This window comes from Hippopotamus amphibius, chromosome 16 (assembly GCF_030028045.1).
Source record: "Hippopotamus amphibius kiboko isolate mHipAmp2 chromosome 16, mHipAmp2.hap2, whole genome shotgun sequence".
Classification (NCBI taxonomy): domain Eukaryota; kingdom Metazoa; phylum Chordata; class Mammalia; order Artiodactyla; family Hippopotamidae; genus Hippopotamus; species Hippopotamus amphibius.
The window spans coordinates 62,162,227-62,305,453 of record NC_080201.1 but is presented as its reverse complement, the minus strand read 5'-3'; the positions used below and the strand labels follow the sequence as shown (position 1 = coordinate 62,305,453).

Below are 143,227 nucleotides of genomic sequence, written 5' to 3'. Positions count from 1 at the left end.
GTCTGTTTATTTATTTATTCATTCAAACAGTGACTGAGCATCTCCTGAGTGTTGGGCTCTGGGAATACACCGGCAAACCGTGGGCAGACACCATTCTTCTCTCATACTGGAGTTGGTAAATCTCTGAGCCCACAGCCAGGCACTGAACACCCACTGTTCACTGGCCTTCACTAGGAATCAGTCACAGCCAAAAAGTACACCTGCCATGTATGAAGGTCGTCTTATGTGAGTTCATTCCATCCCCACACCAACCCTGTAAAAGAGGTCTTGTTATTATGACCATTTTGGGGGGGGGGGGGGGGGGACTGAAACTTAGAATAAGAGAGTAGTTTACCCAGGGTCCCAGAGCTGACACTTGGTGGAGCTGGCATTTGCACCACAGTCCGTCTGACCCAGGATGTGTGAACTTCCCACTGCATCACACCGTCCCAGGCTCGATCTTTCACACCAAGAATTTGCGAGTTTGCCATTATGACAACCTTACAATGCCAGATTCAGGAACTGGGGATTGGGGTTAGACTTGAGTCAGGAAACAGGGCCCGAAATATGGCAGAAGCAAATAGACTGCGGTGAGAGGCTATCACAGGAATCATCTGATCTGTTACGCTCCGTAGGGGAAATGAATTGGTCACGTCAGACCCGGTTCTGGCCAACAAGATTTAAGCGGACGTGAGCTGCCTTCTGAGAAAGCATCTGCTTTTCCTGATTAAATGATGCCACCCTTATCCTGCTGACTTCTGCTCTAAGATGCTGGGATGCTAGAAGCTGTGGCAACTGTCTTATGACCACGAGGTGTGAAGCACAAGGAGGAGAGGCCAGGCGAGGGATGAGAGAACCAGGCAACAGAGAGAGCCTGGGTCCCTGAGAGTATCCTTGAAGAGTTGAACAGCTTATCTTCAGGTTTGCTATGTGAGAAAAGTAAAACCTATTGACTGAAGTCACAGTGGAAATGGCAGATACACACTGAAACGGAGTCCTATAAACCATCAAAGTTTCTGTTGCACCCGGTCAAATACATCATGAAATACATTATTTTTGTCATAGGTAAAAGCAGCCCTATCTGGATGGTGGCTGATATTCTTTAAAAACATTTTTTTTAATTGATGTATAGCTCATTTACAATGTTGTATTAGTTTCAGGGGTACAACAAAGTGATTCAGTTTTATATATATATATGTATGTGTATATATATATATGTGTGTGTGTGTGTGTGTGTGTGTATATATATATTTCTTCCAGATTCTTTTTCCTTATAGGTTATTACAGAATATTGAGTATAGTTCCCTGTGCTATACAGTAGATCACTGTTGGTTATCTATTTTATATACAATAGTGGGTATATGTTAATCCCAAACTCCTCATTTATCCCCCCTCCCCCATGGGTTGATATTCTTAACCCTAATGTGAGCCAGAAGCTTCCTTGGTCCTGATGATCTAAGAAATTTTTCTGAAAATTCTATCAATTACATTGCCCTCTATCAAGACTCTACAAATTGCTGAGGGGTATTCTGACCTGTTCTAGGGTTTCCTTTGCTATTGAGGGTATAATTTCACATGAGCATCCACTGTGTTTCCGCCAAAATAAAACTCAAGGGAAATCCACTCCCACAAAGTATTCCTGAAAACAACAGACTTTACTGAAGTTTTCATGGAGAGACAGAAATGACAAAGGTATTCAAAAAGTTAAAATAAAAAATGGCAAAAGAGTTTGCAGAATATCCAGCATGGTTAAAAAAATCTTTGCAAGACACCCCATTACCAGGACTCTTAGGATTACCTCAACTTGTTCCAAACTCCTTTTCTCTCTTTTCTTTCTCCTCTCTCCCTGTTGTAACCTCATCTACCCAGCATCTATATACCACTCTTCTCAGTATCTGGATCACATCCTTCTGGTTACAGAATTCTCTTCCTCTTAGGGAACCATCTCCCCCTACTTTTAGCCTACTGCTGCCTGTGAAGTACAGAGGTTGATGCCAGGCTTTGGCTGACCAATCAGGATCGCAGAGGTCACATGACTGAATCTGGCCAATGAGAGCGATGGGAAAATGGTACTCTTCCTCAGGAACTTGTGGCTGATAGATTTTAAACCTGGAAATGCTGGCTGACACCATGAGTTTCCATTAGGTGGGGAGAGTCTTTCTGAAATGAAACAAATGCAGAAAAAAGAGATTCTGGATGGCATAGGCTGTTTACCTAGGTCAGCTGTGCCTGTGTCAAGGACAACCCTGGACATTTCTTTTGTTCATACTTTTTTTCTTTTTTTTTTGATTTCTAGATGTAATTTGCACACCATAAATTCACACTTTTAAAATATACAATTCAATTTGTGTGTGTATACTTGCAAAGTTGTGCCACCATCACTACTCATTCCAGAACATTTACATCTCCCAAAAAGAGACCCTATACTCATTAATAGTAACTCCCCTTTCCCTCCTTCCTCCAGGCCCTAGCAGAGACTAATCTGTTTTCTGTCTCTGTGGATTTGTCTACTCTGGACGTTTCATATAAATGGAATCATATAATAGGTGGTCTTTTTGTGTCTGGCTTTTTTTGTTTTGCATTGTATTTGTTTATTTTAATTGAAGTATTATTGACTTACAATGTTGTATTAGTTTCAGATGTACAGTGAAGTGATTGTTATATGTATATATGTATATATGTACACATACATATATATAGATAGATAGATAGATAGATTCTTTTTCAGATTCTTTTCCCTAACAGGTTATTACAAAATATTGAGTATAAGGTAGTGCCCTGGTGGCCTTAGGACTCTTGGCTTTCACTACAATGGCCCATGTTCAATCCCTGGTCAGGGAACTGAGATCTCAAAAGCCAGGCAACAGGGCCAAAAAAAGAAAAAAAAAAAAGAGTAGAGTTCCCTGTGCTATACAGTAGGTCCTTATTGGTTATCTATTTTATATATAATAGTGTGTATATGTTAATCCTAAAATCTTAATGTATCCCTCCTCCCCACCTCCCCTTTCCCCTTTGGTAACCATAAATTTGTTTTCTATTGCATTATGTTTTTAAGGTTCATCTATTTTGTAGCACGTGTCAGTGTTTCATTCCTTTTTATGGCTGAAATTTTCATAGTATGAGTAGACCACATCTGTTGATGGGCATTTAAATTGTTTGGCTGTTATAATTAACAATACTATGAACATTCTTGTACAAGCACTTGTGTGAACATATTTTAAAATTCTTTTGGGTACATACCTAGGAGTGGAATTGTTGGATCAAATGGTAACTCTGTGTTTAACTTTTTGAGGCACTGCCAGACTGCTTTCCAAAAATTTGGAAAGTCATTTCCATACCATTTTACATTAACCCCTCAATGCTTTTTGTTTTGTTTGTTTGTTTGTATAAATTATTTTCTTTATTATTGTAATAAAATCTACATAACCAAAGTTGTCTTTTCACAATCTGTGTTTTGTTAATACGAAATTAAATTGTAGTTACAAGCAAAAGTTGGTTGCCTGGGGAACCATAATGGTATACTCAGTTTAACAGAAATTTTAAAATATATTTGTCTCAAAACGAAAGATTGTTTGTTACGTAGACTTTTGCCATTCAATTATGTCATCAAAAATTTTTAGTTTCAAAAGTGAAAATGACTTGTGCTCTTAGAGCTTCATTATGGGTTGGAATGTTTAAGGGCAACATGAGCTCCTTAAAGAAAAAGCAACGTGATCTAGGCTATTTCTCCCCCGAGTGAGGGAATTTAGATTTATAGTTGACATGAAAATCATGTATCAGACTTCTGCCAGAGATTCTTTATTTTTTTTAAGCTCTCTATTGGAATGTAACTGCTTTACACTTTTGTGCCAGCTTTTGAGGTACACCAAAGTGAATCAGCTGTATTTATACATGTATCCCCACATCCCCTCTCTCCCACGACTCGCTCCCCCACTCCCTGTCCTGGCCCTCTAAGGCATCACCCATCATCAAGTTCATCTCCTTTTGTTATACAGCAACTTCCCACTAGCTATCTATTTTACATTCAGTAGTGCATATATGTCTATGCTACTCTCTCACTTCGTCCCAGCATCCCCTTCGCCCCTGTTCCCCCAACCCCATGCCCTCCAGTCCATTCTCTGCAACTGCATCCTTATTCTTGCCCTGTCACTGGGTTCATCAGTACCATTTTTTCTTTTTTTTTAGATTCCGTATATATGAGTTAGCATACAGTATTTGTTTTTCTCTTTCTGGCTTACTTCACTCTGTATGACAGACTCTAAGTCTGTCCACCTCATTACATGTAGCTCCTGCCAGAGATTCTTATTCAAGCCCTAATATAGAGCTTTGTAGAGAGCTGGTAAGTATTTCTCCTTGGCAACCTCACTTTCTCACATGATGGAAGTACAGGTTTGCACATATACATAGTATGATGTATAAAAAATAATATATAGTAAATTAGATCCCTAAATTTCAATTCTAAGTCTTCATGTCAACATCAGTACATAAGTATGCAGGCACTAATGCTACTCAAGGAGAGGCAGACAGCAAAACATTTGAAACCCAGCAGGACCCTAAAGGGTCTTCCAGGGGCTGACCTTACCATGTCCTCTGCCTGCTTCTTGTTTGTAGAAAAACTTTAGTCTCCTAGGCCTTCCCTGAGTCACAAAAGCCTGGCCCAAGAATTAATGATTCAAAGAATGTGAATATGTAGTAACAAAAAATAGCCATAGCGTGCTCGCTTCGGCAGCACACATACTAAAAATGGAACGATACAGAGAAGATTAGCATGGCAAGGTTTGGGGGGGCGGGGGGTGAAGGGGAAGCTGAGACGAAATGAGAGAGTAGCATAGACATATATATATACTACCAACTGTAAAATAGATAGCCAGTGGGAAGTTGTTGTAATACAAAGGGAGTTCAACTCGAGGATGGATGATGCCTTAGAGGACTGGGACGGGGAGGGTGGGGGGAAGTCGAGGGAGGGAGGGAATACGGGGATATGTGTATAAATACAGATGATTGAACTTGGTGTACTTCAAAAAATAATAAATTAATTAAAACAAACAAACAAATAAATAAATAAAATAGCACCCCCCCCCAAAAAAATAGCCGTAGGGCCAGGAGAGCTGGTAACAATGTAAACAATAGAGCTGCAGTCACAAAAATCTTTAGTTCCTCTCTGGAGGGTATAGATAACAGTGTCTGATGCTATCCCTGAGTTGTTCTGCAGATATTAAAACCCCCCACACCAAAAGAAGAAACTAGCTGCATGGTGGCCATTAGCACCTAGCCTCCAGAAGCCTGGTGATGTTAACCCCTGGCATATCACCCTGTTACCTCACCATCAACCAGTCAGAGAACTGTGCGTGAGCTAATTGCTGCCTCCTGGAACTGCCCTCCCCCTCCTTGCCTTTAAAAACCCTTCCCTGAGACTCACAGACTTCGAAAAGCAAACTTATGGTTACCAAAGGGGAAAGGTAGGGGGTGGGGGTGGGGGGATAAATTGGGAGTTTGGGATTGACATGCACACATTGCTATATTTAAAACAGATAACCAACAAGGACCTAGTGTACAGCACAGGGAACTCTGCCCAATATTCTGTAATAAGCTAAATGGGAAAAGAATTTTAAAAAGAATGGATACATGTATGTGTATAACTGAATCACTTTGCTGTACACCTGAAACTAACACAACATTGTTAATCAACTATAGTCCAATATAAAATTTTAAAAATAATAAAATAAATAATAATAAATGAAATAATAATAAAGTAAGAAATAATAATTACATAATAAATATAGTAATTAAATAATTAAAATCCCTTAACTTCCTTATATGTCTTTCCACTTATTAACACACTGGAGTATTTTACTTTATTTTATTTTTTTTTAAAAACTTGTATTTTTATTTTATTTATTTATTTGGCACACGGGCTTAGTTGCTCCATGGCATGTGGGATCTTCCTGGAGCTGGGATCGAACCCGTGACCTGTGCATTGGCAGGCGGATTCTTAACCACTGTGCCACCTAGGAAGCCCTGGAGTATTTTATAATAAAGACATGGCATTGTTTATAATCAGGAAATCACATTTTTTTGGTGAGGAATAAAAAAAAAGAAGCCTCAGGAAGCATTTTCTGTATTTCCTGAATTGACTCCCTTGAAAAATTGTCCTTGTTCCTCCTTGTCTTTAGACTCTGATTTTTTTCCCCTTCATCTTTAGGTCTCAGGTTGGGGGAGAACCTCGGCTTGCAAGATCTTAGGTCCCCGACCAGGGATCAAACTTGTGCCCCCTGCAGTGGAATCTCAGAGTCCTAACCACTGGACCTCCAGGGAATTCCCTGGACTCTGGTGTTCTTGAAATCAGGGACTGGGATGGATTCATTCCTGTGTCTCCAGAAACAGTGCTGAGCTACAGAAGGCCCAGAAATTGCCAATTCTCTTTCTTCCCGTAAGAAAAAAGGGTTTTCTTGAAACAGGATTAGGAAACAGTTAGCAATTCAGCCTCCCTCCACCCTCGCCTCTGAACTCCTAGAAATGTGTCTTTCCCTCCTGGGACAGTGGTGGGGAAGACGTCAGAAAACACATGAGTCATCTGGAGAAGCTCAGGTCTAACCCGCAGGGAATCCAAGCTACTGGCATCTTCTTCCTCGCCCCTTGCCTGAGAAATGTTGGGGCTCATCCCTGTATCCCTCAAGCACATCCCCTGCCCTAGCTCAGACCCCTGAACCACAGCTCCAGGCTTCCTCCTTTTGTTCATCCTCCACCACTGCCCTGAAGCATCTTTCTTAGCGCAGATCTGGCTCCATCGCTCCCCTGCTCAAAACCATTCCATAACGTACAATAGAGTATTATTCAGCCATAAAAAGGAAGTGGTGACACACGCTATAACAAGGAACCTTGAAAATATGATACAAAGTGGAAAACCCAGACACAAAAGGTCACCATGATTCCATCGATATGAAATATCCAGAATCCAGGCAAATGCTTAGAAAGAGAACATAGATTGGAGGTTGCTGGAGGCTGGGGGACTGGGAGATGAGAAGTGACTGTTGGATGGGTATGGGGTTTCCTTTAGGGGTGATGAGAAAGTTCTAGAAATAAATTGTGGTGATAGCGGCACACATAGCCAATACATTTAATGCCTCTGAGGTGTACATTTTACGGTGGTTGAAATGGTAACATTTGGGAATTCTCTGGTGGTCCAGTGGCTAGGGCTCGGCAATTTCCCTGCTGAGGGCGTGGGTTCAATCCCTAGTCAGGGAACTAAGATCCTGCAAGGTACATGGCGCAGCCAAAAAAAAAAAAAAATGGTGGCATTTATCGACTGTGCATTTTATCCCCATTGCCCTTGGGATAAAGTCCAAGCCTCATGCAAGGTGTCTGAACTGTCTCCTGATCACATCACCCACTTCATCTCCTGTATCTTTCTATTCTCCTTCTACACCCCAGACCCATCTGACTACGCAGCACTTTCCCCCTCCCTGAGTCGTCAATCCATTCCTGGAAACTGCACGGGAGGTTTCCCCTCCTCTGTTGAAATACTCTGATCCTCCAAGACTCACCTCCTGCATCACGCCCTCTGCCATCGTCCTCAACTCTCCACCGCATATTTTTTTCCATCATAGCATTTTCCATGACCTGAAACACAAATGCCTACGGATTTATTTGTGTCCATCTGTCGTCTCCACTAGATGGTAAGACACATAAAGGCAGAGAAGTTGTTCATCTTTCCTGGCTGGTCTGTAGCACGTGGATCAGCAGCACAGAATGGGAGCTGGGTAATTTTTTGAGTAAATGTCACCCAGATAGCAGCTTGGGGACCTTTGGCATCTTTAACTCTCAGTCCACGGACTAGGAAATTCCAAAGTTACCCCATATTTTTGTTTGTTTTTTTAAATGTCTTTTATTTATTTCTTCATATTTGCTCTATGCTAATACCTTCTGAAAACACCTTACAGAGAGTCATCCTTTACACAAATCTGGCTCCTTGCAAATGTGGACGTGGACCAGAAGCACTGGCACCACCTGAGAGTTTCTTAGAAATGCAGAGGCTCAGACCCACTCAAATAGAATCTTTATTTCAGTAAGATCTCCGGAGATTCCCTTGCACATTAGGGCTTGAGAAACACTGCCTGGGGACATGATTTTGCAATTGTACCCAGAAAATGGTCACTAACCCCAGTTCCATTCCCTAACCACCGAAGCTTTTTTGTTGTTTTTTTTTTAGTTGAAGTATAGTAGGTTTACAATATTGTGTTAGTTTCAGGTATACAGCAAAGTGACTCAGTTATACATATATATGTCCACATATATGTGTGAGTATATATTTTTAATTCTTTTCCATTATAGTTTATTACAAGAAAAAGCTATATTCTTTATATGTGAATCCAGCTATGTTCTGAGTCCAGGAAACATTACTGGCTCTCACAAACCCCTCCCCTTTCCCTTGAGCCTATATATCCTATCTTTGCTTCTAGTAGCACCAGCAGCTGAAGAGGGAGACTGGAAGAGGTAGACTTCCAGTGGCGATGGTGGCTGAGGAAAGAGGGAAGTGAGGATAGGAAAATTAAAGTGTGTCACCTTTAAGGGTCAGAGCCAAATACCTCATCTCTGAATTCCCAGTTTATGTAGATTATGTAAGGACTTATGCTGTGTCCCATGTCTTCATTTCTTTGCCAAGCCTGTACAGGTTTAGAGTGGAGGATGGGTGACTCTTCCAGGGTCACATGGCCAGTAAAGTGACAAGGCATGGGTAGGGGGGAGGGGAATATACAAACCCTGGGGGATGCCCACATTGCACCATTGTCCTTTGGAAAGACAGCAGAAATTCAGTCATTTCCACCAAACCCCTTCCTCCCCTTGTCTCCATGTTCAGAACCACTCGTTGACTCCCTGCTACCTGTGGGAGCCGCCCATTTTTATGAGTTCTGGTGGAAAAACATGTACAGGATTCCCTCTGCCTCCTGCTTCTTCCAACCGTTTTATCCTTGTAGTCCATCCAGACCAATAATAATAATTTTGAAAAATCCTTCACAACCTGCCATGAGACATCCACCTACATCAATCACTACATGATTGTCATATGAAAGTGAGCTCAGATCAAGGGAAGGTGTTATTATCACACAGAATCCCTTCGCCACCTTCCCCTCCCCCTCTCTTCTTGCTCCAATTTCTCTCTGTATTTCTTTCCTCCTGCAAAATGATCCAGGCAGCACCACTCATAGATCAGACATGGCTTTAAAGTCTCATTTTTTTCATTTCAAATAGTTTAACAAAAGAGTGACGAACAAATACTGTGCACTCTTTTCTGGTAAATAAAAAGTTCTCCATCTTGGGTCACATAAAATATTACACGTACGTGGGATTCTTACATGAAATATCTCATCAAATATCATTGCTCCCTTACAGTATTCCAGACACTGTTTCAGCTGCTGGGAGGAAAACGGTGGTCAAAGCCATTATGGGCTGAATACATCTCCCTGCTCTCAAATTCCTATGTTGAAGTCCTAACCTCAGGACCTCGGAATGTGACTATATTTGGTGACAGGGCCTTAAAGAGGTACTTAGGGTGAGCTCTGATCTAAAATATAAATATAAATGTGTTCATTTATGATTTTGTAGGATTTACTTATCGAAGTTTTTCATATTTATTTTAAGACATTTAAATAATATGCAATCATAAAATCCCTCCTTTCTTCCCATCCTACCTAAATCTCTCCCTGGGGTTAGCAGCTGATAGCTATTTGGGCTGCATCTTCCTGCAGACTGTGTCCTTCTGATGGATCAGAGGGCAGCCTCCTGATTTGAAGGAGATCAGCTGTCTCTCCCTACTCTTGTTTATCTGCGTGATTTTAGAGAATCCATGTACCTCTCTGGGTTTCTGTCTCGTCATCTGTAAAGGAAATTACCTGGAAGAGAAATCTGCTCTCCTTTGCCTACATTTCATACGCACATTTGCTCCCACGCCATCAGCCAATGCAAGTAACACATCCAAGTCTGATATGGTTGGAAAGGGGGTTTAATTCTCCCACAGGGAAGGGTAGTAACTATGTTGACAATTATCTACCACGGACCCAGTGAGGCAAGGAAAACAGCAGGGAGGACCAAGGAGAGAGAGTGTTTGGTCAAGGGAGTCCGGAAGAGGGAGCAGAAGTGAAAGTCTTTTTCAGGGCGTCAAGGCTTCCTGCAATTTCCCAATCTCTCCCAAATTTCCTCTTCTTCAAAGCGGACACGCGGGTGAGGTGGGAGGGGCGGGGCGGGCAGGAACTGCGGGGGGCGGGGGCGGGGAGGAAGCATTATTTCAGCAGAAGGACTTTCCGCTCTTTCTTGACTCTGCCGGCGTCGACCCCTGGGGAGCATGTGGAATTGCTCGTCCTGGGTATAGAAGCATCCTCCAGCTTTTCTCCTCTGGGTCCACGACGCCCCCATGTCCCCAACCCCGCTCAGGAGCGGCCTCTGTCGCCTCTGCGCCTACTTGGAAGAACTGGAGGCCTGGGAGCTGAAGAAGTTCAAGTTATACCTGGGGATGGCGACGGAGATGGGGGAGGGCAAGATCCCCTGGGGGCGTATGGAGCCGGCCGGTCCCCTGGAAATGGCCCAGCTGCTGGCGGCCCATTGCGGCCTCCGGCAGGCCTGGGTGTTGGCTCTCAGCGTCTTTGAGCGGATCAACAGGAAGGACCTGTGGGAGAGAGGCCGGAGAGAGGACCTGGTGAGGGGTAAGGAGGCAGCGGGGTGGCCAAGGCTGCAACCCACCAATTCTCTTCTCCTTCTTGATGATCGCTGCGCTCACCAGACCTGCCTCTAACGCATCCCCTTGGTGTTTGTTCATAGTGCTATCTACCTGGAGCACCTCCCTCTGTCTTATTTGCCTGGAAAACTCTTATTCATCCATCAAAACCTTGAAGGCATTACCTTCTCTGTGATTTCTGTACTCATTTTCTCCCTACTCCTGCCCCTCACCCTCAACCACCCTGGCTGGCTTGGAAACCCCACTTTTTTATACTGTTTTTAATAAACATATTTTTTGGAATCCATGAAAGAATAGAAGATGATCAATAAGTAAGGACTGAATTTAAAAATATGCAAAGGTCACGTACATAAAAGAAGTTTCAAAGAATGCTAGTTCGCTGTGTAAATACCCCCAGCGTGGCTGATTTTAAGTTATCAGCCTGATGTCATCTGGCTTATAATTCATAGATATTTAACAACAGGGACTTCCCTGGTGGTCCAGTGGTTAACACTCCGGTGCTTCCACTGCAGGGGGGCATGGGTTCCATCCCTGGTTGGGGAACTAAGGTCCCACATGCCGCAGGGCACAGCCAAAAACAAAAAAACCAAACATCTCAGATTAAATGTTATCCTCTGTTTCAATCACCTCCTATTCGCCCTATTGGTGAAAAAGGGATCTTCTACCCTAAATAGCACTAGATGGTTGAACACGTGACAACACTCAGCACTGGACAGATGAGACTGACAGTGGCTTATCAGCCTTATAGACTCACAGCCCCAGGGGAGGGGACCCCGTGCCCCGTGCAAGGCCACACAGGGCTTGCACACAGGAATACAGTGAACTTGCAGGGGCTGCGGGAGGTGGGCTTTATAGTGCAAGGGGATGTGACTGACTTGTTTGAGTAATTTCATGGGCCAACGGGGAGGTGAAACTTGTTAGGTTGAGGACCAGGTAGGCTGCAGTTGGTCTAGCTGAGAGGAGAACTAGCTGAATGGGAAACGTTTCTCACTAGGTTCCCACTAGGTCAGGGGCGTATCTGACAAGAGCACAGGAGTGGGGTCCTGTGAGGCTCAAAGATGTTGAGGACGCACTTGAAATTTTATTTATTTATTTATTTATTTATTTATTTATTTATTTATTTACTCTGCACCAGGAGGCATGCAGGATCTTAGTTCCCCGACCAGGGATTGAACCTGTGTTCTCTGCAGTGGCAGCTCAGAGTCTTAACCACTGGACCGCCAGGGAAGTCCCCCAAGCCATTTTTTTTTTTTTGTAAGCCCTTGAAATTTTAGGTCTTAAAATACATCCTTAGAAAAACCTTTCCTGACTACCTAAAATAAAACATTCGCTTCCTCACTTTATAGTATAACCTTGTTTAATTTTAGACAGAACTTTCATTGTTATCTGAAGTTATATTTGGTGTTTACTTTTTATGTGCTAAACTCCCCACACCGTTAGAATGTAAAGTCCGTGGAGAAGAGAGCGTGTGTCTTGTTTGTTGCCTAGCCTGGATAACATTGGTGTCCAATATATGTATATTTGTTGAATAGATGGATGGATGGATGGGTGGATGAGACATGGCAGGGCTGAAGGGGAAGAAGGAATCCAAGCTGACCCAGAACTCCCTGGCTGAGGGATTAATCGGATGGAGGTGCCAATCGCTACAATTGATACCCATTGGGGCAGTGAGTTATTATCATGTAGACAGTTTGATGTAATGGCAGCTAATATTGTGGAGGGCTAGTCAGATGTGTGCTAGCTGATCTTGCAAAATTTCTTTTCCAGATACTCCACCTGGTGGCCTGCCCTCACTGGGGAACGCGTCAGCATATTCTCTGGACGTCTTTCCTGCAACTCCAAGAAAAGGTGAGCCACTCGCCACGCATCCATTAGAATGTAGAATTAGGCTACACGTATCAGACTATCCAACTGAAAGTAGATCAAGCAGAAAGGACATTCATTTAATGTTTGCATATAACAAGGCGTCTTGGGGTGTGTGATTACAGAATTCAGGTGGTGGCTTAGCGACACCATCAAAGCCCCAGCTTCTGTGTTCCATTTGTCCTAAGACTTGTCACCTAACGTTTGCAAGATGGTGATCAAACCATCTCGTACGAGTGTATTCCAAGCAGGGGGCTGGAGAAGAGGGAGAGAAAAGGCTTTCTTCCTCAAGAGATTGTCCTTTTATCCAGAATAAAATCCTTGCAGTAAATTTCCTTCCCCTGAGCAGTCGTACCTGCGTACCTCATTCGTCAAGACTGGGGCTCATACCCATGACTGGTTTAGCAAAATGAGATTTCATCCCCTGTAGCTTCATTTATTTAATTGTTTTTGGCTGCGTTGGGTCTTCACTGCTGCGCACGGGCTTTCTCTAGTTGTGGCGAGTGGAGGCCACTCTTCGTTGCGATGCAAGGGCTTCTCATTGCAGTGGCTCCCCGTAGAGCACAGGCTCTAGGCCCACGGGCTTCAGTAATTGCGGCATGTGGGCTCAGTAGTTGTGGCACATGGGCTTAGTTGCTCTGAGGCATGTGGGATCTTCCTGGGCCAGGGATCGAACCTGTGTCCCCTGCATTGGCAGGTGGATTCTTAACCGCTGAGCCACCAGTGGCTTCTGCAAGGACAACTTTCACTGGAACCAAGGAATCAGCACACACTCCCCACCTGAATAGAATCAGGGTGGTTGGCAAGGAAGAAACAGGGGTTTGGGCTGGTGGGTGGACAGCAACACAGCCATCAATAAAACACAGGTGATTCTGGATACGCTTTCAAGGGCGTACTCAATGCATTGGATCTAGAATCCAACCCAGGGGATCCTAATACCTGCCCAACCATGGATTCATCACATGGTCTTAGACAAGTCATTGACCCTCGGTCTGGGTCTCAGTTTCCCACTTGTACAATATACCTTGTCGGCCTGCCTCCTTCTCTGGAAGCACCCAAGGAAATAATGAAGCTCTAATAGGGAAGCTCTAAAGCAGCACCGTCAAGTAGAAAGATGGTGTGAGTCACATATATGATTTTTCAAAGTTCCATTTAAAAAAATGAGTAAAAAGAATCAAGTGAAATTAATTTTAATAAAATATTTCATTTAACTGAATATATCCAACATATTATCTTTGTACCATGGGGTCAACATGGAACATTATTAATAGCTATGCTACATTCTTTTTTAAAAAAAAACAAAAACTAAGTCTTCAAAGTCCACTGTATCTTACGCTTATAGGACATCTTATTTCATATTCTAAATTTTCATTGGAAAGACTTGATCCATATTTAGATTTCACAAAAATTCCAGTTGCAAAGGTAGATTCACATTAAGTTGTTCGAACCACTTGCAAGTTTTCAATCACTGAAGCAAGTGTTGGTTTTCAAATTTTAAAATAAGCATGAAATAAAATTAATTAAGATGAAAACTGAAAATCGTCCGACCGTTCCTCAGTTGCACTAGGCATGGGTCAAGTACTCAGTAGCCACGCAGGGCCAGTGGCTGCCGCATTGGTCAGCGCACGTCTTGCCAAAGTCCAGCTCCGGCGGGTCCAGGAGTACCCAAGGGATGAGTGGCAAGGAAGAGACGGGGAGGCCTGTGTCAGCGATGCAGGATCTCTCTTTATTGTCAGAGCTTTGTGTGTTTATATAGTAAGCATATCTCAGAAAAAATCTTTTATGGCAGAGCATATCTTCCCTCAGCATCTACCAGTTTCTTTCTTTCGCCAGGTTTGGTTTGCAAACCTTGTGGCTCTGAGGTAAGCATATGTAAATAACTTCTTAATCTTATATCTTAAGCAAACGACAGCCCTTAGCACCCATACCTATGCGTAATGTCTGTGTCTATACTTATGCCTGCTGCAATCATAAGCATTACAAAAAGAGCCACCCCTCCCTTTTCTCCAGCATTTAGTAGCCTGAGGTGCCCACCTTTTCCACCAAGGAGTGGTGGGAGGGGACTTGGTGGGGCAGACAGGGAGAAAGAATGTGTCAAACCCTGGTTCTTTCCTGAGGACATAGAAACAGGGAGGGGAAGTGGGTGGTAAGCATAGTATTACAAAGAAACAAAGAACAGGATGTAAAATGGGTGGAGATGGTCTGGGGCCTCCCTTGCAGAGCGGTGGCCTTGCGATCCTCCTGCCCCGAAATGCCCTTCCAAGGAGTTCTCGCCTTGTGGTCCTCCTTGGAGCCTAGTGACCTTGTCACAGCATTGGCTTGTCCAGACGGCTCCCGACAACGTCTAAAGCATCTAGCCAGGTGGGAGGGATTAGCAGACTGGATTAGCTATGGAGCAGAGGACCCAAGTTTGGATTCTCATTTCTAGCACCTACCAGCCAGGCAGTCTTGGACAAGTCAGTTCTGCTTTTGGAGCCTCCGTTTCCTCACCTGGGTGTAAGCAGCGTGTCTACTTCCCTCCACTTCGCAGCATCCTTCTTCTAACATATTTGGAGCAGTAGTTCTCAATTGGGGGGATTTTTGTCACCACAAGGGACAGGTGGAGGAAGGGACAGAGGAGAATTCGGACTGGTTGGGACAGCGGTGCTGGGAGGGTAACAGCGGACGAGGCAGGGAGGTAGGCAGAAGCCGCGAATGCTCTGAAGAGCTTAGGTGTTTGTCATGAGGGCAACAGGAGCACGAGGGGATTTTGAACAGGAGAGGAACTGGGTCAAACATGGGTCTGAAAGTTTCTCTTCTGGGGTTGGTGTGCCTGATGGACTCAGGGGAAGGAGCTGGCGCAGGGCGTCTCGAGGAGGGGAGAGGGGGTGAGGGACCAGCTAGGGAGATTGGGTTTGGATGGAGCAGGGGCGAGGACAGAGAGATTCAGAAGAGACCGAGGCAGGGCTTGTAGACTGATGCTGGGGAGAAAGGCTTGCAAACAAACATCTAGGATTTCCTCTGTGAGGCTGCCAGGGTGTGGACGCAGGGAGGCTCTGTGTGGGCGGAGAATGGGATAGGTGAGCGAGGCTCTTCTGTTGGGTGCAGATTATAAGGGGTATCAAAAATGCTCAGCAACCAAGAGCAATATTTGTGGGGTTTTTTTTTTAAGTACAGTTGATGTATGTTGCCAAATCTGGCTCCCTGTGCACCGATGCCGAGTGAAAATATGGAGACAGAGAATTGGAAGATAAGGAACAGAGAGGCTTTTTATTTTCTTTGCCAGGCAAAGGGAAGACACAGTAGGCTGGCACCTCAAGAACTGTGCCCCTCTCCTTGGGGAATTGTTTACAGGTGGGGCTCGCAGTCCGGGGTATATGATAAGGGTCAAAAGTAGTGAAGGTCTTGCATTTCTTTTCTTCTGCCAATTCATGGCTAAAGCTGGCATCAGGCGGCTAAGCGAAGGGTCTGGTGTCCCTGAAGTTATCGGCCCATGACCTTCTTTCTGAAATGAAGAGTGCTGCAAGGGAGTGTTGAGGGGGAAGAAATGCCAGGTGCAAAGTGTAATTCCTATGGAGTTAGAGAGTAATCAGCTTTGTGAAGAACAAGTCCAGCTACAGGTGCTTGTTAGTAGTAACAGCTAAAGAAGAACCAAGATTGTTCATGTGGTTGGTTTATGCTGTTTCCCAAGCCTGTTCATTGTTTCTGTTTTTCCTGGTTATCAGAAGAGGAAAAAATCTCATTTCTATTTTTGTTGGCAACATGTACAAAATTATATTAGTTTCTGGTGTACAATACAGTGATTCTATATTTTAATAGCTTACACTCCACTTAATGTTATTACAAGATAATTGCTATATTTCTCTGGGCCATACAATATATCCTTATGGCTAAAGAGGAATTTTTTTTTTTAATTTTTTTTTTTTTTGATGTGGACCATTTTTAAAGTCTTTATTGAATTTGTTACAATATTGCTTCGGTTTTACATTTTGGATTGGTTTTTTGACCGCCAGGCTTGTGGGCTCTTAGCTCCCCGACCAGGGTTGGAACTTGCACCCCCTGCATTGGAAGAGGAAGTCTCAACCCCTGCCCTGGCAGGGAAGCCCCTGAAGAGGAATATTTGAAGGCAGTATTTTCTAAAAATCAAAATTAATACCCAAAAAAAAAGGCCACAATGAACCAAATATCCACACTTTAAATAGAGGCGAGATCAATTTTACTGATTTTTCTTTTTGCCTCAAGCTCCAATATGGGTGAGCACAGCACTGTGAGAGACCCAGCCTTTAAGATTTTTCTGAGTGATCTCGGATAAGTCACTGCACTTCACAGAGCCTCAGTTTTTCCATCTCTTAAATGGGTGCAGCAACAGGACCAAGTGTGCTCTGCTGGGCGGAGGGGGTGAAATGAGTTCATGCCTAGGATACTGTGGCTACAGTTCTTTTTTCTAATGTTTATTATTCTTTGCCAGGGTCTGCAAACTCTTTCTGTAAATGGGCAGAGAGTAAATATTTTAGGATTGTGGGTCACACAGTTTCTGTCACAACTATTTAAATCTGCGGCTGTGCTGGGAACATAGAAAGTATGTAAATAAATGACCTTGTTCCAGTGACAGTTCATTTATAAAAACAGGAATTGGGTTGGATTTGGTCTGTGGGTTGGTTTGCTAACCTCAGTTCTAATACTAAAAATAGCATCACCTATCACTGATAATAACTTATTATACTTACCATAACATCACTAAAATCATTCATTCCTCCAAATATCGATGAAGCACCTACTATGTACCAAGCACCACACACTCCTCTAGAGACAGGGATACAAGAGTGACCAAGTCGGCAACCTCTGCCCTCAAGTAGCCAACCGTCTAGTGGCAGGTTCATAAAATACATCAGTCATCAGTGGTGATGTTTGGGCATTAGCCCACGGTGAGCTCATTTCAGGGCCTGAAATGTTAATGATTACCTAAAGTGACTCTGGGTCCAGAAGTTTGTCATGGGCACCAGACCAAGGCTGTCAGATTTAGCAACTAAAAATACAGGATACCTGGGACTTCCCCGGCGGTCCAGTGGTTAAGACTCTGAGCTTCCACTGTGGGGGCCATGGGTTCGATCCCTGGTTGGGTGAACTAAGATCCCACATGCCGCCCAGTGCAGCCATAAATAAATAAATAAACAAATATTTAAATAATAAATAAAAACTGCAAAAAAAAAAAGGCCAAAGGGAACACCTAGATACTGTGAATTTCAGATAAACAATGGACCTTTAAAAATGTCTGTTTTATGCATATTTTTATTTACACGTTTTATGCATATTAATTATGCATATAACATTTTCATGTGTGTACATATATACATGTATTTAGGCATTTTATAGCACTTTGTAGATAGTGCATTTTTTACAGATTGAAGGTTTGTGATCTCTTTTTTTACTGTCTCTTGGGCAAATATTATGGGCTTTTGGTGACATCCAAATACAAAAGGACACATTTTTGCCTAAATCAAACTTTCTCCACTTTGGCACTATTGACACTTTGAACTGGATCTTTCTTGGGGTTGGGGGGTGGCTTGGGGGGGCTGTCTTGCGCATTGTAAGATTTCGAGCAGCATCCCTGACCTCTGTCCACTAGATGCCAGTAGCACTCCCCCAAGTTGGGACATGCAAAAATATCTCCAGACCTTGCAAATGTACCCTGGGGAAGGGTGGGGGTGGGGAAGTACACGACCATTCTAGATTATTCATAGACATTACAGTAAATGGGCTTTCCCAAAGAGACTTTAAGTAAACTTATCGGTTTATAGAACGGATAAGTTCTCCACTGCAGGTGTGCATCCACCTTTTTTTCAAAGGGGGCACAGAAAACTTGGAAGCACTGCTTTCTCAAACTTTAACATGCGTGCAAATCATGCAGCGATCTTGTGGTTTCTGATTCCATAGGTGGGGGATGGGGCTCAAGCTTTCACATTTCCAACTAGCCCAAGTGGGTCCAACATGGGATTTAAGTGTTCCTTCACCGGGAGGGCCCGAGCGTACCGGTGGCTGAGGTCGACAGTTCCTCTAAGCGAGGACTGCGTCTTCCATCAGCTGGTACAGTGATTCCAATGTTGCTGGTCCGTGGACCACTGTTTGAGTAGCAAGGATGGAGCACTGTGTGTAAGAACAGTTCCCATGTTGAACCCTCCTACGCTGTTGGTGGGAATGTAAGTTGGTGCAGCCACTATGGAAAACAGTGTGGAAGTTCCTCAGGAAACTAAAAATAGAGTTACCGTATGATCTAGCAATCCCACTCCTGGTCATATACCTGGACAAAACTGTAATTTAAAAAGATATGGGATTTCCCTGATTCCCTGAGGATCCAGTGGTTAATACTTCATGCTTCCAATGCAGGGAGTGCAGTTTCCATCCCTGGTTAAAGAATTAAGATTCCCACATGCCAGACACTGGGCTCAAAAATAAATTAATTAAATTAAAATTTAAAAAAAAATAAAAATAAAAAAATGAAACAAAAAGATGCATGCACTTCTATGTTCATAGCAGCACTATTCACAATAGCCAAGACATGGAAACAACCTAAACGTATAACAACAGAGGAACGGATAAAGAAGATGTGGTACATATATACCATGGAATACTACTCAGCCATAAAAAAAAAATGCCATATGCAGCAACATGGATGCAACTAGAGATTATCATACTTGGTGAAGTAAGTCAGAAAGAGCAAGACAAACACCATATGATGTCACTTATATGTGGAATCTAAAATAGGTGCAAATGACTCTATCTACAAAATAGAAACAGACTCACAGACATAGAGAACAGACTTGTGGTGGCCAAAGGGGAGCGGGGTGGGGGAGGGAAGGGCTGGGAGTTTGGGATTAGCAGATGCAAACTCGTATATACAGGATGGATAAACAACACGGTCCTACTGTGCAGCACAGGGAACTATATTCAGTATCCTGTGATGAACCATAATGGGAAAGATTATGAAAAAAAAGAATGTCTATATGTGTATAACTGAGTCACTGCTGTACAGCAGAGATTGGCACGACATTGTACATCAACTATACTTCAATTAAAAAAAAAAGAACAGTTCCCATGTTAATGCCTCTGCTTCCCATAAGGTGGGAAGATTGGTGCTGGGACGTACCAAGGTTCTCAGACTCCATCTAGAAAACGCTTCCAAGGTCATTGCAGAACAGATAGGCATGAGACCACGGTTTGCTTTAACTCATGAGTTCATTAACGGTTGCTGATGAGTCTTCCACGGATCCTTCATTCCTCTCCATTAGATCCCCGGGAAACCTACAGGGACTATGTCCGCAGAAAATTCCGGCTGATGGAAGACCGCAACGCGCGCCTGGGGGAGTGTGTCAACCTCAGCCACCGGTACACGCGGCTCCTCCTGGCGAAGGAACACTCAAATCCCATGAGGGCCCAGCAGAAGCTTTTGGACACAGGCTGGAGATACGCGGGAACCACTGGCCACCCGGCCAGCCTCATTCAGATAGAGACTCTCTTCGAGCCAGATGAGGAGCGCCCGGAGGCGCCGCGCACCGTGGTCCTGCAGGGGGCGGCGGGGATGGGCAAATCCATGCTGGTCCACAAAGTGATGCTGGACTGGGCCGATGGGAAGCTCTTCCAAGACAGGTTTGATTACGTCTTCTACATCAACTGCAGGGAGATGAACAGGAGCACCTCGGAGCGGAGCGCGCAGGACCTCATCACCAGTTGCTGGCCTGAGCCCAGCGTCCCCCTCCAGGAGCTCCTCCGGGTTCCGGAGCGCCTCCTCTTCATCATCGACGGCTTTGACGAGCTCAAGCCCTCTTTTCACGACCCGCAGGGCCCCTGCTGCCTCTGCTGGGAGAAGAAACGGCCCACGGAGGTCCTCCTCAGCAGCCTGATTCGGAAGAAGCTGCTGCCCGAGCTATCTCTGCTCATCACCACCAGGCCCACGGCTTTGGAGAAGCTGCACCGCTTGCTCGAGCACCCCAGGCACGTGGAGATCCTGGGCTTCTCCGAGGCCGAAAGAAAGGAGTACTTCTACAAGTATTTCCACAACGAGGAGCAGGCCGGCCAAGTCTTCAATTTCGTGAGGGACGACGAGCCGCTCTTCACTCTGTGTTTTGTCCCTATGGTGTGCTGGGTGGTTTGCACCTGCCTCAAGCAGCAGCTGGAGGGTGGGGGGCTTTTAAGACAGAGGTCCAGGACCACGACAGCCGTGTACATGCTCTACCTTCTGAGTCTGATGCAACCCAAGCCAGGGACCCCAACCCTCCAGTCCCCGCCCAACCAGAGGGGGCTGTGCTCTTTGGCGGCGGATGGCCTCTGGAATCAGAAAATCCTGTTTGAGGAGCAGGACCTCCGGAAGCACGGCCTAGACGCGGCGGATGTCTCGTCCTTCCTCAACATGAACATCTTCCAGAAGGACATCAACTGTGAGAAGTTCTACAGCTTCATCCACCTGAGTTTCCAAGAATTCTTCGCGGCCATGTCCTATATCCTGGATGATGGAGAGAGCCGGTCCGGCCCCGAGCAGAACGTCACCAGGCTGTTGGATGAGTACGCGTTTTCGGAAAGGAGCTTCTTAGCCCTCACGGTCCGTTTCCTGTTTGGACTCCTGAATGAGGAGACGAGAAGCTACCTGGAGAAGACTCTCGGCTGGAAGGTCTCGCCGCACATCAAGATGGAACTGCTGGACTGGATCCACAGCAAAGCTCGGAGCGAGGGGTCGACCCTGAAGCAGGGCTCTCTGGAGTTCTTCAGCTGTCTGTACGAGCTCCAGGAGGAGGAGTTCATCCAGCAAGCCCTGAGCCACTTCCAGGTGATCGTGGTCAGCAACATCACCACCAAGATGGAACACATGGTTTCCTCCTTCTGTGTGAGGAGCTGCCGGAACGCCGTGGTGCTGCAGCTGTACGGGGCTGCCTACAACGCGGAAGCAGAAGACGAGATGAGAGACTCTCAGACGCCACCGGTGCCGTTGTGAGTACTTGCCGGGGCTCGCTCTCCAAGTTCAGGCTCTTAACCAAGTTCATGTTCTCAACGGGGGTGCTCTTGCCTCCATCACAGGAGGTATTTGGCAATACCTGGAGAAAGATTTGGTTGTCACAGTTAGGGGAGATCGGAGGGGTGCTAGCCGCCTCTAGCGGATAGAGGTCAGGGATGCTGCAAAATCATCCTAAAATGCACAGGACAGCCTCCATCATAAACAGCGATCTGGCCCCAAAATGTCAATAGCGTCCAGGGTGTTTTCTTGCTCTTAAACAACATGCATCAGGACTCAGTTGGAGCCCACGTCAAGGAGAATATATTTAATCAAGTATTATAACGGGCTTTATATCTGTGCATCAGGCACTGCTTTCTTTTGTTTTGTTTTTCCCCAGTGTTTTTCTTTTTCTTTTTTTTAACTTTTTTAAAAATTAATTAATTAATTGGCTGCGTTGGATCTTTGTTGCTGCGCAAGGGCTTTCTCTAGTTGCAGAGAGCAGGGGCTACTCTTAGTTGCAGTGCACGAGCTTCTCATTGCAGTGGCTTCTCTTGTTGCAGAGCACGGGCTCTGGGTGCGTGGGCTTCAGTAGTTGTGGCACATGGTCTCAATAGTTGTGGCTCGCGGGCTCTAGAGCACAGGCTCAGGAGTTGTGGCGCACGGGCTTAGTTGCTCCATGGCATGTGGGATCTTCCCGGCCCAGGGATCAAACCTGTGTCCCCTGCATTGGCAGGAGGATTCTTAACCACTGCGCCACCAGGGGAGTCCCCCAGTGTTTTTCTAAACTTTACTATATGGGTCTTTCTTATTTTTTTATTTTTAAAAACATTTTATTGAGGTATAGTTGATTTACAATGGTGTGTTAGTTTCAGGTGTGCAGCAAAGTGATGCAGCTATAGATACTCTTTTTCAGTTTCTTTCCCATTACAGGTTATTACAAGATACTGAGTATAGTTCTTTGTGCTATACAGTAGGTCCTTGTTGCTGGGCATTTTTTTTCTTTTTCTTTTTCTTTTTTTTTTTTGGCCACACCGGATAGCTTGTGGGATCTTAGTTCCCCAACCAGGGACTGAACCTGTGCTCTCTGCACTGAAAGTGCAAGTCCTAACTACTGGATTGCCAGGGAATTCCCTCCTCAAATATTTTAATGCAAATCTGAACTAAGTCAGTTCACCTGTAATAGTTGAGCATTCACCTCTACCAGATAAGGGTTTTGTTTTCTCAATCTAACCACCATGGTATCATTCATTCCTCACAAAATTAACAAACAATTCCTGGGAATTTGCTGGCAGTCCAGTTAGGGCTCCAAGTTCTCACTGCTGTGGGCCTGGGTTCGATCCCTGGTCAGGGAAGCAGCACAGCAAAAACCAAAACAAACAAGCAAAAACAACAACACCAACAAAAGCAATTCCTTTATATCATCTAATACCCAGTCCATATTCAAATATATTGTTACCTTCATCAGCACTGATTTGTTCAAATCAGCATCCAAACATCATTCACACACTACATTTTCTCGATGCATCTTGTAATCTCTTTTTCCCTAGAGTAGTTTCATTCTTACTTTTTTTTTTTCATGCCAGTGATTTGTTGGAGGAACTGGGCATATGTCCTGTAGTACGAGAGGGGTTGGCAGACTCTTTTCTGTAAATATTTTCAGCTTCATGGGCTGGACAGATGCTCTGTGTTGCAACTACCCAACTCTGCCATTGTAGCAGAAAGCAATGTCAAAAATACATATGTGAATGGGGATGACTGGGTACCAATAAAACTATTTACAAAAGCAGGTTGTAAATTTGGCTCATGGGTTGTAGGTTGCCAGCCCTTGCTTAGAAGAGCCACATGTAGGATTTGGCTAAGGGCTCATTCATTGGAGATTATGTGATCTTGGGGCAAGTGATGCAGGGTCATTCAGAAGATAAATTAAAATAAAGATGACAAAATGCTTCATACACTGCGAAGTGCTATACAAGGACCAAACATCATCTTGATGAAATGGCTGTCCTATCTTTCCTTCCTGCAGACCTGAGAGAAAAGTTTTGCCGGATGCCTACAGCGAACATCTGGCCGCTGCCCTGAGCACAAATCCTAACCTGGTAGAGCTGGCTTTGCATAGCAATGCCCTGGGCAGCCGGGGGCTGGAGCTGCTGTGTCAAGGACTCAGACACCCCAGCTGCAAACTTCAGAACCTCAGGTGAGTCTAGGCTGGTCTGTGAGCTTCTGGTGACCCTCCCGCTCCGTCTCAGGGGCTCAGTCAGGAAGAACATAGGATGGGACTTCCCTGGCGGTCCAGTGGTTAAGACTCCAGGCTTCCACTGCAGGGGGCGCAGGCTCGATCCCTGGTTGGGGAACTAAGATCCCGCAAGCCGAGTGGTGTGGCCAAAAAACAAAACAAAACAAAAAAACCCCACTCAGCTGCTTAAAGAAAGAACGTAGGATGGAGAGTGTTAGTTTCCTTGGGCTCCCATAACAAAGTACCACAGGCTGGGTGACTTAAACAATGAACTTTTATTTTCTCACAGTTCTGGAGGCTGAAGTCCAAGATCAAGGTGTCAGCAGGGTTGATTTCCTCTGAGGCTGCTCTCCTTGGCTTGCAGATGGCAACCTTCTCACCATGTCTTCATGTGGTCTTTCCTCTGTGTGTGTCTGTGTCCCAATTTTCTCTTCTTGTAAGGACACCAGTCATATTGGACTAGGGTCCATCCTAATGACCTCCTGTTAACTTAATTACCTTCTCGTAGTGATGGAGAAAAGAAGTAAAGAAGAGTGAATAGGTGGGGGAGGGATAAATTAGGAGTTTGGGATTAACATATACACACTACTGTATTTAAAATAGATAACCAACAAGGACCTACTTTATAGCACAGGGAATTATACTCAATATTTTGTAATAACCTATAAAAGAAAAGAATCTGAAAAGATCAATATATCTATGTCTGTCTGTCTCTATCTATCTATCTATCTATCTATCTATCTATCTATCTATCTATCTATCTCTGAATCACTTTGCTGTACACACCGGAAACTAACACAACACTGTAAACCAACTGTACTTCGATTGAAAAAAAAAAAAAGTAAACGGAAGAGGTCTTGAATTCCTCTCATAAGGCAACCTCTGTGAAAGCATTTCCTTGACCACAAAGTGCCAAAACATGTTATATTACTCTTGTTGCTTTTATTTTTTTTATTGAGATACAATTCACATACCAGACAATTCAGTGATTTTTTTTTTTTTTTTAGTATATTCACAAGATGGTGTAAACATCACCACTAATTCCCAATCATTTTCATCACGTGAAAAACAAACACCATACCCATTAGCAGTCACTCCTCTGATCCCCCTTCCCCTCAGCCCCTGGCAACCACTAATCTCCTTTCTTTATTTTAGAAAAGGAGGGGAATATAGGTATAGATCAAAAGAAGGGGGGAGAGAAAGGACAAGGCACAGATTTTACAAAACGGCCGCGAAGTGAATCACCTGGCTTTTTTCTTCTTCTTTCTATCCCAGGTTGAAGAGGTGCCGCATTTCCAGCTCTGCCTGCCAGGACCTTGCCACTGCTCTGATAGCCAATAAGTATCTACTAAGAATGGACTTGAGCGGCAATGGCCTTGGGCTGCCGGGCATGAAACTGCTTTGCAAGGGGCTCCGGCATCCCAAGTGCAGGCTACAGATGGTGCAGTGAGTCTCCACCCCCTGGAACACGTCCTTTCTTTTTGTGATCTCCTGGAACAAGCCTGTGGTCCCCTGGGGCTTGAAGTATCTCCCCAAATGCTGATCCCCAAACCCCTACCTTGAATTAGGGCTGCCTTAGACCCATGACCTGAGACCCCTACCCTGGACTCTCTGCATTTCGGAGACCCTCTTTCTGGCCTCTTCTGACCCCACCCATTTCCACACAGCGAGGAGTCCCTGGGGCCGCCTGCTCACCCAGAACCCACACCCTGTTTATTGACGGCATCCTGAGCAGTCAGAGCCACAGAGCCCCCCGTGCAAAGATCCTTTAGTTGTGCAGTTCCCTGTTTCCACGAAGCCGCTGTTTTGGAAAAACCACCCAATTTCCCACCTGTGTGTCTTCATTATTGCTCATAAGAACCCTCCCCTTCTGACAGTTCTTTGTGTGGGGTTTTCCCCACACCAAGGAATTCTGTGGCACCAGCTGGGTATCCTGCAATGTAACTCAATTCTAACACTATCTACCTAGAGAGAGTGTCAGGTCCCACAGGTTAAGGGCTCAGTCCCCGGAGACTTCTCCCTTCCCAGCCCCCCCCCCCCCCCTTCAGATGCCAATAGCAAGTCCAGGTTGTCACCTGTGCTCCTGACCCATCAGCTATAAATGAAAGGTTCCCACAACCTGCCCCCTTGGGTTCTTATTAATTTGCTAGAGCGGCTCAGAGATGTCAGGGAAACACTTCCATTTACCTGTTTATTAAAGGATAGGATAAAGGATACAGATGAACCGATACGTAGGTCTGGGAAGGCCCTGAGTTTGGGATTTGCAGCCTCTGTGAAGTTTGGGTCCATCCCCCTTTCAGTACATGGATGTGTTTGCCCGCCCAGGAGCTCTCTGAACCAGGAGCTCTCTAGCGGGAGGCTTCCTCACACAGGCATGATCAAATAGTGTAATAACTCCACTGCCACCCCTCTCCACTCTTTGGAGAAGGGTGGGGGGACAGGGCTGAAAATTCCAGGTTTTTAATCATGGCTTGGCCTTTCTGGTGACCATCCCCCATCCAAGCAGCCCACCCTGAGTCAACGCAGTGAAACAAAAGATTCTCCTCGTTTTGCTTGCTTGTTTGTTTTCATCACTTAGGAAATTAGGGATTTAGGAGCTCTGTGCCAGGAACTAGAGCAGAGACCAATATGCAGTTTTTCTGTTATGTCTCAGCCCCTTCTATATCCTATTCCTCCAAATAAACTTCTACGTAGCCTTCGAGAACCAGCTTGAAGTCCTCCAGAGAGCCTTCCCTCACTGCACACCGTCTGTCAAAGCTGGGTTAGGTGCCCTCCACCAGGATGGTTTTAACAAACCGTAGCTCACGTCGCTGGAGCACTGACCATGAGTCAGGCTGGTTCTGCACCCTCTCCCTTTAGTAAAGTGTGTAATACTCACAGCAGCCCTATGAGGCAGGCACTATTATTATCCTTATTTCGGAGTCAGTGAACCTGAGACATGGCAGCACATGCAACAGGAAACTGAGACCTGGTGAAAACTCGCTTGAGGGAATTCCATGGCGGTCCAGTGGTTAGGACTCTGTGCTCTCACTGCCGAGGCGCCAGGTTCAAGCCCTAGTCAGGGAACCAAGGTCCCACAAGCCGCGCAGTGCAGCCAGAAAACAAAACAAAACAAACTCACTTGAGGTCACAGGTTTGGGGGGGGAGGGGAGGGGCGGTGGTTGGATGCAAACGCAAGTTGTTGAGCTCTTGAGACCCTGCTCTGAACTATCATGCGTACTGCCTCCATGGCACTGCCTATATCGCATCGTAAGTACGCGTTTGTTTTATTAGACAGGATTCTCCTTGCTGGGAGTGACAAAGTCCTGTTTGTCTCTATAACTTTAGTGAGAATTGTAGGTGCATGTTGGGTGATTAACTGCACCAGGGCAGCAGCCATCAGGGTACAGAAAAGCACGATGCTGCCCTCTTCAACCTCTCTTTCCTCCCAAGGTTGAGGAAGTGTCAGCTGGAGGCTGGAGCTTGCCAGGAGATCGCCTCTGTGCTCAGCACCAGTCGACACCTGGTAGAGTTGGACCTGACGGGAAATGCCCTGGAGGATTCCGGTCTGAGGCTCTTGTGTCAAGGTTTGAGGCACCCAGTCTGTCGGCTGCGGATCTTGTGGTGAGTTCTGCCCTCTGTCTCTGGGCGTTTGACTACTCTGGGGATCTCACATAGGTAGAATCACAAAGTCGTTGTCTTTTTGTGGCTGGCTTATTTCACTTAGCATGATGTTTTCAAAGTCCATCCATGGTGTAGCCTGTGTCAGAATTTCTCTCCTTCTTAAGGCTGACTAATATTCCATTGTGTGTGCATGTGTGTATGTGTGTGTATAAGTTTATGTAATATATGTGTATCATACATTTTGTTTGTCCATTCATTCATCCATTGATGGACACTTGAGTTGCTTTCACCTTTCCGCTCTTTTGAATACTGCTCTGAACATTAGTGTACAAAAATTTCTTTGAGCCCCTGCTTTCAATTCTTTTGGATGTATAATCAGAAGTGAAGTTGTGAAATTGATGGGTCATATGGTTATTTTTAATTTTTTGAGGACCCTCCATGCTGTTTTCCATAGCGGCTGAACCATTTTCCATTCCCACCAGTGGCGCACAAAGGTGCCAGTTTCTCCACATCCGCACCGACACGTGCTATTTTCTGTTCTTTGAATAACAGCCATCCCAGTGGGTGTGAGGTGATATCTGACTGTGCTTTTGATTTGCATTTTCCTAATGATTCGCAATGTTGAGCATCTTTGCCTGTGATTTGTGGCCATGTGTACGTCTTCTTTGGAGAAATGTCTCTTCAAGCCTTTGGTCATTTTTCAAAGTTGTTTATCTGAAAACAATACTTTTAAGATTGGGGGCAGGCATTTGCAGTAACGTGGATGGACCTAGAGATGATCATACTAAGCGAAGTAAGTCAGAAAGAGAAAGACAAATACCATATGATATCACTTATATGTGGAATCTAAAAATATAATACACAATAGCCAGGATGTGGAAACAACCTAAATGTCCATCAATAGAGAAATGGATAAAGAAGATGTGGTGCATATATACAATGGAATATAAGCCATAAAAAGGAACGAAATTGGGTCATTTGTAGAGACATGGATGGACCTAGAGACTGTCATACAGACTGAAGTTAAGTCAGAAAGAGAAAAACAAATATCATATATTAACACATATATGTGGAACCTGAAAAAATTGGTATAGACAATCTTATTTACAAAGCAGAAATAGAGACACAGATGTAGAGAACAAATGTATGGATACCAAAGGGGAAAAGAGGGGGTGAGATGAATTGGAAGACTGGGATTGACATATATACACTACTGATACTATGTATAAAATTGAAAACTAATAAGAACATACTGTATAGCACAGGGAACTCTACTCAGTGCTCTGTGGTGACCTAAATGGGAAGGAAATCCAAAAAAGAGGGGATATATGTACACGTATAGCTGATTCACTTTGCTGTACAGTAGAGACTAACACAACATTGTAAAGTAACTATACTCCAATAAAAATTTATTGTGGTTGCCAAGCAGGAGGTGGGGTGGGGGAGGGAAGGATTGGGAGTTTGGGATTAACAGATACAAACTATTCTATATAGGATGGATAAACAAGGTCCTACAGTATAGTACAGGGAATTATATTCAGTATCCTGGCATAAACCATAATGGGGAAGAATATGAAAAAGAATGTATATATGTATTACTGAGTCACTTTGCTGTAGAGCAGAAATTAACACAACATTGTAAATCAACTATACTTCAATACAATTAAAAAAATAGATTGAGGGCAGGGAGGATAAAATTAGCATGCTATAGGAAACACTCCATAACATATGTTGAGTTGGATTTCCTGCAGGTTGAAGATTTGCCACCTCACTGCTGCTGCCTGCGAAGACCTAGCATCCACCCTCAGTGTGAACCAGAGCCTGATGGAGCTGGACCTAAGCCTGAATGACCTGGGGGACCCCGGGGTGCTGCAGCTGTGTGAGGGCCTCAAGCATCCCCAGTGCAAACTCCAGACCCTCCGGTGAGTCCCACTTTACCCACCATCCTACGAGTCCAGATTCACAATCCCTGCCCTCCTGTCTGGGCTCCGTGGGGCCATCTCCCTCCCCTCTTCTCTTAACCTCTTGCTACATCAGCCTTCTTTCAAAGGTTTTTCTGCCACAGGGCCTTTGCACAAGCAATTCTCCCTTCGTGGAATGCACTTCTGCTCTGATTTCTCCCTTTTTTTTTTTTTAACCCTAATAACTCCTGTTTCATTCTGTTAGAACTCAGAACAAATGCTTCTTCATGGATATGTCCTCTAACCCTAGATAAGGTCTAGTTTTTGGTCCTACAGTAGCATCATCAATTATCTGATGTCATTTGCTCTGGAATATATATCTATAAGATATATATATATATTTTTAAGACATTGAGTCATACTGTGACTTCTACTGTGTCTAGAGAATTAGGATAAATCTGTGCCCCATTTCTTCATACCCTTCTCTCTACTGCACCCTTTAAACATTTCCTTTTCGAGCTGCAGATACACATAATTAGAAGGTCCATAGTCCTCACCTGGTACCACAGTATCACTGTGGACCCACACACGCCTTTGTTTTATTTTTGTCTCCTTCCTTGCCTCCCCAGATCTCATCTGTAGACACTCATGTCCTTATTTTATATAAATAATGTATCTCATCAGTTTCTCTTTTTTCCCCAGTTACCTTTATACATTGAAGATCTGTTCATGTTGGTATAAGCACATCTAATTGAGTCCTTCTAACTGTGCTATATTCCATCATTTGCACATATCAAATGTTATTGATTCACCCAGGAAGCTGTCCCTATAACTGTGTACAGGGTTGTGATGTATATTCTTGTACATGTGTCTTTTCTGAAAGAACCCTTGTAAGATTCCACCTAGGGGTAGAACTGCAGGATCAGACTGAATTTGCAATGTCAAAGATATGCTCAATTTCTTCTTTTTTTTTCTTTTATTGAAGTATAGTTGATTTAAAATGTTGTGTTAGTTTTTGGTGTACAGCAAAGTGACTCAGTTATATATATATATATTTCTCTATGCTGTACAGTAGGACCTTGTTGTTTATTCTACATATAGTAGTTTATATCTGCTAATTCCAAACTCATAATCCATCCCTCCCCCACCCCTTTTCCCCTTTGGTAACCATAAGTCTGTTCTGTATGTCTGTGGGTCTGTTTCTGTTTCATAAATAAGTTCATTTGTGTTATATTTTAGATTCCACGTATAAGTGGTATCATGTGGTATTGGTCTTTTTCTTTCTGACTTACTTCGCTTAGTATGATAACTTCTAGGTCCATCAATGTTTCAATTCCTTTTTTGTGTTTATGTACATAGTTCAGTGGATTCCAACTTACTTTTCTCCAGTTTTTACAGCACCATTTAATAAAGAAAGCATCCTTTCCCTGCTGACCTCTAATGCCGACTCTACTGTAAACCATTGGCCCATTTTTGTATTTGACTTCTTCCTTTCCATCTGGCTCTGTTTCTTTTCCAGTTTTCCACTGGAATAATTGTAATTGCTATAGTTTGTAATATGCCCTACGGTTAAGAAAATTCTGGTTTTTGCTTTTTTTTTCTTCTTCACATTTTCATCGTCATTTGTAGACATGTATTCTTCCATGCAAATTTTAGGAGGCACTGGTCCAGTTACCCCAAAGCCCAAGTCCTTATCCACCAGCAGCGGGTCAGCCCTAGGTAAATAACCATATTTACATAGCTCCTACATGTCACCTGAGGAAGCGAACACGCTCGAAGGAAAGGGGAGTTTAGGTTTGCACAGCACAGGTAGCTCTAGCTAAGGACATTCAGGAACTGCTGGAAATTACGGGGAAAATGCTGTACAAAACAGTAGCACATTTGAAAGGTTACTCTCCATTTACAGTTATGGCTAAATCTTGGCTATATTCTCTGTGTTGTCCAGCACATCCTTATAGCCTACCTTTTTTGCTGTTGTTGTTGTTGTTCGGCTGTGCTGCACAGCATGTGGGATCTTCGTTCCCTGACCAGGGGTCCAGTCCACGCCTGCTGCAGTGGGAGCTCGGAGTCTCAACCCCTGGATAGCCAGGGGAGTCCGCTAGTAGACAGTCTCAGAGCCAGTAGCGTGTACCTCTTAATTCCCTACCCCTGCATTGCCCCGCCCCCCTTTCCTCTCCCCCTGGTAACCACTAGTTTGTTCTCTCTGTGAGTCTGCTTCTTTGGGGTTGTATTCACTAGTTTGTTAATACAAGAGCACTTTTGACCCCACTAAGCTGCACATGTCTGAGAATTCCCTGGTGGTCCCATGGTTAGGACTCCGTGCTTTCACTGCCAAGGACCTGGGTTCAATCCCTGATTGGGGAACTAAGATCCATCCCCCTCCCCCCCCCCCCCCCCCCCCAAGAAAAAAGCTGCAGACGTGCGCAGAAGGAATGGGTCAGCTCTGTCCTGTGCTTAATGTCTTTCCAGGCTGGGCATCTGCCGGCTCAGCTCCGCAGCCTGTGAGGGTCTCTCTACGGTGCTCGGGGTCAACCACCACCTCCGGGAGCTGGACCTGAGTTTTAATGACCTGGGAGACGGTGGCATGTCCTTGCTGTGTGAGGGGCTGCGACACCCCACCTGCAGGCTCCAGAAACTGTGGTGAGTGGCTGGGAGTCAGGGCGGGTGGTGATGCTGGACCCTGGGGTGGGAGCGTTTCCTTGTCCCTCTGTTTTTTCTGTTGAACAGTTATCCTTCCATCTCTTTGGAAGATACAGGCTGCTCAGAGATGGAAAGAAAAACTAATTCATACTCTGCAATACAAACGGAAAATGCCAAGTGTTTCCTTCAAGTCGTCGCCTCTAAACATTTTCTGTAAAAATCCCCTTTTTTCTTGACATTTACTCGGGCAGATTTATAGCTTTTTGGTAACCTTTATAGAATAAAAATTCATTCTGGCCCTGAGTAAATTCCAGTCACATGTTAATGAACAGTTCTTCCTTCCCTTTCTCCCGATACTAGCCTGCTCTCTCCTCCCGAAAGACTTAGAATGAGTTGAGCCATATCTACTTTTGTTTTACTTTTCTTCCATTTGTGAATCTCTTGCTTATCTGGGGCGCTGGGTGACTGGGAACTAAGATGGGGGCTTAGGGACAGCCTCTCTCCCTTCCTTGGTACTGCTAGATTTCCTCTGGGGTGTCAGGACCACTCACCCCAACCCCCCATCTGGCAGGTGACCAAATGCTACCTCTCTCATGGGGCTCATATGTGAGTTCTGATGGGGACCCCTGGGAGGTGCCTCCACTGCCCAGTCTCCTGACATGGAATAATCTGGGTCCACCTTCTTCCACAATTCCCTCCCCCGTTCTCACCACATGTCCTACTCCGGACTCTTCTGTACCTGTGATGTGGGTGGTTATACGTTACCAAGCTGGTGTTCTCTCTTCCTTTGCCAGTCCTGAACTGTTGTATTATACCTTGTTTAGAAGTTGGCGTCTATTGCCTCACAGCCTCAGCCAAACAAAGGTGAAAATATTTCCATTTAACATCCTGGTCACAACAATAATTCAATAAATGCTACCTATTTTTATTGTAACAGCATGGAACACAGGAAAGAAACACAATTGGACAGAATAGAAATCAGAGAAAATCAGTTGGCATAGTTTGGGTGGGGCAGATGGCAACCCAAATCGTGCTGGCTTTAAAAAAAAAAAGTATTGATTGACTTGTGTAACTGTGAGGGTAGGTTTCAGGTATGGCTTCATCAGGCATTTGGATATTTGATCTCTGTTATCTTCTATACTTATTGATGTATTGGCTCTATTATCAGTTAATGTTAGACTGCAGCTCTATAGATGACTTACTTCCAGGTGCAAGTTCTGAAAAAAAATCTCTGGGAAAAGTGTGATTCTTATTCACTGGTTTTGGATGAATCCTGTGCCCAACTGGAACCATTCATGGTGGCTGGGCTCATGGAAACAACCAACTTTGGCCTGGATCCTATATACACTGCTAGAGCTTGCAGACATTAACCCCAGATAGACTGAGACTGAGGTTTCAATGAGAAATTGGGATAGAATTGCCAGGAGGGAAAATGGGTACTTGGCCGCAGAATCAACGTGTCCATTATAGATGGAGCTATGAATTGAGGTGTGCCCTTAAATGCCTTTATTGAATGCTTTCCGGGGAATTCCCTGGTGGTCCAGTGGGTAAGACTCTGTACTTCCACTGCAGGGGACATGAGTTTGATCCCTGGTCGGGGAACTAAGATCCCATGTGCATTGCAGCGTGGCAAAAAAATAAATAGGTAAATAAAATAAAATAATGCTTGACTGATTTGGTTCTACTCTATGTTTTGTGTTTTTTTGGCCACGTGGCATGTGGGATCTTAGGTCCCCAACCAAGGATCAAACCCTCGCTCTCTGCAGTGGAAGCACAGAGTCTTAACAACTGGACCGCCAGGGAAGTCCCTCTGCTTCTTAAATTAATCCCCAAAAGCATCATCCTGATTCCCTACGAAGATGAGACTTTCCATCATAACTAACTGCTGACGTGGCTTCAACCACTTCCTATCTTCCACAGGCTGGACAGCTGTGGCCTCACAGCCAAAGCTTGTGAGGATATCTCCTCCACCCTGGGGGTCAACCAGACTCTGATGGAGCTTTATCTGACCAACAACGCCCTGGGGAACACCGGTGTCAGGCTGCTGTGCAAGAGGCTGAGTCATCCCGGCTGCAAACTTCGAGTCCTCTGGTAAGAGATGGTCCCTGGTTCCGGAGGAGGCAGGATATGGGGCTTGGAGTCAGGAGTAAAGGGCAATAATGGAAACCCTCAGTTCGGATAAACAAATAATCTAGAAAATTTGCAGCTATTTAGTTCATGTGTCCACTTGTGTATGCAATTTGTGCAAAATACGGAGGCCTTTCGTTGCCTGTTGGGAGACATCTTTTACTGGCTGTGTGACCTTGGGTAATTACCTCATCTGACAAGTGAGGTCATTGTAGCTTAGTGAGAATCTGGAATTACTCTGCCTGGCCTCAAATTCTAATTCCATCCTTTCCCAGTTTTGCAATGTATTTTTGTAAGTTAGCCAGCCTCTTGGCACCTCAGTATCCCTCTCTGGAAAATGAAGAAAATAGCTGCTTCTTCATAAGATTATTACCAATTAAATGAGTTAATACAGGTTAGGAACTTAAAATGGTATGTAGCTTACAGTAAGCTTATTTCCCAGCAGGATTTGGTTTCAAGCAAAGAACTCGTTAACGAAATTATGTACTTTTTTTCTTAAAAATATTTATTTATTTGGTTGTGCTGGGTGTTAGTTGCAGCTCGAGGGCTCCTTAGTTGTGGCATGTGAACTCTTAGTTGCGGCATGCATGTGGGATCTAGTTCCCTGACCAGGGATTGAACCCGGGCCCCCTGCATTGGGAGTGTGGAGTCTTATCCATGGGGCCACCAGGGAAGTGCCTGGAATTACATATTTTAACAAGGCAGGATGCATGAGAGATTGGCTGTAGCAACTGAATCCACAACAGTGTCCTGGAATCTCTCCCACTCTGTGTCCTCAGGCTATTTGGAATGGACCTGAATAAAATGACCCACAGAAGTCTGGCGGCCCTTCGCATAACAAAACCGTACTTGGACATTGGCTGCTGAATGGTTCCCGCAGCTGCTTCTTCTCTTGAAGTCAGGACAGGGGAGAATCATCCCAGGACCTGGTGATCAACAGTGATCTGGCTCTTTACTTCCTCAAGGGAAAAACTCCTCTGCAGGATAATCCTTGCTGCTCAGGGTCTGTGTAATCTCCATGGGATAGAGCTTGGAATTTTAGTTTTGGGAGTTGGTGCCAGGGGAGAGTTTAGGGCAGGGCCCCGGATGATTCTAGAGCAGTGGCTTTCACCTGATGCTGATTTAACCTCCACCCCACCCCCACCCTGCCCCCTGCAGAATACCTGGCAGTGTCAGAGGATACTGGGGTGGGGGGAGCTACTGGCATCTTGTGGGTTAAGGCCAGGGGTCCTGGTAAACATCCTATAATACACAAGACAGCCCCCCCACAGCAAAGTGTCAGGGAACTGTTGACCGAAGCCATCCGCCTTGGCCAGGACCACTTGCGTTGCCGGGGTTTTCTCACAATAGAAGGTCCCAATAAGAAAAATGGTGCTGCCACCAAAAACCAGAACTCGGGAGGGGCCAAAAGAGGGAGGAGATATCCAACCTCCCAGAGTCCTCTCTGTATCCGTCTTGGCTGAGAGACACAAGCGCCACCAGGAAGGACCCTGAGTCAGATCAGGGACCAAGGAAGATGATTGGCCAGAGACAGCCCAGAAACTAACCTCGTTACCATAAACCCTGAGACTGCGAGCCACAAGGCAGAGCAGTCCTCCTGGGTTCTTACCTAAATACAGCACGTGTGTCTCCCAGGACAACTCATCTCTGAGTGTTAGACAAGAGCCCGCTCTCGGGCCCTGGAAGGGGTCCCCTTTCCAGCAACAATAGTGCTAAGCTTAAATGTCAATTGTGCCAAAGCTGAGAAAACTCATTCTCAGAGAGGATTGGTACAGTAAGGATAATTAGGCAGTTTTGGGAGGATGGTGTATCTTAGAATGACTGTCAGGCCAACAACCCTTGCAGTCTTGGTATGCACCAAGATTCTGTCCCGATTGGAGCCAATAGGACTGTGGTTGGACACCTGCGGGCTGGCCAGTGACCTATACCAGGCTTTAGATGAAGACATCAACCAGTTACTGGGGACTTGAGCTAGGAAGCTTCCGACTCTGCCAATGATCGTTGGCAAACTTCACCAGGATGCCATGAGCAAGTCCTGCTGAAGATGTCTGGAAAAACTAGAATTTACTAGGAAGCAAAGGAAATGTAAGATTTAGTGACTTTTTAACCTATGAAAGGTTGAAAATCCCACACTCTGAAGACATCATTCCTGTGGCCCTCAATAAATGTTACTCACATAAAACTGTCCCTTGAAATTCTCATTGAACTGAACCCTGTAATTAAACCCTTAAATTAAATCCTTAGTTTAACCTGGCCTCTGGTCCCCCTTAAAAGCAGCTTCTAAAACTGTTCTCACAAACCATTTGATCATGGCCAGGCTTTTTAAGGCTGACTGAACTAGGGGTAACCTGACCTACTCTGAACCAGTCCCTAGGCTGCTTCAAGCTGAAGGCTAATGAAATCGGCGTAATGAGAGTATGCCTTCATGTGAAGGTATGGTTTCCTACTTGTTTCTAGTACACAACTAGCGACACAAAACCCCAGGGTGTGAGTTTAATGTACTTACTGGTCATCGAAAGCCCACTAGCTGGAATGGTTTAGGGAGGGCTACAGGGCACAGCTTGTCAATAGATGTTATGGTCCAATTATAATGGCCCCTGTTTCCAACTATAAATGGAATATAACCTATGTAAATTGCGAACCACCTGTGACTGTACACCTGCCATTAACTTAGCCAATTATCAAGCAAAACTTAACATAAAGCTGCATCCCAGAATTCTAAAGACAGGGCTTCTGACTTGGGCCTTTAGATTTACCTATAGCCCCAGGGTCCTGGCAGACTGCTACCGGGTTGATACTAAGACCCTCCCTCCTTCAGCCGCTTGAACTTTTTTGTTACCAAAAACCAATTTGGGGCGGGGGGAGGGGCAACCCAATAATCTGCCCCTCAGAAATCAGTCCTTTCACTTGCCCATCTGTGGAGCTGATCAGAAAGCTAAACATTCCTTAAGCCTTATGAAGGGTATTTTCCACAACCTGCAACATGGAGAATATGGTAATTGTCCCTGTAAACTTAAGGGAACGCTTAGGGCTTAATTGTTGGCCACACTATTTGTTGAGATCTTAGTTCCTGCCCAGGGATAGAACCTGGGCCCTCCCCAGTGAAAGCCACAAGACAGGGAATTCCCTTCTAGGCCTTCCTCGACCAAACCCACTCATTTGGCTAATTCTGATCAAGGGCTCAAATTCTAAAGTAAACAAGCTTTTCCTGTCTTACTGCAAAAAAGAGGTTCATGAGACACAGAACTGGCCCCTTCTCAACCCTGCCACCCCGCCCTTCCCAAGGGCCCTCTATTTGCAGAAATTGGAAAAACAAATTCACACAATATGAGTATACTATTTTATTAACATTTAAATTTCACCAAGAGTTCAAGTATATGCTAGCCATATGTTCCAATTTTTGAAATGGGCAAACAACTTGAAGGGTGCAAGACTGCAGTGTATCCCACAATTAGACAATCTAGTGTATAACTACACTTAGGAAGTACAGGGGAAAGCCCTGGAACTGAAGGAAAAACCCACCATTCAGGACTGAACAGAGGTCCTTGGTTGCTGACAGAATCTCCCCTTGACTTCAGACTTGAGACAAATCGGGGGAGTCTGTCAGTATACAAAAACCACTTAAATCAGAACAGGAACAGGACGGATGGGCCGAGCCAGTTCACATCGTGGGGGCCAGTCTGAAGCGGGCAGGGTTGGCTGCAGGCTGGAAATGTTGCATGAAGTCCAGGGTCTGTAGACTAAATCGCCGGATTTCCACAGAAGTTCCGAAGATGCTTTTCCCAAACAGGGACGCTCGAAATGGGAGCACTTTCCAGTCACGTAGGAAAAGGGAAGCACCCCCATTTTGAGTGTCACGGTCTGAGTTGTTGAGACTTGTTCCTGAAGATCACCGGAACATCCTGTTGACCCTATGAACCTGGTTCTCGAAAGCGCTTATGAATTTACTCATGCCTAAAAGGCCTGACAACATCTTAAAAACTATTACCTGCATATTACTTGGAGAATGGTCATGTTACACGTGGTATTGGTACTACTAACTTTTATTCTCCCTCCATCAATTAAGCATATACCGGACCATTCCTGAAATGTTTGAGCAATTACAGCCCTACCTAAACTCAGTGGAGTTAAGGAATTTACTGTACTCTTTAAAGAGTACCAACAGAAAAGACAACGTGACCAGAACAGGACAGACTAGTCTTGAGCTGAGCAATCCCAAAGACCTTTACACAAAGTTGCCTGAACTCTGCAGAGGCCAACAAAAACCCGGTTCGAAAAGACTCAAAAAGGATTGCCAGGGACCAGTGTACTATTTCAAATGGAAGCTAGCTTTGTAGTCTTGCCACGTGGCATGCAGGACCTTATTTACCCAACCAGGGATCGAACCCACTCCCTGCAGCTGGGCTGGAAGGGCAGTCTTAGCCGTTGGACTGCCGGGGAAGTTCTGGAAGCTACTTTCTCAGTCGGTAACACTCAAAAGATGGCGGCACTTCCCTTCATAGGACAGAAAGTGCCCCCACAGTTTGAGTACCACAGGCTGAGAAGTTCCACAAGGAACAGCATCACCAGGAGGACTTACCAGACAGGGAACGCTTGCAAAGGATTAAGATGAACCCCACCTTAATGCCCAAATCTGGAAAATGAAGAGATAACTTAAAAAGAAGGAAACCTGATCATGGACATCAAGCTCATTTTCATACCCTGCGCAAATAACAGGATTAAAAATTTGGTTAATGAGAATTCAGTGAGTGCAGCAAAGCTTGATGGGTTCACCTTAAGGGGCTCCATTTTGAGCCTGGTAACCAACTGTGAAGACAAAATACCCCCAAACCACAGGCAAAATATGAACTTTGAAGACTGCCTTGAATTGCTCTGCAATGAGTGAAGTTCAAAGCTTCCCAGTAGATATCCCAAGTCATAGACAACACTACGTCAACCCATATATAGCTTCTGGACCCAAAAGCCATAGATCAGAGCACAGATGGGGCAAGCTTGTTTGAAAGGAAAGGGAGCTAAGAGGGAAGAGGTTCAGGAACGCAGAAGGGAAGCTAAGTCTCAAAAGAAAGAAAATTAAAGTAAAAGCGGACCCAATACTGGAGGGAGGGTAGAATGGATAAGGTGCAACAAAAAGTGCGGGTGATACTTACAGAGAAATGAGTCACGCCACTTTTCTCTCCAGGTAATGAGAGCTGGGCGCTCCTGGGCTCTTATATAAGCCAAAGACCCAGACTTTGAGGGGAAGACCACTCCCCTCTATGGATCTACACCCAGACCCGCCCTGCCCCCTTCAGGGTCAGACCCACCCTCTTTTTCTTTCTTTTTTTTTTTTTTAAACTGTTTGACTCCTTCATTGTTTATACCACCAGAACAAACTGTTGTTGTAAACAAAGTGGGAAAAAAAAGCATCGAAGTACCCAGAAGAACAGAATTCTACCTCCAGGAGTGCTCGGTTATTCATTCAACAGCTATTTACATATAACATTTGTTTGTTGTGTTTATTGAGCAAATAAGACACACCTAGCACTTTGCGAGTTTCTGGGGTGATTGGGGTTTAAGACCTTGGATTTTATAATCTAGGACAGCGGTTTTCAACTGAGGGTGATTTTTTTTTTTCCTCCCCAAGGGATATTTGGCAATGACTGCAGACATTTTTGGCTGTCACAACTAGGGTGACAGAGTACTGCCAACCTATAGTGGATAATGGCAGGAATCTTGGCAGACATCCTACTGTGTGTACAGCCCCTCACGATGTGAGGGACAGAAAAAAACAAAACAACAAACAAGCACACATCTAATTGCTGTTGCTATGATTTCATCTCTGCATATTCATATACACATTGATGTGGGGATCACTTCTGTGCTCCTTAAATCCAATAGCCTATTAAAAAGTTTTCAAAATGTGTTTTAACAGCCATGAATATTAGAATAAAGTTTCTCAAAATGTTTTCAGTGTCTTATAAAAATGTGCACAGTTTTACTAAACGTGTGCATATTTTTGAGGTCTGAGGCCTTGTAATTCTCCATACGACAAATCTTGGACAAGGAGTGACAAGTCCATGGGACTTACTAAGGATGGTTGGATGAAGTTCAGAAAATATAGAAATAAAATAGCAGAAAAATAAATAAATGTGCTTTCATGCTCGAATGGCAAGTGTGCTTTTACCACCATTTCATTAACCCCCTAATTTTAGACATTTTCAATTTTTATAAATTTAGGATAATTAATAGTGGTATAATTAACATTTTTTATTTAAAATTTTTTTTAATTTTTATTGGAGTATAGCTGATTTATGATGTTGTGTTAGAATGAGCATTTAAAAAATTTCCTTTTGTGGGTTTTTTTTTTAATTTGTTTCTTTCTTCTCTTTTTTCCTTTCACAATGAGATTTTTTTTTGGGGGGGGGGAACCATGCCCATTGGCTTGAGGAGGATCTTAGTTCCCATACTAGGGATCAAACCCGGGCCCATGGACGTGAACGTGCCAAGTCCTAACCATTGGGCCACCAGGGAATGCCCCAAAATAAGCATTTTTGAGAATGATACGAGAGGGGAGACATTTGTTTCTGGTGTCTTCTACAAATCCGTGTTAACTTTCCAGATAGTCTCTGTGTTTGAAAGTAGTGAAATGAAGTGATTTGCCCATGAAAGCATGGCCAGAAGAAGTAAGTAGAATTGTACCCAGGTTTATAAGTTCTTGCTTTGGTCCTGGTCAAGTCTGCTTGGGAGGCAGTACTTCTCACCTGGCATCTGCTGAGCCCATCCAGACTGAGATCTAACCTGTCCACTCCTCTCCCATCCCACCTGGGCCCTCTGATATGTCCCCAGACCCAGCAAGGTCCTTTCCATCACCTGATTTTCTGTGTTTGCCATTTTCTCAGCCACTGGCAGCTTTCTCTTCCTGCCCTTCACCCTCATGGAGCACATTCAGGTCTGACCCCTACGTGTCTTTCACGTTTCATTGGCTTAGCATTTGTTTGTCAAATAACTAGACTACCAGTTCAACTTCTTGTCACATTTATTTGTCTTTTGAGCTCAGCTCCTCGGGGACAACGGTTTGTCTTATTCACCTGAGTCCTCCACCCCCAAACTAGCCCTGGGGCTGGCATGTTAGCAAAAATACAAGGAACATTTGTTTTTAAGGGAGAAAACTTTATTAATGCAATTGAACTTAACGAACAGTAAACAAAGACATACTCAAAGTTGATTTTAAGTAAATTTAATGTAAAAGATCCTATTTGATATTTCCCCAGTGATTCCTGACATTCGTGGTGAGACAGTGTAAGATAACTTTTATTCCTCTGAGTTGACAGTTACGTTTGCTTGGTCCAATAGCCTTTGTAATGTTAGTAATTTAATATGCCAATTAAAACCTCAAGTTTAAATCTTTATTAGCTGCTTTTTCCAATTTTTCCCAGCTTTATTGATGTATAACTGATTTGTTAGCTATTAATGAACATTGTCTCAAATTAATATCTTTCCTCTTTAATGAGCTGCTTCTTTTTCTTTCTTTCTTTCTTTCTTTTTTTTTTTTTTTTTTTTTTTTGTCTTTTTTTGGATTCAGAAATTCCAAAGACCTAAGAACTGAGATTTGATAGCCTGAGGAGCTGGGGGAGGTTGGAACTAGATGGAAGGAGGTGACTCAATCAGAAATTCTTCCTGCAGAATTGAAAGGTCTTCATTTGCAAATCACTAGACCTTGTTGTCATTAGAATCACCTGCACTCTCCACCCTCCCCACCCAATTCTTAGCTTTATCTGGCTGGTCTCCATACCAATCAGAATAGGTGTTTTTTGAACATCCTCAACAGTTTTTAAAATCCTTTTACATGCACAGTATTCTTTCCTCAACATTCATCTACAGCCTGGAGGCGAGTGGGTGATAATCCTTTTTATGAAAAGGATTCCTCATCCAAAGTTACTGCTTTATGATGAGGTTAAGGAGAAAACGTTGTGGGAGGTCGGGGGTGGAAGGACGGCTTCTAGACTAGCTGAAATGCTTCTCTTGGGTGCCTACTTTGCTTGCCTGTGTGTCTGACACCTCTGAGACGTAACAGACATCATTTAATATACCTTGGGCACCTAAGATGTGCCGTCCTTTGTCCTAAAGCCTCCGTCCTAAGTGCTGGGGTAAAACGGTATCTAGAAAAGACAGAAAATCCTGACACGCGTACAGTTTACTTTCCAGCAGCGAAGAGAATTGCAGTGAACGTCATAAACCAACAAAGTAAGCAGTTATGTGAGAACATCACAGGCTATGGCAAAGGGATAGAGCGAGATTTTGAGAGTTGCGATGATGGAGACACAATACATAGTAGGTCTGCTTGTCCAGAATTTTCCAGCTATTTAATTGCTTACTTCCCTGACTTTGAGCAAGGCTGTCGATTAAATCGTGCTTCCTCGTGGACACCTCCTCTAACCAGCTTTTCTAAAATAGCAATTCCTGACGTTCACCTCCAAGCTGTGTCTTAATACTTAAACTATGCACAACTAGCTGACATTATAAACTCACTTGCTTATTTCCTTATCGTCCGTCTCCACAGCTAGAACGCAAGCTTGGTGAGGGAAGGACATTTTCTATTTTGTTCAGGGCTGTGTCCCCAGTGCTGGGTCCATCACAGACATTCAACGATATTCCCGGAATAAATGAATATCACCTGAAAAAAAAAAATTATCACGTCTAGGAGAACACTTCAGAAACCCAGAGAATCCCTGTGAATGTGTATCTGTGTCATGATAATTTTTCATTTGAAAAACAAAAGCAAACCTCTACTTTTAGTAACACCCGTTGAGAACCGAGCACAAGACTCTGGGAGGCATTTCAGATGCTGATGACAGTCGTAAAGTGCTTGGGGTGGAGTGGGTTTGGGGCGACCCAGCCCTCGCTGGAAATATTTTATCTGGCATCTTTGTGAGTTCGGTCCCAGTTTTCTCCTTGATTATTTTGTATTGCCTTCAGGGTTCAATACATTGTGTGGATGAGAAATCCAGTTAAAAGGTGTGAGTTTCTTACAGAGTGAAGTGAGTCAGAAAGAGAAAAACAGATATCGTATATTAACATATATATGTGAACTATAGGAAAATGGTACAAATCAACCAGTTTGCAAGGCAGAAATAGAGACCCAGATGTAGAGAACAAACATATGGACACCAAGTGGGGAAAGCAGGGAGGGTTGGGGGGGGATGAACTGGGAGATTGGGATACCAAGTTGTACACTCTAAATATATGTAGTTTATTTTAAAAAATAAAAAAAAATTTTTTAAATCAATAAAAAAAAGATGCGAGTTTCCGATTTTTTTGCCTAATCTACCATCCATATTCAATCTTTATGAGGATGGCCGTTCTTAATGGTATTGGTGATGGAATGAACATGATAGATAGGAGAGAAGAAGGTATGAAAGATGAGCTTCCAAGTGTCAGGAGTGTGCAGATGTGTGTTTGGAAGTGCTTTTGATTCACAGGGATGAGAAAATATGGATGTGCCTCAGCTTCAGGAGGGAGCGGAATCACGAGGTTTAATTTCGAGATCCTGAAGGCACCTTGTAAAATCTTGCAACCACTAACTGAATAATTCAATACACGTTCCTGAGTGTCTGTCAAGCTCCAGGGTCTGCCTGGTCCCTGAGGACACACATACAAACCATTCAGTACACATATATTTTAATCACGCCACTCACATCCTGTTGACCACTCTTGCCTCAGTTTCCCCAGCTGACAGAGCCCTCAGAAGTCCGAAGAAATGAGAGTTGTTTCCACATCCGGTACCACTGTCTTTATATCAGAGACCGAAGTGAACCTCCAGGAGTTTTCAGAACTCCCATCTCTATTTCCTTTTATCCAAAAGAGCAAGTCACCCTTACAAATCACTACTTTATTGATGGATGGTTAAAAAAAAAAAAAAAAAAAGAGGGCACATGTGAGAAAGGAGAAAGAAAAAAAAGTAAGGGATTGCAGTAGGGATTGTAAGGGAGGCAGACTTTTACCTTTATGCTCTTAAGGTGCTTGTTGACTGTTCCTGAGAGTTAAATTGACGTACGTCAAGAGGAGGAAAACATACACATATTTTAAAAATATGGGACGCTTTGTAAGTTTGCATGTCATCCTTGCGCAAGGGCGATGCTAATTTACTCCATATCATTCTGTTCCAATTTTAGTGCATGTGCTGAGGAAGCAAGCTCCATGCAAATTTATTTAATACAGTTTTACATGACATGGGAGCCTTCAGGAGTGAAGACCCAAGGAAATGGCAAAATCGACTTGCCTCTTTTTCTTTTTTTAATCAAGTCCCTTTTTTAAAAATTGAAAAGTTTAGTTGATTTACAGTGTTTGTTACTTTCAGGTGTACAGCAAAGTGATTCTGTGTATATATATATATATATATATATATATATAGGGTTGGCCAAAAAGTTTGTGTGGTTTTTTTTTTGGGGGGGGGTTTATAAATTTATTTATTTACTTACTTATTTTATTGGCCCTGTTGGGTCTTTTTTTGCTGTGCGCGGGCTTTCTTTAGTTGCGGTGAGTGGGGGCTACTCTTCGTTGTGGTGCGCGGGCTCCTCATTGCCGTGGCTTCTCTTGCTGTGCACAGGCTCTCGGCGCGGGGGCTTCAGTAGCTGGGGCACATGGGCTCAACAGTTGTGGCTCACGGGCTCTAAAACGCAGGCTCAATAGTTGTGGCACAAGAGTTTAGTTGCTCCGCTGCATGTGGGATCCTCCAGGAGCAGGGATCGAACCCGTGTCCCCTGCATTGGCAGGCGGATTCTTAACCACTGCACCACCTAGGAAGCCCTGTGAGGTTTTAAGTAACCATAAAAGACACATTTTTCATTTTCACCAAGGATTTTATTGAACAAGGTGTTCACTAACCAAATGAACTTTTTGGCCAATCCAATATCTATATATATTTTTTCAGATTCTTTCTCATTATGGCTTATTACAAAATACCAAATATAGTTCCTTGTGCTAAATAGTAGGGCCCTGTTATCTATTACATATATTGTAGTTTGTATCTGCTAATCCCAAACTCCTAATTTATCCCTCCCCCGCTTTCCGCAAAAGTTTGTTTTCTATTTCTGTGAGTCTATTTGTTTTGTAAATAAGTTCATTGTATAATTTTTTTTTAGACTTCACATATAAGAGATATATGATAAAACCTCCTTGCTCTTACATTAGGTTATATGACAGGTGTCTAGAACTCTTTCATCATTTAAAACTTGTATTAAATAAACTTGCACTGTGCTTACTCAGCTTCTCATCCTTGATGACAAAAACGTGACTTTCCTTCTGAATAAGAATGGCATCTGTCATCTGGGAATTTCACCTTCCTCTTTTAGGAAAAGGAAGGATGGTCAGAGTGCTTTTCCTGTGTTTGCGGTTTCAGGTGCCTTTCGCTCACAATAGTCAATATGCCAGAGCAGCAGTTTGGGGTAGCCTGGTCAGAACTCCTTGGGGGTGAAAATTTTCTCAGTAGGGGAGGTGGATTGAGCATATCTCCAATTATAACAAGGAGAAATGGGAATTTGCAGACAGAGTGTAGAGTGAGGAGGTCAGTGGATGGAATAAGACTCTCGTTAAGGCAGGTCAAGGACTTAGACATTAACTGGAGGGACGAGGAACTTGATCAGATATCAGAGGTGATCAGATATCAAGGGTGGGGGAAAGGGTTTAGTAGGATTCTTTGCTAAGACCTGGCTTGGGCAGATGGAAGGCAGGCCCAGGGCCAAGGTCGAGGTCATTATTCCCTCAATTCCAAATGCAACCTGGGGGGCGGATGGGAAGACTGGGGGGCCAGGGCTAGGGAAATTGATGCAAAAGCAGAAGGCAAAGGAGGCGGGGGTGGGGGTGGGGGTGTGAAAGGGAAATGGGGACTTGGAGGCAAGACTTCTTCCCTCCTCCACAGGAAAGACATTCAGACCCTCATTCAATGCAAAGAATGAGCCTTGATAGCTGTTTCAGAGAGCATTTTGAATATCACCATAACACAAAGAGTAGCATATGTCTGTTAATAATGGCAAATTTAATTCTATTTACTATGAAAGCCCTGGGGGGGGGAAGCGGGGGGGGGGTGGATGGGACAGACTCTCATTCTTCGGATTTCTAAGAAATTACCGAGGCAGAACAGTATTTTTTTTAATAAACTTTTTTTTTAAATAAATTTTTAATTTTAGAACAAGTTTGGATTTACAGAAAAACTGGAAAGAGTACAGAGTTCCCAGTTTCCCCTATACATCAATACATTTTTTTGACTTTTAATAGTAGTTCATTTATTTTTCTTTCCAGTTAAAAGTTTAGTTTTTTTTAGATGCATGTTTTACTTTTCTTTTTTTAATACAATAGTAGTCTAACAGGGACCTACTGTACAGCACAGGGAACTCTGCCCAATACTGTGTAATAACCTAAATGGGAAAAGAATTTGAGAAAGAATAGATACGTGTAAATGCATAACTGAATCACAGTGCCGTACACCTGAACCTAACACAACATTGTTAATCAACTATACTCCAATATAAAACAAAAATATTTTTAAAATAAATTTAAAAATACACCGTTAGTACATTAAAATGGCAAATTTGTTACAGTTGTTACCAATATTATTATTTTTATTAGCTGAAATTCATCATTTATTCAGATTTCCTTAGTTTTTTTGGGTTTTTTTGTTTTTTAACCTAATGTCCTTTTTCTGTTCTTGGATCCCGTCCAAGACATCACATTACATACAGTTGTCATGGTTTTTTTGGCTCTGCTTGGCTGTGAGGGTTTCTCAGACTTTCCCTATTTTGATAACCTGGACAGTTTTGAGGCATTCTGGTTAGGTATTTTGCAGAATGTGCTTCAACTGGGATTGGTCTCTTGTTTTCCTTATGATTAGACTGGAATCATGGATTTTGGGGAGGAAGACCATATATTTCAGTGCCTTTCTGATCACATTTCAAGGGTACATACATTTTTTTTTCTTTTTTTTTGGCTGCGCCACAAGTCCTGCAGGATCTTAGTTCTATGACCAGGGATTGAACCCGGGCCTTTGGCATTGAAAGCAAGGAGCCCTAAGCACTGGGCCACCAGGGAGCTCCCTTTAGAATACACGCTGATCAAGACACTCTCCTTGACCAAACTTCAGTGAGAAAAACTGGCCACCCCAATATGTATCTCTTTGGCATGCGTGTTATTGGGAACTGAAAATAATCAAGGCCCAAAAGACTCAGGAAGAACATTTGACCTTCCCCTTAACTGCCTAAAGACTTTAGATAGAGGGCCTGTTCCCGGGATAGAGCCACCACCAGAGATACGGCAAAGAATAGGAGCTGAGTGTGATGGGGAAACTCTGCAGGCCCTGGAGATCAGAGTCCCCTCTGGGTCCCATTGCCCCTGCTGGCCCAGCAAACACTTCTTTACCAAACATTTGCTTTTCTATCTCCATGTGAATTGCCTTCCTCCCCTTTCAAGTCCCAAACCACTACCCCCAACATCCTCTCCTGTCTTTAGCGGAAGGTGGCATTGAAGATGACAGTTTTGGCCATTTTGGCACGTTACTCAGTTTTCCTGGGTCTCTCCCATGTATACATGCTGTTAAACGTTTGTTTGATTTTCTTCTGTTAATCTGTCTTGTGTCAATTGAATTCTTAGACCAGACAGAAGAACCTAGAAGAGTAGAAGCACATTTCTTCCTCCTGGACAACACTGACCAAGACTCTCTCTTTGACCAAACTTCAGTCAGGCTCCCCTGTGGCCTCTTAACTAGGCCTTGACCTTGGCCCTTGACCTGCCTGTGGCCCGCCCAGTCCAGTCTTAGCAAAGAATCTGACTGCCTCCACCCCCGCCCTTGATATCTGATAGATAACTCCTGCTATCTGATCAAGTTCCTCCTCCTACACCCTCGATGTCTAAATCCTTGGCCTGCCTGTAGCAGGAATCCTGTGAAGCCAGTTAGGAAGAATCCCCTACCCTGCTGTCTCCTCTTAGTGATTTTCCGTCCACTGACCCACCTTTACTCTGCTGTTGCCTAAGGCTCCCTGGATTTGAGCCCAAACTCAATCCCCTGCGGCAATGGTCACAACGCCTATTTATTTGTCTGAAATACCTCTTTTCCATTTCTTAACTTTTATTTTATTTTGAGTATACTTGATTAAACAATGTAGTGTTAGTTTCAGGTGTAAAGTGATTCAGCTTTACATATACTTGCATCCATTCTTTTCCAAATTCTTTTCCCGTTTAGATTATTACAGAATATTGAGCAGAGTTCCCAGTGCTGTACCAGAGGTCCTTGTTGGGTATCTACTTTAGATATAGCAGTGTGTACATGTCAATCCCAAACTCCCAATATATCTCAGCCATACACCCTTCCTTCCCCACTGGTAACCATGAGTTAGTTCTCTAAGTCTGTGAGTCTATTTATGTTTTAAGTCTATACTATATGTAGATATATATTTTTCTTTTCTTTTCTTTTTTTTTTTTGCCTGCACAGTGCCACTTGTGGGATCTTAGTTCCCTAACCAGGAATTGAACCTGGACCCTCGGCAGTGGCATGGAGTTTCAAGCAGCAGACCACAGGGAATTCGCAAGTCTTTACCAATTTTAACGTGTCCAGTGGATAATTTTTTTCCTTTAACACTTGTTCCAGACCCTGCGCTGTCAGACACCCAGAGCCATGCCATTTATTCTAGGATTCCATGCTCAGATGAGTTTTACTGATGGTGTACTTGTTTAAAAAGTTTAGAGAGTACATACCAAAGTGATGAAGGGTTGGAGGCAGGGGAGGGAAGAGACGGCCATGAAGGGCCTCTCTGGTCAGGGCTGGGAACCTAGCATCTCAATAACCGGGTCCTGTTATTCGGCCTCTGGACTCATTTTTACAGTCTACTGTGTGCTGTCCGATAGAATAGGCACTAGCCACTGTAGCTCTTTAAAATTAAATTAATTAGGGGAATTCTTAACCAAATTCCAGTGGTTAAGACTCTGCCCAGCCAATGCAGGGGGCGTGCGTTTGATCCCTGGTTGGGGAACTAAGATCCCCTCATGTTGCTTGGCATGGCCAAGAGATTAAAAAAATTTTTAATTAATTAAATAAAATTAAATTAAATTAAGAATTCAGCTCTTCACGACAAGTCCTACCGTATAGCACAGGGGACTATATTCGGTATCCTGAGATTAAACCATAGTGAACAAGGGTATGAGAAAGAATGTATAAGGAATTCCCTGGTGGTCAGTGGTTAGGACTCTGTGCTCTCACTGCTAAGGGCCCAGGTTTGATCCCAGGTCAGGGAACTAGGGTCCCACAGGCTGCGTGGTGTGCCCCCCACACCCAAAAAGTGTGTGTGTGTGTGTGTGTGTGTATATATATATATGTATATATATATACATATATATATATAACTGAGTCACTTTGCTATACAGCAGAAATTAACATAGCATTGTAAGTCAACTATACCTTAATTTTAAAAAATTAAAAAAAAAACAACAGGTAGAAAAAAAAGAGAGAATTCTGCTCCTCAGTCTAGAGCTGCCAGGCAAATTACAGGATGCCCAGTTAAACCTGAAGAGCAGATGAACGATGAGTGACTTTTTGGTGTAACTTTTCAGTATAAGTATGTCCCAAAGAGTGCATATTTATCTGAAATGCACATTTAACAGAATGTCCTGTATTTTTGTTGTTGTTGTTGTCCTAAATCTGGCAACTCTCCCTCAGCTGCAGGAGCCACATTTCAAGCGCTCACAGCAGATGCTGGTGGCCCATGGCTACCACATTGGGCAGCACAGATAGGTACACAACATCTGCTTCCTCCCAGAGCGTTTTACTGGACAGTGGCTTTTATGGAAAGAGTCAGGTCTGGGAGATCGGGAAGGACATCACAGTGGGATTGGAAACTGACGTCAGGACAGGTATAGGGATGTGAAATATAATTCATGTTTTATGGCAAGACAAGAAAAATTTAAACATAAAAAGTTCTTCTCTGCCCTTTGGCCTCCCCTCTCCCCTCACTGTGCGTTGTATATCTGCATCATGCATCACCAAAAAAAAGCAGCATTCTTCTAGCATCAACAAGACAGCTCCTTAAAAGACAGGATTCCGTCTAGATCTTATAAGGGGTCACACAACCCACCACGACGATGCTTAGATCTGGATTAGTAAACTGTCAATAATACGAGGGTGAGTCAGTGAATCAAAAATTATCTGCACGCTGGCTGTAGAATTTACAGAAGTTTTGATATACCCAGAGGGCGGATAATTTTTGACTCACCCTGCTACATCGTTTAATGTACAGCCCTCTGTCTCAATAAATTCATGTAACTGTGCCTTGACTCTAAGGTGTGGAAGAGTTCTCAGAGGTTTTTGAGGAACTTTTGCCTGGTTATAATCCTCAAATTTGGCTTGAATAAAATTTCCCATTTCTTTCTTGGATGGACTGATTAATTTTTTTGTCAACCGGGGAGACGTCTAGAAAATATGACTAGATTCCAAGGCATTGCAGCTTCTGGAAAAGAGATTTCAGGTGTTCAGCTCATTTCAAAGAATAGGTTCTCATGAGCTTGATACAAAAAGGTATTTTTAACACAGAGAGCAGTGATCGCTCACTTAACAACAGGAAATTCCTCTTGGATTACTGTAGAATCCTGAAGAGGACTGGGGTGGGGTATAATCTCATTTTCTCTATCTGTTTAGGATTTGTTGGGACAGGCTTTTAGTGTCCAAAATCCAATCTCACTGAATGTTCCTGAAGATTCTTGTGAACAATTTGTTCATTAGGTATTAGTTGAAATCTATTTTCCAGGTCCTAATTCATTGGTAAGAAAAGGAGATGTAATTCCTTGGTACTTGGAGTCCAAGGTCAAGGGCTCAGAACCTGAGAAGGCCAAGAGCATAGCAGTTGGGTAGAGGGATTCAGTACAAGGGCAACTTCCTGTGATTTGGGATCCTGGGAAAGACATCCTAAAGAAAGGATTGGGAGGAAAAATGTGTTCCTCTTCCAAGTCGGGTCTAGTAGTTGGAAGTCTGAAAACTAACAATAGACAGATTTGCAGGAGAAAAGAGGACTATTAACAAGTGCATGAAGGACCTCCCAGTAATGAGAAACTTTTATATATCAACCTAACTGAAGGAGGGGGTGTTAGGATTTCAGTGGGAGGGTATGGAAAGATCTAATTGGTCTTTTTTGATGCTAAGATAATGAGCAGTCTGTCTTGGCAGCCGAATTTGCAGGAAACTTCCCTTGGCGGGGGTGGTTAAGGGCAGCTGTTTTGGGGGAAGGCAGATAAAGCAAGCTTATCTACGATTTCTTCTGCATCTTCAGCAGGTGAAATGTTTTTACTTTGGGATAAAGAGAATTTAGGGATAAAAGGGACTTCCCTGGCAGTCCAGTGGTTAAGACTCCACACTTCCACTGCAGATGGCGTGGGTTCAATCCCTGGTCGGGGAACTAAACTCCCACATGCCTCACAGTGCAGACAGAAAAAAAAAGGAAAAAAGATAATTTGGGAATGAAAGATTATTTTATCTGAACTCTGGGAGTCCATGTGGGCCCCCATTTCAAAGGGAGGTAAGATAGGCAAGCATAGGAGGGTGGAGAGGTATGTAAGATGATGCTGTAAGAACTCACATTCACAGGATAAAGAGCTTAATTTGAAAGGCTGTTGAATGCTTTTTTTTTTTGGCCACGCCCGCAGCTTCCTGGGCCCTAGACAGTGAAAACACCGCCCAAACCACTGGACCCCTAACCACGGACCACCAGGGAATCCCATCTTGAATGCTGTTTGAGGAGATCTTATGAGGCTGGAGGGTGGAATGGTTGTGCCCCTGAGCAAAGCTGAAGCTTAAATAGTCAGGAACCTGATCTCTGAAGTAGAAGCTCCATGAGACCAGAGAACAGTTCGGTCCGAATGAGTCACAGGGCGTCTTGCCAGGGCAGTTGCATCTGGGCTCAATATTTGAGTCAGTTATGAATATTGTCTTAAGTTTGATTTTCAACCTGGGTGATTGGAAGTCAATAAAATAATTTTCTATATAGGATGCCACCATACCCATTTCACAGATGGGCACATTGAGACCCCAGCAGAGTGTGGTCCCAGCTGCCAACTCAGCTAACTGGATGGGGGAGCATATTTTGGGTGAACGTGAAGAAAGAAGAAAAGGGGCTGAGTAGACTAAAAATAAAGTTTGAGAAAGAGGGGACTTCCCTGGCAATCCAGTGGTTAAGACTCTGTGCTTCTACTTCGGGGGCACGGGTTCCATCCCTGGGTGGGGGAGCTAAAACAAAACAAAACGAAAACAAACAAAGAAAAATCTTTGAGGTGTAAACCCCCAGGAAGACAGATGTCTGCAGTTACCGAGGACTTTCTTTTGGAGTGAGGACTCATATTTAGTGGGTGAGATCGGTGACTCAACACGTGTAGCCCATTGCTTGGGCCACCTGGGCCGTGACTGCCTTTCCCATCAAAGTGGGAGCACCTCAAAGGCAAAGGGTTAGGCAGACACGTCTGTGGTGTCATTCAGCCTGGGTGCTGGCCTGCAGAAAGCTTGTGGGTGGAGGGATGAGTGATTCACTGAACCCTGGTTCAGAAGATCTGGGGGGGGGGAGGCATGAGCTATACGGAGAGCACTGCCAGGTAGCTCCATTAATCACAGCTCTATTTAGCAAATCGGCATTCCAAGTGCTCAACAAGCATGCTTTCGTTTATTTGTCTCGGCCACGAGTAAGTGCAATGGCTAGTTTGGTTCTTGTTGTGACTTGAGAGCCCAGAGAGGTCAAGCCACTGGCTCAAACTCACGGAGCTGATAACAAGCCAGGATTCACACTCAGCCAGCCGGAAGGAGACTTGCGATCTTATTTGTGGTTAGCCCCACCTACTGGAGGCTTTTGGTAATTTTAATTATTAAATTTATTTATTTATTGGCTGTGTTGGGTCCTTATTGGTGCGCACGGGCTTTCTCTAGTTGCGATGAGCGGGGGGGCTGCTCTTCGTTGTGGTGCGCGGGCTCCTCATTGCCGTGGCTTCTCTTGTTGCAGAGCTCGGGCTCTAGGCGCATGGGCTTCAGTAGTTGGGGCACACGGGCTCAGTAGTTGCGGCTCATGGGCCCTAAAGCACAGGCTCAGTAGCTGTGGCTTAAGGGCTTTGTTGCTCCGCGGCATGTGGGATCTTCCTGGAGCAGGGCTTGAACCTGTGTCCCCTGCATTGGCAGATGGACTCTTAACCACTGTGCCACCTAGGAAGCCCTTAAATTTATTTTTATTTTTTTCTTTAAAAATGTTTTTTGGCGGCAGCGGTGGTGGCGGCTTGGGGATCTTAGTTCCCCCACCAGGAACAGAACTCGTGTCCCCTGCAGTGGAAGCGTGGAGTCCTAACCATTGGAGGCCAGGGAATTCCTCAGTAGTTCTTAGTCAAGGACAGGCCCTGCAGCTCAGTGTGATCAGAAAGAGTCCAGAAAAGCTCCCTTCCTACCAAGATCAGAGCTAAGGGCTCTAGAGTGTTCACTTGGGGATTTGCCTTCAGTGAGAGAAGGCAGTCAAGGTAGAGAGTGGTTATAGCAGAGTCCTCGAAGGAAGGCCTGCAATTCAAATAATATTAGTATTTATTATTCTAAATAATAAAAAAGAATAGTGATAATAACACTAACTTGTTACTAGAAAAACAGCAGTACTTATTATAAGTAATAATAGTCATTTTAAGCACTACTAATGATAGTGATATAGCAATACTTATTACTATAATAGCAATATTTATGAGTAGTAATTCTTATAGGTACTAACAAAAATAGAGATAATAATAACATTTATTACTATGAAAACAATAAACAATAGTATTACTGACTGTTACTCTAATGATATGATAAGAGCAGTTTCCCAATTAATGAGCTCTTATCACAAGTAAGATGTTTACATAGATGATTCCCCCTATGCCAGACCTCATTTTGTTCATCTCTTAAATGGGGATATTAAAATCCCAATTTGGGGGGTGGGGGGATAAATTAGGAGGTTGGGATTAACATATACGCACTAATATATATAAAATAGATAACCAACAAGGACCTACTGTACAGCACAGGGAACTCTGTCCAACAGTCTGTAATCACCTGTATGGGAAAAGAATCTGAAAAACAATGAATACACGTGTAACGGAATCATTCTGCTGCATACCTGCAACTAACACAATATTGTAAATCAACTACACCCCAATATAAAATAAATTAAAAAAAAAAACACAAAAAACAGGCAGGGGAAAGGGAGCTCCCTGGCAGTGCCGTGGTTAGGATTCCACACTTCCACTGCCCTGATCGGGGAACGAAAATCCCGCAAGCCACGCAGCTCGGCCGAACAAAAAGGGCAAAAGAATCCCAGCTTTATGGCGTTATAGTCAGGGTGAGTGAGAGTGACATAACATAAGGCGGTGTCAGAACCATTCAAATCAGTGTGCTGTGAACAGGGATGATTGGGGTACTGGGGTGCGACCCAAAATGGATGGTCAAATATCTTTGGAAACCTGTGTTCCCAAATGGGCCAAAGGATGTGAAAAAATAGTCCATGGAAATAAACTCACTCTGCTGGAAAACCAGTGGAGAAACAGAATTGCCTAGACATGGAGGTTGTAGCACAAAGTGGCAAAAACCCTGTGGTGGCCAGTCGACAAAAAAAGTACGAGTATTTGTCCTTTTACCATTTCTTGCTTATTATCCTACGCTATGACTGCATATGTAGAGAATTAAATGAGTACAGGGTTTGTTTTTTGTTTTCTTTTTTTATTGGCTGCGTTGGTCTTTGTTGCTGCAGGAGGGCTTTCTCTAGTTTCTGTGAGCGGGGACTACTCTTTGTTGTGGGGCCCCCGATCCTCATTGCCATGTCTTCTCTTGTTGCGGAGCACAGGCTCTAGGCGTGTGGGATTCAGTAGTTGCGGCACATGGGCTCAATAGTTGTGGCACATGGGCTTAGTTGCTCCGTGGCATGTGGAATCTTCCCAGAGCAGGGCTCAAACCCATGTCCCCTGCGTTGGCAGGCGGATTCTTAACCACTGTGCCACCTAGGAAGCCCGAGTACAGGGTTATTAATTGCAGCATTGTGACAACAAAATATTAGAAATAATCCATCAGTAAGGGCCTAAATACATAATTCTGATCCATATGGAATCTGTAGAGTTGCATGTGTTGGAATGGTATGCAACTCTATAAAAAAGCGAGGAAGCTCTTTTTGATTCGGAGAAATCTCCAGGATTCACTGTTGGGAAAAAAAAAAGAAAAGCTGCAGGAGAGTGCATACAGTATGGGAGAAATTCATCTTACTTGTGCAAGTAACACAAGACAGCAAATAGGTTATACCTGCAGGACCTCCAATTCGTATGAGTGGCGAGGAAACATTATTTGGGGTGAAAGAAAAGAGGGTGGGAGTGAGATCTATCAATTTTTTTTTTTTTTTTTTTTTTGCCACACCGCTCCATGGGTGGGATCTTAGTTCCCCCATCAGGGATCAAACCCTGCTCCCTTGGCAGTGAAAGCACGGAGTCCTAACCAACCACTGGATGACCAGGGAATTCCCGGGAACGGTCAACTTTTATCTTTTGAAAATTATTTAAAAATTTTGGAACCAGGTAAGTTTCATGAAATATATCCTCTTATCCGTTAAAATGTAGACTATAAGAAATTGGAGACACGTTATATCCTGCCTTCTGCCTTTTGGAAAGTCACAGTGCTGTATCTTAGTGTCCTGCAGGGTCTGAGGAAAGAAATTTTAAAAGTCAAACTTGTGTGACTCTCCATTTTCCAAATGCTTTTTTAGTAACACTTTGGGTTTTTTTTCTTTCTTTGCAGGCTATTTCACATCCTACAGACATCAGCCTGGGGAGAGGAGTTTCGAGAAAGGCAGTTAGCACAGGTCATCTGGTTACCTGGGGGCCAGGACATGGGGCTGTTTCAAGGTCATTGTATTATAATAACAAAATGCTAATATTTACCCAACACTTGCCAGTGTTTCATTGGCTCTATTTTGTGAAAGGAGAAGATGAAGATTGATATTAGAGACATGCTATAGCTGGCCAAACAGTGGTGCTGGGTTTTGAACCCAGGACCCTGGCACTAAAGCGTTCTCATCTGTCATGTGATACAGCCTTTACAATTTCCTTTCTCTCATCTACATACCGGCCAGGAAAGGAAATATTTGCAGGGACAGCATCTCAGCTGTGGCTGAAAAGGCTTTGCTCGGAGCGCCTCTTGGGGCGGGAAGCGCATCTCTGATTACTGCCATTTATTGCGTTTGCGAGGTACCCGCGGTAGGTCGGAGAGAAGTCAATTTGGATTTAGGTCCAATTTGGCTTGTTGATCTGCATCCATAATCTTTTGTATACACGCCCATGCCTAGTAGACCACTCCATCTCCCCTATACTCCAAGTCCATTTAAACTTCCACCTGCTAAACCATCCACCCTGCGAACAAGTGGTGGTGACGGCTTACTCGAAGGAGGGATCGGCCTCCTGTGTGCTTGCCCTGCAACCACTCTGGCCTCTCTGGGATGTGTTCTGGAGCTGGACCAGAATGTTCTTTTCAAAACGCAAATAATTTTCCTGACATAAACCCAGCTCAAAAGACCTCAAGGGACCTCAGTGTCCTTGTAAAGCCAAACTCTTATCAGCGCTCACAGGGACCTGAATAACCTCGTCCCTGTTCTTTCTGCACGGTAATTACTCTCTCTCTGCCTCATTAGATTTCAGCCACGTGGATTGTCCATTATTTCTTTTCTGACCAGGGCTGCCAGCATGGCTCTCTCTGCCTGGAGTGCTTTTTGCTAGCGAACCGCCAGCCCGTGTATCCTTTTAAACAGTAAATGCCATTTCCTCAGAAAATATGTTCCCAGCAAGACCAAATTTCCTTCTTTTTGTTTGCAAAACAGACCACATTTTTGGGGGGGTCATACTCAGAAACGTCTATTATAGCTATACTTTTTTCTTTTAAAGAGAGAAAAATTTTAAAAAATAGGAAATCAAATGTTACAAAATGAACAAGAAGCATACTGGGTATGCTGATCTGACTCAGTCCCTCATCTTGCTGTCAACTGGCAGGAAATAAAGACGTAGGATCACTGCACCAGGAAGGTACAACTAGAAAAACCCAGACTGTGGGACACCCTTGCAGGTCAAATGGCTCAGGTTCTACAACATAGGTGGTAACAAAGGGAATACAATATTTCATATGTAGAGAATAATAATTACTTATTATTCTCAAATAATAAGTAACGTCCTCACTTCAATAACAAATCATTTTTTTCTATAAGTGTGTCCCAAATATGCAATATATATGGGATATACTTATATTAAAACATTAGCCTTTGTTTATCTGAATTTCAAACTTTCCTGGACATCCTATCGTTTGTTTGCTCAATCTGGCACCCTCTCATGGAAAACTCCTCTTGGAAATACAGTGAGGCTTCTCTCCAGGTGGTTTGTACTTTTGGTAGGAACTTGTGATAAATGGAATATTTATAAATGGAATATTTCCTGCCGTATCGATAGACAAAGAATGTCACAGTCATCAACGACTGCAGCCCTCTAACAGGAGCCTGTGAGCCCTAAGGAAACTCAGGAAGGAAAAGAATCTCTGCCATCTAGCAGCCCTCAGACTGCAACCACTCCCTGCAGTGAGCCCTGGGGAGACTCAGGATGTGAAAACACAGGATCCTGACTCCAGGTAGCTGAGGTGCACATCAAAGGAATGATTTCACTGAGCCCAGATTCTTGTATCTTCCCATACATAGAAAAGTGCTAAATTCCTTAACTTGAGATGTCTGATTTTCTTTAATTAACAATAATATTTTGAGTTCAGACTACCTGCCCTTTGTTGCAAAACTCCTATATATCCCGGTTCCTCCCCTCGCCTCCTCAGAGCAGTTTCTCAGAGAGTTATCTGAGATGCTGTCTCCTGGGCTGCAGTTCTCATTTTGCCCCAGATAGAACTTAACTGGCAACTTTCACACTGTGCATTTTTTTTTTTTTAAGTCAGCACTAGGAATGTGGAAATCTCACCTAAGGGACCGGATCGTCATGGTTTTCCATCACTTTTCGGAACCCCTGCTAGACCCATGAATTCTCTATAAGATCTAAAAGTTGGGCAGGAGAGATGGCCGGGCTGGAGGAACTGGCAGGGGGTCTGTCCAAAACCCACATCCTGCTGGGCTTCTGATCTCCTGTACCAATCTCCTTCACCCTCCCGCCGCTCCCTTCCTTACCTTCCTCCAGGGAGCACAGTGCAGGTCCTACCTCACGAAGGGCTCAGCTCCGTTGTTGAGGAAACGTCCTGAGCAACCCGGCCAGGATAGCTGCTCCCACACCCACCCCAGTTCACTCTGTGCCTGAAGATTCTTCACAGTACTCATCCCCAGCCAAACGATGTATACACCGAACTGCGTACCGATGCACCACACCAGAACCCGGTGCTCTTTTATATAATACTGTGCCCCACGCCATAGAGACGCACAGGTGCTTGAACGTTCTCCATCCTTCTCAAGCTTGATTAAGTGAGCCAATTACTGGTGTCTCCCACTCCCCCAGGAGTACCTTTCTAGAAGACCACTCCCATTTAGAGAATCCATTTTTCAACTTGCCAGACATGCTACCATCTCCATGGCTACCTCGTTTACAACCCACATAGCGGGAATTCCCTGGTGGTCCAGTGGTTAGGACTCCGAGCTTACACTGCCGGGGCACGGGTTTGATCACCGAGAAGCAGCAAAAACAAAGAAAAACACCCACAGAGCAGGTGGAAGGCATCCATGGTGACGAATCAGGCACGTATTATACTGAAGAGGTCATGGTGACTTTCTGTCACAGCTACTTTCCCATGAAGTGCCGTTTTCATTTGCCACCCATGCTCATCTTGGGTGGTTTTAGACTCTGGAATGTATCTTTTTATCCACTAGAAACACTAAAACTCCGTGTCCCATGTTTCCGTAGAGGAAAAGTATGGGAGCTTTGAGCTTTGGGTGACCAGGCTTCCTTTGATAAGGCAGCTTGGAGGACCCTCTACACGCCATCTATTGCTAGAGCGCCCCCACAAACCCACATATCGAATGCTTGTGTCATCCCAGCTCAGCCTGAACTGTTAGCTCGCCAGCAACTCTGTATTTGCAATTCTGATTTGAACACAAGCCTTTTAATTTTTTGGCCATGCCATATGGCATTTGGATTTTAGTTCCCTGACCAGAAATTGAACCGCAGGCCAGGGGAAGTGAGAGCGCCGGAGTCCTAGCCCCTGGCCCGGGTGCTCAACCCTTTAACTCTTTCCAATGCCAAAGGAAAAACATTTTATTTTCTGGTAATGTGGTACCTTGCATTTCATCCGGCTTCATCCTCATAGATACCAGCACTCAGGGCTGTGTACTTTTTTTTCTTTCCCAACAGTAGGTATCACGTATTTATTAGCAGACTTGACAGTGAGCATTGGTGCAGACACATCAAGAAAAGAAGAGGCGACATTCCATTCTTCCCCTTTCCAGACAAGCGCAGCTATGCCGACAATAGTGATGCTCTGATACAGTAAGATGCAAGTGACCTTGACACGACATACATGTGTGCCACTTCATATTTGAGGCTCCTTCTAGACCCAGCTTGGTTCTTCTCCCGTGTCTTCTCTTGGAGTGGTACCTGATTTTATGACCAGCTTTCATTCGAATCCATTGGGGAATGGGGCGATTCTGCTTTTGTTTCTTGGCCAGTAATCGCTTGATCCTTAAAGTCTTGTGAGAAGGCATGGTGAGGGGCTAATTCAAAGTTGCAGAGGATGGCGGAGAAGACAAAAGAGCAGGCCTGTGTACTCTTTATGTAGTTTAATCCGCAGCTCTTTCAGGTGCTGTGAATGGTAGCACTGCTGCCCCTGTATTGATAGTAAATTGAACTCTTCGTGGCAAGAACATACCCAGAATATGACTTTTATGTATTTATTTTAATTAATTAATTAATTTATTTATTGGCTGTGTTGGGTCTTCGTTGCTGCACATGGGCTTTCTCTAGTTGCTGCGAGCAGGGGCTACTCTTCGGCAGTCTTGTGGCCCAGTTTGGATCTTTTTTTAGATTCTAAACCTTTGAACTTTTCACAAGGTAAAAAATGTAGTCAGGTATTGATTTGCAACATTGATCAGAAACCAACATACTTAAAAGTGAAAATTTCCGGGGTTGGGGTGGAATGAATGGAGAAATGGGGGTTGCCATGTATACATTACCAATAAGAAAAAAAATCAAATTGTACACTTTAAATATATGCAGTTTATTGTAAGTCAATTACGTTCTCAATAAAAGTCCTTAAAAAAAAAAGTGAAAATTTCCAGATCATGGAATAAGTATAATAAATATAAGGGGAATGTTTTACCTCCCTTGGTTCACAGGATGAACAGTCCTTGGAAAGTTGCCGTCGGAATGTCACTCCAGTCTCCAATAATGTTGTTACTCAAAGGGCAGTTCTGCTTTTTTTTTTTCTTTTTAGATCAGAAAGAAAATGCAGTGTATTAGACACACATGGTTTGTACCCAAGAATTAGGCTGGATTTCACAAGAACAGAGATAGAAATAGAGGTAAGTGATTACTTAGCTTCAATATAGTATTCGTAGTCCAGGTAGCATCACCCATGATTGAACCTAAGATGTCTCAGGATATGCAGTCAGGTCCACATGTAACATCCTCTGGGACAGGATATGCTCAGCCACAGCACTCGTAAAGGATGGAGATACAAAAAATATCTTCTCCAGTCACAATGGAATTAAATTAGAAACCAATACATTTTGAAAAGCCAAATATTTGGAATTGAACGTACTCCCTAAAGACCTTTTATGTTGGGAACTCAAGGCAATTTTCATTGTGTGTGTCTTCATGGTGTTACCGGGGTGAGTACGTACTTTAAAAGAAAATGAGGCAGGGACTTCCCTGGTGGCCCAGTTATTAAGAATCCACCTGCCAATGCATGGGACACAGGTTCAAGCCTTGGTCTGGGAAGATCCCACATGCCACGGAGCAACTAAGCCTGTGTGCCACAACTACTGAAGCCTGTGAGCCACAGCTACTGAGCTTGTGCTCCTAGAGCCCGTGCTTCACAACAAGAGAAGCCACTGCAATGAGAAGCCCACGCAACGCAACAACGTGTAGCCCCTGTTAGCCACAACTAGAGGAAAGCCCAAGTGCAGCAATGAAGACCCAAAGCAGCCAAAAAAAAAAAAAAAAAAAAAACCAGGTTAAGGAGGAGGAGGCGGGGTCACAGGGCCTGTGATCAGCTTGTGCACAAGCCTCTGATTGGTTTGTGGTGCGGTCACAAGGCGATGTCACGGGGAGTTCACACTATCAGTCCTTAGGCTCCAGGAGGCCTGAGGCTGTGAGCTCAGGGTTGCCAAGTAGTTAACATCTTCCCATTTGTTGGGGGAGTGGGGGGGCGTTCACATCTGTAAAACAACTCAGGAAATGTGCAACAAATACTATTATCTAGGTATTCAGAGGGGCTCTAAAGCAGAGGGTGTGGGGGAAGACCTGTCCCGGGAAGGCCCCATCCTGTTCTGCTTGGTTACACAAGGGGAAGGAAACTCTTTCAATTACTGCTGGTCAAAGGATAAATTGATACCATCCTGTGAGAAAAAAAAATTATCAATTGTAAATCTAGACTTATACGTTGATGCTCTTTCGTCCAATAATCCCATTTCAAGGAATAAGTCGTAAGGGAATGAGTGTAAATATGAAAAGGGTTCTCTGTACTACAACGTGCAAAAGAGCACTATTTATACTAATTGTAGGGGAGCAAAAATTGCCACCCCACAATGTGTCTCTTTGGCGTGAGGATTAGTTTAAGCTGATTATTTTTAAGAAACAGAGGACACAGGAAGTCTTCATTTTTTACCTCTCACTTAGCTACCTAAAGAATTTACAGGACTTCCCTGGTGGTCCAGTGGTTAAGACTCCGAGCTTCCAATGCAGGAGGTTCGATCCCTGGTCAGGGAACTAAGATTCCACATGCTGCATGGTCCGCTCCCCCCAGCACCACTCCCCAAAATGGAGATAGAGGGTCTGTTCTCAGAAGAGAGCTCTCACCAGAGATATTGGCAAAGAACATGGGCGAAGGGTGGTGAGAAATTTGGCAGGGCCTGGAGATCAGAGTCCCCTCTCTGTTCCATTGTCCCTGCTGGCCCGGCAAGGCCGGTACACCAAACCTTTGCTTTTCCTTCTTCACGTGAATCGCCTTCCTCCCCTTTGACGTTCCAAACCACTGCCTCCAACAACCTCATGTGTGTTTAGCTGAGATGGTATTTAAGCTGAAAGTTTTGGCCACTTTGGTGAGTTACTCCTGGCTCTTTCCCACGTATACGTGTTATTAAACTTTTGTTTGATTTTCCTCCTGCTAATCTGTCTCATGTCAATTTAATTCTTAGACTAGCCAGAAGAACCTAGAAGGGTATGTGAAGCCCTATGTCAAGGACACAGAACAAAAGAAATCCCCGGACTGAGTCCAATAGCCACTGTCATCGCGGGGCACTCCTGACCTTGGCCGAAGAGCCCCCAAATCCATATCAGGTAAAATGTTCACCATATAGCCACCTTACTAATCACCTAACGCCACCCTTCCAGCAGGAAATTTCATTGTCTTGAGGCTATAAAAATAGGCTGCAAGCCCACGAAAGGGGTCGACTCCCCCTGGATGTCAGGAAGTCGGCCCGCTGCCTTTACAGTGTCCCTAACTACACTCTGCTGTTTGTTCTCAATAAATTCACTCTCTTCTGAAATACTTTGCGTCCGGAAATTCTTTTTCAACCCACGCTCACACCACAGCAGGGTAGAGGAACATTTCTTCCATCTTGACGTAATGAAGCTATGAACACCCTAAATGCCCCGAATTGGGACTGATTAAATCAATAATGGCATATTTATTCCACACAGAATGTAACGTACCTTCGCGATTTCATGTACAAAGGTGTTATAATCACATGAGAAATGCTTATGATGTGATGTGGAGTGAAAATACATAGGAAATTATATCTATTGTGCAGGACATATAGTGAAAGTCATGAATCATTTGCAATGTACTATACAGAAATGTAGCGTACAACTTGTGGGGAAATGAATATTTATTTAGAGTACTGTAAGGAAACACAACAGAATTTAAAGAGTAATGTTTGGGTTGTCAAATTTAGAGGTGATTTGTTTCTCTTCTTCTGACTTTTCAATACTTCCAAATTATGTGAGTAACAAATAAACTCATTTAAATAAACTCATAAACTCTTGTTTATGATACCACTGATGAGGGGCCTTTTGAAATCTGTAGCCTAAAGCTTGCTGAGCAGGTTTAGTTAATCATTAATGAATGTATAGAGGGTGTAGAAACGATTCTTACAGCGTGAATTGTAATCAGTCGGAACTGGGAACTGGGAAAATGATCAAAATGGTCTGATGATTTTTTGTGTGTGCTTGTTCTGCTTAAATGTTTTGTACCCAATTTGCTTTGATTGAAAGAAACTATTACTCATTGTAATTAACTTGCCACAATCTGTAGCCACTGTAGCCAATCTGAAGAGCATGGGAATTGTGCAGTCCAATCAATAGATGCCAACTGTATAGCCTAGTATGATCTATAAAAAGGCAAATCAAGTTTGTAACGGGGCCCAGAATTTCGGAGCGTTAGCTTGTCTGGGTCCCTCGACTTAATAAACCTGAGTTCTCCAATTCTCTGAGTGCTCTGCTTGGTTTCTTGCGGAACCGGTTTTCCTGCAACACCACTTCTAGAGAAGTCTGGTTACACAACACTTTACAAGACAAAAAGGACTATGCAGAATCTAGAAAATCTCAACATTCCCCACCCATTTGCTCAACAGTGAGCAGACATCAGCTGTTTACTGCATTCGCTAAGACCCAGATTCTTACAGACTTAATTCTCATTATTTCCTTCTGCCCTGCCTGAAAAACTAATTGCCTTTCAAGACCTAGCCTAAGCCTAAGTATCACTCCCTCTTCTTTTTCGTTGTTTGTTCGTTTGTTTTGCCACAGTTCCCAGACCAGGGATTGAACCTGGGCCCCCGCAGTGAAGGCGCTGAATCCTAACTGCTGTACCACCAGAGAACTCCCATCACTCCCTCTTTGAAACATAAATTTTTCCTTTAAAAGTGTGATGCATGCAGTATTTGTTTCCCTCTTTCTGGCTTATATATGGAATCTGAATAAATGGTACTGATGAAACCAGTGACAGGCAAGAGTGGAGATACAGAAGTAGAGAATGGACTTGAGGACACGGGGCTGGAGTGAGGGGCAAAGGGGAAGCTGGGACGAGGTGAGAGAGTAGCATAGACATATTTACACTACCAGCTGTAAAATAGATAGCTAGTGGGAAGTTGCTGTATAACAAAAGGAGATCAGCTTCATGGGAGATGCCTTGGAGGGCCAGGACGGAGAGGGTGGAGGGGAGTCGCCGGAGGGAGGGGATATGGGGATATGTGTGTAGATGCAGCTGATTCACTTTGGTGTACCTCGGAGACGGGTACAAGAGTGTAAAGCAAATACATTCCAATAAAGAGTTAAAAAAAAAGAGTGATGCATGTGTCCCCCAAAGATTTCTCCTTTTAGTAGTTTAAGTTTTACTTGGACCCCGACCCAACCGACATTTGGCTGCAGCACATCCAGTCCCATTGAAATTATTTCAGAAGCTCCTGGGTAGGGAAAGCGGTTGCCCTCTCAGGTTAGGACCTGTCACCTCTGAACAATTTTTATCTGCCATGTCATGTCTCCAAGCTGTTCTATCTCCCTCCAGCCTGCGTTTCTCCAAAAGCTATCCCAGCCCTCCCTGTATCCTTCATGCCAGACACTAGATTGGTTGTTGAGTAGAGGTTTCCGAAGCTGTGTGGGGAACACATAGAGAATAATAACATAGAACAAGAAACAACTTAAGCCTGAACACCAGACATCCTCACGCACGTCAGACATAACCCATTCCTTGGAATCTCTCTGGTTGCTACCATTCATCGTGCACCCTTGCCTTACGTCCACCATGCTGTGAGGGTCTGTTTTTTCCTGAGCAAATCTGCTCTCCTTTCTCCTCTCAAGTTTCAGGATTCTCATACAACTGTGGTCTCTGGAGCGCAGCCCATTTTGTACTGGAACGCACTCTTTACGTTAGAGTGCATTTTTTTTTTTTTTTTGGCTACGCCATGTGGCATGTGGGATCTTAGTTCCCCGACCAGGGATCGAACCTGCGACCCCTCCAGTGGGAGCACGGAGTATTAACCACTGGACCACGGGGGAAAGTCCCAGAGTACATCCCTTTTTTACTTTACTTTCCCCAGCATTTCTGTCTCTTTATCTTGGCTTCCCCATTCTGGGCTGTGCTCTGAGAATTTTTTATAGCTGTATTTGCAGGCAGATTTATGCTAAGCTGATGTAACCAAGAATGCCCCAGTCACAGTGGTGAGATTAGATAGACCTTTATTTCTCTCTCACAGAGGACGTCTCTGGCTGAGGCAAGGCCAGCAGGTGGCTCTGTTCCACCAGCTCATCCCGGGATCCAGGCTGATGGGGTGTCTCTACTCGCAACCACCGCTTCCATCCCTCATCCTAGGGCAGCCGCCACGGCCGTGAGGTACCCCAGGCAGCGGGAAGATGGAAGAAAAAAAATAGAGAGAAGGCAGTTTTCTTAGGAAACTGCAATCCATAAATCACACAGATGGTTCCACGTGCACTCCACCCTCTAAAACTCAGTCACGTGACCAAGGGAGCTGCAGGAAGGATGGGGAAAGTTGTCTCTAGCTGGACATCGTGTGTCCAGATAAAATTCAAAGCCTTCTGTTACTCACCTCGAGACTGGGTGAGCAGAGTGCCCAGCAGTCTCCGTCGTTACTGCCGCGTGGCTGTGCTTTCTGAGCAACAGAGCTATTCATTCCATCTCCTCCTCTGCTAGATGCAGACGTGACCACACTCAGTTTTCCAACTAGCCAACTTTCCCTCCCTGATCAAGGAGGAAAAAGATGCCGTCCTTGGAAAAAGGAAAAGAAAAGATTAACTAACAAGCAGCCCCTCTGGAAGACTTATACCCTGAGTTTCTTAGCAGCAGAAAACCTCTCCCCCTTGATCAGCAAATCCCTGCTAAGTTTCTGGACCAGCTCATTCCTCAGGCAGTAGACAAAGGGGCTCAGCAGGGGTGACACGATGGTGCTGAAGAAAGCGACCCCTTTGTTGAGCTCCAGCCGCCCTGTCTGCCTGGGTCTCAGGTACATGAGGGGGCAGCTCCCGCAGCTGAGGGAGACCACCAGGATGTGGGAGGAGCAGGTGGAGAAGGCCTTGCCGCGGCCCCCTGATGAAGGCAGGTGCAGGACGGTGCCAGTGATGCAGCCGTCGGACACGCTGGTCACCGCCACGGCACCAGCCAGGGCGCACACGGCCACCAGGAAGGACACCAGCTGCAGGGGCCTGGTGTTTGCACACACCAGCTCCAGCGAGGGCGTGGTGTCGCAGAAGAAGTGATCGAGGATGTTGGGGCCACAGAAGAGAGGGAGAACATCCAGACGCAGGGCGCCGTGAGGAAGAGGAGGCTGCCCCCCCAGCAGGCCAGCACGAGGACGGGGCAGAGCCGCGCGCTCACGAGGGCCGGGTACCGCAGCGGCCGACAGATGGCCAGGTAGCGGTCCACGGACATCACCGCCAGCAGCAGTGTCTCTGCGGGGCCCAGGATGAAGTAGAGCCGAAGCATCTGGCTCGGGAGATGGTCCCGCGTCCAGTGAGGAGGTGGACCAGCACCTGGGGGGTGACGGTGGAGGTGAAGCCCACCTCCAGCAGCGAGCAGTGCCGCAGGAAGTCGTACATCGGGGTGGCCAGGCGGCGGTCGGCCAGGGTCAAGGTGAGGATGAGCAGGTTCCCCAGGAGGGTCAGCACGTAGGTGACCAGGAGCACAGCAAAGAGGAGGAGCTGGAGCGCCCGCACATCGGTGACCCCCGAGAGCACACACTCCAGCAGTGGCGTGCGGTTGGCCGCGGGGCCCGGTCGGGGGGTCGGGTCTGTGAAGGCAGCAGGGCCTGGGGGTTAGGTGTGCCGGCCGGGTGTCAGGCCGCCTGCTTTGGCCCTGGCGCTAGGGCTTAGCCTCTCTGGGCCTCAGGGCCTCATCAGTAGGGCAGGGACGGTAGGAGCACCCATCCCACAGGGGCTATTGTGAAGAGGAACTGAATGGAGACTCCGAACAGCGCGTGGCCCACGGTCACCTCCCTCCCTGATGCCCCCTGTCGTCTGTATATAATGGGAAAAGCACTGCTTCCTTTCATGAGAAGAATTGTCCTTTGCCCTCTGCAAAGCCTGTTAGTTACTGATTAAACACGTCGACCATCCACTGAGCGGGGAGACCGCTTACTTGCAGGGCTTCTGTTTTGCACAGACTGAGTTAATACAGATGAGAACCCGAAAGGGTAACACAGAGAACTGGGGTTTTGCTTTTCACAACTATTTATTTCTGCTTGCTTATATTTATGAATGGTAACATCACATCCATTTTCAGAAGTGCATATGCCACCCCTATACCATTCGTTGCGTTTTCTCAAATAGAACGTACAACTGCAACCAGCACCCAGATGGAGGAAGAGATTATGAACAGCACCCCATACCCCTCATAGCCACAACCCCCTCTCCCAAAGGTATTCACAATAGAAGGAGTTGGGGGCGGGGGAGACAGAAAAACGAGGTGTTTGGCAGCTGCAGAATTCTTGAAAATTCTGAGCTACCATGACCAACTCTATCACATCAATTCTCTCTGCATAATGTGGCTAGAATATGCCTCCTTGGTCCTCACCTGAGATACACACTCAGTCATCTAGAGCAGTGCTGTGCAGTTAGAAATGAGTCACAAACGCAAGCCACATACGTAATTTCCAATTTTCTAGCAGCCACATGAAAAGACATGATAAAAAGAAACAGGTGAAATGGATGTTAGCAACGTATGTTATCTAACCCCAAACATCCAAAACCTTATCATTTCAATATGCAATCAGTATGAAAAGTTTATTCATGAACTCCTTTATATTCTTTTTTTTGGGGGGGGGAGGCAAAGTGTTCAAAATCTGGTAGCTATTTCACACATTTAACACATCTCGCTGCAGACCATCCACACTTCAAGTGCTCAGTACCCGCATGTGGCTCATGGCTGCCATGCTAGACAGCCGTGGTCTGGACCCCACCCTTTCTCCTTCAGTCTACAGCCTAATTCTGTTTCCTTTAAAATCAGAAAGAGCTCCCCCAACTCAATTCCTTCTTCTACCTCTTCCGGGTTTCCTCCCACTCTGTCCCCAGGCTCTTAGGGGATGGTGTGCATGTCATCCTGACAACAGGTGATGACCGTTTTACCTGGCATGTTCACAGTCTTCTTTATCAAAAAGGGTCCAAGTACTGATTCTGGAATTTTTTCAGAGAAGCCTATGGCGTGAAACAAAGACAAAGCAGGAGGTAATGAACAAAACCAACGAACGTGACAGAGACAAGAGGAGGGCCGAGAGGAAACGAGAGAAACATATTAAACATGGACAGACACAGAAGGAAGGAGAAATGCAGGGAGAACGGGGGAACAGAATGGGGGAGAGAGGCAGATGAAGACAGACAGGGGAAGACAGAGGCAGAGAACTAGAGACAAAGAAAGAAACAGATGAGAGAAGAAAATTACATAAAGCAGGAAAAATAAGATGAAGTGAGACGAAAAGAAAGACAGAAATAGAGTAAATCAGGGATCAGAGAGAGAAACATTGAGACAGAGGCAGAGAGGCAGAGAAAGGTCATGAGTAAGCACAATTTTTGATAATTGATGGGTTCTTTGAGATCCTTGATAAGAACGGAGCTCTCCAGGTCCTCAGAGGTCACTATTATTTCAGATACTAGGTCACACCCCAAATGGAAAGGTAAGGGATCTTTTTCCCCAATTCTTCTCACCCAAGGAAGTCCCAAGAGGTAGATGGGTCAGGCCTCAGGGACCCAGGAAACTTTGAAAACGTCTAGTCATTCTTAAGGGACTGATTAATTCAACTTTCTGCAAACTTTTGCTCAAGGGAATTGTTTATGGGTAAAGTTTTGGTAGAAGTTTCTTTTTCTTTCCTTGGTTACTTTCCCGCACGAGCGGAATATAAGCGGGGGGATTCAGTTCATCTTTTATTCTTCCTGTTACTTTTTTTTTTTGGCTGCACCACGTGGCTTACGGGATCTTAGTTCCCTGACCAGGGATTGAACCTGGGTCCCCAGCAGTGGAATCGTGGAGTTCTAACCGCTGGACTGCCAGGGAATTTTCTCTTCCTCTTATTTTTTAACCAAGTAGCAGGTGTCAACCCTAGTGGACTCACGCAGTCTGATGGCTATCCATTCCTTGCTGTCTCCGGGGTTTAGCCCTGTAATCATCACCATATGACCATTGATGAAATATCAGCTATAATGGGTATCTGTGAATTTTTTTGTTGCCATGATTCATCTCCTTTTCCTAATAAGATCTCAATAATCGTTTTGTTGAATTTTCTCGGGCCAGCAAGTAAGAGACACTTAGTTGTCTCTACAATTCCCTTCTTCCAGGACTCTCCGTTTTAGCTGGTACATGTGGCTAAGGTCTGAAAATGTCATAAAAATTATAAATCATATTTATTAGTTCATTCAGTCCTATGTAATTAATTCTAATTGATCTTGATCTTTTGTTAGCAGTTACATGAAGCTATCAGATTTTCCATTAGAGTTCTGTAATTTCTGACCCAGTCCTATGGTATGATCTAAAAGTTATCAGAAACCTATATTTGCCCAAAAGTCCTTTCTATGAATCTTCTTGAAGATGAAGCATTTTTGCAAAAACATAAATGACCAAAGACTTCAAGTGCCATGATTCAAGTTTTGATTACAATTCAATTGACAAGGAAATTTGGTCATCTCTCTGGCATATAGCATTTTAAGATAATATCTAAACTTACGACATAACATTTTATCAGGACATATCAGATTTTTAGGAATTTTGTATAACTTTGAGAACACTTATATTAATAATATTTATCAAGGCAATATAACCTATGAAGGTTTATCTTGTCCTCACTTATTTGACAATGATTCCCATGTAATTTAACATGCCAATAAGCCCAATTAGTTTTTTGGTGCTTTTTTTTTTTTTCCCTCCATTTCCCAACAAGGCATTGAATGTGGCCCCCTGCAGTGGAAGTGTGGAGTCCTAACCACTGGACTGCCAGGGAATTCCCAAGCCTAATTAGTTTAATCTGTCTCTGAGATGTTTTAGAGGCTGTCTCAAAAATCCCAAAATAGGCCAGAAGTCAAAAACAACCTCATTTACAATTTGATTTAAAGAAGATTTTCAAAGATAGCAAAAATGTTCAAAGTGTTTGCTCAACTAGGATCATAGGCTGCTGTGAAACAATACTTGGTTATCCACTTAACCAAACTGACAGTAACACTTTTCAAAAGAAAATTTAGAAAGTTACAATAGAGCATCATTGTTACCAATATCAGAGCGAAAACCAAATTCTAGTTTTTTTAAAAAATTTTTTATCGAAGTGTAGCTGATTTACAATATTGTGAACCAAATTCTATTTTTGCATGAACTTACTTACTTACTTACTTACTTTATTTATTTAAATTAATTAATTTTTTGGCTGAGCAGCTTGCAGGATCTTTGTTCCCCAACCAGGGGTTGAACCCGTGACCCCTGGCAGTGGAAGCTCAGAGTCCTAACCTCTAGACCGCCAGGGAAGTCCCGTGCATGGACTTACTTTCAATATTAAAATTTATTCACTCAATTAAATTCATTCTTGGCTTTGCCAGCCCTCATCATGAACAGAACTCTTTCCCCAGAATTCCTTTTTCACATACTCTCTATAACTTTCTTTTTTAAAAGTAAATAAATTTATTTATTTATTTATTGGCTGTGTTGGGTCTTCATTGCTGCGCACAGGCTTTCTCTAGTTGTGGCAAGCGGGGGCTACTCTTTGTTGTGGTGCATGAGGTTCTCATTGCAGTGGCTTCTCTTGTTGAGGAGCACAGGCTCCAGGCGCGTGGGCTTCAGTAGTTGTGGCACGCGGGCTCAGTAGTTGTGGCATACAGGCTCAGTTGCTCTGCAGCATGCGGGATCTTCCCGGACCAGTGATGGAACCCGTGTCCCCTGCATTGGCAGGGGAATTCTTAACCACTGTGCCACCAGGGCAGCCCCTATAACTTCCTTTTCTACATTCAGATTTTATCCTGTGCTTCCCCCACCCTCCTCCCTTTAACCTCGCTTTGGGACAAAATTAATTTCCCTTAACAAAATGCATGTTCATTCCTTATAACTTTTTAGAAACTTCCTTGCACACAAACACGTTTTTCTTCTTAATTTTAGTAGTTTTAATTACATATATTAATCAGAATCTTAACCCTTAGAAAAGTTAATTTCTAGTAAAAACTAAGAAATGAGCAATTGTGAACTATTTGTGATGCTAGCATTTTTTAAATTGAAGTATAGTTTATTTACACTATTAGTTTCAGATGTACAGCATAGTGATTCAGTATTTTTACAGATTATATTCCACTAGAAGTTATTACAAGATAATGGTTATAATTCCTCGCACTCTAAAATATATCCTTGTTGCTTATCTATTTTATACACAGTGGTTAGTATCTGTTAATCCCAAATCCTTAACTTATCGCTCTCCCTGCCCTCTCTCCACTGGTGAATCTATGGGTCTGCTTCTGTTTTGCTATATACTTTCATTTGTAATTTTTTTTAGATTCCACATACAACTGATATCACAGAGCATATGTAAAAATACTGAATCGCTATGCTGTGCACCTGAAACTAATATAATATTGCAAACCAACCAAATACATTTATCAATCAATCAATCAATCAACATCCATTCAGAAAAAAAGGCACCTTTGTGGGTGTTGTGGGATCCAGCACCAGGTGCCCAAAGAACCCTGGAGGAGTCTGATCTGTGGATCTGGGAAACAGGCAGACAGATGTCTCTATGGGCTACAGAACCTGCACAGTCAGGGAACTGTTACCGTAATAACGGCTACTCTGTACACTGAGGCTTGATAGAAATATGGAGACAGAGATTTTGGAGGAAGAGAGAGATGGCTTTATTTTTTCTGCCAGGCAGAAGGGAAGACACAGCAGGCTAGCGCCTTGAGAACTGTGCCCCTCCTCCCTCGGGAGTCGAGGAAGATTTTATACCTGGGGCTTGCAGTCTGGGGTATGTGATGAGGATCAAGTTTGTGGAGGTCTTGCATTCTTTTTCCTTTGCGTTATTCTTCTTTTGCCTTTGCAATATTTCAAAACAGTCATAGCTGGCATGAAGCCACCGGGTAATTGGGGTCTGGCTGTTTGTTGAGTGTCTGCTTGTCTCTGGTTTGTTGGCTGGGGACCTTCTTTCTGAAATGCAAAAGAAAGTATAGGAATCATTTTGTTACAATAGCTGTATAGGGTCTGGGGAAGTAGCAGGGCTAGGGAGGGAGAGACAGGATGTAATTCACAGAGAGCTAAGGGTGATAGAGTGTAATTTACATAGTAACAGGGAGTGAGTTCAGCCAGGGGCAAATCTAGCCTCTACAGATCAGTTGATAGTTAAAGTAAAACAATGAGTGACTAATTCTTTCAGGCCAGGTCATCCTTCTCCTCTGGCCTGTTCCGCTCTTTTCCTTGTTCTGGAATGGAAAAGGGGACAATCACTTCTATTTGCATTGCAACAGAACCTGCCCAGATGCCTGCCCTGCCGGTGAGAAGGTGGGGGGACCTGGAGAGTACTGACCTGGGCAGATTCCCAAGCAGGAGAGAGAATTTGCAAAAGTCCGGTCCTCTCCAGGGGAGACTCCAACTACTAAAAAACCAGTCTGGTCAAAGCAAATGTGGCAGTAAGATCAACATCCTCCTCCTCCCTCCAAGGAAATGTTGGTGCAAGTTCATGTGCCCGTGGATGCACAGTGAGGCCAAACAAACGGAAACATCGGAGTTTGGAGCAGAGAAAGGTTTATTGCAGGGCCATGCAAGGAGACTAGACGAGGTGGCTCATGCCCTAAAAAGATCCCAGTTCTTTGAAAATTTTCAGCAAAGCATTTTTAAAAGCCAGGTGGGGGGGGGGGGGGGTCGCAGGGTTTGTGAGCACCTCGTGCACTAGTCTGTGAATGGCTTGTTGCAGGAAAACCGGTTCCACGAGAAACCAAGCAGAGCACTCAGAGAGTTGAACTCAGTTTTATTACGTCGACGGACCCAGACGAGCTAATACTCTGAAATTCTGGGCCCCGTTACAAACCTGATTTTCCTTTTGATAGATCATACTAGGCTATACAGTTGGCATCTATTGATTGGACTGCACAATTCCCATACTCTTCAGATTGGCTACAGTGGCTACAGATTGTGGCAAGTTAATTACTATGAGGAATAGTTTCTTTCAATCAAAGCAAATTGGGTACAAAACATTTAAGCAGAACAAGCACACACAAAAAATCATCAGACCATTTCGATCATTTTCCCAGTTCCCAGTTTCGACTGATTACAATTCACTCTGTAAGAATTGTTTCTACACCCTCTATACATTCATTAATGATTAACTAAACCTGCTCAGCAAGCTTTAGACTACAGGTTTCAAAAGGCCCCTCATCAGGCTGATGAGGAGGACACAGGGCGATGTCACAGGGAGTTCACATTATCAGTCTTTAAGCTCCAGGAGGCCTGGGGCTGTGAGCTCATGGTCTGCAAGTAGTTAACATCTTCCATTTGTTGGAGGTGGGGGGCTGCTCATATCTGTAAAACAACTCAGGAAATGTGCATCAATTACGATTATGTAGGTGCTTCAGAGAGGCGCTAAAGCAGAGGGTGTGGGGGAAGGCCCCATAACGTCCTGCTCCATTACAGAAACATCTCATGGGGTCGATCTATCTGGAGGCCGCCTCTGCCACCCCAGAAAAAGAAAGTGGTGAGTGAGTGCCCAGCTACCCTCGTTATGCAAGACACTGCTGGAGAAACCTGTTTCTCTACAGCAGCACCCAGAGTCCTGAGGCTGGTCATGCAGGATGAGGGAGAGGAAGGATTTTGGGAAAGAAGCAGATGAACACTTCAGAGGGCACTAAAGCAATTGCTTTCTTTTCTTTTTTTTCTTTAAGAACTTTTATTGAGATACAATTGACATACAATAAACTGCATATATTTAAAGTGTACAATTTGATATTTTTTTCTTATCAGTAATGTATGTGTGACAATCCCAGTCTCCCAATTCATCCCCCCCCAACCCTCCCCTCCCTCTCGCTTTCCCTGCTTGGTGTCCATATGTTTGTCGTCTACATCTGTGTCTCTATTTCTGCCTTGCAAACCGGTTGATTTGTACCATTTTTCTATATTCCGCATATATGTGTTAATATACGATATGTTTTTCTCTTTCTGACTCACTTCGCTCTGGGTGACAGTCTCTAGGTCCATCCATGACTCTACAAATGTCCCAATTCCGTTCCTTTTTACAGCTGAGTGATACTCCATTGTATCACATCTTCTTTATCCATTCATCTGTTGATGGACATTTAGGTTGCTTCTATGTCCTGGCTATTGTAAATAGTAAAGCAATTGCTTTCAATACATTGTCCAATCCCGTGCCTCTGGGAGTACCACACCTGGGCATCCCCCTCAACGCCCCTAGTGCTGGATCCACTCCCCGCCCCACAAGGGGGCTCCTTGTGTGAGTTCCCACCTGCAGCGCCCATGGGGACCTCTGGTAGACAGGGCGCACGCTCAGAAAACCGAGCACCTGCTATGGGCAAGGGTGTCGCAAACTTAAGCTATACCGTCACCTTCTGGAAAACCAAAGAGAGGCTTCCAGGAGACCCGTCTGCTGAGCTGTGAGACCAGAGAAGACAGAAAAGCTTAAGAATTCTCCCACAAGAGGAAGCAAGAAGAGTGGAGCAGGTGGACGGATACAAAGACAGACAAAACCCCAGATAAGGAACGACACCGCCATGGAAGAGAATACTGCAGCTGGAGGTAACTGGCAAGGACTGAAAGAGGTGTCTGCTACTTCAAATGTGTAAGCACTAATGCAAAACTCCAAGGAAAATAGAAAATTTAAAAAAATGTCATCACAAAAAGTAAAATAATACCTTTCCAACAATCAAGCTCAAAGCCACAACATTTTGTGATTTAGCAGTTAAAGAATTCAGAATTGCTGCTTTGAAGAAACTCAGTGAGCTACAAGAAAACCCAGAAAGAAAATTCAATGAAATCTGAGGCTGCAAAACTCTGGGAGAGGGGAATTACAGTAATAGGTTTATTCACCTTCACTTCTTAAGAGCAGTCTCTCCCCCAAAAGGGAGTTACTGGCAGCCTTTCTTACCAGAATTGTCTGCTTTGAGTCAGATAAGGGAAGCTCCGAGAAGGCTTCTTTCTGCATCTGTTGCATCTCAAATGTCTTCCCTTTAAAAATACCTTCCCACGAACTCTGGGAATTCAAGTGCATCCCCACACAACCAACTAAAATTTCCAGAATAGGTTAAGCCACTTCATTCTGTCTTGTGTGGTTAGCTTTTTTTTTTTTTTTTTTGAAAAAAATTTACAATATCGTAAATCAACTATACTTCAATTTAGAAAAAGTTAATCTCAGAGTCAACGACTACATTTAAGTCCCATTTTGGTGACTTGTGGGCAGTGCTTTAGCACGTGGGTCACCTGATGCAGGTCAGAATCTAGCCAACCCTCCACCAGCCTCGCCCACAGCTGCCACAGTCTCCTCTCACTCCCAGGGTTTCTCCTTCTCTGAAGAGGAGAGCTCTGGACCTCTCACATCCTGTTTCCCTTCCCTGCCTCCATGCTCAGCTCTCCCAGCAAACAGAGCTCCTTGAAGAAGGGGACCGAGTCACACTGCCCTTTATCCTCTTCCATCCCTTCGTGCAAGGCTGGACGCAGGCACGATGCTTCTTCAGTGCTTGCATTAGCATCAGAGATTTTAAGCTCCTCTTCTCCTGGTTGGGGTCCAGCTGGGCTTGGGGGTTCCCCACACTGGCGTGTCTCAGGGCATGTGCAGACTGTGGAAAGCCGAGTAGTGTAAGAGGCCTGGGAGCAGGGTTGTGAGTGGGGTCCCCAGTCTTACAGCCCCTACTTCTCAGGGTCCCTGATCAAATGAATTCAAGTGTCCATGGAAATAATCAATAAACAATCTCTAATAGGAATAGAAAAGAGTTTTATGTGATCTAGGCTGAGCACGGTAGCCTGGGAGGCAGCCTTTTAGATATCCCTGAGGAACTAATCTGTTTTGTTTTTGTTCCTGTTTTTGTTTTGGCCCCACCGTGTGGAACGTGAGGGTGAGGAGGTCCTTAGTTCCTCAACCAGGGATCGAACCCATGAACCCAGGCCCGCTGCAGTGGAAGTGTGGAGTAGCACCAGGGAATCCCCTGAACTGCTCTGTCTAAGCATGGCTTTCAGCACAGTCTTACACCTTATCCAAATAAGGAACATGCATCAAACGTGACAGGGTACATTCCATCACGGTTTCAAAAGAGACAGACTTAGTATGTAGACAGAAACACAGCAGGACCCTGGAGTCTGGGAAGGGAACCTTATCTCCCAGGGAGTGTTACCATGGATGCCATGAGAAGGCAGTTGTTCATCCTTATCTTCAGAACAGATGTTCTTCACCTCAGTGGTTAAAGCAGATGTGCTGTGAGGCTTGGACAGGCTGTTTTTGTTCACACGAAGTTCAGGCTGAACCATGTAGAAGCCAAAATGAGTTTCCCACACCTCAATACGTGAACGTTTTCTCCATCACAGGATATAAAAATCTTAGAACCATATGATCCAGCAATTCTACTTCTGAGGATTTACCCAGAAGAAAGGAAAGCAAACCCTGGAAGAGGTATTTGTACAGTCATGTTCATAGCAGCATTATTGACAATAACTAAAGTATGAAAGCAACCTAGGTGCCCACTGACCATCAAATGGAGGAGCCAGTGTGGTGTGTGCAAATCGTAGAGTATTGTTCAGCATGAAAAAGGAAGGGAATTTTAACACATCCTACATGAATGTAGCTATGGATGAACCTTGTAGACATCATACAGTAAAATGTGTGACTACACAGGACAAATATTGAATGATTCCATTTAAGTGAAGTACCTGGAGTGGTCAGATTCATAGAGACAGAAAGTAGAAGGGTGATGGCCAGGAACTGGGGAAGGAGAAAGGGGGAACTGTTGTTTCAGTGTTGCCAGATGAAAAAAGTGCTGGAGTTTGCTTGCACAAAATATAAATGTACCCAACATTACTGAACTGGACACTGAGCATGGCTAAAATAGTAAATTTTATGTTATGTGTAGCTTACCACAATAAAAAAACCTCTCAGAACCACCCCCTGAGGGTAACCACAGAAGAGCCAAGGGCTGATAGCAGCACTGCAGACGCTCCCCACCCACCCAACCCCATCCCCACCCCAACCACCCAGGGGTTCTGGGCTGTCTTCTGTGCACAAGCACTCCCTGCTTCAGTTTTGGGAGATACATCAGCTCCAGCCCAGCACAGCGTAAACTCACCCTCACTGACTCTGCTCCAGTGCTCCAGGCTCTGCTCCCACATCCAGTAAGTCTCGGGAAACCCCTCTTCTGTAGGAGACGGGGCGCTGAGTTCAGATCCTCCTAAAGAGACCTCTGCAATCCAAGTGTGCAGTGGGTCAGCCTGGCTCCCGCCTGAGGGTGGCAAGTCCCGTTTCCCAGATGAAAGCAGAAGGAGCTGGGAGCTGTACTTGGATGAGAGAGGAGTTTCAATGGAGGAAATTGGATCAGTGCCCAGAGGCTCTAAGGCTATTTTTTAGACTCTTGTTCAAACAATAGTAAAGATTACCCTTATATAGAGTTTATGATACGTGGACCACCGACTTTGGTCTCTTGTATACTGTTAGCCCTCTGTATCTGCAGATTTCTCCTCTGGGGATATGGCGGCAACTGTAAAGGCCTTGCGCATCTATGGATTTTGGAATCTGTGGTTAATGATGGGCTGGTGATTTACAGTAAATCCCCTTGGGGTTTGTTATACCCAGCAACTCTGTGAAGCCGGCCTCTATTATTTATCATTGGCAGAAAAAAAAAAAGAAAAAGGTAGTAAAATATACATAAGATAAGATTTACCATCTTAACCATTAAAAAAAATTTAAAAATTGGCTGCAACACCTGCACGGCTTGTGGGATCTTAGTTCCCTGACCAGGCATCGAACCCAGGCCCTAGCAGTGAAAGCACTGAGTCCTAACCACTGGCCCGCCAGGGAATGCCCAGCTAAACCATTTGCAAGTGTGCAGTTTAGTAATGCGAAATATACTTACACTGTCATGCGACCAATCTCCAGAGCTCTTTGCATCTTGTAAACCACCATTTGTAAACCCCTGGCAAACCCCCATTCTACTTTCTGTCTCTATGAATTTGACTACTCTCATTTCTTCATAGAAGTGGAAGCATACAATATTTGTCATGTTGTGACTGGTTTATGTCACTTAGCATCATGTCGTCAAGGTTCGTCCATGTTGTCGCATGCGTCAGAATTTCCTGAATTCTGAATAATATTCCACTGTAGGTAGAGACCACGCTGTGTTTGTCTTTCCTTCGTGGATGCACATTTGGGTGGCTTCCAGCTTTCAGCTCCTGTGAATAAGGCTGCTGTGACCATGGGTGTATGGATATCTCTTTGAGTTCCTATTTTCAGCTCTTTTGGGTGGACACCCCTAGGGGGAATTGCTGGATTATGTGGTTAATTCCATGTTTAATTTGTGGAGGAACCACCAACCTTCATCCACAGCAGCTGCTCCCTTTTACATTCCTACTCACACGCACAAGAGTTCGTCACCAGTATTTGAGTAAAAAGAAAACAGAGGTCCAGAGCAGTAAATGACTGGTTCAAGGGCACAGGGGTGGTGGCGGAGTCCAGGAAAACTCATATTTTCCTGGGTTTTTTAACCTCTCCTCTTAACCAGAATGCTAAACTGGGACTTTAGAGTATCAGGGATGGAAACCACCTGAGGGTAACGTGTGTTCACTGGGTCAGCCTGGCCCTGCAGAGCAGTGTGGTGAGGAGACATTCCATGCCCCAAAGGAGCTGGAAACAGAGTTCCATCATTTCTGACTCGGAATGAAGGTTAGTCCTCCCTCCCTCCAGGCACTTGGGAGGCCACCCTGGTTGGATGCTCTGACTGCGCTGGGCTGGAGTCTGTCCCTCCCTACAAATTCCATTTTGTTCTGCCCCAAGGAGAGTTGCAATTCCATTACACTCTGCTAGCAATGACACAGAAAGCCATCAGGTTTCAGGATCCTTGGTGAAGAAATATATGGAATCTGAGCTCTCTGATCACCAAGCCCCTAAAAGAGTCACATCACACATATCAAGGAAGGGAGGGGAAAATGATGATATAATAATTTCCCCGTTTTTTATTGAGTAAAGGAGGACAAAGAGGGGTATGTAGTTTGTGCGAAATCAGACAAGCTCATACGTAGCAGAGCTGGTTGATTTCAGTTTAAAAGTCACCGTTCTTATCCACTCAACTCATACCAATGAAGCAGCTCCTGTGTGCACCAGGCCCTATGTTAGATGCTTATGCTTCTGTAGGGGCAGAAAACTTTTCTTTCTAGGTTCTTTGGCTGGCCTAATAATTAAATGTACATAACAGATTGACAAATTTAATGTGGCTCGTATGGGACCCCATAAAAACTGTGAGGCTCAGAAACAGTCAGGCAATTGAGGCTTACCTGCTCCCCTGGGCTAAGAAGAAGGGGGTTGGGATTTGGGGCTTCAAAGGGGAGGAAGACATCTCCCAGGAGGATGGGAACAGCAAATGCTTGGTAAACAAATGTTTCCCACTCCAGGCAGACAAGCCTTTCTGAGATAAAACGTTATCTCTGGTAATAGCTCTCTTCCTGGCATAGGCCCCCTAATCTACATTATTTTGAGAAGGGAACTTCCCTGGCCGTCTATTGGTTAAGACTCTGTGCTTCCAATGTAGGGGGCATGGGTTGGATCCCAAGTTAGGAACTAAGATCCCACATGGAGTGGAACATGACCAAAAAAAAAAAAAAATTATTTTGAGCAATTAAGGGAGAGACAGAAAACTTTTCCTGCCTCTGAGTCTGCTGGGTGTTAATTGCCTTCAGCTCAAAACAATTCACATGCTAAAGTGGCACATTTTGGGGAGATGTATTTTGCTCCCTGGGGTCACTTCAAGCAACCCTTCCAGTAACTCTGAAACACATTAAAAGTCTTTTTTACGTTTGAAGAAACCAAAGCTCAGAGATGGAGAACTCGCCCGATGTGTTCTTTTACCACTCGTTCCCCATCATTTCACTGATGTGTTTGATTGGACTCCCAGGACCGAGGGCGGACGGACACTCTTGACGGCTTTGTGTCTTGTTTTCTCAGGGATCATAGCCTCCTGAAGTCCAGCTAGGATGCTGGGTGAGGATGTTCAGATGCTGGTGTACAGGGAGGAGGCTGAGAGTCCCGTGGCTCGATGTCTGGACACCTTAGACCTGATGGCCTTGGGTGTGCGCAAAATGCTTGGGGCTGGCGTGTACATCCTGGTTGGTGCGGTGGCCAAGTACATAGCTGGACCAGCGATCGTCATCTGCTTCTTCGTGGCTGCCCTGTCTTCTGTGTTGTCTGGGCTCTGCTACGTAGAGTTTGGGGCCCGGGTACCACGCTCTGGTTCCGCGTATCTCCACAACTACATCACCATGGGACAACTGTGGGCTTTCGTCATTGGCTGGAACCTCATACTGTACTTAGTGACTGGTGAGATGACGGGTCAGGGGAAGGTGTGGGGCTTAAGATGGAGAAACTAGGGGAGACGATTGGCGTCCTCACTCATTCATGAGCATGTGTTATCCACCTTGTGGGGAGAGGTGGGTATAGTGGCAGGAAAACCCACAGTCTCATTCTATTCAGCTCTATCCTGCTTTCCTTAAATGATGGGACTAAGAACCTTGAAGGAAAGGGAAGTGTAGGGGATGGGTGAGAGGGAGGCCTGTCCCATAGGCTCATCCCCTCACGGTATTGAAGTCTTTGCTGAGCTGTTGCCTTCCTGGGATTTTCCCTTACACCTCGATTTAAAATGTCAGCGCGGATCCCAGCCCTCCTGGCCCCACTCCCCTGTGTTTTTTGTTTGTTTTCCATAACTTTGATCTCCTAGCATGTTAAATTATTAAATAGTTGACCTATCTCGTGAATCAGCTGGATCTGCCCTGCCCACCCCATGAAAAGAAACTCTTTGAGGTCAAGTCGTTTTTTGTTCACATCCCCCCCTCCCCTGCCAAATATCCCCCATGGCACATAGTAGGGAGTCAGTTCATGTTTGTTAATGAGTATTCCCTCTTCCGCTGCTGCAGCCACTGCCTGTACCGCCAAGGCCTGGAGCTTCACCTTTGACAGCCTGATTGGGAACCACATCTCTCAGGCGTTGCAGGGAACTTTCTCTCTGTACATGCCCTCTTTCCTGACCACGTTCCCAGACTTTTTCGCCCTGGGCCTGGTACTGCTGATGACTGGTGAGTCGGGTCAGAGTTAGGATGGGAGGAGCGGGGAGGGGAGGGGAAGCTGGAGTGGGAAAGGCTTAGGGTGGCAGAACGGTGCAGGGGTTAGGACTGGAAAGAAGGGTTTGGAATAAAAAAAGAGAGGAAGGCAAGACATAGACTGTTTTTTCCCACCCTCGGCACTGTTGACAGTTCGGGCTGGATCACTCTTTGCTGTGCATTTCCGGTTGTTGTTTTTTTTGAATCATTGTTGGGTGTTGAGTAGCATCTCTGGCCTTTATGTACTAGGTACTAGGGTCGGCTGCACCCCCAAACTGTGTCAATCACAGTGACTCCAAACATTGCCAAAAGTGTCTTGGGTGACAAAATCACCTCAGCTGAGAATCATTTACTTAGACCAACAAGTACTGAGATCAAAGATTTTTTTTTCAATTGAGAGGAAAATCACCTAAATTTATTCTGTTATTTTCCCTAGCTTTATTGAGATATAATTGACATGCAACATTGTATACGTTTAAGATGATTTGACAGACACCTATATTGTGAGATAATGGCCACAATAAGAAACTAACCATCTTGGGTCTTTCCTGGTGGTCCAGTGGTTAAGACTCCGTGCTCCCAATGCAGGGCGCCCAGGTTCGATCCCTGGTCAGGGAACTAGATCCCACATGCATGCCCCAACTAAGAGCCTGCATGCTGCAACTAAGACCAGGCACAGCCAAATAAATAAATATTAAAAAATAAATAAATTAAGCATCTTAAAGCGTACAAGTCAATACCCCTTAGTCCATTCACAGTGTTGTGCAACCGTCACCTCCATCTAGTTCCAAATATGGTCTTCACTCCAAAAGGAAGCCCTGCACCTGTTGAGATGTCACTGTCCATCTGTCCACCATCACCAACCCCCAGCTCTGGACAACCACTAGTCTGCTTTCTGTGTCTATGGATTTGGCTGTTTTGGATGTTTCATATTCCATCTTTCCCACAGGAGCACTGGTTCTGGGAGTTCGTGAGTCAGCCCTGGTTAACAAAGTGTTCACAGGCTTGAACATTTTGGTTCTCAGCTTCATCATCTTTTCTGGCTTCATTAAGGGGGATCTGCACAACTGGCAGCTCACAGAAGAGGATTACAAATTAAACACATCTGGATCCAATGACACCTCTAGGTGAGGAGGGTACCCTTGGCCTTAGTAATGCTTGTGTGGGTGGGGAGTGCAGAGCTGGGAACATGGTGGGGACTAGAGAGACCTGGGCTGAAGGATCCAATGATGGGGTCCTGGAGCCCAGGACTCGTGGTATGAACTGAGGAGTCCACTAGAGATGGCTGAACACACCTCACCCTTGTTCTTCCTCATTCCTTCTCTCACCACAGCTTGGGTCCGCTGGGTTCTGGAGGGTTTGTGCCCTTTGGCTTTGATGGGATTCTCCAGGGAGCAGCTATATGTTTCTACGCATTTGTTGGTTTCGCTGCCATTGTCACTAAAGGTAACATGGTCACTGTATGTCCCATCAGGGGTTTGGGCACAGTTTGGGCTGCCCTTGGTCATAGGGGTGGGTAAAAGTTCAGGGTATTTTTTGATGGTTCAAGAGGAAAGGGTATTTTGTGCTTTCACCGCAGTGTGTTTCCTGACCCACTACTTCCTCCCATCCTGCAGGGGAAGAAGCCCGAAATCCTCAGCGATCCATCCCCTTGGGCATCGTGATCTCACTCTTCATCTGCTTTTTGGCATATTTTGGTGTCTCGGCGGCCCTCACCCTCATGGTGCCCTACTACCGGATTCACCCTGAGAGCCCCTTGCCGCAGGCCTTTCTCCATGTTGGGTGGGGCCCTGCCAGATATGTCGTGGCTGTTGGCACCCTCTGTGCTCTTACATCCAGGTCAGTGTCATGGTTTTCTCCCCTGTCTGCTGTCAGATGCTCATGTATCCCAGCCCTTGAGGTTGAGAGACAAGAGGGAAAGACACCTTACCCCATGTAGACTAGGGAGCAGTTGCCCTGGTCTGTCCTGCTTCTCCACGACCTCACATCCCATGTTCCCATTGTCCCTTCCAGCCTCCTGGGCGCCATGTTCCCTATGCCTCGTGTGATCTACTCAATGGCAGATGACGGACTCCTTTTCCGGGGACTTGCCCGTATTCATCCCCGCACACGCACCCCCATCATGGCCACCTTGGCTTCTGGAACTCTCGCAGGTGAAAAAACAAAACCCACCCCTTTTTCGATCATATTCCTTAACTTGCATATTTCCTCCAGTTTCTCACTCCCTCCCCACCTTGTTTGTGCCCTCATTCTAGGGGTCATGGCATTACTCTTCAAGTTCACTGATCTTGTGGACCTCTTGTCGATTCAGTCCCTGCTTGCTTACTCCCTGGTGGCCTTTTCTGTCATTGTCCTCAGGTGAGACTCCACTACACCTTGGCTGGGGGTCTTGAAATCATGGGGACTGATGGGGAGGTAACCCTCTGTCTTCACGCTGCCTTCTAAATATCCTGCTCTGCTGAAGTCGGGAAAGAGATGGATTAGACTGTTTGATGTTGGTTGAGTAGGGGCTGCTGTTAATATTGCCTTAATACCTCTAATGCAGGTACCAACCAGATCAGAATTTCAGCAAGAATGAGAAAACAGGGGAGGAAATTGAGATGGAGGCTGAAGTTGACAAAAATCCTTTGGAATCTGTACCTGAAGCAGGAACCTCAAAGATTCTCAAGAGCCTGTGTGACCCTCTTGACACCATCCCCACTCTGGCATCTGGCCAGATTGTCTACGGATGTGCCTTACTGCTTGGTGAGCAGTGGGATTGCTCTTTGGTGGTATTCTGAAATTGACAGGATGGGGTGGGATTGGGTATTTTGGCAGTTGAGGAGGAGTCTTGGAGATATGATGGCCTGATGTGGCAGTTTGGGGGAGGGATATGATCCAAGGTCTTGAGCTATGTGGCTTCTGGAGGTGAGCCTGGGCTCCTCCCCCGTGACCCTTGCAGTTCTCCTGCTGACCATCCTGAGCCTGGTGCTGGCCCGGTGGCCCAGCCGCGTATTCTCTGGAGACCCCGTGGCCACAACAGTGGCTGTGCTGCTGCTGCTGCTCATCGTGGGGGTCACGGTCATCATTTGGAGGCAGCCCCAGAGCCCCGCTCCTCTTCACTTCAAGGTAGGTGACCTCATGTGCCCAACGGTCCACCTTGAGTGAATGAAGTCTGCACGCTTTGAGGTCTAAACATCCTTTGCTGGACCAGGGAAGAAGGGGAGTTGCTAAAACCAGTGGACCCTTCCCTGACCCACCGTCAGTGCTTTACATACCCAGTCTCAGTAGGCACTGAACCCACAGCCTGAGAAGCACTGGAGTCTTCCTGCCCACGTGGGGTCGGGGTCTCCCTTTCAGACGTCTGTGATGTGCTCAGGGATTAACTGACTTTGCCCTCAGGTCCCTGCTTTGCCTGTCCTCCCCCTGGTGAGCATCTTTCTGAATGTTTACTTGGTGATGCAGATAGCCTCTGGGATCTGGGTCCAATTTGTCATCTGGAATGCCATTGGTAAGTGGCTTTGTGGGATAAAGGGTCCCTCTTCCTACTACCTCTTTCCCAAACTTGTGTCAGACATCATAATAGGAGGCCTATTGGGCATTTGTAAGTGGGGAGAACACCTACTTTTCCTTCTCATTGTCTCACTTCCCTACTAGGATTTGCCATATACTTTGGATACGGGATCTGACACAGCTTGGAGGAGAACAGTGACCAACAGCCACCAGCCTCCACCTTCCAAATGCTTGACAAAAACATCCCTGGTGCTGAATCATCTTAACCACAGGAAACAGATGCTGTGTGGAACCCCTCCGTGTGCTGGAGGTATCTTCTGGTTTAAGGGACACTGTGAACCTCTATGGAGTGTGAACATGGGATGCATTTACAGCCCTGTATTTATTCCAAGCAGACAAAATGACTTTAATGTTGCATAATTTTTAAAAACACTCTTAAAATCATGATATGCATACAGAAAACTGCATGCCTCGTAAGTGTGCAGCAAGATGAATTTTCACAAGAAAGTAAACAATGTAACCAGCAACTAGAGGAAGAAATAAAATATTAACTTGCACATAAGAAGCACCTTCTGGACTTCCTTGGTGGTCCAGTGGGTAAGACTCCATGCTCCCAATGCAGGGGGCCCAGTTTTGATCCCTGGCCCGGGAACTATAGCCCACACGCATGCTGCAGCTAAGAGTTTGTGTGCCACAATTAAGAAGCCAGCAAGGCTCAACTAAGGAGCCTACCTGCTGCAACTAAGGAGCTGGTGATCTGCAACTAAGGAGCCCATCTGCTGCAATTAAGACCTGGTGCAAATAAATAAATATTTAAAAAAACAATCACTTTACTTTTCTGTCACAGACTCTTAGAGTTACACAGTAGAGTTGACAAGGAAAGGTTCTTAACTGAAAAAAACAAAAACAAAAACAAACAAACAAAAAAACCTCCTGCATTGCCAGAGATGAGGACAGGGGGTGGAAAGTAATGGTTGGTTGATAAATAGTTACAGTTGGGTAGAACTAACAGGTAGGAAGTGAAACAGGTAGGAAGAGTCAAAATAAAAATGTTACTGCAGAAAAGAATGCTCGAAAGTGAAATGATAGACATTAAAGATGTCTGCAATAATGAAGTAGAGGATTTTTTGTGGGAATGAACAGCTGAAGTAGAGAGAGGGGTGTGGAAGTCAAGATACTGAGTAGAAAAGTTATTAGATGGATTAAAAATGGATGAAGGAGGATGAACAGAATTAGGAAAAGTCACCATCTTGCAAATTCTAATAAAATTACAGACTTAGGACACAAGTAATGGAGACTGAAACTGTTGGGTGAAACTTTGATGGCACAGGTGAACATCACCTGATTATCATTCTTCCCTTAGTGCTGTGGGACAGCCAGGTATCATGTGCTACCCAATGTGCTGTAATAAGCAAAACTGAACACTGCCCATAAAATAGTCTTGATGAAAAGTTGAATCAGAATCAACCAAGCCCCTAGATCAACTATAGCTCATAGCAGACCTAAAGGATAGATTCACATTTCAACTGGAAATGCAATCAGCCAAAACCAGGATGTGGGAAATTCTCCAGGAAAGGAAATAATACACTTTTTATAACAATTAAATGATGTGACCCAAACTGGAGAGTTAATACAGGCAGACCTTGGAGGTGTTGCTGGTTTGGTTCCAGATGGCCACAGTAAGAGATTATGACAATTAAGGGAGTCACACAAACTGGTTCCCTAGTGCATATAAAAGTTATGTTTATACCACACTGTAGTCTATTCAGTGTGCAATATATAGCATTCCGTCTAAAAGGACAATGTACGTACCTTAATTTAAAAATACTTTATTACAAAAAAATGCTAACCATCATCTGACAACACAGGGTTGCCACAAACCTTCAATCTGTGAAAAATGCAGTACCTTCGAAGGGCAAAAAAGTGAGGTATGGACACTATCATAACTTTGTTATCAACTATACTCCAATATAAAATAAAAAGTAAAAAAAAGTGAGGTATGCTTCTACATGTGTATGTATGTATACATATTAAAATTTGTATATGTATAATATGCATAGATACATATGTATATATAAAATGTATTCTAAGGGTCATTGTTTATCTGAAATTCACTGTATCCTCATGTCTTGTGTTTTTATTTGCTGAATCTGACAACCCTGGTCTGGTGTCCATGCAGACTTCTGAACCCAGAGTCACTTTACCTAATTATTAACACTTCAGGCCCTAAAATGAGCTCACCGTGGGTTAATGCCTAAACATCACCACTGATGACTGATGTATTTTCTGAACCTGCCACTAGAAGGTTGGCTACTTGAGGGCAGAGGTTTTGCCGACTTCATCACTCTTGTCACCCCGTCTCTAGAGGACTGTGTGGTGCTTGGTACATAGTAGGTGCATCACTGATATTTGCCAAAGGAATGCAATATTTTAGTGGTGTTATTTTAACTACAATAAATGATTATCAATGATACTGATGATGCACTTTTTTTTTTTTTCTGGCCACGCCGTGTGGCATGATGTGGGATCTTAGTTCCCCAACCGGGGATCAAACCCATGCTCCCTGCATTGGGAGCATGGAACTTTCACCACTGGACCACCAGGGAAGTCCCAATAATACCATTCTTAGTATTAGAACAGAGATCTGCAAACTACAGCTTACAGATCAATTCGAGCCAAATTCTTATTTGTATAAATAAACTTTCACTGGAACAAGGTCATTTATTGACATATTTTCTGTGTTGTTCCCAGCACAGCTGCAGAGTTAAGTAGTTGTAACAGAGACTGTACGACCTCCAATCCTAAAATATTTACTCTCTGGCCATTTACAGAAATAGTTTGTAGACTCTGGTAAAGAGTAATAAACGTGAGGGAGAAGGGTTGCAGCCACAGTATCCTAGGCACCACCTCATCTGACGCCCCCCCAGCACAAGGTGCACAGTCCACACCTACCCTGGTTGGCCCCGCCCTCACCCTACTCTCCATCCCTCCTGATCCTGCTCACCCCGAACACTTCCTCTGGGAATTTCTCCTTTCTGGCCTGCTCCAAGAAGATCACCTCTAGGGGGACTTCCTAGGAGGTGCAGTGGTTAAGAATCCGCCTGCCAATGCAGGCGACATGGGTTCGATCTCTGCTCCAGGAAGATCCCACATGCCGCGGAGCAACTAAGCCTGTGTGCCACAACTATTGAGCTTGCGCTCTAGAGCCCATGAGCCACAACTATCGAGCCCATGTGCTGCAACTACTGAAGCCCATGTGCCTAGAGCCCAGGCTCCACAGCAAGAGAAGCCACCACAATGAGGAGCCCTGTGCACCACAATGAAGAGTAGCCCCCACTTGCCACAACTAGAGAAAGCCTGCGTGCACAGCAATGAAGACCCAATGCAGTCAATAAATAAATAAATTTATTTTTAAAAAAATCACCTTTAGGGAGGCATTATGCTTTGCTTGTGCTTTGACCCCTGTTTGAATACAGTTGTTCCTGGTATCCACAGGGGATTGGTTCCAGGACCCCCAGAGGTACCAAAATCTGAGGATGCTCAAGTCTCATATAAAATGGTGTACCACAACCGTCCCTCGGTATCTGCTCTGTTACTCAGCACTCCTCTGGGGCCCTGATTCTTTCATCAAGCACAGCTTTGTGCTTTAGCTTGGAGACCCCACCAGAACAAGACGGACTCTGTGAGCTCATGGACTCACAGTCTGATGAGACAGGCAGACAAAGGAGGCCCAGTGAAGACTCTACGAAGATAATTAGGAGGCCCAGTGAAGACTCTATGAAGATAATTACTGGGGGACAGTGGTCTGGGGGGAATGAAGATTGGGTCTGGAAATGGGGAGACAGAAGCTTATAGATGGTAAGGAAAGTTCTCTCAAAGGAGCCACTATTTCTATTGAAATGGTAAAAGGGAGGAGAAAACCAGTGAGAAGAGATTTTGGGGCGATAGGAAAAGAATGGATGGAGGTATTCAGGTGGGACAGGTCTTTGTATATTTGTAAAACTAAATGAAAATATATGTGTCTGTATTTTTTCTTTTTTCTTTTTTCTTTGGCTGTGCTGCACGGCATGCGAGACCTTAGTTCCCTGCAGGTGAGATATCTTAGAATCTGGTTTAAGAAGCTTCCCAGGTGATTCTCCGCCTGAGTCCATGCTGGGAAACACTGGATTAGAAGGCAGTGGGAGGGGATGAGGCAGGAGTTGATGCAAGAAAAGGGCTCTTATTCTGAGGACACTAAGAAACCATTCCTATCTTTTTTTTCTAAAATATTTTTTTGAAGACCTATTTTGTGACAGACATTATTCTGAGACCTGGGGGTAGATGGGAAACAAGATGAAATTCCCTGCTCAGATGAAGCTTACACTCCAGCATGAGGTCCCAGGCAATAAGTATTCTACACAGTTTGAGAAATAAAAAAGCCCAAGTAGTCCAAACACTTAAAGATAAATGGACTCATTGGTCATCATTGGAAGAAACAAGGACATAAAGAGAATTGTTGTTATATTTCCTGTATGAATTCTATTGCCTCATCAATTACTCCCATCCTGTTAGTAAAAATATTATATTACCCTAAGAATATTTAATAGGATAAAAGTTTTTACAAGCAGAAGACATCTAGTCATTGTGGAAGGAATGATTGAATTAGTTAACAGGCATTTGTAAGCCCTTATACAATATTACTTTGATGCTGATTTAAACAACCAACTTTTACATTCCAATAAAGAGCTTGAAAAAAATAAAAAAATAAACAACCAACTTTAGGAGACCATCAGGAAAATCTGAATGTCACCTGGTCTTAGGTTATGCCAAGAGCTCCTTTTTAAACGATTTAAATGCTGTGCTTACTTTAACATGAACGAATCTCACCAAGGAAGAGGTGAGTGAAAGAAGCCCCACACGAAAGAGTTCATATGTTGTGATTCAGTTTCTCTGACATTCGACAGCAGGCAAACGAATCAATGGTGATGAGATGAAGGAGTGGTTCCTTCTGCGGAAATGTATCAATAGATAATATCTGAGAACACACTTTTTTTTTTTATATAATTTTTGGCAGTGCCAGGCAGCATGTGGGATCTTAGTTCCCTAACCAGGGACCCGGCCAGTGACCCCTGCTTTGAAAGCATGGGGCCTTAACCACTGGACCACCAGTGACGTCCCTTAGAACACACGTTGTATAAGAACATATACAGTAGAGCAAGAGAGGTCCCCCCACCCTATGGAGACAATGTACTCCATCCATCAGGTGAGGAGAATCAGCCCAGGGGGGCTTAAGTCCACCGTTTGCCAGCAGAAGAAGCAGGGTGCAAGCCCAGCTTTGCGGTGCCCAAGTGTTTCCATCTCTCTGGACTGTGACTCGCAGCCTGAGGTTGGAAGTCTCCTGCCCATCCCAAGCTCCAGCCCTCAGTTTCCTCCACACCCTTAACCCTCCCCCTCCTGCTCACCCTTAGGACTTGTGGGAATTTCTCCTTTTCTTCTTCTCAAGAAGCGTACCTCTCTGGATGATTCAGGCTTTGGTGGTGGCTTTGAGCCTTGACCCTTGTTTAAATACAATCGTGGGTAGAACTGTGCCCCCTCTGATGAACAAACTCCCTCCATTCCCGGAATCTGGATTTTGAAAGCTCTCCAAGGTGTTTCTTATCATCTTATCCGTAGGTTTGGGCAATCCCGGGCTAGTAGGTGGAGGGCGGGGGCGGGGGGAGTCCGAATTTGATGTACATACGTTATGGCTCTTATCCTAAGACCCTGGAAAGCTATTCATTGAGTCAACCAGTCTCCCTCTCCTCTCTTTTATTCTTCCTTTTTTTTTTTTTAATTTATTTATTTATTGGCTGCACTGGGGGGCCTGCAGGATCTTAGTTCCCCAATCAGGGACGGAACCTCTGCCCACGGCAATGAAAGCTCAGATCTCAATCACTGGACCGGGGAATTCCCTTTCTTTTAGAAGAGCAGTTTTGGGGGAATTCTCTGGCGGTCCAGTGGTTAGGACTCGGTGCTTTCACTGCCACGGGCCGAAGTTCATCCCTGATCAGGAACTAAATCCTGCAAGCTGCAGGGCGTGGCCAAAAAAACAACAAAAAACCACCAAAAAACCAAAACCCCAAAAAACAGCAGTTTTTTGGGGATCAGTCTCTTACGGCAAAAGAAAAAAGCAAGTATAACTGAATCACTTTGCCCTACACCTGAAACTAACATGACATTGTTATCGACTATACCTCAATAAAAAATAAAATAAAATTCAAAAAAAAGAAAGAGGAAAAAAGCAAAAATAAAAACAAGTGGGACCTAATCAAACTTAAAAGCTTTTGCACAGCAAAGGAAACTGTTGACCAAAAAAAAAGGAAAAAAAAAAAAAGGGCAATGTGCATGGTGGGTGGCACCCCACAGGCCTACAACGCCTGTCCTCGCCCAGCGTCAAGGTCAAAGAAAGAGCCTGGAGTCAGCAACAGAGATGTCAGTGGTTTAACGGATGGGGGAGCTTACACGTCTAAAGCAAGGTCCTGGAGTGACAGCCCACCCTGTGAGGCAGGACTGGTGGCAGTTTAGATCCCAAGGGAGACGGGAGATGACCAGTTATAGGGGAATTGAGGGCAGGTGGGCTCATGGGTTACCGGGGAAACTAGCAGAGGGGCTTTGGGGGTGCTATTTATCAACGGCTTAGGAGAACACATATTGTACAAACATGAACACAATAGAATGAGGCACATGAGACGTGGTAGATGGTGGTCTCCATTGGGGAAGAAAATGAAGGAGAAAGAAACTGGAATTCTCTTAAGCCACATCTAGCCCAGTAGCATGATGGCTGACTCAGAGGGGACTTGCCGGTGGGGAGCACACGTTGAGAAAAGGGCTGGAAAGTGGGGAGGGATTGGCTTCTGGTCCACCATGAAGCCCACCCGCTGTTCTGAAGCTTCTGGGTGGATTACAGGTGCCAAAACCTCAGCACCTCAACTATACTTCAATAAAAAGAAACCAAAACCAAAACCCCGAAACACCTCCAAAACTTCAGCACAGCAGCCACACAAGTGTAGGATGCCTTTGGGAGACAGGCGGGCAGGGCTACCGGCATCTACCTGCACGCGCGCCACACCCAGGGCTGACGTGTGGTAGCAAGTACACAACCCTAGAGGTTCCAAATCCCACGTACGTTACAAAGCACACGGTTTATAGTTCACGGCTTCCTGAATTCATAGATGCCAAACACACAGGGAGAGGGGTTAGTAGGACAGAATCAGGAGGCTTGAGAACTTCTTTAGGAGGGTTTATGGTGTTACCATTTTGGGAGGTGGGGTGCATGCCACACAACATGCAGGATCTTAGTTCCCTGACCAGGGATGGAACCCATGCCCCTGCAGTGGCAGTGCAGGCTCCTAACAACTGGACCACCAGGGACGTCCCTTCCATTGTCTTAAGAAGAGTGGAGGGGGAGGCAAAAAAAAAAAAAAAAAAGAAGGAAGGAAGGAAGGAAAAAAAGAAAAGAAAGAAAGAAAGAAAGAGAAAGAAAAAGAAAGAAAGAAAGAAAGAGAAAAAGAAAGAAAGGGAAAGAAAGAAAGAAGAAAAAAAAGAAAAAGAAAAATTGGAGGACTGGAGATATTTGAGTGGTCATCAGATATAAAATAATTGGGGAGGTGACCAAAGTATAGGAAGTAAAAAAACAAGCCAACACTAAATCTTACTAGCTGAACAATATTAAAGAAAAAAAGCAAAACCAAAATCGAAACAAAGAAGCAGGAAAAAAGAAAACTGTCCTTACTAGTCCCATTGTATATATATATTTTTTATTAAGGTATAAATTTATGTAAAATAAAATGCACAGATTTTATTCAATTTTTTTCTTCAGCTTTCTTGAGATAGGATTGACACATGGAAGTTTAAGTTTAAGGTGCACAACTTGTTGATTTGATACATTTATATGTGGCAAAATGATTACCACCATGGCATTAGCTAACACCTCCATCCCATCACAAAATTCTCATTTCTTTTCTGTGGTTAGAACATATACCATCCAGTCTCTTGCAACTTCCAGCTATATAATGTAATGCTTTGATGAATTTTACACCCAGGTAACTGACAGTTTAAGATGTGACAGGAAATCCCAGGACTCAGTGCTTTCAAAGCCGTGGGCCCAGGTTCAGGGAACCAAGATCCTGCAAGCTGTATCATGTGGCCAAAAAAAACCCCCAAAAACAAAAATCCATGAAACCTCTCCATCATCCTGTGCCTCTTTCAACTCAATTCTTTCACTAATCTGCTTCTAGCTGCTGTAGATTAGTTTTTCCTGTCTACTCTACAAATTCATGGAGTTGGAATTATACAGAATTATACATGTTATATGTATATGTGTGTACATTATATATATACTCTCACGTGTTTTTTTTTTTTCTTTCACTCAACATAATGTTCTTGAATTGCATCCATGTTGTATATATCTTGTTTTTTTTTTCCTTTTTACTGCTGAAAAGTATTCTCTTCTATGGGAATCATTACAAATCATAACACGTGACTTTCTGTGTCTCACTTCTCTAAGATCTTTGTGTTGAAAAAGAGCCGAAAGAATTAGAATTGACGTTTGTGGAGAGAGCTTGGGATTCCAAAATGGGATAGAGACATTATATATTAAGGTCTTGGCAGCACCCAAAATGGACCACTTTGTGGCCACGATAACGGTCTGTGATAGTCTTCAGGTTGGGCCATCTGCTGAGTTGGAAGGAAGGTATTGGATGATCTGTATAAACTAGAGATGCAGGGGAGGTACCATTAGGGCACCTGGGAGCTGTATCCATATTTCCCTTGGGAGAGCTGACCTTGACCCCTGCCTCAGGTAATTGCCGTTGAGCTTCTTGCTGTCCTGTCTGAAAATCCTCGCATTTGGCTTTCTTGAGTTTCGCCCTACGATTCTTGCACCACACCTGAGGAGACAAGAGAGGAGTAAGGGATTGATGAACTGGGTGAGGTTCCAGAAGCGCCTTCATTTTACCCAACAACATGGATGCTTCCAGGTGAGAACAGCTAGTCCCACACCTGTGCCACTTATCTCCTACTCTTGCAACTCCTGCCAGCCTGCGTCCAGGAAGAAGCAGAAATGAGGCTGCGGGGACAGAAAGTGAGGCAGGGATCCGGGCACCAGAGCAAGATGCGGTTGAGCAAAGCAGTCACCAGCATGGGGTGCTCTAGGGCTGACATCTGCACACGTCCTGTCCTGGGCGAAATCTGCCCCGCCACCTGTTTTTGTTTTTGTTCGTTTTTGTTTTTAAATTGCCTGGGAAGGGGGACTTCCCTGGTTGTCCAGCGGTTAAGACTCCGAGCTTCCAACGCAGGGGACCCCGGTTCAATCCCTGGTCAGGGAGCTAGAGCCCACATGCATGCTACAACTAAGAGTTCGAATGCCACAACTAAGGAGCTGGTGAGCTGCAACTAAGGAGCCTGCTTGCCACAACTAAGACCAGGTGCAACCAAAAAAAAAAAATTGCTTGGGAAAATTGTACTTGAAATTGTAAGGTTAAAAAAAAAAAAGAATATGTGTAAAATGGAAAATTATATCCCCCCCCCAAATGGGTTTGAGTCAGATTATGCAGGACCTTAAAGACTAAGTGACAAAACAAAATTTTTTTTTAATTTTTTATTTTTTTGGCTACACCACGTGGCGTGCAGGATCTTAGTTCCCTGACCAGCGATCGAACCCATGCTCCCTGCAGTGGAAGTGTAGAGTCCTAACCACTGGACCCCAGGAAAGTCCCCAAACAAACTTTTTAAGCAACAAAGTTTATAATTGATCTGACTGCAAGTTCCAAGGTTGACTGGAGATGAACTGATGGTAAGAAGAGCTTTTGGGAGGTCACTGAATTAGGTAAGGAAAGGATTTCTGTAGTCTGGAACAAAGCAATGACCTTGAAAATAAAGAGGAGGGGCAGAATTTGGGCAATACTGCTAAAAAGATTGAGAAAAGAGTATTGGTGAAGGGTGGGGAGAAAGGGAAATGGTAAAGCTCACTGAGGTTTCAGCTTAGGAAAACAAGGGGGGCTTCCCTGGTGCCTCAATGGTTAAGAATCCGCCTGCCAATGCAGGGAACATGGGTTCAATCCCTGGTCTGGGAAGACCCCACATGCTGCAGAGCAACTAATTCCATGAGCCACAACTATTGAGCCTGCGTGCCATAACTTCTGAAGCCTGTGCGCCTAGAGCCCATGCTCCACAACAAGGGAAGTCACTGGTCTCCACTCACCACAACTAGAGAAAGCCTGTGCACAGCAATGAAGACCTAACACAGCCAAAAATTAATTAATAAATTAATAAAAAGAAAACAAGGTAGCAAACACTGCAGCAGGAATTTGGAAACATAAAGTGAGAGATAGGTTTAAGACAAGCTGCTTAAAGGTAATTATGTGACCATACCTGTTTTCGTATGGTCCATGAGCTAAGAGGTTTTACATTTTGAGATGGTTGGGAAAAAAACCCAACACAATAAGAATAATATTTTGTGGCACATGGATACCATATGAACTTCAAATATGGGTCCATAAAGTTATATGGGGACACACACACCCCCATTTGTTTGTACAACATTGATGGCTGCTCTTTTTTTAAGATTTTTTTTTTTGATGTGGACCATTTTTTAAGTCTTTATTGAATTTGTTACAATTGCTTCTGTTTTCTGTTTTGGTTTTTTGGCCCTGGGGCATGTGGGATCTTAGCTCCCTGACCAGGGATTGAACCCACACCCCCTGCACTGGAAAGTGAAGTCTTAACCACTGGACCACCAGGGAAGTTCCCTTTGATGGCCGCTCTTATGCTGCTATCACGGGAGAGTTGAATAGTTGTGGCAGAAACATTATAGCTCTCAATTATTTACTATCTGGTCCTTTACAGAAAAAATTTGCCTAACTTTGCTCTAGGGGTTAGGAGAGAGGGTAATAGCATAGGGGTAGGAGTCTGGCTCTTTGGAGTCTTGGAGATTGGAGTAGTATCAAGCTTCAGGAATTATCCAGGGTCTCTGAGTTTAGGGTACCCCAGGGAGGTGGCTTGGTGAGATGGGGCTTTTTTCTAACCTGCAGAACTGTTGGATGTATGTCCATTTTCAAGACCATTTCTCTCTGAAGGTTAGGAGTGGGGTATGGGTTTTTATTGAAAAGGAAGTTCAAATCTGCCAACTGTTTCTTTGTGAACATAGTTCGTCTCCTTTTTGGATGCTTCTGGTACTCTCCTGGGAAGGAGAGAAAGGCACAAATGAGATGTTAAGACAGTTTCCTTCTCGAAACCCTGAACTTCCCCTTCCTCTCCATAGAGGTCAAGCTTGCCTGTTAAGTGACTAAGATGCCCAGATATTTACCCACGATGTGGATGACTTTGCTACTGATTTTCCTAAAGCCTCATCTTGTCATGCTTGCTATTTCACATACCTACCATAGGAAAGTGTTGTTTAAATATGAATCCCTTGGGTGTCAACTTTGGATTCCATTTTGTGCGTGTGTGTGTAGAAGATAGGCAACTCAATCCAATGTGAGATGCACATGATTTTATCCCCGTCATTCGCCCAACTTTTACTGAATAACTTTTGAGTACAGATATTCTTTTAGGAATACAGCAATGAAATAGGAAAATAAAATCACCGCTCTTCTAAACCCACAGAATGAATCCCAATGTAAGCTATCGATTTAGAGTCATCATGACCTATCAATATAGGGTCATCAGTGGTAACAAATGTACCACTCTGGTGTGGGATGCTGTTACTGGGAGTAGCTATGGCTGTGCAGGGGCAGGAGGTATATAAGGGAGATCTCTGTCCTTTCTACTCAATTTTGCTGTGAAACTAAAACGGCTCTAAAAGTAGTCTAATAATAATACCACTGCTTCATGGAGATCACACTTTAGTGGAGACACACGTACACACAAACTCAAAGTGTGAAAACATAGACTACATTAAAGCGTGCTAATGTACCCGAGCAGGACCCTAGGGGGCTTGCCTGAGACAGACTGTCCCCCACATCCTCTGCTTTAGCTCCTCTCTGAAGTACCTGGATAATAGCATCTGATGCATATTGCCTCAGTTGTTTTACAGAAGCTAAAACCCCCACCAAATGGAAGAAATTAACTACTTGATGACCAGGAGCATGTAGCCCTCAGACCTAGGGGTGCCTAAGGATGGATAATATGAATCCCCTGTGACAGCATCCTGTTACCCCACCCTGAACCAATCACAAGCTGATCCTACACCCCGGGATGCCCCTCCCTCCTCTTGCCTTTAAAAAGTCTTTGCTGAAACCCACCTAGAAGTTCAAGTTTTTTGAGTACTAGCTGTCCCAGACTCCTTGTACAGCGTTTTAGAATAAATACTGCATTTTTCTTCACCACAACCTGGTGTCAGTAGAGTGACTTTCCTGCACGAGGGTGAGCAGACCAAGTCTGGTTCAGTAACACTAAGTACTCTATAGAGGAAAATAAAATTGGGAAGGGGGATAAGGAATTTGAGTAGGGGGTTTTGGTTTTAATAACCTGTGAGTAAAGGTCTGTCTGACAGGGGTGAGGGAGGCATATAGATTTGTAAAAACTTATTGAACTGTACACTTAAAATGGGTAGACCTTATTGTGAATAAACTACACATCAACAAAGCTGATTTTGTGTATACTGAAAAAGAAAATCTTAGCAAATTAGAGAGTAAAGCATCTTGCTGTACTTCGTTAAAGTTACATTCCAAATCCCTCTAGGAAACACTCCATTTAATGGGAAAACATTATGTTCATTTCTTTTAGAATCAGGAATATGGAAGTGATATTTACAAGAATGGTGACAGTGTAACCAAGTACTGTTTTTTTTTTGTTTTTTTTGTTTTTTTTTTATTTATTTTTTTGGCACACGGGCTTAGTTGCTCCGTGGCATATGGGATCTTCCTGGAGCTGGGATCGAACCCGTGACCTCTGCATTGTCAGGCGGATTCTTAACCACTGCGCCACCTAGGAAGCCCCCATGTACTGTTATAAGAAAAGAAGAAAAAATGTGTAAGATCAGAAGGGAAAAGATAAAATGGATTCTTTGTGGATGGTATGGTTATTTCCTAGAAAAGACAACAGAATCAACATTTGAGCTATTAGAACTATTCAGAGTTAAGCAACGTTGCTAGTTAAAAGATCTATAATATAATATTTCTCTATATCAGCCACAGTCAACGAGAAGTGAAATTGAAAAGAAAATAGACATTTACAAAAGCAACCAAAAACGCCAAGATAGCTATGAGTTAAGTTAATTAGGAGTATAAGACCGTGGGGGCTTAAGAAAGGCACAACTTAAAACGAGTAGAGGACATTTTTGGGGAATATCTTTATGACCCCTGAGTAGGGAAGGATTTTGAAATTAGATATAAAATAAGCAAATCATTAAAGAAAAAAGAGAGATACATTTGACTATAATTAAATGTCATTCAAAAATTCCTTAAGGAAGTTAAAAAAAAAACCCAAACAAACAAAAATCCCCAAATCCCTTAACAGGCACAGACTTTACTGTCAACAATGTTATCGTAAAACTGAGACGTCCAACCATTAGCACTACAAAAGATTTTACTGGTTGAATCAGATCATGCCTGAAAGTGGTTTAGCACAAGCCCTGAAATCTACTAAGTGTTCAATACAGTAAGGAGTTTCCCAAATTTCCAGAGATCTCAACCAAAGTTCTTGGTTGGCCCATATTCTGTGATGTAATCTTCCTAAGAGGGATCCGGGTCCATGTATCTCAAGCATCAGAGGAATTATGAGTTAAGAAAGATGTGGAATTCAAACACAGACCTGGAGTTTCCTCTGATCTAGTTTGCCCTCAGATGACGGCTCCTACGCACGCGCCACGATCCTTGTCAGCTGCTCTCAACTTCTCCACGTACCTTTCCTTCAGTTCTCATGCCTCTGATTTACCTTTGGAAAGGTTGTCCGGATCTGACATCCTGTGATCTAGATGGGCTTCCATGCTCGGGGCTAGTAATAAGAACTGGCCAAAGTGGCATCAGGACTTAAATACCCGCCTCGACAGCCACACCTCAGTCCCACCCACTCCATGTCTTCCATTCTCATACATTAGTCTGATCCCTGGGTCCCGTGGAGCTCCTGGATCTCTCCCGTTTCTGTCATTAATCTGATATTTATTGAGTATCGATTTGAAATGGAGCAGGACGCTACGGTCCTCCACACCCTCCCCCATCCTCCACCTGCCTTTTGTCTGTGGAAAAACTTTAGCCAAAGAATAAGTTTACTCAGAGAAGTGAGAAAATGCACAAACAAAGGAAAACAAAGGAGACCAAGTAATAATATAGTCACTAAGCAGAGTCAAGGACCTTTAGTTCCTCCCCTAGGGCTACAGATAATATTCTGAGCGACGTCCTGTGGGCTGTTTTGTAGATACTGTAACCCCCACCGGGTGGACGATGTTTTAACCATGTGGAATTTGTTTCAGTATAAGGTGTGCGGAATGGATTCCAGATACATTGTCCCCAAATGTCCCGCTGCTGTTACAGAGTGGAGTGCTCTTTACTTCTAAGTCCCTGATGCCTATTTCAGTGCCTGGCACACAGGGAGCCCTTTGGCAGCGTTAAATGAATGAACTCTACACTCTACTCCTTTTACGTGGCCACACATTGTATTCAGTCGCAGCATCACACAATTGAAGCACTTAAACTTTGCTGCTGTTGGAGCAGAAAAATGTTTCCTCCATCCTGTTCTCTTAGGTTCTATGACAGGAGCTGGAAAAAAAAAAAAAAGATTAACAGGAGAAAAGGATTATGTATGGGAGCTAAAATAGGTATAACTTGCTAAATGATTAAAAATACAGGCTTATCTACCCAACTTAGTAGGGGAAAGGGGGTAGGGAGAAAACGCTTCTATGGGACGAACAAATGGGTTTCTTTAGGAAAGAGAAACAGGTTAAGAGAACAAACCAGAGATGAGGAAGTTTGTGAGAATGTTTGTCTCTGCAGGTGTGAGTGGTCTTCCCATCTTCTTCAGGCTAAACCCCAGGAGAGGGGAATTATAGTAATAGGTTTACTCACCTTCATCCTCCTGGGAGTAACCCCTCCCCAAAAAGGGAATTTCTGGCAGCCTTACCCAAATTTTCTGCTTTGAGTCAGATAAGGGAAGCTTGGAGAAGGCTTCTTTCTACATCCTTTGCATCGCAAATGTCTTCCCTTTCAAACAATTTTTTGACCAGCTCTGGGGTTTCAAGTGGGTCCCCACACAATCAGCCAAAACCCTGTACAACAGCTTAAGCCACTTCTATCTTGTGTGGCTGACTTTTCAAAAGTTAACTAGAGTCAACTAGGGACTTCCCTGGTGGCGCAGTGGTTGGGAATCCGCTTGCCAATGCAGGGGACGTGGGTCTGAGCCATGGTCCAGGAGGATCCCACATGCTACAGAGCAGGTAGGCTCGTGCGCCACAACTGTTGAGTCCACGTGCTGCAACTACTGAAGCCCAGGTGCCTGGAGCCCATGCTCTGCAACAAGAGAAGCCACCGCAATGAGAAGCCCATGCACTGCAATGAAGAGTAGCCCCCCACTCGCTGCAACTAGAGAAAGCCCATGCAGAGCAACAAAGACCCAATGCAGCCACAAATGTAAAAACTAAATAAAACAATAGAGTCAACTATGACATTTAAATCCCACTTTGGTGGTTTGTGGGCAGTGCGTTAGCATGGGGGTCACTTGATGCAGGTCAGAATCTTTTCAGCCTTTCACTAGCAGCCCCACCCCCACTTCCTGCTCTTGGATTTTTCCTTCTGTCAAGTGTAGAGCTCCTTAGCACTTACTTCCTGTTTCCCTTCCCTGCTTCTGTGCACAGTCCTTCCGACAAACAGCGCGCCTTAAAGAAGAAGACCAAGTCACACTGCCCTTTATCCTTTTCCATCCCTTTGTGCAAGGCTGGACGCACCCACGATGCTTCTTCAATGCTTTTGTTGCTTGCGTTAGCCTCAGAGGTTTTAAGCTCCTCTTCTCCTGGTTGGGGTCCAGCTGGGCTTGGGGGGTCCCCACACTGGCGTGTCTCAGGGCATGAGCAGACTGGAAAGCCGAGTAGTGTAAGACGCCTGGGAGGGAGGAGGGTTGTGAGTGGGGTCCCCAGTCTTACAGCTCCCACTTCTCAGGGTCCTTGATGACCAAATGAATTTGTGTCCACAGAAATAATCAACAAACAATCTATACTAGGAATAGGAAAGATTTTTATTTGTGCCAAATGGAGAACTATAGTCTGGGAGGCAGCCTCTCAGACAGCTCTGAGGAACTGCTCCATTGAAACACGGCTTTCAGCACAGTCTTACACCTTATCCAAACAAGGAACATACACCAAACACGACAGGGTACCTTCCATCACGGTTTCAAAAGAGACAGACTTGGTACATGGACAGCAGGACAGCAGGACCCTGGAGTCTGGGAAGGGAACCTATCTTTCAGGGAGTGTTAACATGAACCCTGTAAGAAGTGGGTCCCCATCCTTACATTCGAAACAGACATTCTTTACCTCAATGGTTAAAGCGGATGTGCTGTGAGAGTTTGACAGGCTATTTTCATTCACACAAAGTTCAGGCTGAACCACATAGAAGCCAAAATGACTTCCCCACACCTCAATATGTGAACATTTTCTCCATCACAAGCAGATAAAAATCTTGGAACCATATGATCCAGCAATTCTACTTCTGAGTCTGGACCCAAAAAGAATAGAAAGCACACCCTGGAAGAGATATTTGTACACCCATGTTCACAGCGGCACTATTCACAACAGCTAAAACATGAAAGCAACCCAAGTGCCCACTGACCATCAAATGGAGAAGACAATATGGTGTGTGCAAATAATAGAGTATTATTCAGCCTGAAAAAGGAAGGGAATTCTATCACATGCTACAACTTGGAGGAACCTAGTGGACATTCTACTAAGGGAAATAAGCCTGACAGGAAACAGCAAATATTGTATGATTCCACTAAAATGAAGCACCTAGGGTGGTCAGATTCATAGAGACAGAAAATAGAATGGTGAATGCCAGGAACTGGTGGAGGAGAAAGAGGAAACTGTCATTTAATGGGTACAGAGTTTCAGTTTTGCAAGAGGAAAAACTTGTTTTCTTGCACAAAATGTGAATGTACTTAACACTACTGAACTGCACTCTTAAAAATGGGTAAACCGGTAAATTTTATGTTACGTGTATTTTACCACACACAGACTCAAAATCTCAGAACTGTCCCCTGAGGGTAACCACAGCAGCTCAACTGGCTGATTGTATCACTGCAGGTTTGCTCCGCCCATTCTCGAGCATTCCCACCCATCCCCACCCAGGGGCTGAGTTGTCTTTTATTGTGGAAGAGTTCCCAGATTTGGTTTTTAGAGATCCCTCAGCTCCAGCCCTACACAGCTTAAAACAACCGCACGGACTGCTCCAGTGCTCCAGGCTCTGCTCCAAGGATTTGGTAAGTCTTGGGAAACCCCTCCTCTGTAGGAGACTGGGTGCTGAGTTCAGATCCTCCTAAAGAGACCTGTGCAATCCAAGTGTGCAGTGGGTCAGCCTGGCTCCAGCCTGAGGGTGGCAAGACCCATTTTGCAGATTGAAAGCAGAAGGAGCTGGGAGCTGTGTGTGGTTGTATGAGCAGAGGCGGGGGTGGGAGAGATTGCATCAGTTTGGAGGCCCTAAGACTGATTTTTTGACTGGTGTTCAGACAATGGATGACCTTTATATAGGGGTTATGATGTGCGGACCACTGATTTCAGGCTCCTGTATACTGTTGGCCCTCTGTATCTGTGGGTCCCTCCCCTGGGGATACAGGAGAGACTGTAAGAAACTTGACCATTGGCGGATGTCGGTGTCCGTGGAGGAGGAGGACTGTATGGTGATTTACACTAAATCACTTTTGGATTCCTGACACCCAGCAACTCTGAAGCTGGCTCTACTATTTATCATCGGCAGAACTTTTAAAAAATGGTGGTAAAATACACATACCATAAAATTTGCCTCCTTAACCGCCTTTTTAAGTGTATAATTCAGTAATGTTAAGTATATTCACGTTTTGTGCAACCGACCTCCAGAGTTCTTTTCACCTTGCAAAACTGAAACTGTGTTCTCACTTAACAATTACGCCCCATTTCCCCCTCACCCCAGACCCTGGAAAACCACAGTTCTACTTTCTGGTAGAAAGTAGGTACTTCATAGAAGTGGAATCATACAATGTCTTTTTGTGACTGGCTTATGTCGCTTAGCATAATGTCCTCAAGATTCCTCCGTGTTGTAGCCTGCGTCAGAATTTCCTGTCTTTTTTTTTGGCTGCACTGCATGGCACGAGGGATGTCAATTCCCAGACCAGGGATCGAACTTTTGTCCCCTGCAGTGATATTGTGGACTCCTAACAACTGGACCACCAGGGAAGTCCCTTTCTTGTCTTTTTAAGGCTGAATAATATTCCACTGTAGGTAGAGAGCACACTGTGTTTATCATTCCTTCGTGGATGGACATTTGGGTGGCTTCCATCTTTCAGCTCCTCTGAATAAGGCTGCTGTGACCATGGGTGTACGGATATCTCTTTGAGACCCTATTTTCCGCTCTTTTGGGTGGACACCCATGGGGGAATTGCTGGATCATATGGTAAATCCATTTTTAGTTTTTGGAGGAACCACCGTATTTTATTCACAGCAGCTGCTCCATTCTCGTTCCTACCAGCAGCACCCAAGTGTTCCTTAGCAGCATTTGAGAAAGGTGGAAACGAAGGTCCAGAGAGGTAAAGGACTTCTTCAAAGGCACAGGGGGTTTGGCAGAGACAAGGTTCGAATCATAGTTTTCTGGCGCTTTGAGTGCTTGCGCTTCACCAAAGTGCTAAACTTGGAGGGTCGGGGTGGAAGCCCCCTGATGACAGTAACTTGTGTTCACTGGGTCAGCCTGGCCCTGCAGAGCAGTGTAGAGGGGAGACATTGCATGCCCCAAAGGAGTAGGAAACAGAGCTTCGTTTCTGATTAAGAATGAAAGTTTGTCCTCCCTGCCTCCAGGCAATTGGGAGGCCACTCTGGTTTGATGCTTTCTCTGGGCGGGGCTAGTGTCTGTCCCTCCTTACAAATTCCATCTCTTTCTGCCCCGACTCAATTTCACTCCGCGAGCAATGAAAGAGAAAGCTTCAGATTTCAGGATCCTTGGTGTAGAAATGTGTGGCGTGTGAGCTTGTTGTGGAACCCAAGTTCATGCGCCTGATACACAGTGAGGCCAAACAAACCAAAAGATTGGCATTTGGAGCAGAGAAAGGTTTATCCAGTGAAAGGGTGCCACCCTCTTTTGAGAAGTTGGGAGGAATAGGTTGATCTCAAATCCACCTTGCTGGCTGGCCAGGTTGCAAGCTTTCTGGGTAAGATCTCCAATTACAGACTTCCTGGCAGCATTTTTGTGACTCAGTGGTTCATTGTTGATTGTGATTGATCTACGTGTTCCTGCAAAGCAGACTAGTAAATCAAGGCCTTGTGATCCTTAACTTTTTTCTAGGAGAGAGCAAAAACGATGGTTGAGGCATTTTGTTGTTTACTTGGAGCCTACGTGACAAGTTAAGAATTTCAAGCAGGTTGGCCCCTGCTGTTTTTTTTTTAATTTAAGGCCATTTGGTACTGCTTTTTCTTTGATTCTGCATTCCCTTCCTTCCCTAATTAGTACTGTTGAACCTGCATTTTGGAACTCAGGGAAGGCCCAGGAGGCTAAATCCTTTCTCTACAAACAAATGGAGGGGCACGGAGAAACTTTGTCCTGGGAGGGTCCTGCTTGAATTCAACCCCTCCTTTTTTTTGATACTCCTCAGTCCTGGGGGCAACAGGGTGGGGACAAGAAAGGGAATAAAGTTTTGGATGGAGAGGTGATTCATAAACTCTACAGGGGAACTGGGTTTTAGGGGGACTTGGTTTCATCGCTCTGATCCCCGAGCCCCTTAAACTGTCACTTCACATGTATCAAGGCAGGGAGGGAATAAAGGTGATAATAATAAATTTCCCTGTTTTATAGAGGAAAGGAGGAAAAAGTGGTATACGGGTTGTGCAAACTCAAACAAGCCACGCGTCACCGTGCCAGGTTTGAACTAGCAGAGCTGGTTGATTTCACTTTAAACATGAACATTCTTAGCCACTCACCTGATCATTTAAGCAGCTACTGGGCCAGGCACTGTGCTGGAAGTTTTGCTTCTTGTTTTTTTTTTTTTTCTTTTTTTTTTTTTTTCAGAAATTAAAAAAAAGTAATTAATTTGGCTGCTTTGGGTCTTTGTCACCACAAGCGGGCTTTCTGTAGTTGTGACGAGCGGGAGCTACTCTTCGTTGTGGTGCTGGGGCTTCTCTTGGCAGTGACTTCTCTTGTTGTAGAGCCTGGACTCTAGGCACACAGGCTCAGTAGTTGTGGCACAAGGGCTTAGTTGCTACGTGGCATGTGGGATCTTCCCGGACCAGGGATCCAACTCGTGTCCCCTGCACTGGCAGGCGGATTCTAAACCACTGCACCACCAGGGGAGTCCCTGGAAGCTTTTGCTTCTGTAGGGGTGGAAAACTTTTCTTTCTAGGTTCTTTGCTGGGTCTAATAATTTTTTTTTCTTTAAGAACTTTTATTGAGATACAATTGACATACAATAAACTGCATATATTTAAAGTGTACAATTCGATATTTTTTTCTTATTAGTAATGTATATATGGCAATCCCAATCTCCCAATTCATCCCACCCCAATACCCCCTGCTTTCCCCACTTGGTGTCCATATGTTTGTTTTCTACATCTATGTCTCTAGTTCTGCCTTGCAAACCCATTGAGTTGTACCATTTTTCTATATTCTGCATATAAGTGTTAATATACAATATTTGTTTTTCTTTTTCTGACTCACTTCACTCTGTGTGACAAACTCTAGGTCCATTCATGTCTCTACTAATGTCCCAATTTCATTTCTTTTTCAGCTGAGTAATATTCCATTGTATGTATGTACCACATCTTCTTTATCCATTCATCTGTTGATGGACATTTAGGTTACTTCCATGTGCTGGCTATTGTCAGTAGTGCTGCAAAGAACACTGGAGTGCATGTCTTTTTGAATTATGTTGTTCTCTGGGTATATGCCTAGGAGTGGGATTGTTGGGTCATATGGTAATTCTATTTTTAGTTTTTCAAGGAATCTCCATACCATTCTCCATAGCGGCTGTATCAATTTACATACCCACCAACAGTGCAAGAGCGTTCCCTTTTCTCCACATCCTCTCCAGCATTCAGTGTTTGTAGATTTTCTGATGATGCCCATTCTAACCAGTATGAGGCAATATCTCATTGTAGATTTGATTTGCATTTCTCTAATAATTAGTGATGTTGAGCTGCTTTTCATGTGCCTCTTGGCCATCCATATGGAGAAATGCCTATTTAGGTCTTCTACCCATTTTTTGATTGGATTGTTTGTTTTTTTTGATATTGAGCTGGATGAGCTGTTTATATATTTTGGAGAGTAATCCCTTGTCTGTTGATTCATTTGCAAATATTTTCTCCCATTCTGAGGGTTGTCTTTTCGTCTTGCTTATAGTTTTCTTCGCTGTGCAGAAGCTTTGAAGTTTCATTATTTATTTTTGTTTTTGTTTCCATTACTTATTTATTTTTGTTTTTCTCTCCATTACTCTAGGAGGTGGGTCAAAAAAAAAATCTTACTGTGATTTATGTCAAAGAGTGTTCTTCCTATGTTTTCCTCTAGGAGTTTTATAGTGTCTGGCCTTACATTTAAGTCTTTAGTCCATTTTGAGTTTATTTTTGTGTATGGTGTTAGGGAGTGTTCTAATTTCATTTTTTTACATGTAGCTGTCTAGTTTTCCCAGCACCACTTATTGAAGAGGCTGCCTTTTCTCCATTGTATATCCTTGCCTCCTTTGTCATAGATTAGTTGACCGTAGTTTATCTCTGGGCTTTCTATCCTGTTCCGTTGATCTATATTTCTGTTTTTGTGCCAGTACCATACTGTCTTGATTACTGTAGCTTTGTAGTATAGCCTGAAGTCAGGGATTCTGATTCCTCCAGCTCCATTTTTTCCGCTCAAGATTGCTTTGGCTTTTCAGGGTCTTTTGTGTCTCCATACAAATTTTAGGATGTTTTGTTCTAGTTCTGTAAAAAATGCCATTGGTAATTTGATAGGGCTTGCATTGAATCTGTAGATTGCTTTGGGTAGTAGTCATTTTCACAATGTTGATTCTTCCAATCCAAGAACATGGTATATCTCTCCATCTGTTTGTGTCATCTTTGATTTCTTTCGTTAGTGTCTTATAGTTTTCTGAGTACAGGTCTTTTACCTCCTTAGTTAGGTTTATTCCTAGGTATTTTTTTCTTTTTGTTGCAATGGTGAATGGGATTGTTTCCTTAATTCTCTTTCATTGTTTGTGTATAGAAATGCAAGAGATTTCTGTGTATTAATTTTGTATCCTGCAACTTTACCAGATTCATTGATGAGCTCAAGTAGTTTTCTGGTGGCATCTTTCAGATTTTCTATGTATAGTATCATGTCATCTGCAAACAGTGACAGTTTTACGTCTTTTCCAATTTGGATTCTTTTTATTTATTTATTTTTTTCTTCTCTGATTGCTGTGGCAAGGACTTCCAAAATTATGTGGAATAGCAGTGGAGAGAGTGGACATCCTTGTCTTGTTCCTGATCTTAGAGGGAATGCTTTCAGTTTTTCACCATTGAGAATGATGTTTGCTGTGGGTTTTTTGTATATGGCCTTTATTATGTTGAGGTATGTTCCCTCTATGCCCACTTTCTGGACAGTTTTTATCATAAATGGGTGTTGAATTTTGTCAAGCTTTTTCTGCCTCTATTGAGATAATCATGTGGTTTTTATCCTTCAGTTTGTTAATATGGTGTATCACATTGATTGATTGCGTATTGAAGTGTATATTGAAGAATCCCTGCATTCCAGGGATAAACCCCACTTGATCATGGTGTATAATCCTTTTAATGTGTTGTTGGATTCTGTTTGCTAGTACTTTGTTGAGGATTTTTGCATCTAAATTCATCAGTGATATTGGTCTGTAATTTTCTTTTTTTGTAGTATCTTTGTCTGGTTTTGGTATCAGGGTGATGGCGGCCTCATAGAATGAGTTTGGAAGTGTTCCTTCCTCTGAAATTTTTCGGAAGAATTTGAGAAGGATGAGTGTTATCTCTCCTCTAAATGTTTGATAGAATTCACCTGTGAATCCATCTGGTCCTGGACTTTTGTTTGTTGGGAGATTTTTAATCACAGTTTCAATTTCATTATTTGTGGTTGGTCTGTTCATATTTTCTATTTCTTCCTGATTCAGTCTTGGAAGTTTATACCTTTCTAAGAATCTGTCCATTTCATCCAGGTTGTCCATTTTATTGGCATATAGTTGCTTGTAGTGGTCTCTTATGGTGCTTTTTATTTCTGTGGTGTCTGTTGTAACTTCTTCTGTTTCATTTCTAATTTTATTGATTTGAGTCCTCTCCCTCTTTTTCTTGATGAGTCTTGCTAGAGGTTTATCAATTTTATTTATCTTTTCAAAGAACCAGCTTTTAGTTTATTGATTTTTGCTCTTTTCTTTGTTTCTATTTCATTTATTTCTTCTCTGATCTTTGATTTCTCTGCTACTAACTGTGGGTTTTGTTTGCTCTTCTTTCTCTAATTTCTTTAGGTGTAAGTTTAGATTGTTTATTTGGGATGTTTCTTAATTCTTGAGGTAGGATGGCATCTTCCCTCTTAGAACTGCTTTTGCTGCATCCCATAGGTTTTGGATCATTGTGTTTGATTGTCATTTGTCAGTAGGTATTTTTTGATTTCCTCTTTGATTTCCTCAGTGATCTCTTGGTTATTTAGTAGTGTATTGTTTAACTTCCATGTGTTTCTGTCTTTTACAATTTTTTTCCTGTAATTAATTTCTTTTCTTTTTTTAAAATTAATTAATTTATTTATTGGCTGTGTTGGGTTTTTGTTGCTGCATGCAGACTTTTAGTTGTGGTGAGCAGGGGCTACTCTTCATTGTGGTGTGCAGCCTCCTCATTGCTATGGCTTCTCTTGTTGTGGAGCACAGGCTCTAGGTGCAAGGGGTTCAGTAGTTGCAGCACATGGGCTCAATAGTTGTGGCAAACGGGCTTAGTTGCTCCACAGCATGTGGGATCTTCCTGGAGCAGGGATTGAATCCGTGTCCCCTGCACTGGCAGGTGGATTCTTAACCACTGCACCACCCAGGAAGCCCCTGTAATTGATTTCTAATCTCATAGCATTGTGGTCAGAAAAGATGCCTGATACAATTTCAGTTTTCTTAAATTTACCAAGACTTGATTTGTGACCCAAAATGTGATCTATCCTGGAGAATGTTCCATGTGCACTTGAGAAGAATGTGTAATCTGCTGTTTTTGGATGTAATGTCCTATAGAAATCTATTAAATCTAGCTGGTTTATTGTGCCATTTAAAGCTTGTGTTTCCTTATTAATTTTCAGTCTGGATGATCTGTCCATTGGTGTAAGAGGGGTGTGAAAGTCCCCCACTATGATTGTGTTACTGTCGATTTCCCCTTTTATAGTTGTTAGCATTTGCCTTCTGTATTGAGGTGCTCCTATATTGGGTGCATTTATATTTATAATTCTTATCTCCTCTTCTTGGACTGATCCCTTGATCATTATGTAGTGTCCTTTCTTGTCTCTTGTAACATTTTTTATTTTAAAGTCTATTTTATCTGATATGAGTATCGTTACTCCAGCTTTCTTTTGACTTCCATTTGCATGGAATGTCTTTTTCCGTTCCCTCACTTTCAGTCTGTGTGTGTCCCTAGGTCTGAAGTGGGTCTCTTGTAGACAGCATATATATATGGGTCTTGTTTTTGTACCCATTCATCCAGTCTGTCTTTTGGTTGGAGCGTTTAGTCCATTTACATTCAAGGTAATTATCGATATGTATCTTCCTATTAGCATTTTCTTAATTGTTTTCCTTTTGTTTTTGTAGGTTCTTTTCTTCTCTTATGTTTCCCACTTAGAGAAGTTCCTTTAGCATTTGTTGTAGGGCCCATTTGGTGGTGTTTAATTCTATTAGCTGTTGCTTGTCTGTAAAGCTTTTGATTTCTCCATCGATTCTGAATGAGATCCTTGCTGGGTAAAGTACTCTTGGTTGTAGGTTCTTCCCTTTCATCACTTTAAATATATCACACCACTCCCTTCTGGCTTGCAGAGTTTCTGCTGAGAAATCAGTTGTTAATCTTATGGGAGTTCCCTTGTATGTTGTCATTTTTCCCTTGTTGCTTTTAATAATTTTTCTCTGTCTTTAATTTTTGTCAGTTTGACTACTTTATGTCTTGGCACGTTTCTCCATGGGTTTATCCTGCCTGGGACTCTCTGTGCTCCCTGGACTTGGGTGGCTTTTTCCGTTCCCATGTTAGGGAAGTTTTCAACTATAATCTCTTCCAATATTTTCTCAGGTCCTTTCTCTCTCTCTTTTCCTTTTGGGACCCCTATAATGTGAATGTTGGTGCATTTAACATTGTCCCAGAGGTCTCTTAGGCTGTCTTCAGTTCTTTTCATTCTTTTTTCTTTATTCTTTTCCACATCAGTGATTTTCACCATTCTGTCTTCCAGGTCACTTATTTGCCCTTCTGCCTCAGTTAATCTGCTATTGGTTCCTTCTAGTGTATTTTTCATTTCAGTTATTGTGTTGCATATCTCTGTTTGTTTGTTCTTTAATTCTTCTAGGTCTTTGGTAAACTTTTCTTGCAACTTTTTGATCTTTGCATCCAGTCTTTTTTCAAAGTCCTGGATCATCTTCACCATAATTATTCCGAATTCTTTTTCTGGTAGGATGCCTATCTCTACTTCATTTAGTTGTTTTTCTGGTGTTTTATCTTGTCCTTTTATCTGGTACAAAATCCTCTGCTTTTTCATTTTCTCTTTCTGTGGCTGCAGTTTTCCATTCCACAGAATGGAATACTGCTGATACTCCTAATAATTAAATTGATATAAGACATATTAAATAATTTCCTACATATGTGAGCCCCATAAAAACTCTGAAGTTCAAAGACAGGCAGTTGAGGCTTATATGCTCCCCTGAGCTAAGGAGAAGAGGGTAGGGATCTGGTGCTTCAAGGGGAAGACAACTCACAGAAAGATGAGAAAAGCAAATGCTTGATAAGCAAATATTTACCGCTCCATGGGGGTAGGTCGTTCTGAGATAAAAAGTTATCTTTCTTCCTGGCCTAGGCTCCCTAATCTAAATTATTTTGAGCAGTTAAGGGGGAGACAAGGAGTTTTTCCTGAGGCAGCAGGGTCTTAATTGCCTTCAGCTCAATACAATCCACACACCAAAGTGGCACGTTTGGGGAAGACATAATCCACTCCCCCTCACTTCTCATCCAGCAACCCTTCCAGTAACTTTGAAATACAGTAAAAGTCTTCTTTATGTTTGAAGAAACAGAACCTCAGAAACGGAGAACTTGCCCACTGTGTCCTTGCACCACCCACTCTGCATAACTCCATTGGTCTGTGGAATTGGACTCCCAGGGCCAGGGGTGTATGGACATTCTTGACAGCTTTGTCTCTTGTTTTCTCAGCAGATCGTAGCCTCCTCAACTGTGTCTAGGATGCAGTGTCAGGATGTTCACCAATTCGTCCAGAAGCTGGTCCGCAGGCGGCCCCTGGAGCCCAGGGAGGGGTCTGAGAGTCGCATGTCTCGTTGTCTGAACACCCTAGACCTGGTGGCCTTGGGTGTGGGCAGCACCCTGGGGGCTGGTGTGTACATCCTGGCTGGTGAAGTGGCCAGGAACAAAGCTGGACCAGCGATTGTCATCTGCTTCTTGATAGCTGCCTTGTCTTCTGTGTTGTCTGGTCTCTGCTATGCCGAGTTTGGGGCCCGGGTACCAGGCTCTGGTTCTGCATATCTCTACAGCTATGTCACAGTGGGACAACTGTGTGCTTTCATCACTGGCTGGAACCTCATACTATCCTATGTCATAGGTGAGATGATGGATCGGGGAAAGGTGTGGGGCTGAGATCAGGAAACTAGGAAGGGGGGATTTAGGCCTTCACTCATTCATGAGAACTTCGTTATTCACCTTGTGGGGTGAAGGGGGTAAAAGTGCAGGAAAACCCCACAACTTCCTTCTACTCAGCTCTATCTTGCTTTTCATAAATGATGGGACCTAGAATAATGAAGGAAAGGGAAGTGTAGGGAGTGGGTGAGAGGGAGGCTTGTCCCACAGGTTCATCCCCTCACCATTTTGAAGTCGTTGCTCAATTGTTGCTTTCATGGGATTTTCCTTTGCTTTCTGATTTAAAATTTCAACCCTCGCCTCCCAGACCTTTCACTCCCACTTAACCTGTTTGTTTTTTTGTTTCTGTTTTGTTTGTTTGTTTGTTTGTTTGTTTTTTGCATAACTGTAATCTCCTAACATTAAACAGTTGACCTATTTTGTGAATCTTCTGGGTCTACTCTCCCCAATCCATGAAAAGAAACTCTTTGAGATTAGGTATTTTGTCTGCTTTGTGCAAACCTCCCCCCCCCCCACCAAAAAAAAATACATCCTGTGACACGTGGTAGGGGTTCAATTAATGTTTGTTAATGAATCTCCCTTCTTCTGCCTCTGCAGGCACCGCCAGCGTGGCCAGGGCCTGGAGCTCTGTTTTTAATAGCCTGATTGGGAACCACATCTCTCAGGCATTACAGGGAACTTTCTCTCTGCATGTGCCCTACTTCCTGGCCAAGTACCCAGACTTTTTCGCGCTGGCCCTGGTGCTGCTGATGACAGGTGAGACAGGGGTCAGTGATAGGATAGGAGGAGTGGGGTGTGGAAGGGGAGCTGGAGTGGGAAAGGTTTGGGATAGAAGAATGGTAGGAGGATTAGGACTGGAAAGAAGGTCTGTAATATGAGAGACAGGGAGACAAGACATAGACCACTGTTTCCCACCGTTGGCACCACGGACAATTTGGGTTGGATCATTCTTTGGTGTGGGAGGCTGTCCTGTGAATTTGAGTTTTTATGTTTGTTTGTTTTTGCTGTGTTTCATGGCACATGGGATCTTAGTTCCCCTACTAGAGGGAACCTGTGCTCCCTGCAGTGGAAGCATGGAGTCTTAATCACTGGACTGCTGGGGAAGTCCCAGGTTTTTGTTTTTTTAAATCATTTTCAGATGTTAAGTAACATCCCTGGCCTTTATGCACTAGATACCAGTGACAGCCACCTCAATTGTATCAATTACAATGTCTCTGGACATTGCCAAAAGTCCCAGGGGGGACAAAATCACCCCAGCTGAGAATTATTTGTTTAGACCACCAAGTTTCTTCCTCTATGTTGAGATCAAAGATTTTTTTTTTAATTGAGGGGAAATTCATATAGCATAAAATTAACCATTTTATTATTTCCCCCAGCTTTATTGAGATATAATTGATATACAACATTGTTTAAGGTGTACTTGATGATTTGATAGACCTGTCTACTGTGAGATGATTGCCACAATAAGAAGTTAACCATTGGAAAGTGTACAATTCAGTGGCACTGAGGACATTCACAATGTTGTGCAACCGTCACCTCCATCTAGTTCCAAACATGGTCTTCACCCCAAAAGGAAGCCCCAAACCCATTGAGCAGTCACTGTCCATCTCCTTAATACCCCAGCCCCTGGCAACCACTAGTTTGCTTTCTGTGTCTATGGATTTGGCTATTTTGGATGTTCCATATTCCATCTTTCCCACAGGAGTACTGGTTCTGGGAGTTCGTGAGTCGACCCTGGTTACCAGAGTGTTCACAGGCATCAACCTTTTGGTTCTCAGCTTCGTCATCTTTTCTGGCTTCATTAAGGGGGATCTGCACAACTGGCAGCTCACGGAACAGGACTACAAATTAAACACATCTGCATCCAATGACACCTCTATGTGAGGAGGGTACCCTTGACCTTAGTAATGCTTGTGTGTGGGGGGTGCAGGGCTGGGAATATGGTGGGGACTAGAGAGACCTGGGCTGATGGATCCCATGGTGGAAGTCCTGGAGGCCAGGACTCATGGTATGAACTGAGGAGTCCAGTAGAGATGGCTGAACACACCTCACCCATTTCTTCCTCATTCCTTCTCTCACCATAGCTTGGGCCCTCTGGGTTCTGGAGGGTTTGTGCCTTTCGGCTTTGATGGGATTTTCCAAGGAGCAGCTACATGTTTCTTCGCATTTGTTGGTTTTGATTCCATTGCCACTACAGGTAACATGGTCATGTGTGTCCCATCAGGGGTTTGGGCACAGTTTGGGCTGCCCTTGGGCATATGGGTTTCTTTTGGAGGTTCAAGAGGAAAGGATATTTTGTGCTTTCACCGCAGTGTGTTTCCTGACCCACTACTTCCTCCCATCCTGCAGGGGAAGAAGCCCGAAATCCTCAGCGATCCATCCCCTTGGGCATCGTGATCTCACTCTTCATCTGCTTTTTGGCATATTTTGGTGTCTCGGCGGCCCTCACCCTCATGGTGCCCTACTACCGGATTCACCCTGAGAGCCCCTTGCCGCAGGCTCTTCTCCATGTTGGGTGGGGCCCTGCCAGATATGTCGTGGCTGTTGGCACCCTCTGTGCTCTTACATCCAGGTCAGTGTCATGGATTTCTCCCCTGTCTGCTGTCAGATGCTGATGTATCCCAGCCCTTGAGGTTGAGAGACAAGAGGGAAAGACACCTTACCCCATGTAGACTAGGGAGAAGTTGCCCTGGTCTGTCCTGCTTCTCCACGACCTCACATCCCATGTTCCCATTGTCCCTTCCAGCCTCCTGGGCGCCATGTTCCCTATGCCTCGCGTGATCTACTCAATGGCAGATGACGGGCTCCTTTTCCGGGGACTTGCCCGTATTCATCCCCGCACACGCACCCCCATCGTGGCCACCTTGGCTTCTGGAACTCTCGCAGGTGAAAAAACAAAACCCACTCCTTGTTTGATCAATTTTTTTACCTTGCATATTTCTACTCGTTTTTCACCCCCTTCCCCACCTTGTTTGTGCCCTCATTCTAGGGGTCATGGCACTACTCTTTGAGCTCAGTGATCTCGTGGACTTCATGACAATTGGGACCCTGCTTGCTTATTCCTTGGTGGCTTTTTCTGTTCTTGTCCTCAGGTGAGACTCCGCTACACCTTGGCTGGGGGTCTCGGAGTCTTGGGGGTTGAAGGGGAGGTAACCCTCGTCCGCCTTCACATGGCCTTCTAAATGTCCTGCTCTGCTTAATGCAGGACAGCTGTGGAATAGGCTGTGTGATGTTGGATAAGTAGGGGCTGCTGTTAGTACTACCTTAATACCTCTAATTCAGGTACCAACCAGATCAGATTTTCAGCAAGAATGAGAAAATAGAGCTAAAAACTGAGATGAAGCCTGTAGTTGAAGCAAGCCCTTTGGAATCCGTGCCTGAAGCAGGAACCTCAAAGATTCTAAAGAGCCTGTGTGACCCTCTCAACACCGTCCCCACTCTGACATCTGGCCAGATTGTCTATGGATGTGCCTTACTGCTTGGTGAGCAGTGGGATTGCTCTTTGGTGGTATTCTGAAGTTGACAGTTTGGGGTGGGATTGGGTATTTTGGGAGTTGAGGAGGAGTCTTGGAGATATGATGGCCTGATGTAGGCAGTTTGGGGGAGGGGTGTGACCCAAGGTCTTGAGCTATGTGGCTTCCTGAGGTGAGCCTGGGCTCCTCCCCCGTGACCCTTGCAGTTCTCCTGCTAACCATCCTCAGCCTGGTGCTGGCCCGGTGGCCCAGCCGCGTGTTCTCTGGAGACCCCGTGGCCACAACAGCGGTTGTGCTGCTACTGCTGCTCATCGTGGGGGTCACGGTCATCATTTGGAGGCAGCCCCAGAGCCCCGCTCCTCTTCACTTCAAGGTAGGTGACCTCATGTGCCCAACGGTCCACCTTGAGTGGGTGAAGTCTGCACGCTTTGAGGTCTAAACATCCTTTGCTGGACCAGGGAAGAAGGGGAGTTGCTAAAACCAAGGGACCCTTCCCTGATCCACACTCAGTGCTTTTCATACCCAGTTTCAGTAGGCACTGAACCCACAGCCTGGATAGGACTGGAGTCTTCCTGCCCGTGTGGGGTCCGGGTCACCCTTTCAGACGTCTGTGATGTGCTCAGGGATTAACTGACTTTGCCCTCAGGTCCCTGCTTTGCCTGTCCTCCCCCTGGTGAGCATCTTTGTGAATGTTTACCTGATGATGCAGATGACTTCCGGGACTTGGGCCCAATTTGGTGTCTGGATGGCAATTGGTAAGTGGCTTTCTGGGATAAAAACGCCATTTGTGTGACTGATCCCAACACTTTTCCCACTACCTCTCCCCACAAACTGTGTCTGGCACCCTAACAGAGTGTCTGCTGGGCATCTGTAAGTGGGGGGAGTGCCTACTTTTCCTTCTTATTGTCTCACTTCTCTACTAGGATTTGCCGTATACTTTGGATATGGGGTCCGACACAGCTTGGAGAAGAATGATCAACAGCTACCAGCCTCCACCTCCCAGACTCTTGACAAAAACATCCCTAGTGTTCAATCAGCTTAACCATAGGAAATGGATGCTGTGTGGAACCCCTCCATGCACTGGAGGTGTCTTCTGATTTAAGGGGCACTTTGAGCCTTAATGGAGTGTGAAGGTGTGGTGCATTTAGAGCCCTGTATTTATTGCCAGTGAACAAAGTGACTTTTATGTTGCATAATTTTTAAGTAACCTTTTCAAAGCATGATGTATACACCACACACACACACACACACACACACACACACACACACGCACACACGCACACAAAGTGCATGCTTCATACCTGTCCAGCAAGATGAATTTTCACAAAGAATGTACAAGGTAATCAGAAACAAGAGGAAAAAATAAAATATTAACCTGCATATAAGAAGGGCCTTCTTGTGACTTTTTCCAGCAAAAACACATAGGTTGCCACATGGGAAGAAAACACAGGTTAACTATATACTGTGTTAAGAGTTACGCTGTACTTGCTTTTTTTGTGGTGTGATTCTCCATTTTACTAATCTTCTTTAATGACATTCAATAACTTTGTTATTATTTGTAAAGAGCTGTGTGGAAATTATTCCTCAATATTTTAAAATTTTGATGCTGTTGTATTATTATCTGGCCACACCCCGCAGCTTGCAGTATCTCAGTTCCTGGAACAGGGACTGAACACGGGCCACGGGAGTGAAAGCCTGGAATCCTAACCGTTAGGCCTGCAGGAAACTGCCGATGCTGTTATGATCTTTGCTTTTTGTTACTGGTGAAATGAAAAACAATTCTGTATGTTTATTTAAAATTTTCATTAAAAAATTAAATAATACAATGTTAAATTTCTAATCATACCTCAGTAAAGCTGGAATACACATAATATAGGGAAATTGAATGACTTTATCACATTCATCATTCATTTTCAAGATGGCACTCATCTGTTGATGGACACTTGGGTTGCTTCTACATCTTGGCTGTTGTAAATAATGATGTGAACATTGGGGTGCATGTATCTTTTTGAGTTAGTGTTTTTTGTTTTTCTCAGATATATAACCAAGTGGAATTGCTAGGTCATATGGTAGTTCTCTTTTTTAGTTTTTTCAGGAACTGCCATACTGTTTTCCACTGTGGCTGCACTAACTTCAGTAGACACTCTTCCCATCTTCAGCACCTCACCTCTTCTGTCTACCTGCAGGCTTGAAGCACAACTGTACTCTGTCCTCCATGTCCACAAAGATCCCACCTGAGGGCCAGTCTGATTAATTTCAGCTGAGGCTTTTGTCGAAGTATTTAAATACTCTTATTTGAATTTTCCCCTTATTTGAAATTTCGCAGTTGGCTAGGTCACTCATTACATAATTGTCGGGAGCCGTCTGGACAAGCCAATGCTGTGACAAGGTCACCAGGCTCCAAGGAGGATCGCAAGACGAGAACTCCTTAGAAGGGCATTTCGGAGCAGGAGGATGGCAAGGCGAGGGCTCCACAAGGGCAGGCCCCAGACCATCTCCATCCATTGTACATTCTGTTCTTTGTTTCTTTGTAATACTATGCTTACCACCCACTTCCCCTCCCTGTTTCTATGTCCTCAGGAAAGAACCAGGGTTTGACACTTTCTTTTTCCGTGTCTGCCCCACCAAGTCCCCTCCCACCACCCCTAGGTGGAAAAGGCAGGCACCTCAGGCTACTAAATGCTGAAGAAAAGGGAGGGGTGGCTCTTTCTGTATATGCTTTAAACTCAGGAATGCTCATGACTGTATGGGTGCTAAGGGCTATAGTTTGCTTAGATATAAGATTAAGAAGTTATTTACATATGCTTACCTCAGAGTCACAAGGTTTGCAAGCCAAACCTGACGAAAGAAAGAAACAGGTAGATGCTGAGGGAAGATATGCTCTGTCATAAAAGATTTTTTCTGAGATGTTTATTATATAAACACACAAAGCTCTGACAATAAAGAGAGATCCTGCAGAGCTGACACAGGCCTCCCCGTCTCTTCCTTGCACCCATGCCACTCATCCTTTGGGTACTCCTGGACCCACCGGAGCAGGACTTCGGCACGTAATCGTTTAAAGAATATGAATTCTGTCTAGCAAAAGACAGCATGTTCCTCCAGGATAATCATGTATAACCAGATGTGGAAATTTTCCATTGATTTGTGCATGAGTTTTCATACTAACACGGCAAAAATCCCCACACCTTGCAAAAAATAAAAAACACCTCCACAGAAAGCCAACGATCTTTTTTTTTTTTTTGGATCGTCATTTTCACTAAGGAGCTCCTGAGGATAACAGGCGGTTCTTTGGAAAAGGTGATATATGTCTATGTATATGTCATGGGAAAAACTTTTAAATGATTACAATTTTTTTTTTGGCAGTGCTGCATGGCTTGCCGGATCTTAGTTCCCTGACCAAGGATTGAACCTTGGCCCTCGGGAGTGAAATCACACAGTCCTAACCACTGGACTGCCAGAGAATTCCCCCCACCCCCATTTTTTCTTTTTTTTTGTAAGAAGTGGACTTATTTAGAGAGAGATATATTCCCTGGAGTGTGGATCATCTCAGAAGACAAGAGGGGCACCAGGGTATGGGGTTGTCAGTTTCTATGCGGGTGGGTAATTTCATAGGCTAATGAGTGGGAGGAATTTTCCAGCTATTTTGGGGGAAGGGGTGGGGATTTCCAGGAATTAGGCCACCACCCACTTTTTGACTTTTATGGTCAGTCTTGGAACTGTCATGGCACCTGTGGGTGTGTCATTTAGCTTGCTGATGTGTCACAATGAGCATACACTGAGGCTCAAGGTCTAGCAGAATTCAACTCATCCAACAATTTGGACCTATTTGGTTCTCATCAGTTTATGTCATGTTCTTGGGCTACGTCATTCTTTTAAAGGTTGTGCCCTGCCCCCTTCCCTCCTGTTTCATTCCCGCCTCAGAGATTTCACTCCCATATTCTTACGGGAAACAGAGGGGCGATGCTCATCTTCTGTAACTGCTTCAAGGCTGACTAGGGGTGTTGACCCTGCCTGTCATGGAGTAAAATCTCTCTGGATGCCTGATCTAGGGGCCCGGGGGTAGAACAGCTCCTTGTTTTAAGTTGGTATGGGTTGGAATCCTCACAAAGCCATCATCTTGATGTGAAACTGTTTTAACTGCTTCCATAGCCTTTCTATGAACCTCCTTGATGATGAAATACTTTTTGTAATAGCACCAGAGTACAAAAACTATAAATGGCAAAAGAGATTTTAGATGCTATCCCTTCCAAGACAGTCTTCCAACCGGGTATCAGAGTGCCCAAAAAGTTGTCTCAAAGAAAGCAGAGAAGGCATCCCTGAAGGTGTTGATGAAAGGGAGTCAGTCTGGCTTATCACTGTCCTGTCACGGCTCTCCAGCTGAAGCCGTGGAACCCAAGGTCTTTTAACTGAGATCACACACCTGGTCTCAGGACTTAATGACGTTCGGGTTCTTGATGTCTCAGCACAAAAAGAATTCAGTGAGAGACAAAGTGATAGGTAAGAAGTAGATTTATTTAGAGAGAGATGCACTCCATAGACAGAGTGTGGGCCACCTCAGAAAGTGAGAGGCCCTGACAATGTTTAATTAGTGCTATAAAACAGTACATTCCTGTAAGTGGGAACGTTGAGTCAAAGACATGCCCATTTAAGTTTCGGCAAATGTTGCCAAATTGCAGAAGAAACAAATACAAAACGAATAACTATATATCCACATGTATAATTAAAATTTTCCTAGTATCACATTAAAAAAGGAAAAACAAGTTAATTTTAATAATATACTTTATTTAGTTCAACATATCCAAAATGTTATCATTTAAACATATAATGTAAAAAAATCAGTAAAGTGATATTTTACCTTTCTAATTTCTGAACAGTCTTCACATCTCAGTGTGTATCTTACACTTACTTTACCGCCTGGCCACACTGCAAGTGCTCAAGACTGTATGTGGCTGTTTGTTACCTTACTGGATAACGCTACTCTAGAATCTTCCCCCATGTTTACCTACTGGTTTAGTGTAGCAAGCCAAGTAAACTCTGGTCCGTAGCTCAAATTTTGGCTGTGGCCCTGATTGTTTGGTCTAGAGGCTGAGTGATTTTTTTTTAAAAGGTTGTTAAAAAATAAATAAATAAAGAGGAACATGTGGTCCAGAGCATATGTGGCCTGCAAAACCTAAAATATTTCCTACTTGGCCCTCAACAGCCAAACTCTGAACCCTGGTCTGGCGTAACTGAATGCACTCGGGTTTATTCTGTTTATTTGCAACATCAACGTGTTCAAGTTTGCTTTTGTGACGTTTCACCTTAGCCACCACATACCTAGAAGAGACTGGAAGCATCTCTAGTGATCTTTGACGTCTCTTTGCATAATCACTCCCCCCGCCCCCCAACCTTGGTCAATCTAGTTAAAGGCTTGCTCTTGTTCATCTTTTCAAAGAACCAACTTCTGGTTCTGTTCTTTGTATCATTAAAAAAATTCTCTATTTCATTTTTCTCCATTCTAATCCCTATTATTGTCTGCCTTCTACTGCTTTTGGTTAAGTTTGTTCTGTTTTTAGTTCCTTACCATGTAGACAGTTTATTGATTTGAGATCTTCTTTTCCAATGTAGGCATTTCCTGCTATAAACTGTCTTCTGAAAGTGGCTCTCACTGCAGCCTATAAAGCTGTGGTTTGTTTTGATTTTCACTCCTATGTATTTTCTAATTTCCCTTATGATTTCTTCTTTGACCCACTTGTTGCTAAAGAGTATGTGGTTTAATTTCTATATATACATATACTTTTTCCTTCTGTTGATTTCTAGTTTCACTACACTGTGTTCAGGTTTCAATCTGTGCTTCCAATCTTTTCAATCTGTTGAGATTATTTTGTAGCCTAACATAGGGTCTATCCTGGAGAATGCTCTATATGTATTCTGCTGTTGGTGCAATGGTCTGTATGTTTGGCATCCCTCCCTGCAAAGATGTTCCATGCTCCCTCATTCCCTCCCTGCCGAGGATCCAAATCCTGACCCTAACCCTAACCCTAAGGTATACCGAACCCAAGGACAAAGTAGCTCTAATTGAAATGTAACCCCAACCCTGAGATAAACCAAACATAAGCCCTACCTCAAACTGATTCTGGACCCTCTGTCAAGCCTTCACAGGGCACTCCTCTGAGCTCTAACCACACTGCCAGCCCCTGTGCCACAGTTCTCCCACTGGCTTTAGCACCCACCCTAGATCTCCCAGGCCGCATTCATGGGTAACATTCAAGTTCTCCAGCTCTCAAAACCTCCCCTCCTGGACTCTCTCTCCTTTTCTCCAGTCTCCCAGGACCTGTCTAAGCTCTGGCTGCTCCCTCCCCATGCACCAAACCCTCCCCTGCCTGTCAGCCCCGCCTCCAGCTTTCCAAACTCACTCCCACGGGCTCTAGTCCTCTCCCACCCAAATTCTCACATTCCCCACCATGGGCTCAAGTCCTTCCTCCAAGACAACCCACTCTCTTCACTCTAGGACTGACCCTCTCAAGACAACTCAGGTCCCTCCGGAGTCTAACTGCTCCCTCAACTCTCTCAGGAATCGATCCTGGCCCCTGGCCCCTTCCCCAGGACAAATCCACTTGCCTTCCTCGAGCACCACCTCCCTATCCCTGCTGCGGGACTTCCAGGATTTGGAGAGGTCCATTGTGCTGGTTATGTTCCTTCTGGAACAGGCCATGTTTAAACATCCAACAAAGACACTGGCTCATAAGCAATTTTAATGTTGGCTCGTAAGCAATTTTAATGTCACCAATCCTGGTATCTAGTGACATCACGTGGTGATTTTACTTTGCGTATCTTTGAGGAGTAATGACGTTTAACACATCTGCACTTATTTGCCATTTGGTGATTTTTTTGTTTTGTTTTGTTTTGTTTTACGCACGGGCTTAGTTGCTCTGTGGCATGTGGGTTCTTCCTGGAGTAGGGATCGAACCTGTGTCCTCTGCATTGGCAGGTGGATTCTTAACCACTGGCCACCAGGGAAGCCCCCATTTGGTGACCTTAAGTGCTTACGTAAGTCTCCCTCCAGCTTTTAACTGATTTGTTACATTATCATTGATTTGTTGTTTTATCATTGACTTGAAAGATTCTTTTTGTCCTTTCTTTGTGAATCCTTTGTCAGGTTTATGTAAATATCTTCTTCCAGTCCACTTCTTGCTTTTTCACCAACTTGAAGGTGTCATTTGATGATCAGAGCTTTGTACTTTTGATGAAGTCCAACCTAATAACTTTTTATTTTCTATTTAGTGTCTTCTGTATACTAAGAAATGCTGTCTATCCCAAGGTTGTGACAATAATCTCCTATATTTTCTTCTTCTTTTTTTTTTTTGGCTGCACCATGTGGCTTGAGGGATCTCAGTTCCCTGACCAGGGATGGAACCTGTGCCTTGTGGTGGAAGTGTGGAGTCTTAACCACTGAACTGGCAGGGAAGTCCCTATATTTTCCTCTAGAAGTTTGATAGTCTTTTCTCAACTCACTGCCACAATGGGTCTTCTTGTAAAAATTCACTAATAGCAACGCTAGTGGTAATGAGAACAACAGCTAATGTTTACTAAGCTTACACAATATTCCAGATTCGAGGAATTTACATGTACCAAACTCATTTAATCACCACCACGGCAGTTTCAGGTAGGTGTGATTATCCCCATTTCACAAATAACGCACAGGGAGTAACAGCTAACTGTCCCGGTGTCTTACACGGAGCAAAGAGGTGGGATGGTGACGGTCACAGGTAGGGGCAGGTACCAGGAGGAGGGCTCTCCCACCCACCCTCCCTCAGCAGACACTGACCTCCGAACAAACCTGAAATACGACAGCGATGAAAAGGGACTGGAAAGTTTCTACGTACTCACGAAACTAGCCAGTAGAAAACCATCGACAACGGAGTATGCTGTGATCAATAAGAAAAGGTGATTTTTCCATTCTCCAAATTCACCTCTCATGTGACTTCTGATGTTCTATAAGCAGAAGAGCGACCAGGGAAGGCTTTCTTGTGTTAAATCTCATCACAAATTTCCCTCGTGTTGGGGAAGAAAAGAATGTTGGAGAGAGGCCTCTGTACGTTCTTTGTACGCAAAAGGTTTCTCAACAGTGTGAATTCTCTGACGTTCTGCAGGATGGCTGCCGTGGCCACACGCCTTTCCACATTCCTTACACTCGGGGGGGTTCTCCCCAGTATGAATCTTCTGATGCTGTGTAAGTTGATGGCCGTGGCTGAAGGCCTTCCCACACTCCTTACACGCATAGGGTTTCTCCCCTGTATGAATTCGCTCATGTTTGACCAGGCTTGAGCCATAAATAAAGGCCTTTCCACATTCCTTACATTTGTAAGGCGTTTCGCCGGTGTGGATTCTCTCGTGCTGAGTAAGGTGGTAGCCACAGTTAAAGGCCTTCCCGCACTCTGCGCATTTATACGGCTTCTCCCCCGTATGAATCCTCTCGTGTTTCACGAGACTCGAACCCCAACGGAAGGCCTTCCCGCATTCCTTACACTCGTGGGGCTTCTCACCGGTGTGAATCTTCTGATGCTGAGTGAGATAGTTGACGCGCGTAAAGGCCTTCCCACACTCTTGGCACTCATAGGGCTTCTCACCGGTGTGAATCCTCTTGTGCTGAACGAGGCTGGAACCACAAATAAAGGCCTTCCCACAGTCTTTACATTCGTACGGTTTCTCGCCACTGTGGATTCTCTTATGCTGAATCAGTTTATACACTCGGCTGAAGGTCTTCCCACAGTCTTTGCATTCATAGTCTTTCTCACCAGTGTGAAATCTCTGATGCTGGGTGAGCTCATCGCCGCGTCTGAAGGCCTTCCCGCAGTCTTTACACTCGTAGGGCTTCTCGCCCGTGTGAATTCTCTTGTGAATAACGAGGCTTGAACCCCACCGAAACGCCTTCCCGCAGTCCTTACACTCGTAAGGTTTCTCACCAGTGTGGATTTTTTGATGCTGAGTCAGTTGATTACCCCAACGGAAGGCCTTTTTACACTCTTTACATTCGTACGGTTTCTCACCGGTGTGAATTTTCTGATGCTGAGTAAGCTGATAGCCTCGGCTAAAGGCCTTCCCACACTCCTTACATTCATAGGAATTTTCCCTGTTGTGAAGTCTCTGATGTGGTCGGACAGAGGTATTTTCTCTGCAAGTGGGTGTTTTCCCACAGTTGTTTATCATTTGATTGATATACCCCTCTCGAGGGGCCTGTGGTCCTTCAAACTCACCTTCACACATCCAGTCAAGGCCAAGGGATCTACTTTTTCTATTTGAGTTCCGTTTGGAAAAATGTATCTCATAACTGCCCTTTTGTGTAGGTAAACTCTTGGTCTCATATGGTGACTCCAAATCTGGAAAAAAAAAAAAAAAAAAAACACAACAAAAACAAAAAAACCAAAACACCCAACATATTTTGTTTCTTTTTAAGAAAACAAAAACAAACCTAATCACAAACCAAAGCCCTCGCTAACAGAAATAAAACTTCTCTAGTGGGGAAAATATGAATCACCTAGGGCTCTTATTAAAATGTAGATTTCACGTCTAGTGTCCCGATACTTAATGAGAAAACACTGGAGACATTCCTGCTGGAGACATTCCTGCTAAAATCAAACAAAAAAGACACTTCTACTAGCTCTACTGTTTCCTATCAGCTGAAACAATTCAGCAAAAAAAATTAGAGGGACAAATGTCAAAAATGAAGATGAAAAAGAGTACAGTTTTGTAGATGTGATGACAAACCTGCAAACCAAGAAAATCAAATACAGAACTACTGTAGGAAAATAAGAAGACAGAGTTGGATAGTTGTGTATATACACAAACACACAAGGAATATCATTAAAAGTAATCCTGGCTATAAAGATCCAACATTCAAAAGATGACGTGCAGGGCTTCCTAGGTGGCGCAGTGGTTGAGAATCCACCTGCCAATGCAGGGAACACGGGTTCGATCCCTGCTCCAGGAAGATCCCACATGCCACGGAGCAACTAAGCCTGTGCGCCACAACTACTGAGCCTATCCTCTTAAAAAAAAAGAAAAAGAAAAAGAAAAGAAAAAAAAAAAGATGACGTGTAGAATTAAATTTAATAATAAAAATTGTGAAACATGAGGAAATGTTAAGAGAAATCTGAGCATCAATAAGGATGCTAACTCAAGGGACTCTAAAACATCAAACTTGTTTAAATTCATGACTTCATGAAGATACTAAGAAAATGTTAAATGGCCAACTTTGGAGCATGCTAGGAAACCAGCCCTTTGTTATTAGAAACTGCTAGTTTTTTTTCCTTTAAAGAACAAAGTTTTTATCTTTCTTATCCAGTATGAGCAGTTCCACTACACAACCGATTAGTGGGTGGATCAGTTTCTTTAAAGAGTTATTACACTGAATAAATGAAGAGGCAATGACGGAATATCACCATTCTGAACCCCCAGGGAAACAGTGAAATCTAGGTACTGCCAGTGACTGCTAACAGCAGGAAACCAGGTGGGTAGGGAAAAGGATTATTTTATTCTATTCTACTTTATATTTTATTTTTTATTTATTTTATTTAAAAATTTTAAAAAATTTTTATTTATTTTTACTTATTTTTTGGCCGTGTGTTGCAGCTTGTGGGTCTTAGTTCCCCGACCAGGGATTGAACCCAGGCCCACGACAGTGAAAGCACCGAGTCCCAACTACTGGACTACCAGGGAATTCCCGAAAAGGTCTTATTTTAAACTTCTGGAGGCAAGTATAACATGGCAGTTGAGAGTACGGATTCTGGGGCCAGAATTCTTAGGTTCAGTTTTTGCTTCTGCCTCCTTGATTGATGAAGTGACTTTGTGCCCCAGTATACTCATCTACAAATTAGACACAATAACTTCCTATCTCATAAACCTATGAGAATGGAATGAAATACATTTATATGTACACATGCATACCATGCTCAGAATGCTTCCTGGTACAAAGTAAGCACAATATTTATTAGCCAGTAATATGGCTGTGATTTTGCTAACAGAAAGATAAGAAATTTCCTTAGATGTTTACAAGATATTATCATCCAATGTTAAATTCAGAATTCATAGATTATAACTTTCAACCTCACCACGTACAATGTGCAGGGAACGGAATATGCTCAGTGTGGTTTTACACAGATTCTGTTCATTTAATCCACCTCTACCTCAAACACAGAGGCTGGTTTGCTAGAGAAAATCAAGTCACCATGCTGAGCTGTTTTCCCTAACGGTAGGTCCCCAAAGTATCATCAACAGCAATCTGGGTGTAAACTTAAGCTCACAGCATGAAGCCTGGTTTCTCTGAAAATGGTCATGAAATAAAATAAATACATTTATTCTAATAAGTTAAAAAGCTCTAAGCAATCCTTTGGTCACTAAGGAAAAGAGGAAATGACAAGAGGGGCCAGACAGGTGGGAAGATCACTGATGGATGAAGAGGTGAGGAGCACACGTAACACCCATTTCCAACTGGACCAAGCTCAAAGCATCCCCTGGGCGCAGGAAGAAGGAAACTCAAGCAGCTTCCTGAAGGCTGGTCCCGAAAGGAGGGCGCTGACTGCAGGCAGCAGAGTCTAGTTACCTGAGCAGGCAACTTACCCAGCGAGACCAAGTTGCTGTAGTTCTCCAGCATCACGTCCCAGTACAGGTCCCTCTGTGCAGAGTCCAGGCATGCCCACTCCTCCTGAGAGAAGTCTATGGCTACATCTGAGAATGTCACCACACCCTGGAAATGCAAACCCACATGTCCCTGATGACACGGAAGGACACAGCTTCAAGATGAAGGAGTGGGGAGGAAGGGCCACAGGCGTGGATATGGCGAGTAGATTAAAAGCCTATGATATGCAGAGGGGCCAGTGAGGACACGACTGTGGCTGAAGCCCAGCCCCTCCTGCTGCAGGGAAAACCACCTGTACCCTGGGGAATTCTTAATCATGCCAACCTGTCGGGAAATGGATAAAACGATCCCAGTTTCCCTCCTGTTTACAAGCACAGAGCCTGCTCCATGCTTGTCTCACACATTCTCAGCAAGTGTGCATTCCTACAGCATTCTTTTCTCTTTAAGGAGAAAGAAAAAAAATGCCTGGGGTTTGCTTCCCAAATGTAATATAAGATCTTTCATCTTAGAAAGTCGGGTGTGGATGTCTGAATGTTTTCAAGTCTCAGGTTCATCATTTTGCCAGGTTATTTTTTAAGCAGTCTGCCTTCATTTTTTTATTCCATCATATGGATGGATTAGATTCAATTATTATAGTTACACACTTAGGTTGACTAAAACACCTCAAGTTCCCCTGATTCCAGGAGAGATGATCATTTATTACTTTCGTATGAAATGACCTTCTCACCTGTTACCATCCACCAACCCTTCCTCTTCTTTGTTCCTAAGTTAGAGGAAACGTATCAAATGACAGAGCACAGAGACAGGTCTGTTCAAAACAAAATTGATCTCCTGGGTCTGCTGGTAAGAACATGATCTCTGAGTCCACAGGCCCTAATCACAGCTCTACCCGATTCTAAAGCTTCATAAAGCGTGAGCTTTCACCACACACTAATGAAACAGGAGGGGAGGGGGCGAGGCACAACCTTTGAAAGAATGACATAGCCCGAGGACATGACAAACTGACTGGACCCAAATGGGTCCAATATGGCGGACAAGTCAACTTTCAGGAGCCATGACAGTTCCAAGGCCAACCACAAGGATCAAAAAGTGGGTGGTGGCCCATTTCTGGAATACTCCACCCACTCATTAGCCTATGAAATTACCCACTGACAAAAACTGACAGCCCCATACCCTGGTGCCTTTCTCACCTTCTGAGATGGCCCACACTCTATCTGTGGAGTGTGTTTCTCTCTAAATCTCTAAATAAACTTTTTATCTATCACTTTGTCTCTCACTGAATTCTTTCTGTGATGAGACATCAAGAACCTGCACTTCATTAAGTCCTGACACCAGGTGTGTGATCTCAGTTGGAAGATCTTGGGTTTTGGCTGGGTTTGAGTCCTGACTGTGTGGGTTCAAGTCCCGATCTGGCTTTAGGCTGGGTGTGAGTCCTGGCACGTGGGTTCAAGTCCCAATCTGAGGTGCATGGTTTCACTAAGACTGAGGCCAAAGACTACGAAGAGTCCCTCCTATCTGCCTGGCCAAAGATCAGTGGCCATGAATGAGGAATTTTAGTTTTCTCGTGTGGTCAAATGGGACCAACGTCCCCAACTCATCAAACTGTAGACCTGACTCAAGTATTTCTCCCAAGGCAGCTTCTGCTTCCATTGTTCCAACTACTCTTGACAAAAAAGTGAGTACTGAATAACTAGCTCACGGGTTAAGAGAGCATTAGCCACAGAGCTGGGCACCAGGCTATATGGCATTATTATTTCCTGGAACAGGAACAGCTGGGAAGTAGGCACTTGGATGGGACTCACTTGGGCAGGGGGCTTCACGATTATTTCAAAGAAGTATCCACAGCACCTAAACGTCACCATTCAAGATGCAAAGAGAAATACATACTTACGTGGGCCATCGTTTTAGAATTCAAGGACTGATCGGTCCTCTCAGGGTCTCCTTTAGTGAAGACACAAAATCCAGAGAAGCCAGATCTAGACGAGGAAAAAGAGGCATTAAAATAAGTGCACCCTGGTTCCCATATGACTTAATACAAACTTTTTGCTCCTCCATCTTTGCTTCCAAAGGACCCCCAGCTTATTCCCCCACATAAACACAATACCTCTGGAGATGATTAAAAGGATTCTGGAAAAAAACAAAACAGAACAGAACGGAACAAAACAAAACAAAACACGAGTTGTCCCTGAAACCGCAGGAAACCCAGTTGCACAGACAGGGCAGAGGAGCTTTTATTTTTTGTCTTGAAGTCATATCCAGACATTTTAGCAGGAGGATTCCTGGCCAGCTCCCTGGTGGGGGGATATGGATGAAGAATTTGGCCTTGCCCAAAGAGAGGTGTGGCCTTTGCCCTCAGCTTCTGAGAAGTAATCTACATCACACCTGAAAGCAGTGTCTTTGTTCTGGGTAGGGGCAGGCCACATCGCATCTTAGGGTGGGAGCTGGCCACGCCAGAAAGACCAACCAGGTGATGGGTGGCATTGGGGGAGCTCTGGGTCATGAGATAACGGCTGATTTGGAGACTGAAATTAACATGGACAACAAATCAATCAATTATGCCTATATGATCAATCAATCTTGCCTACATGATGAAGCCCCTATGAAAACTCTGGACGTTGACGCTCAGGTATGCTTCCCTGGTTGGCAACACCCTGAGCATATTGTCACACATTGATGTCGGCAGAATCATGAGTCCTGACTTCACGGGGAGAAGACACCGGAAACCCCAGGATGGGAACCCTCCTGGACCTCACCTTGTGCCCGTTTCCTTGGCTGATGTTAATCTGTATCCTTTCCCTGTCATTAACTGTAACCGGGAGCGGAACAGCTCTCAGTGAGTTCTAGGAGTCCTTCTAGTCCTGAATTATGAAATCTGAGGGTGGTTTCCGGAAACTCCTGAACCTGCAGTTGGTGTGAGAACTGAGGGGTGTCCTGTGTGGGGACTGGGCCCTCAAACCTCACTGTTCGAGGCTGGCTAACTCTGGGCAGAGGGCCTGTGACCTGGACTGAGACTGGGTGTGTTTAGGGAGCTCAGTCTCACTCTGGGCACATCCTGCTCCCTCCGGTCACATCATCCAGGGTCGGGAGGGGCAGCAGCAGGCACACTCGAGCGCCTCCGGCCTCTGGTCAGCGAGATGTCAGTCAAGACTCGGCAGGTGGACAGGGTGGAGAAGGAACTGCCCAGTAGTGCTTAGCATCCTGAATCCGGGAAAGCCGGCTGCATAAACACATGCAGAATATCAACGTAAAAATGTATCAGGGGACTTCCCTGGCAGTCTGGTGGCTGGGAACTCCACGCTTCCAATGCAGGGGGTACGGACTTGATTTCTGGTTGAGGAACTAGGATCCCAAATGCCCCAAATTTTTTTTTTTAATATACAATAAACTGCATGTATTTAGAGTGTACTATGTAGTATCCCAATCTCCCAATTCATTCCCCCCCAACCCTCCCCGCTTTCCCCACTTGGTGTCCATATGTTTCTTTTCTACATCTGTCTCTATTTCTGCCTTGCAAACCAGTTTATTTGTACCATTTTTCTGTATTCCACATATATAAAAAAAATGTATTAGTGGGCTATTAAATGCTAAGTTGGAAGAAATACTTAAAGACATGAAAAATGTTTTAGGTATATTCTCAATAGGAAAATCAGGCTAGTGAAACAAGATGCTACAATAATACATTTGTAAAATTCTAAATATGCATATATATACATAGTCACATATACATACAAAAATGGGAGATATTTATATCTATGTAGATATATACACACATACAAGATATATGAACACACACAGAGACACATGCCTACACAACAACCCACGAGACAGCAGTAGAAAGAGATATAAAAACCGAAGCAGAGAAACAGAAAAACCCTGGGAAGATATAGCCCGTGTGCAGAAAAGAGTTAACAGAGTGGGTCTGAAACCGCTAATTTTAGGCCTGCTTGCAAGACTGGCCCTTGGCTGGATTTCCAGAGTGTTCCAACCATTCCCTAACTGGCAAGAGTGGTGCGCTGTTCTTAAATTGTTTTGTACAAACAGTGTGGTTTATGCTGAACAGGTGCCTTCCTCTGAGAGCCTGGAATCTGGGCGTGTGCTGGGTAGAGGGTGCCTATGTGACAAGCTCCCCCATAAACCCTGGACTCCTCGGCTCAGATGAGCTGCCCTGGGAGACAACACAGCGTGTGTTGTCGTAACTGGTGCCGGAGGAATCAAGCACTGGCGACCACACTGGGAGGGGACTCTCGGAAGCCTGGGCCTGTTTCCTCCTGTGTCGCCCATGTGTCTTTCCATTTGCTGATCTTGCCATGTACCCTCTCACTGTAATACACCTCAGCCACCAGCAGAATGATACACTGAATCACCACCTAGAGAATCACTGAGCCTGGTGGTGGTCTTGGCGACCCTGACAGGCCCTTTGATCTTGATTTCTTCTTAAGTATACCACGCTAGGTGTTTTCACAATAGCCATGCATTGGCTTGACATATATAAATGTGTGTGCATTTATTTCTTTTAAAGTTGTTAAAAGACAGATTCTCAAAAGTAAAGTTCAGCTCTCTTTTTTAAACAGGCTCCTCTTGGACATGCAGAAAAAGCTCAGAATATATTATCTTCAGATGATTTCACTGAATAACTTCTCTTCATTTCCTTGCACTACCTGATACCTAAACCAACTCTTTGATGTCCACATATGCCCGCACATGTTGGAGTCCTGACTGGAAAAAATGACTAAAATGCCAAGTGATGCCCTGTAGACACTGACGGTTACATTGATGCTGCTTAGTTTTATGTCTTGGTGGGAGGGTGAATTTTGCATTTGAACTTGTCCTTTCAGCCACGGTGTCCTGCAGACAATGGCTACATCACCTGACCCTGCTAGTCTTCACTTTGCATCCAACACTATTAGGAAAAAATATGTAAGGTATAAAACTTGGAAAATAAATTCTATGTATCTCTACATAGAGCCCGTGCATTCAGAATTACTTGGTCATGACCTGACATCAATGAGTATAAGGAGAATGATACCCCCTTCCTAGCACCTCTTAGGGCACATCACCTGGAATTCCCCACGGGTTTTGACCACAAGCTGTCTTGTGCTTCTTCTCTATTCAGAGTTTCCCTTCCTTGCTGGAGGACAAGCAACGTACAGGTAGCAATGTCTTTTCGTCATCTGTCGTTCTAAGTACTATTGCAGGCACTTAACAAAACTATGATTTTGACTCAAAATTCCACTTTTTGGAATTTATCCCAAAGAAACAGCTATAGTAGTACATAAACATATGCACAAGAATGTTCAGAGAATTTTTTTATTGGATAGTTTTTTTTTCTTTGAGATAGTTGTACATTCATGTGCAGTTGTAAGAAATTACACAGAGGTATCTGGTGCACCCTATACCCAGTTTACCCCAAGGGCAATACACTGCGAACCTACAGTACAATATCACAACTAGGACCTTGACATTGATACAATCCATCAGTTTTATTCAGATTTTCCAGAGAATCCTTTTAAAAAATGAAAAAAGTAGAGACGTAAATATCTCCCAGTAGAGGACAGATTAAATAGGTTGTGGTCTGTTATAATGGCATACTATACATTTACCAATAATGATATTGACTTACATTAACTGAGAAAGAAATTTAAGATGAATTACCAAGTGGAGAAGGTATATTTAAAAAGGTATAGGTAATCTGGGACAAGAGGTCTTCATGAATTTAAGAACAAGGCTCCGTGGTCTGACTTTTAGGATGTGAATCTTCGCTCTATGACAGTTACTAACCCCACAGTATCTGTTCCCTGACAGGTAAGACTGGGATAAAAATTGTCTCATCTATTAAGAAGCTAACCTATTGATACATAAAACACAATAACATGTAACAACTATTTTACACAAGTCAGCTCTTATGCTTTAAGATCAGTAACATTACAAAACCCTTAGTCTGTTTTTATAATACAAACGCAAGCCTGCTGTTGCCCGTTTTTCTTATGCTAAAATATGTATTTCTCAAACCTGCTGTGTATATAATCAACACTAACTAAAAACTTTCAGAGCCTCTTAAAAATGAAATTCTTTCCAAGTAACAACATTAGCAAAAAAAAGACTCTAAGACAGATAAGGAGGAAATGTTCCCTCCCCACCAGCAAAGAGAGGGACAGCCATGATTGTGCACTCAAATTCCAGCTCAAAGACTCTAAAGTGAGATGATGCCAAACTGAGAATGTTAGTAAGTGGTTGAATCTTGTCTTCTATGTGATGTGGAAGATTTATGTGAACATTTTAAACTGTCATCTTTTTTCATATATCTGCCCATGGAAATATTACTTGTGCAGGCCATATTTTTTAAGTATCAGTGATCACTTCATGTTCTATGAAAGCAATACTCAACTCCTAGAAAATCTAATTTTCAGTTTTTTTTTTTTAATATATAGAAATTTATTTATTTATTTATTGGCTGTGTTGGTCTTCATTGCTGCACTCTGGCTTTCTCTAGTTGCGGCGAGCGGGGGCCACTCTTTGTTGTGGTGCGTGGGCTCCTCATTGCCATGGCTTCTCTTGTTGCGGAGCACAGGCGCGTGCGTGGGCTTCAGTAGTTGTGGCACGTGGGCTCAATAGTTGTGGCTCACAGGCTCTAAAGTGCAGGTTTGACAGTTGTGGTCCATGGGCTTAGCTGCTCCGTGGCATATGGGATCTTCCTGGAGCAGGGATCGAACCCGTGTCCCCTGCATTGGCAGAAGGATTCTTAACCACTGCGCCACCTAGGAAGTCCCTGAAAGTCTTTCTTGATAATTTGTTGCCATGGCATTAGTTTCAAATGGTGCCTCTCTAATCCTTAAAAGGTGTAAATATGTGAGAGATTCTTTTCAAAGCAAGAAGGGGATCACTGGGGACATCTCTCCCCTCTCCACATGCACACAGGTATAATGGGAACCTTGGCTGAGTTAGATTCCTTTTACAAACTAAGATTTGCAGAGTCTTGGGCTCATTTACAGAACAATTGGCAGGATTCAGTCTCCCAGAAATAAAACACACAAATATGCTTAGAGGGGGAAGGGAGGACTGGAGACATAATTACCAAAATATCAATAGTAATTATCTCTGGAAGGTACAGTAATGGGTAATTTTGTGTTTCTTCTTTATAAATGCTTTAGAAGATTGAAATTTTTTTCAGCAGTCCTGCATTAATCCCATTATAAGAAATATACCTTAAGATAGGCCCAAATTAAAAAAAAAATTAACAAAGAAAAGGACTACTGTTATGAGGGGGCAGATACGTTGCAGCCATCAAGCGAACTTTGAATAGATAGGCCTGTGGTAGGCAAAAGGGCAGCCTCCCAAAGGTGTCCATTTTCTAACCCTGGAACCTGTGAATATGTTATAATACATAGCAGAAGGGAGTCAGGTTGCAGAGGGACTTGAAGTCGCTAATCAGCTGCCCCTAAAATAGCAAGAGTATCCTGAATTATGCCAGGTGGGCCCAATGTAATCCCAAGGAGCCTCAAAAGTAAATAAGGGGGATGAAAGAGGAGAAAAAGATGTGAGAACAGAAGCAGAGTCAGAGTGACTAGGCTCTAGTACTTGGGGTCCTGAATGAAAAAATGTAGCTGTCGCTCGGGGTGACACAATCTTTGCAAAAACAGAGCAACTCTACAGTGGAGAAAAAAGACAAACACTACCTAAGCCAGATGATCAAGTTCAACCTCAGCAATCATAAATCATGTCCACAGTATGTATCCTTGCCACGATGTGATGAAAATGGTAATTTACTGCCGTGATCTTCCAACCCCAAACCCACAAACCCAGTCTAATTAGGAGGAAAACACCAGATTCCAATAGAGGGGCATCCTACAGAATACCTGACCAATACCTCTTGAAACTGTCAAGGTCATCAGAAACAAGGGACGTCTGAGAAACCAGTATAGCCAAGAAGAGCTCAAGGAGACATGACAACAAAATGTAACGCGTATCCTGGATGGAATAGATGCACACTATATAAAAACTAAGGAAATCTGAATCAAGCATGGACTTCAGTTCACAGTTAGGTTTCAGAGCTGACTCACTAACTGTAACTAACATCCCACACTAATGTGAGTTGTTAATAACAGAAGAACTGTGTGCAGGGTGCCTGGGGATCCTCTGTACTATCTTTGCAATTTTTCTGTAAATCTAAAACCATTCTTAAAGAATAAAATCTATTAAAAAAGAACAATATGCAACCATACGTGGCCCACAAAGCGTAAAACAATTAACATGTGATCCTTTAGAAAAAAAGTCTGCCAAACCTTGCTCTAGATTCAGAACTCACACACACAGCATCAAACCATACTGCTTCTCACAGTTCATACGAAGATATAACTGAAACAACCTGAACCGTCAGACCTCAAATAAGACCTGGTTCATACAACAAATTTCTATTTACTGATTACTGAAAAAAAAAATCCTTGCCTTTGATGACAAAAACCTTTGCTCAAACCCCACTCTTAAAAGCCTCACAAAGCTGATAACTTTGTCATTAACTGTCTAAAACAATCAAACCTTCTCCTTTCTTACTGTGCTCTTAAAGTCAGCCCTGTGGAAAAGACCAAAGATATCTAGCCTTTGATTCCACCTGAAAATTAACAGCCTCCTTACCAAATCACACTCTAAAAGTGCTAACATTAACCTCCCAGTAGTAGTCCTCGATCCTCTGGGATTCTCATAAGACCACAAAGGAGGATGTGAACAATTTGCTTATTGAATATGTGAGTACTCACTGGAGAGGGCTGGTCAATGGGGAATACACATTCACGACTCCTGTCACACCTCTTGGGCAGAAATTATTGGGTTAAGTCACTATTAAAGAGGACATTTCAGGTCAAGAAAAGCAAATACTCTTAAGTGCAAAAAATCACAAATCATTTACTGAACAAAAAGGTAACTCATCTGAACCTTGATTTTACGATCTGTGGTAATTCTTCCTCCTCCTCAGAATGCTTTTCCTGGAGGACAGCTGGCCTGGGGGAAAGAGAAGACAGAATGAGACACTAGGGCCTTTCTGGAGCACAAGACTATATCAGAAAATACCCTCCAAGGTCACACCTATTCCCAAGCCTTATCTAAAACCAATCAGAAATAAGGGGGCACCCAGATCTGAGTACTTCAGAGATTCCTGGAGACTAGGCTCTAGTCATTGGGGTACCCCCACCTCCTAGGTCAGGGACCTCTCCCTTCCAAAAAAGAATCTTATTCCTGAGGCCCTTCCATCCTGTCGTTCGGGTGGCCTGAATTTTAGATGGAGAGCACCTCCAGCTCTAAAACTGCCATCTTATGACTAATGCCTGTGCCATTTTTGTCCCTTTCATTACAGGATTCAGGCTCTGACTTCCCTTTGGGGGCCACTGTGCCCAAACAAGTACCACCTGGTTGGAACGTGAAGGCAGGGGGAACAGCAGAGACATCAGAGCTACAGGTTACACCGTCACACACCACCAGTGCTCACTCAATCCGTGGCCGCACACCCAAGCCCAGCCCTGCACCTGTCACAGCCGAACAACGGCGCACACGTCGGCTCTGTCACACCGACTGACACCCACGCCCGAGACCAGGCACCCGGCTCCGCCAACCCCACAGAAACGCAAAGGCACATCTCACAGCCTCGGAGACACACATGGGCCCCCCCACCCACGCGGAGCCCACGCGCACAGAACTCACGCAGAGCACAGCGGGGGAGGCACAGCCCGGCCGCGAAGCCCCAAGAGATGCTCCCACGCACGCGAGGCACGGCCCCGGGGATGGGGCCGGCTCGCGTCCCACCCACACACGCTCACGCGCAAATGCGTCACAACCACAGGGACCGGGCCTGCCTCCCTCACCGACGCCCGCGCGCACGTCTCAGTCGGTAGACATGGCCGAGCCCCACCGCACACACAGACCCGAACACACAGGCACACGCTCGCACTTCCTCCGCAGCGGCTCCCGAAGACGGGCCTCTTCGCCTCCTCCCTCAGCGCCACCGCCCGCCGCATTCCGCGCTGGTTTCCTCCGGGGATGCTAATTACTCACCGCTTGGGGCCCAACAATAACAGGCCGTCGGGAGAGAGCGCAGGCGGCCTCGAGGTTAACTCCGGACAGCGTCACCGGGAAACCAGAGCTTAGAGAAAAAAAAAAAAAAAAAACCCCTTCGCTCAGAAAGCGCATGTCCAAGCGTGCAACTCCCTGCGCTGCTAATGAGGCCGTGCCCCAGAGCCCTCTGGGAAACGTAGTCCAGAAAGCCGGGAATCCCCAGAGCCGGAAACGCACGGGCTCTCTTTCCCAGCATGCAACGCCACAACGGCGCTAATTAGAGCTGTGCCTCAGAGACTTCTGGGAAATGTAGTTCGCGTCTCAGGTAATACACAAGGCCTTCAGAAAGCATCTCTCCCTGCCTCTAAAGGAGCTGTGGCCCCACACTTGGGAAGGAGTGTATTTCAGAGTCGCAGAATTTGTAAATGCTGGGAGCCCTGCCACTGTTCAGATTTCTTTTCTTTTATTATTATTATTACTAATACTTTAACGGGAGAAAAGCATACAAATTTTATTAAATTCTTACATGTACATGGGAGCTTTTAGAAGAGAATGAAGGCCTGAAGAAATGACCAGAGCAGGAAGCTTTTATAGCTTTTAGACAAAGAAAGGATACATTTGTGAAGTATTGACAGTGCAATGGGCTAGTGATAGTCCAGTTAGGACCTTATCCTTACCTTCATTTAATGAGGTTTGTTTGCAGATTCCTTTGGTGCCATCTGTGGGCTGGTAAGAGTCTATCTCCGTGAAAAAAAGAATTTATATCCTGCCTTTGGACAGAGAAGAGGGATCTTTTTGTGTGTTTACTGCTTCTTAATTGCCTTCAGTTCAAAATAATTTTTTCGTCAAAGAGGTATATTTTAGGGTGACATATCTGGTTTCCTTCGTTATGATATAGGCATCGTTTGCAATAAGGAAGGCAATGAAATCTTTCTGAAAGTGTTCTCCTTTGGTATATTATGCCATTTCATACTGTTTATGAATGAGGTTAATTTAGGTCTGTTTGCTGTGAGTCAGTGGTACTCGTATCTACTTTCTAAGGTGCCTGCAAATTTTGTGCTAGATGTCATTCCATCTTATTAACACCTCTATTATGAAAGAGCTCAGTTTCTATGCAGGAGGTTTACCTGCCTCCCATAAATTGTTTTTGTTGTTGTTTTTCAAACAGGTTTTACTGATCTTCTAATGGGACCAAGTGAAACAGAGAGGCATTTAACATAAAACAGTGTTTTAACATAAAACAGTGTTTAGTGTTATGTTTCAACATAAAGCTCTCAATTGTTTATGAATTTTGTGTAGAGATGGCATTTCCCTAGATTATTCTAATTTTTAAAAACTTTTTATTCTAGTTGATTTACGTATTATATTAATTGCAGATTACAACATAGTGATTTAATATTTTTTTAAATTATGCGCCATTTAAAGTTATTAAAAATATTGGCTTGATTGAACCTGGTGTACCCCCCAAAAAAATAAAATAAATAAGAAAAAAAAAAATATTGGCTATATTCCCTGTGCTGTACAGTGTATCTTTGTGTAGAGAACCACAGAGGACACAGAGGACACTGAGTTGGAGTAACAATCCTGAGAGCACATGACCGGCTACATGGCTGCAGGCAGTTCTGAAAGCAGAACTAGTGTCACGGAAAATGGATTGAGATAAAGCAGTCATATAGCCCGATGGCTCCAGGCTCCAGCTCTGAGTTAAACTATCTCCCCTAGTAGTCATAAAAAACAAGGTGTTCTGCTTTTTTCTCTATTTGAAGCATATACCTCCTGATGTCCGTTATCGTGATTTATAATCTGGAATGCTAGAATGCTTCTTCTCAATAAACACACTATGGGAATCAGAGCTCGGGACTCTTGACTGGCTTGGTCTTGAGTCCCCTGACCCCATGCTTTCCTATACCCTTGTGTGAATTTTCTTAATTCTGCCGTGCCACTCACATTCAGGTTTGTTCGTGTGGATGAGATCTCCACATCTTTGTATCTTATTTGTTTTAAACATGATAGTTTGTGCCTCTTAATCCACAACCCATATCTTGCTCTTCCCCCAGTACTCTTCCCACTGACAACCACTAGTTTGTTCTTTATGTATGTGTCTGTTTCTGTTTTGTTACATTTATTCATTTGTTTTATTATTTAGATTCCACATATAAGTAATAGCATACAGTGTTTGTCTTACTCTGTTTGACTTATTTCACTAAGCATAATACCCTCCAGGTCTATACATGTTGTTGAAAATAGCAAAAATTTCATCTTTTTTTTACGGCTAATATGCCATTGAATTATATACCACATCTTGTTTATGTGGATGGACACCTAGGTGGCTTCCATATCTTGGCTATTGTAAACCATGCTGCTATGAATATTGGGGTGCATGTATCTTTTTGAATTAGTGTTTTTTATTTTCTTTAGATATATACCCAGGAGTGGGATTGCTGGATCATATGGTAGTTCTATTTTTATTTTTTGGGGGAACCTCCATACTGTTTTCCACAGTGGCTATATACACCAGTTTAAAAATACATTTATCAAAAATTGAAGAGGAACAGCATTGAAACACGTGTATTTTGTTGTGAAGAACTATCACAAGCTATTACATAAATGTAGTTCAGCAGAGAAAAAAAATTAATATTAGTGCATAATTCTTTTAGGGAGAAAATTGCTTCCCAGAAATGTCATTCTTAATGTCAAAAAAGTTCCATGAGCCTTTTTCCTCAGAGGATTGATTATCTCCACATTTTAAATGGGAACTTGAAACATGTTAGGAGATGATTTCACATGGGTCTTTCAAGTTGTTTCACATCTGGTATCAGAGTCTGCTTGCATTCTCTGTTCAAGAATTTTTTACTGGGGCTTCCCTAGCACAGTAGCACAGTGGTTAAGAATCTGCCTGCCAATGCAGGGGACACAGGTTCAATCCCTGGTCTGGGAAGATCCTACAAGCCACGGAGCAACTAAGCCCTTGCGCCACAACTACGGAGCCTGTGTGCCATGACTATTGAAGCCCGAGCACCTAGAGCCCGTGCTCTGCAACAAGAGAAGCCACCACAATGCGAAGCCCGTGCACTGCAAGGAAGAGTAACTCCGTTTGCCACAACTAGAGAGAGCCCGCATGCAGCAATGAAGACCCAACGTAGCCAAAAGTAAGTAAGTAAGTAAATAAATAAATGTTAAAAAAATTTTAAGAAAAAAAAAAAATTTTTTTACCACACTCTGAATTAGAAGATGTAAGTAGTGTCTCGTACTGCAGCACAGAGCAGAATAATTGCCTGACTAATATAATAAAGATAATGACTCACTGATCAAAGACTGGGCAGGATTGCTTGCAACTCATTTTAAGAGATTGGGATGCCTTGAACTAAAGAATCCTCAGCTCTGATCCAAACCTTCCCCATGCATAGCATCCACCTGGATCTCTGCATCACCCTGTGGAATTCAGGGAGGGCAAGGTGAACTTAGGTAACCATGAAACCAGCTGCTTATGTCATAAAAGATAAAATGTTTTGTCTCATATTAAGGCATTTAAATTTTATTCATTTTTGCCCAAACCCATGAAATTATCAGGCTAACATGTCTTTGCAAATATGGTAAAATCAAAGACCCTTCAATTTTGTTTCCAGACTCTCCAAATTTTTTTTCCTTTGGTGATAACGGGATACCCACAGAGACATGACTTTCTTTTTTGTTTGTTTTTCCCATTTTCTCCAAGATTTTTTAAAAATGCAATTTAGAGGGGATAAAGTTTTTTCTCTTTCCTCTTTCTATTCACTCGAATAAATGCTAATTACCATCAGGGCAGAATCAATGGGCTTCCAGAAAACTGCAGCAATTGGTAATATTTCCCCTTTAAATGTACCAGTGGAAGACTCCCCTTCCAATAGCCACCAGGGCACCTCCTGTTCACTCACACTTTGTTCATTTCAATTTGAAGAACATTTATGGAGCTCCTTGTTATGAGGCACTGACACACAGACTGGGGGCGGTAAAGACACAGTTATGCCCTGTGAGGGTTTTTGGTGGAGGTGGGGAGCTAGGGACATGACTTCCTTAAGCAGAATAAATAAGGCCTCTTCATAGAGTTGATTGAGGATTAGGAGAACAGTCCCAGCAAAAAGTAGCAAATTCTCTAGTCCAAGAAGTGTGTGAGGTGGGGGTAAGTGCCTTCCATTGTTCTATAGGTTAATACAGCTGATTATAAAAGATGGGGATGAAACAAGCAGTCTAAATGTGCTTAATTTTTGTTTGTTGTCCTACTGGTGGAAGGAGTGATGCCATGAAATCTGTCTAGGGGTGCGGATTTCACCTGATCTCCAGAAGAAAAGAATTTCTCCTGGGATCAATAACAAGGCGCTGCTCCAGTTGGTGTAACAGAGTAGCAACTTATTAGAGGAAAGCCAAAGTACAATAGCTTCTGGCAAACGCACCAGAAGGGGGTGGAGAGACCCCCCAAGGGAGTCGCACATACATCTTACACACTCCTTTAGGGAGGCATGGATCGTATAGAAGGGTTCTGGTCGTCGGAACAATTGACAGGGATATGGAGTAATGGATTAACTCTAAGGAGCAGGCATTTTAACCTCAAAAGGAGTGAGATAATTTAAGATTTTGAAAAAGCTCAATGATCTGTGTCGCACCAGGCAATCATTACTGGGGCTTACAATTAAGATTGTTTTAAAGAACCCATGATTTAGAGAGACTAGAGGCAGAGACAGCTTTTTCCATGCCTCCTTTGTTTGAACTTTATGCTGACCAGGCCCTGCCATCCAGGCCTGGTAAGGACAGGCCTTAGGAGACTCACAGGAGTAAGGATCAATGAGTTACCAACATTGATGTAGGGCTTTGGGTGATTCAAAAATATTGCAGGTTTATTGGTTGAGCTGCAATTAGCCAATAGAGTGCTTGAAACGAAGCACAAGTGTATCTTGCTGGCATGTGTGTAGTTACTGTCTTCTTGGTGTACTCTGATACCTCATCATACTTATATACCGACATCAGATGCATTCATCAAAAAGCCAAATCTATTCATTGGAATTATGAGGAGGGGAAAAACTGAAACATTTTAGCTTGTTTTAAACAGGTACACATGTCACCATCCTATTTTATATTATGTCATGAATGGAGGGGACACTAAGAACAGGGGAGTCTGGAAGCACCGAGGACCGTGGCGTCAAGCATAGTTGCACTCATGGGCAGATGGAGGGAAGCCTCTTATCCTGGTCACTCTCTATCTAGATGGTGGTAGCTGCAAAGAGAAAGAGGCAACAGAGATCTCAGGGTGAAGAGCCAAAGGAAAAGGAAATCTCCCTGTGACGTTAGGCAGCCCTTCATGGTAGCCTCCTGTAACTAGCCCTTTGAATTCATTTTTTTATATACTTCAATTTTATTTTTGTAAATATTTAATTGATCGATTGATTGATTGATGGCTGTGTAGGCATGCAGGATCTTCGTCGAGGCATGCGGGCTCTTCATTACAGGCTCTCTAGTTGTGGCGTGCAGGCTCTGTAGTTGTGGTGCATGGGCTTTGTTGCCCTGTAGCATCTTAGTTCCCCAACTAAGTGGGATCTTAGTTCCTCAACCAGGGATCAAACCCGTGTCCCCTGCATTGGAAGGCAGATTCTTTACCACTGGACCACTGGCAAAGTACCCCTTTGGATTCTTTTACACACTTGGTGATTGTAATATTGCTAGAGCATCTGACATTTTCAAATGATAAAATCCCTGGTGACCACTTAGGAAAACAAAAAGAAAACCCCAAATATATTCAACTTACAGTTTTTGGAAAGGGTTCACACTGGGAAAGGAAGCTATCATAACAAAGCAGACAGAAGCTTTTGGATGAATTCGACATCCTGTTATTTTTAGCCACTTCAGAATTTATAGCAGGAATTGATGTGTTCCATGATGTACCTCTCTGATTTATGAGTTTTAGAGGGAATATCTCCATTACTGAGAAGTACAGATAGAGCAGTGTTAGAGAGACCACCTCCCTCACTGTTTGCCTGCAGTGGGCGTGATAGGATAGGATGTAGCCTGAGAACCTCCGTCCTTTTATGTCCCAAGTTTTCACCATACAGGTGATCTGTTTGTTGGCAATTCAGAGGGCTTGATCTCAATATCTCT

The 143,227-nt window shown here is 44.1% G+C and overlaps 6 protein-coding genes, 1 non-coding gene and 2 pseudogenes across 11 annotated transcripts; 4 read left to right on the top strand and 5 right to left on the bottom strand.

The window, feature by feature from the left end:
- The first annotated feature begins 4,692 nt into the window (after positions 1-4,692).
- Positions 4,693-4,752, top strand: LOC130839465 (U6 spliceosomal RNA; annotated as a pseudogene).
- A 5,353-nt stretch (positions 4,753-10,105) lies between these two features.
- On the top strand, positions 10,106-34,940 carry NLRP12 (NLR family pyrin domain containing 12). The gene is made up of 10 exons (XM_057712771.1): positions 10,106-10,676; positions 12,476-12,556; positions 19,837-21,529; positions 23,557-23,727; positions 25,042-25,212; positions 27,199-27,369; positions 29,121-29,291; positions 31,740-31,910; positions 33,831-34,001; positions 34,817-34,940. The coding sequence occupies exons 1-10, from the start codon at positions 10,388-10,390 to the stop codon at positions 34,902-34,904; spliced, it is 3,177 nt and encodes a 1,058-aa protein (XP_057568754.1). The 5' UTR covers positions 10,106-10,387; the 3' UTR covers positions 34,905-34,940.
- Positions 34,941-44,100: 9,160 nt separating this feature from the next.
- On the bottom strand, positions 44,101-44,208 carry LOC130839458 (U6 spliceosomal RNA). Its single transcript, XR_009049853.1, has one exon. It is a non-coding gene; the product is annotated as a U6 spliceosomal RNA (small nuclear RNA).
- Positions 44,209-57,035: 12,827 nt separating this feature from the next.
- LOC130838172 (60S ribosomal protein L39-like) lies at positions 57,036-59,749 on the bottom strand. The gene is made up of 2 exons (XM_057710913.1): positions 59,566-59,749; positions 57,036-57,058 (listed from the first exon to the last, which is right to left on the bottom strand). The coding sequence occupies exons 1-2, from the start codon at positions 59,747-59,749 to the stop codon at positions 57,036-57,038; spliced, it is 207 nt and encodes a 68-aa protein (XP_057566896.1).
- Positions 59,750-66,037: 6,288 nt separating this feature from the next.
- On the bottom strand, positions 66,038-68,343 carry LOC130838171 (olfactory receptor 49-like; annotated as a pseudogene).
- A 12,135-nt stretch (positions 68,344-80,478) lies between these two features.
- LOC130838673 (cationic amino acid transporter 3-like) lies at positions 80,479-85,181 on the top strand. The gene is made up of 11 exons (XM_057712111.1): positions 80,479-80,737; positions 81,331-81,489; positions 82,463-82,640; positions 82,847-82,959; positions 83,130-83,352; positions 83,527-83,666; positions 83,769-83,871; positions 84,059-84,258; positions 84,455-84,621; positions 84,895-85,003; positions 85,150-85,181. Exons 1-11 carry the CDS (start codon positions 80,479-80,481, stop codon positions 85,179-85,181), a joined length of 1,683 nt encoding a protein of 560 aa, XP_057568094.1.
- Positions 85,182-93,524: 8,343 nt separating this feature from the next.
- DPRX (divergent-paired related homeobox) lies at positions 93,525-101,335 on the bottom strand. The gene is given in 4 exon segments (XM_057710911.1): positions 93,525-93,911; positions 96,048-96,202; positions 100,905-101,054; positions 101,329-101,335. Coding segments are annotated over 4 exon segments (699 nt in total).
- Positions 101,336-111,565: 10,230 nt separating this feature from the next.
- On the top strand, positions 111,566-116,472 carry LOC130838621 (cationic amino acid transporter 3-like). Its single transcript, XM_057712002.1, is given in 12 exon segments — positions 111,566-111,938; positions 112,571-112,729; positions 113,676-113,853; positions 114,058-114,170; positions 114,323-114,545; positions 114,720-114,859; positions 114,963-115,065; positions 115,256-115,455; positions 115,653-115,819; positions 116,093-116,201; positions 116,370-116,426; positions 116,429-116,472. Coding segments are annotated over 12 exon segments (1,866 nt in total).
- Positions 116,473-122,163: 5,691 nt separating this feature from the next.
- On the bottom strand, positions 122,164-137,192 carry ZNF331 (zinc finger protein 331). 5 transcript variants are annotated; one of them, XM_057711168.1, is made up of 6 exons: positions 137,102-137,192; positions 135,989-136,054; positions 129,446-129,585; positions 128,955-129,039; positions 127,045-127,171; positions 122,164-124,805 (listed from the first exon to the last, which is right to left on the bottom strand). In XM_057711168.1, the coding sequence occupies exons 3-6, from the start codon at positions 129,484-129,486 to the stop codon at positions 123,469-123,471; spliced, it is 1,590 nt and encodes a 529-aa protein (XP_057567151.1). In that variant the 5' UTR covers positions 129,487-129,585; positions 135,989-136,054; positions 137,102-137,192; the 3' UTR covers positions 122,164-123,468. The 5 variants fall into 5 exon arrangements, with proteins under 5 accessions (XP_057567151.1, XP_057567153.1, XP_057567152.1 ...); XM_057711170.1 differs by having other exon boundaries at positions 135,989-136,049; positions 137,102-137,191; XM_057711169.1 differs by lacking the exon at positions 137,102-137,192 and adding an exon at positions 136,912-137,018.
- Positions 137,193-143,227: the final 6,035 nt, after the last annotated feature.

Excerpts from the sequence above, each read along its gene's own strand:
- LOC130838172 (XM_057710913.1), bottom strand. The coding sequence starts at position 59,749 with ATGCCTTCTCACAAGACTTTAAGGATCAAGCGATTACTGGCCAAGAAA. Across the intron at positions 57,059-59,565 it reads AAATATGAAGTGGCACACAT|TTGACAGCAAGATGAGGGAC; the intron begins GTATGTCGTGTC and ends ATTTCCTGCCAG.
- LOC130838673 (XM_057712111.1), top strand. The coding sequence starts at position 80,479 with ATGGCCTTGGGTGTGCGCAAAATGCTTGGGGCTGGCGTGTACATCCTG. Across the intron at positions 81,490-82,462 it reads CCTGGTACTGCTGATGACTG|GAGCACTGGTTCTGGGAGTT; the intron begins GTGAGTCGGGTC and ends TCTTTCCCACAG. Across the intron at positions 83,353-83,526 it reads CTCTGTGCTCTTACATCCAG|CCTCCTGGGCGCCATGTTCC; the intron begins GTCAGTGTCATG and ends TGTCCCTTCCAG.
- NLRP12 (XM_057712771.1), top strand. The coding sequence starts at position 10,388 with ATGTCCCCAACCCCGCTCAGGAGCGGCCTCTGTCGCCTCTGCGCCTAC. Across the intron at positions 10,677-12,475 it reads GAGAGAGGACCTGGTGAGGG|ATACTCCACCTGGTGGCCTG; the intron begins GTAAGGAGGCAG and ends TTTCTTTTCCAG. Across the intron at positions 23,728-25,041 it reads TGCAAACTTCAGAACCTCAG|GTTGAAGAGGTGCCGCATTT; the intron begins GTGAGTCTAGGC and ends TTTCTATCCCAG.
- ZNF331 (XM_057711168.1), bottom strand. The coding sequence starts at position 129,486 with ATGTGGCCTGCCCCTACCCAGAACAAAGACACTGCTTTCAG. Across the intron at positions 129,040-129,445 it reads AACAAAGACACTGCTTTCAG|ATCTGGCTTCTCTGGATTTT; the intron begins GTGTGATGTAGA and ends TTCCTCGTCTAG. Across the intron at positions 127,172-128,954 it reads ATTCTAAAACGATGGCCCAC|GGTGTGGTGACATTCTCAGA; the intron begins GTAAGTATGTAT and ends TTGCATTTCCAG.